The 127,500-nt window shown below is 35.8% G+C and overlaps 1 protein-coding gene across 1 annotated transcript; it reads right to left on the reverse strand.

Moving 5' to 3' along the window:
- Positions 1 to 55,801: 55,801 nt before the first annotated feature.
- On the reverse strand, positions 55,802 to 114,084 carry efnb1 (ephrin-B1). Its single transcript, XM_056458100.1, has 5 exons — positions 113,022 to 114,084; positions 83,295 to 83,572; positions 63,726 to 63,818; positions 63,254 to 63,400; positions 55,802 to 59,576 (listed from the first exon to the last, which is right to left on the reverse strand). Exons 1-5 carry the CDS (start codon positions 113,138 to 113,140, stop codon positions 59,191 to 59,193), a joined length of 1,023 nt encoding a protein of 340 aa, XP_056314075.1. The 5' UTR covers positions 113,141 to 114,084; the 3' UTR covers positions 55,802 to 59,190.
- Positions 114,085 to 127,500: the final 13,416 nt, after the last annotated feature.

The following is a 127,500-nucleotide window of genomic DNA, read 5'->3' on the forward strand; positions in this document are numbered from 1 at the left end:
TTAAATGGTTAAAGTGTTTTAAAAGTCATAAAGAGCTACACGTTTACTGTTATGAGCTTTTGACAGCAGCACATGAACACGTGTCTCATGAGACACACAAATATTTCATTGCATTGTAATTCCAGACACACAACCTCACCTCATTGCCTTTCATTGTATTGATAAACAACACTGCTTTTCACTGTTTTCTATTTTTTGTAAACAACACTGCAAATTTTGTCTGTAATTGAACAGATTTTTATTATTTTTTCAAAGTACACACAAGACTTGGAGCTTGACTCTATTAGCAGGGTTAGCATGCTGTCCCGGGAGAGAACCCTGAGTGGGCTTGGATTAATCTGATTGGATTATTGCTGATTACGTGCTCCTCTCGAAATAAGTTTAAAACTTCCCTCTAAAGCAAGGTTTTTCAAACTTGGGGCTGCAAGATAGTGTTATGTTGTATTATTATAAATAATGTAATACAAATTAAAAAAAAAGATTTTAAAAAAAGATTCAAATAAAGCAAATAAAAATATATCATAATATGCTAAATCTGATCAAAATCAATAGATGTTTAAAAATTGGATTAGATTAAGACAAATACAATATATTAATTTAATTAACAAATAAATATGTTATGAAGTTACATGAACATTGGTATGAAAGAAACTAAACACAGAATAATGTAATCTAATGAGTTTAAGGATAATAAATTTGATTCAAATAAACGTGTCGAAATAATTAAAATAATTTAAAATACAAAAATAATGAAAACAAAATTATAAATTAAAATAATAAAACTAAATAGGTAAAATCTAAAATAAATGAATAAATACAGTACTTTAATGAGTAATTTTTTTTAAATGTAACTTAATAAATGTGAAATATATTCTAGATAATATCGTAAACCCAATAAATGTTCACAGTATAATCTGGGTCTTTATACAAGCAATTATTTTTACATTTTAGGGAGGGTAGTCCCTTGCATGGGGATGATCATGTTTGGGGGTCCAAAGGATTGAAAATCTTTATTGTGGAGAGTTCTTGAGATCCTATACTGTATATTAAAGTGTCTGCTAAATAAATATTTGTAAATGTAAATCATTTGTTTGTCAGTTAATTTAAACAAATACCTGCAATAAATCTTGACACACTTATTTACACTCAAAAACTAAAATTTGCTACTTGTTTAAACTGTTTATTTAAAATCATTTAAAATAACACAATTCTTACGTTTTTTTTTGGGACAACTTAATTGTTTTATGTTCAGTCCACTTAAATTTGTGAAAACTGTTATGTTAACCTGATTGATTTGTGTTGAGATAACATCAAGGAATTTTGTGAAACCCAGCATTGTTTTACAGTGTACATCAACAAAACTAAAATGAAACCATCAATCAGGAGAATAAATGACTCCCTAAAGTGACAATTGCAGGATATCACCTTTTTTTTCATTGTAAAAATAGTAATTTTGCATGTGTTTGTACAGCTACTGTAGCTTATTGTTATTTCTAAACTAACAGTGTGATAAAGCCTATAAAGATAAAGACTTGGATGAAAAAGAGAAAGAAAGGAAAAGCTGAAATGGGTTAGGCTATAAATCAAAGCTTACGCTTCATATCTCCACGTCTCTCTGTCTTCCTTTCCATTCACAGTCTTAATCTTGTTGGTTCTCTTTTGAAGCCTGTGAAGTCTGGACATCATCCATGCACCCTTTCCCTCTCGCTGCCTACACATGCTCCCTTTGGTTCTGATCTCTCGAATGTGTGCGTGTTTGTGTGTGCATGTGTTTGTAATTCAGAAGGTCAGAGGGTCGGCCATAAATTCGCAGTGTGACTTTGAAAGTGGATTAAGGCAGACTAGTTAAACCACTGTGAACTTTAAAACAGGACGACTGATTCATTTTAAAATTCCACACGTTCAGCTGCTGCAGATAAAAGATCAAATCATAATGATCAACGTCTAACAATCTGAGCTCTTATAAAATCATGGCTGCTCGTAAATAACACCTGTTCATTACTGCTTTGTTGTACCGAGAGACCCGTCGTATGCAGTTGTTCCTCATTTTATTATTATTATTGATGCTAAGTGAACAGTTGATGTACAGTAGTTAAAAAACCATTCACTGGTTCTGGCGTGCCTCTTGATGTTTCCATCATTCATTCTTTAATTGAAGTTTAATATTGCGGCCAAAGTTGATGTTTGGTGATCACAGATTTCTATTGGATGGATGAATGGATGGATGGATGGATGGATGGATAGATAGGCAGGCAGACAGACAGACAGACAGGTTGGTAGGAAGGTGAGTAGGTAGGCAGGCAGACAGACAGACGGACAGACAGATAGATAGATAGATATTGAGTTGTTAACATGAGCTGTCCTGAAAGATTCAGTCCTTAAAAAATTTGAATCGTTTAAAGAACCAAAATAACTGTTAGTCCGTGAATTAAGTTCATATGTATCCTTTAATTCAATAAACCTTCTTCATACACTGATTACAGTTACATGCGCCTTCATAATTCAATTATAATGGGATTTTGCCAATGTTCTGATTACACTTTAACTAATGTAAACATAATATAAACTAATGTTATTCTGCTAATAATCAAAGTAACCATTATCAAATGTGACTTCACAAAAGCAGTCATGTAATTTATTTATTTATTATTATTTTTTATTTTTTTATTTTTTTATTTGTTTGTTTATTTGTTTGTTTGTTTTGTTATTTATTTTTTATTTGTACATCACATGAAAACTGAGTAAGCCTTTCATTCATGTGTGGTTTGGGGAAATGGTTGGGGTGGGAGATAAAACTATTTGAAAGTCTGGAATCTTATGTTAAACAACTTGAGCATAAACTCTTAGCAATACTTATTAATGGTCTAAATATACATTTTGATACATTTACAGTAAGAAGTTTGCAAAAATCATAATGAAACATGATCTTTACTCAATATTCTTATTCATTTTGGCATGAAAGTAAAAATCAATAATCATCCAGACATGATGCAAAGAAACTGAAGCAGCACAAGGGGTGAACACAGGAATAAAGGTGTCGGCTGCAGCCTTGTAAACATCTTTCATTAAGACTTTACTCTGATTTTTGGAAATAGTTGCATCATTTGCTTCACATGTAAACATAGTTTTGATGTTTAAACTCATCAAGATATCAAAATTGACACATTTTTATTTGTACCTATTATTGCACGTTACCTATAATGAAAATTTTAATAATTGTTGTCTTTGTTATCTTTAATTAAAATCTGAGCATTTACTTCCATTCTGGATTGACTGCATTCCTAATTTGATAACATCATTCTGATATTTCAAGATGTTGATTTTAGTTTGATGTTTTAATTTGTGACAACACAACATGACACAGCAAACATGAGTAGATTCTAGGGATGGACCACATATATTAATTGGGCCAATATTGTATTCATGTAATTCAGCATATCACTAATAATATGGAAAAGGCAATGAGTTGCAAATCTTTTGAATAATCCACCATTTTTCTAGAAGGAAAATCATCAAGTACTTGCAAAAACTAATAACTTAGTCTAATATGTACAAAATTCAATTTAATTCAATTCATGTTTATTTCTATAGCAATTTTACACTGTAGATTGTGTCAAAGCAGCTTAACATAGAAGTTCTAGTAAATTGAAACTGTCAGTAAAGTTTTCAAGTTCAGTTTAGTTCAGTTGATTTCAAATTTCACTGCTGGAAGTCCAAACACTAGAGAGCAAATCCATTGATATGCAGTTCCACAAGTCCCAAACTAAGCAAGCCAGTGACGAGGAACAAATCTTCACCAATTGACGAAAGTGAAAGAAAAAACCTTGGGAGAAACCAGGCTCAATTGGGCACGACCATTTCTCCTCTGGCCAAACTTTTTGCGCAGAGCTGAAAAATCTCAAATGTGCATCAAGAAAGCAACTAGTGGTTAACCATTGGTTGATATGGGCTAAAACAATTGGACAATAAAAGTACTTTTTTGGATAGAAAATAATTAAAATTAGCAATAGCTCTGGCCTTAATTATGTTAGTAAATAAAAATGTTCTGTTAAATGTCAAATGTAAGTCAAAGCTCTTAAAAGAATATTGAATAGCAAAAATCAACATTGAAGACTGGCATATTGTCACTTTTTTTTCTTTTTAATTTGTACCTCTCTCAAAATGTTAGACAGTTGAATGGTACAGTAAATGAATCCAATCCATATTCAGTCAATTTAATTTAATAGAGGAAAAAAAATCTTGTGTTTCAGTTTTGAGATCATTTAAGCATATCAGAGTGACTAAATGACATTAGAGATGATCTACATCAATATTGGTCTACTAGTTAGTCCAGTATCCATTCACATGATCTGTTGAGGCAAATTCACATGAGTTTTAAGTTCCACAAAGGAATTCACCTGATATATTTGTTTATGCTGTATTAATTCACATGTCTACTTATCGAATGACAAAATGTGTTGACCTCAACTGAGCGCATACATTCTTATGCACATTTTATGCAAATCTTGGCATTTTCATCCAGCATTTTTATGCAACGTCTCAAAATGTGGATATAAATAATTAGATACCTCTCCACTAAAAAGTTCCTAATCTGCTCTGTATGTTAAATAATCATTCTCCTATTCTTCATTCCATTTTGTTTCCTGCTTATTGGCAACTGTAGGTTAAGTTAGTGGATCGGTATGTCAGAGTGATGTGATTGGCACTGAAAGCTAATATTACAAAATAATAAAACAATTCTGACGAAGAAATGAAACTCTGAGTCACTGTCACAGAACGCTGTCATTAAACCCCCATTAGTGTTTTGCTGCTGTAAATTGTCTAGTACTTTTGACAGTTTCATATTTTACACACAAATAACTGAATTACTGAGTCGAACTAATTAATCATAATGTCCACAAGACACGCACACACCTCAGATTTGGAGAGATCGTATCAAAGCCCGGAAATGCTTTCTTGCTCTTTTAAGTTAGATGGAGAAATATATTTCATTTTAAGAAAAAGTAAAATGTTGAGCAAACAGAGCAGCGGTGCATTTCTCTCCCGTGGTGTTTTTGGACAGTTTAATTAAAGATGTCATAGTGATAAAATGCTCTGATGTCACATTTTCATGCCTGTTTGTCAACAAAATATTTATGCTTCTCTGGTCTCAGCGGGATTTGATTTCCTCAAAGACTGTTTATCTTACAGTGTTCCAGCTCTATTCTTGCTCACTGACTCATATTTTACATTTGTAAATCATCATTTCCAGTTCTTTTCTCTTTTTTTACTTGGATAAGGCTGATGAGGAGGATGTTTATTTACCCAAGCAGTAGTTTAGGTCAGTGATTTTAGGACACACATAAACCTCGACTGTCTCAGCGACACAGAAAATCAACCCTGCTCTTTAGACAGCAGCTGCCCATAGGAAAGGACAGATGGAGGGGAAATAGAAGGTGTTTGTGATTGATGAAAAAGGATGAGACACTTGTGACATTTCAGTCTCACAGCCATTCATGTACGAGCCTGTGTGTGTGTCTGAACGTGTAAGAGTAAGGTATGAAATAAAGGACAAAACGCATACTGTGTAGTGGGGTTCAAAAGTCCACATAAAAAAAAATATACAGTTGAAGTCAAAATTATTTGCCCTCCTGTGATTTTTCTTTTTCAATTATTTCCCAAATGATGTTTAACAAAGCAATGAATTTTTCACAGTGTTTGCTATATTATATATATATATATATATATATATATATATATATATATATATTTTTTTTTTTTTTTTTTTTTTTTTTTTTTTTTTTCTTCTGAAGAAAGTCTTACTTGTTTTATTTCGGTTAGAATAAAACCAGTTTTAATTTTTTAAAATCATTTTAAGGTCAATATTATTAGCCCTCTTTAGCAATAATGTATTTTGATTGCATACAGAACAATTTGTCATTATACAATTATTTACCTAATTACCCTAACTTGTTAACCTAATTAACACTGTAAAATAAATCTGTTATTTTACGGTTTATTTCTGGCAGCTGGGGTGCCGGAAAAATTTTTTAAAATAAAGGCCATTAAATGACAGAAATTTATTGTAAAATAACGGACATTAAATGACAGAAATTTCCTTAATTTAAAACTTCTGGTAAATTTCTGTAATTTAACTTCTGTTATTTTACAGTAAATTTCTGTAATTTACGGCCGTTATTTTACGTTTTTTTTCTGGCACCCCAGCTGCCAGAAAAAAAAGTAAAATTACAGATTTTTTTTTAATAGTGTAGTTAAGCATTTAAATGTCACTTTAAGCTGTATAGAAGTTTCTTGAAAAATATCTAGTAAAGTATTATGAACTGTCATCATGGCAAAGATAAAAGAAATCAGTTATTAGAAATGAGTTGAAAAAAAATCTTCTCTCTGTCCAAAAGAAATTGGGGGAAAAATATACAGGGGGGCTAATAATTCTGACTCCAACTATGGTTACACTATATTTTAATGTATAATAACTGTTATTAACAAACTATTAACAAAGGCTTTTATCTCAATAATTCTAATTCTCTGCTTAATAATAGTTCATATTTAATTGGGTTTGAGAAAGTTAGGATGTAGATTAAAATCATGCTTCATACATACTAATAAACAGCCAATAATAAGCAGGTAATAAGCCAGTGGTTAAATTAAACCGTTGTCTTTATATCAGAAATATTCCAAAAGTTTTAAAATAGAAAGATGTCATTGTGTATTTTGAGAAAAAAAAAAAGCTTCTGCACTGTTTCTAGGTCACTGATCAGATAGAAACAATTGTGACATCAGCGCTGATAGCCTATAGTGGTCAGGATGCTGACATATAACGCAACATCGCTTCAGGCTTCCTGAGTTTGAGGACTAATGGACCTTTCTCGATGCCATCCCCTGCCATTTCACCTCCTGTCAATATATATGGTCCTATAAAAGACAAATATGCCACAGCAGTCGCCACAGCAGTCGCCACAGCGGAATGAACCGCCAACTTATCCAGTATATGTTTTACAGAGCGGATGCCCTGCCAGCTGCAACCCATCACTCTGAAACATCCATACACACTCATACACTACTGACAATTTAGCCTACTCAATTCACCTATACCACATGTCTTTGGAGGAAACTCACGCAAACATGGGGAGAACATGCAAACTTTACACAGAAATGCCAACTGACCCAGCCGGGGCTCGAACCAGCGACCTTCTGGCTGAGAGGTAATTGTGCTACCCACTGCACCACCATGCTAAAATATATGTATGTAAATATATGTAAAATAAATCATGTAAAATAAATCTTTACTTAAAAAAACAAACAAACGTGATATGAAGTATATGCATAGATCAAGCACAAATGCTCTTTGGATCCATGCTGGAGAATGTGATCATAAGGTCTGAATTAATGCAAAAACTATGAATTAATGCATTAAAACAAAAGCACTGATATTGTTGTGACTATTTCGGATTGTAGTTTTGGAAACTTTGTGACCCCAAGACCCAACTAACTTCTGCAGTTCTCCTTCTCTGGTTCTTGGAGATTTTTTTTAGCTACTCAAAAAAAGTACATGTTGAGTGACTGTTTGGTTTACACTGATTCACAGTTTATGTTTTCAAGATCTGAGGTAAACTGTCTGTGGCTTTTAGTATGGTCATAAATGTCACATAAAAGGGTTTTCAAACTCACAGCGGTCAAATTTAACAATTAATAAAGCACCTGAGGTGATCATTGTTATAGTAGTTTATGCTGTTGATCAGTTGCGATAATGTAGAAATAGAAACCATTTCTACAATAAAAATTTCAGCTGTTGCCATCATGGATGGTTAGGACAAAATCAAACTTTTGACCATTAAAAAGATACCTTTCTATTGGATGAGTGCAGTTAGGATACAGTGTAACAGTGAACTGAGAAAGATAGACACACGTCGTCTTTCAGGCTGATTCATAACACTAACAGTTGTAAATAAATAAATTTTGTAATGGCATTTTTGCCCTTTTCCAGTTTTGTGAAGCTCAACAACTGTTTGCTCAAAATTACAGCTCTGTTATTTAGATTTCTCCATTGTGATGAATGATTGAGTAAGTTTGGCCTGTGTATTCCTTCTCTCTGTGAAAGGAAGTCATGGTTGAATTGTTTCTTGTAAAATATCAATGGGAATACGTTTTCCTTAAATAAATTCATAGTGTTGCCAGTATTTGTGCATGTATACTGGTCAAATGTTTGGGGTCAGATTTTTTTTTTATTATTAATTTTATTTAGTCATTTAAATAAAATTATTCTGTTCATCAAGGTGGCATTTATTAAATGTAAAAAAATGTAATTGTTAAATACTTTTAAAATAATTATTTTTTACTTATTGTATGTAGTTTCAAATGAAATATTACTCCAGTCGTTATTGCTTTTATTACTATTAATAATAATAATAATAATAATAATAATAATAATAATAATAATTAATATTAGAGTGATTTCTGAAGGATCTTGTGACTCTGAAGACTGGAGTAATGAAGCTGAAAAATCATCTTTAAAATCACTGGAATAATTGATTAAATTAAATGAGAAACTACTTTTGAACAGTTCTTTTATAGTGCATTTTTTTATTAAATAAATGCAGCCATGGTGAGCAGGAGAAGCTTATTTTAAAACATTTAAAAATCCTACTGACCGCAAACTTTTTACAAGTAGTGTATATTTAATAAAGATATTAATTTATATTTTGGATAAATCTATATTTGCAAATTGCATGTTCTCAATGTAATTTTTTTTGAGCAAAATATTAAACAACATACCCATTTTTTTCACAGACTTATTTACTCATGTTCACCAAGGGCTACAAAAATTTCTGGAGGGCAATGTACATTTTAAAATACATGTACATATTATTTACATTTTTAACACTTAAATTTGTTTTAGAAACAATGCCAGTTGTAATTAAAAAACAAAACAAATCAAAGCTTTTCTTTTCTCTAAAGAGCTCACTATAGGCAAAAAGTCCCTTTTTGTCTTTTCTGTTCTTTCTCTGTGTTTGTTTGGAGGGCCAATTTGTCCTTTGTCGAGGCTATTTGGTTCTCATCAACAGTTTTAGTTTTATCAGATCTGACAACACCAGATTTAACAGCGTACTCATGAGCGGAATGTATATTTGAAAGTGTGAGGGGTGAGAAAGATGTCTGTGCCTGTCATTGATATTATGCGACTGGGAATATTTACCAGAATAAAAAATGATTTTATCAGAGGACAAGACCTTTCTGCGACTGCTTTGTGTATAAAAAGCGAGCTTGCTAAAAGGCACAACGTCCATTCCAGTTCATTTAATTTGTCATGGAAAGAAAAGAGACAGATGCAAACAACTGTAAAATCATCTTTGTACTGTACAACGCTGTATATAACTATAGTCCACATCATGATAAAATAACAGGCTAATTGGGGTTTTTTTGCAAAACTGAAAACATAGAGAACTTGCTGCTTATTTTAGCTGAAATGAACATTTGAGGCAGTAATTTTTTTTCCTTTTCATGCCAATTATGATTATGGAGCAGATTATCAATTAACGATTATCGACTCATTTCTTGCACCTTTTATTATGATCTCAAAACACTTACATGGATGGAACCTCCCCCATATTGTTTTTATCATTATAATCTTCCTCAGTACACTGATAAAATTGAATTTGTGGTAAAGTAAATACTACAAAAGCAAATGTAATTGATATTTAATAATTTAATCCCGTCAATAAAGAAAGTAAATTCATTTACAGTATAGTATTCTGTTCAAACATGTAGAAATTAAAGCTTGACTCATAAGTACAATTTACCTGGACTTGTTTAATATGTTTGCTTTGATTTTATGTTTTTTTTTTTGAAAATATAATATGTAAGTAATAAAAACTGTGTGACACAGTGGCTCAGTGCTTAACACTGATGCCTCACAGCATGAAGGTCGCTGGTTTGAGTGCCGGCTGGGTCAGTTGGCATTTCTGTGTGGCGTTTGCATGTCCTCCCTGTGTTGGTGTGGGTTTCCTTCGGGTGCTCCGGTTTCCCCCACAGTCCAAAGACATGCAATATAGGTGAATTAAATAAGCTAAATTGGCCGAAGTGTATGAGGGTGAATGTGAGAGTGTATGGGTGTTCACAGTACTGGGTTGCAGCTGGAAGGGCATCCGCTGTGTAAAACATATGCTGCATAAGTTGGCGGTTTAATCTGCTGTGGTGACCCCTGATGAATAAAGGGACTAAGCTGAAGGAAAATTAATGAATAAGTGATAAATATATATCAAACCTACTGAACTACTACTACTGACAATGCTACCACCACTGTTCAAATCCCACATCTACCACATGTGTAGAAATCAATTCAATTCAATTCAATTCACCTTTATTTGTATAGCGCTTATACAATGTAGATTGTGTCAAAGCAGCTTCACATAAAAGGTAACAGTAAATGGGAACAGTGTAGTTCAGTTTGTAGTGTTCAAGTTCAGTTCAGTTTAGCTCAGTTCAGTGTGGTTTAATAATCACTACTGAGAGTCCAAATACTGAAGAGCAAATCCAACGATGCGCAGCTCTACAGATCCCGAACCATGCAAGCCAGTAGCGACAGCGGAGAGGGAAAAAAAACTTCACTAAAGGCGGAAGTGAAGAAAAAAAAACCTTGAGAGAAACCAGGCTCAGTTGGGCACGACCATTTTAATTTCTCCGCTGGCCAAACGTCTTGTGCAGAGCTGCAGTCTCAGTGGCGGAGGCTGGAAGCTGGCCTCAGCGAAGACTCGTCTGTCTCTGGAGCGTCACAGGAATCAGTCTCATGTTATCCACTCTTCCATGACCATCACAGTAGCTGCTCAGGATTCGGCCAGGTCCAGGATATAAAAAACCTCGGGATCATCTCGTCGTTGGTCTTGGATCGAATCAGTGACTCTGCATAGTCTGAGGGCCTCGGGAAGAGTATCCCAAGGTGGAAATGGAGAATAAAGAAAATAATTAGCGTAGCTGATGTTCACAGTGTATATCAACAAGATGCATAACCTGTGTGGAAGCCCCCTAAGTGGTGCACTAAGTGTATGCTTTACTGAACAAATAGGTCTTTAATCTAGTTTTGAATTGGGAGAGTGTGTCTGAGCCTCGGACGTTATCAGGAAGGCTATTCCAGAGTTTAGGAGCTATAAATGAGAAGGCTCGACCTCCTTTACTCGACTTTGCTGTTCTAGGTACTACCAGAAGCCCTGAGTTTTGAGACCTTAAAGAGCGAGTTGGATTGTAGTGAGACAGAAGATTGGTTAGATAAACAGGAGCTAGATTATTTAAAGCTTTTTATGTAAGAAGCAATATTTTAAATTCAATACGAAACTTAACAGGCAGCCAGTGTAAGGAGGATAAAATTGGGGTGATGTGATCAAATTTTCTAGACCTGGTAAGAACTCTGGCAGCTGCATTTTGTACTAATTGAAGTTTGTTAATAGAGGATGCTGGGCAGCCAGCAAACAGTGCATTACAGTAGTCCAGCCTAGAAGTCATAAAAGCATGGACTAGCTTTTCTGCATCTGAGATGGATAGCATACTTCGTAACTTAGTGATATTTCTCAGATGAAAGAAAGCAGTTTTTGTGACATGGGATATATGATTTTTAAAAGTTAAATTGCTGTCTAATATGACACCCAGATCTTTTATAGTAGAGCTAACGCTAACGTTGTATCCCTCTAATTGTAGGTCGAGTTGTGAGATCTGCTGTGTACAGGATTTAGGCCCAATAAGTAATAATTCTGTTTTGTCTGAGTTTAAGAGAAGATAATTGTTGGTCATCCAGTCTTTAACATCTTTAATACACTCAGTTAGCTTGGACAGATTAGACGTCTCGTCAGGTTTAGTTGAAATATATAATTGAGTAATCAACATCGCAACTGGTTTATAATGTCTGTTGCCAGATTGATGTTATGAAGCGGACGGGAGACAGAGGTAAGGAAACGTTAGGGTGTTTATTAAATGACAACAAGGAGCACATGAAGGATAGCCAGGAGGATCAGGAATGATGTTGGGGTCTTTTCCTCCGTGGCTGGGTAACAGGAATACACGAGGATGGACAGCACACACCAGATACAGCTGACAGAGGATGACACAGACTTGGAAGGACTGGAAGACAGGACGATTCGGGAGGACCAGGAAGACTAGGAGGAATACAAAGAGAACAGGTAAGTAAATCGTTTGTTTTAGCTGAGGATGACTACGCTGAGTGGTCGCTCAGTTGTCCGCTTTCGTCGAGACGAGCCCGGACAATGAGCGACTGGAGTGCTGTGCTTTTATCTGGTGCTCGTGAATGTGATGCAGCTGTGTGCTCATTAGAAGTCAGGTGATGGTGATCTTCGTGAGTGGGGGTCGTGAGAGCCTGACCAATCCATGACAGTACCCCCCTCCCCAGGGCCCGCTCCTGAGGGCCGACACCTCCGACGCCGTGGTGGTCTCCCTCTGCCTCTAGGCGCTGGGAACTCAGGGTGGCTCTCATGAAACTCCACCATGAGACTAGGATCGAGAATATCAGCTCTGGGAACCCATGTCCTTTCTTCGGGGCCGTACCCTTCCCAGTCCACCAGGTACTCCAACTGGCCACCACGACGTCGGGAACGCAAGATCTCCTTCACTGCGTAGACGGCTCCTTCTTCTAGGAGCAGTGGAGGAGGGGGTTCCTCTTCGTGGTCAGGCTCTGTGGAGGGAAGAACAGGATCGTGATAGGGTTTCAGGAGTGATACGTGGAATGTAGGGTGAATACGGTAGTGAGAGGGTAATTGTAGTTTGTAGGTGACGGGGTTAACCTGTTCCACGATGGTGAAGGGACCAACAAATCGGGGACTTAACTTGCGAGAGGGCAGTCGCATGCGTATGTCCCGGGTGGATAGCCACACCTTTTGTCCGGGTGTGTATCTGGGTTCTTCAGACCTTCTCCTATCGGCGGTTACCTTGCTTCGACGGACTGCCCTCTGCAGATGTTGATGAGCCTCGTCCCAGACTCTCTCGCTCTCCCGGAACCAGTGATCCACTGCGGGGACATCAGATGGTTCGCCATCCCAGGGAAAGAGCGGTGGTTGGAAGCCCAGGACGCACTGGAATGGCGTGAGTCCGGTGGAGGGTTGCCGCAGTGAATTTTGGGCATATTCTGCCCAGCCCAAATACTGGCTCCAGGAGTTCTGGTGACCACTGCAGAAGGTCCTCAGGAACCGTCCCACCTCCTGAATCTTCCTCTCTGTCTGCCCGTTGGTTTGGGGATGATATCCAGAAGAGAGGCTGACGGCCACACCTAGGAGCTTGAAGAAGGCTTTCCATAGACGTGAGATGAACTGTGGACCTCTGTCCGACACAATATCTTCTGGAATACCAAATGACCTGAAGACTTGATTAAAGATATTGTCGGCAGTTTCAAAGGCTGTGGGAAGACCTTTCAGAGGGATTAGTTTGACAAACTTTGAGAATCTATCTACTATGACTAGAATACAGGTATTACCTTCTGACGAAGGGAGGTCAGTGATAAAGTCCACTCCTAGGTGTGACCAGGGACGGTTCGGAATCGGCAAGGGATGGAGCTTTCCAGCGGGTAGATGACGTGGGCTCTTGGATTGGGCACAGTCCTTACAGCCCTGAACATATTGCCTCACATCCCTTGCCATGTTTGGCCACCAGAATCGTTGGGATACTAGCGAGAGAGTATTGTTGATCCCTGGATGTCCAGTGCCTAGCGAGGTATGTAAGGAGTGGATCAGATCTACCCGGTGTTCAGGTGGTATGAACTGCCGATGAGGAGGGCATCCCGGCGGAGCAGGGGCTTCCGGAGTGGCAACGACTGGAGGAGCGTTCCAGGTGATCGGACAAATGGAGATGTGTTCGGGAAGAATCTTCGTTGGGAGTTCTTCATGATCGTGATGCTCGTGTAAACGAGAGAGAGCGTCTGCTCTTAGATTCTTGGGTCCTGGACGATAGGAAATGGAGAAATCAAAACGTGAGAAGAAAAGTGACCATCTGGCTTGACGTGGACATAGTCTCTTGGCCTCTTTGATGTATTGGAGGTTTTTGTGATCTGTGATCACCTGGAACGGATGTTTGGCTCCCTCCAACCAGTGACGCCACTCCTCCAAGGCTAGCTTGATTGCTAGAAGCTCCCTGTCTCCTATGCTGTAATTCTGCTCCGCCGGGCTCAACTTCCGAGAGAAATAGGCACAGGGATGCAGTCGGGGCGGTGTATCATGATGTTGAGATAATACTGCCCCGACGCCGGTGGTGGATGCGTCCACTTCCACCACGAAAGGAAGATTTGGGTCAGGATGAGTCAGGAGTGGGGCCCTTGTGAACTCCTTCTTAAGAAGGCGGAAGGCTGCGGCTGCTTCTTTGGTCCACTCCAGTCCTTTGGGTTTACCCTTGAGGAGATTAGTGAGAGGTGATGTAATCCTGCTGTAGTCCTTGATAAACCGTCTATAAAAGTTAGCAAACCCAAGAAACCTCTGGAGCTCCTTAATGGAAGTGGGTTCTGACCAGGATAGAACAGCCTCAATTTTCTTCCCATCCATACGTATACCGGTTTGGTCAATGATGTATCCCAAGAAATGAATCGACTTCTGGTGGAATGAGCATTTCTCCGCTTTGAGGTAGAGGTGATGTTCTCTCAATGTGTGTAGGACCTCCGCAACGTGTTGGCGATGTTCGGCCTCACTCCGGGAGTAAATGAGGATGTCATCTATGTACACTATTACACAGTGGTGAAGAAACTCCCGGAGGACTTCATGAATGAAGTTTTGGAATACGGAGGGGGCATTGACCAGACCGTAAGGCATGACCTCATATTCATAGTGGCCAGTAGGGGTCACGAATGCTGTCTTCCATTGGTCCCCCTCACGTATTCTTATCAGATTATACGCGCTGCGGAGGTCCAATTTAGTGAAGACTTTAGCTTCTCGGAGCTGTTCCAAAGCGGCTGGTACCAGAGGAAGGGGATATCGGTATTTTACTGTACCGTTATTTAGGACCCTGTAGTCGATGCATGGACGCAGCCCTCCGTCCTTCTTGGCCACAAAGAAGAAGCTTGAGGCGGCTGGTGATTTTGAGTGACGTATGTACCCCTGACTCAGAGCCTCCCTTATGTAATCTTCCATTGCCTGATTCTCTGGAAGCGAGAGCGGGTAGATCCTACCTCTTGGCAACTGGGCATCTGGAACTAGGTCGATCGCGCAGTCCCATGGCCGATGCGGCGGTAGCTGGGAAGCTCTCTTGGGGCAGAAGACATCTTGAAAGGAGCTGTACTCCTTAGGAATGTGGATAGACTGCTTCTCAGGAGGGCTCTCGACCGATGTTGCAAACAAAGAAATGGGGTTCCGACCTTGAAGAGGGAGATTTGGAAAACAGGCAGGTGTACATCCAGATCCCCATTTCTTTATCTCTCCTGTGCCCCAAGAGATGATGGGATCGTGCTTCACCAGCCACGGGCGCCCTAGAATGATGTCCATATTTGCACCCTCCAGAACCAGAAATTGAATCCTCTCTTGATGTAACAACCCCACTTGAAGAAGGATGTCTTCGCATTGTCGATGGATACGGGTCGAAGATCGAGTGCACTGGGTTATCGGTTGTATCTGGTATATGTGCGAGGACGCCTCAGTACGGAGGTGGAGTTGACGACAGAGGGATTGGGAGATGAAGTTCCCTGCTGACCCGGAGTCGATGAGGGCTGTGACAAGGAGAGAAATAGAGGCAGTAGTTATTTGTACGGTGGTAGTAAGTGGTTTACATTGTTCAATATTCGTACTGAATACACTCACTGAAGTCCGAATGGGACGAAGGGGACACTCCATACGGGTGTGTCCACTGACACCGCAGTATAGACACAGACCCCGGGTCAGCCTCCTCTGTCGTTCCGCTGATGTCAGTCTTCCAGACTCTATTATCATGGGTTCTGGTTCTGGAGAGGCTGTTGACTCAGGCGATTGGAGGAGTGCAGACGAGGGGGTGATGGTGTCCTGTTGATAGGAACGGAGACGATCGGAACATCGGAGAGAATGTTGGATGAATCTCTCCAGACCCATTGTATCATCTAATGTGGCCAGTTGGATTCGGAGAGTGGGTTCCAAGCCGAGCCGGTACGTGGTCAACAACGATCTCTCATTCCATCCACTTGCAGCTGCTAGAGTGCGAAACCGGAGAGCATATTCCTGTGTAGATAGAGTACCTTGCTTTAGATGATACAGCTGCTCTCCAGCGGCTACTTCCCCATCAGAACGTCCAAACACCTCTTTGAAATACTCCGTGAAGGTAGTGATGGAATTCATGACCGGCCCGGCTTGGTTCCAGATCGTCTCAGCCCATTTAAGTGCAGGTCCAGAGAGTAGAGATACGATGTAGGCGATCTTCGACTTATCTGTGGGATATAGAGAAGGTTGCATTTCGAATATGAGGGAACATTGTAACAGAAAACCATTGCACTCCCCCGCTCCGCCTGAGTAGGGCGCTGGTCGGGCCATGGGACTGGAAGGAAGGGCCGAAGAAGAAACTGTGGAGGCGGAAGTGCTCGGTGCTGGTGGTGCGTTGGAAAGTGGAGCTGGTGGCTGTAGAATCCGCTTCAACTGGTCCACCAGCTCTTGTAAGTGATCGGGGGTGCTCATGTTGTCGTCGTTATTGGTCCGGGCTTCTGTTATGAAGCGGACGGGAGACAGAGGTAAGGAAACGTTAGGGTGTTTATTAAATGACAACAAGGAGCACATGAAGGATAGCCAGGAGGATCAGGAATGATGTTGGGGTCTTTTCCTCCGTGGCTGGGTAACAGGAATACACGAGGATGGACAGCACACACCAGATACAGCTGACAGAGGATGACACAGACTTGGAAGGACTGGAAGACAGGACGATTCGGGAGGACCAGGAAGACTAGGAGGAATACAAAGAGAACAGGTAAGTAAATCGTTTGTTTTAGCTGAGGATGACTACGCTGAGTGGTCGCTCAGTTGTCCGCTTTCGTCGAGACGAGCCCGGACAATGAGCGACTGGAGTGCTGTGCTTTTATCTGGTGCTCGTGAATGTGATGCAGCTGTGTGCTCATTAGAAGTCAGGTGATGGTGATCTTCGTGAGTGGGGGTCGTGAGAGCCTGACCAATCCATGACAATTGAGATCAAAATGTTTCGAGATTTTAATATTTCTTTAATTGTGTGAGGTGATGAACTTCATACAAGATCTGGCAACATAACAAACATGGACAAAAAGGGATTTTCGTAACTAGATTGGGCTATCCAAAAACAAGAGTTTCCCAGTAGAAATGATAAAACGGGAGGGTGGCGAGAGATACGAGAAACTCTCAGGAAAAAAGGGAGTGTTAGCAGGTATGGTGACACGACACCTGGAGTTTTTGTACTTATAAATACACCTTTATACTCAAAAACATTGACATCTTCATTTTGTATAATGTACCAAATATGAAGTCTGTAGCTGCGTTCTAAATGGCACACTATACACTATGCACTTACACACTCAACAGCATAGTATATGTATTTAGTGTCGGCCCAAATGGAATACAATTTTTTTTTACTAAGCGGAAATTCAACCCGTTTTCCTGAAGACGTTAGACGGTTGGCAAATTAGTGAAATAAATGAACAAAGTACCGAATAATACCTGCCGTGAGTATTACCGCATTCACCATCGGGAGGCGGTATGGACTGATTTCATGCGGCCGCCATTTTAAACAGTAAAATCGAGGCTGCGGTGGGAAAAAAAATGGAAGTGTCGCCTGAGTCACACACGAATGTTGTGTACCTGGCTGTATTATCTTATCAGCGAAGAGAAATCAACACAAATTTATACTTTCTTGCCTTTCAAAGGTCCGTTCTGAATGAATTGTGAAAATAAAAAGGGATATTGGACCTCATTTTCAGATAATTTAAGGGAAATGGCACTAGTTAGCTTACATTTTCTTTCCCAAACACACATTTTAAATGCCATTCATCAAACTCAAGTTAATGTACTGATTCTTTTACTATATTAGACATGCCACGAAACTGAATTTCATCACTGAAATGAAAAAAAAAACATCCATTCCCTGTTAACATTTAAGCACTGTTGGCATTTTTAAACAGCGCTGATTTGCCATTGTGTTTACGTGCTCAACAGAAACGACTCTGATTGGCCGTGAAGGTCATCAGTTCACCGCACTTCACCAATGTTTATCGAGCATAAATACAGACAAGTGATCCCCTGATGAATCGACTGATCTTCACGGCTTTAAACACTCCAATGTCCGTGTATCTGTGTTTGCACTCGGTGAAAAGTGGTGAACTGATTACCTTGACGGCTAATCACAGTCATTTCTGTTGAGCACTGGTGAATACTATAGCTAATCAGAGGTGTTTATGAGCGCGCTCAGCGGCGCTTAAATGTTAGTGGGAATTGGACGTTTTTAAAACTTCTGTACCGGGACAACACTATTACAGACAACACGAGGGTGTGCCACAGAGGACTGCATTGTTTTATCGTACTCTGAAAGAGATTTTAATGTTGTTTGATGCCTAATATGCTTCTAATTGTTTAAATTAAACTAAACTGAATGATATTAAAGTGATGTTTACACCATATCTGCATTTGTAGTCGTGGCAACAGCTGGAGGTTTGTAGTCCACAGCATGTTGCTGCAATGTTTAGTGCCGATCCTATACTTCCGGGTTTCTTCCCACCGCAGCCTCGCTTTCGTGTTTTAAAATGTCGGTTGCGTGAAATAACCGTATAATCACTCTCATAGGAGAATTTCACTTTCACAATCCAAATAAATAAAGTTATCCAACATGTGCGCCTGAAAGCTCCGCCCCTTCCGCTACGTGAGCAAAGCAGCAGTCGTTGAGCACGGGAAGTGTCCATCATTACACACTTCATCTTACCGGTCAAATTAGTCCATCATCCGGGTAATTAAAGTGCACTTATTATTTTTAGAGTTTTTAGTGTAAACGCACTATTTATACTACAAAATGCCATAGAATAGTGTATAAGAATGCGATTTGGGACGCACCTTGTGTGTTTGGTAAGACACTTCATTACCTCTGTTGTGTAAAATATGTTACCCTTCTATAGATTGGTAATGTCTACAGTTGTAACAAGTTACCTATGGCGTTGTTTATTTAAATGTCTTTAAATAAAGCATACACTATAAACAATTGGCTTAATTCAATTTTGCCTGACTCAAATGACTAAAGACTCAAATTAACTCAAAACTTCAGCCAAAAATCTAAATGTTATTGTTAATTACTCATGCTCATGTTGTTCTAAACACCTAAGACGTTGTTTTTTCTTTTCGGTGTCAGAATAGGGTGCAGGTATACAGAAGCGATGTGCTTTTTACAGTATGTGTGTCGCACTCGGTTGCCTGCTGACGTTTTACCTTGGATGCGCCTGTGCGTTATTTCAAAGTCACACACGGGGTATACATCAGTGCACAGCACATGTGAACACATGCCCTATGCTGAGTTCTGTAGATGAATGAAGGTTTGGAATTACATGAGGGTGAGTAATTAACTGTTGAGGAAATTATTCTGAAGTTTTAGATCAGGAGCTCCTGAAAAAAGAGGGATTTCCACACCAAGTGAAGTTCAGCAACTGTCCAAACTTTTATAAAAAAAAAAACCCAGCTTATTTATAATCTTCAGTCGAGCTGGTAAAACACATTCAATCAATGACTATGAAATAATTCTCAAAAAGGCATCTTAGTTTGATAGCTTCATCATTAAATATGCTGTTTTCTAACCTATACAGAACACAAAAAAGAAACAGCTTGGGGGGTTCAAAAAGAACACTGCTTTAACACCTTTATGCATGAACAGGAAACTAGATTTGCAGAAATATACTGTATCTGGTCTGGCTGTGTCTAGCTGCTGCAGCTTAAAGACAAAGGACACATTACACAAATATATATTAACCAGACAGATACAAAACATTTCCATGAAAAACATAACAGAATATTCATTTTTGGGTTAACTAACCCTTCAATGCCATATTGCACACAAATTTAATTATAAAAATCTAATTAAAAAAATCTCATTGCTGTCTTTGCTTTATCAAATGCATTTTTATTATTGATTTTCTCAAATACTCTTAGATCAGAACAAAACACTGTTTATAGATTTTTTTTTTCAGACACACCGATGTAACCTTTTATTCAATTTTCTGACATTTAAGACATTTTACTTTGAAATATCTCCAAAATATGAATTTAAAACACTGTTACAAAAAAAAAATGCAATAAATGTCTATAATAAAAGGTCCATAAATGTCTATAATAAGAGCTAGCTGGCATAATTTCCATTCATCAAAAAAGCTTTATCTTGTTCATAGACACTCAGTAATGAGTTATACAGCTAATTATTTCAGCTTTCAATGGCATGACGATCACATCATCATCATCATCATCAAGTCTTGTCATGAAAATGTTGACTGGCTGATGCCACAACATTTTACATTCTTCATCAGCTATATTACACAAATGACTTAAAATGTTCTGTTTCTGAGTTACACTGTGTCCTAGACTGAGTCAGTGTATTGTTAACAGGAAAAATATGTTTGTTTTTTTTGTAGTATTCAGAGTATTTGTCCTATTGCAACAATAATAATAATAACGAGTGAATGGAACCATTTTTTTCTGATAATGCGCCTAGACAACAACATCTTATATCAACTGTTTCAATCTCAGGTAATGAATATATGATTGATTTAATGTTTAACAGGTTTAGTGTGAGTTTACATTGATAATTGAATAAATAATTTACCTCTGATTTTGAGAAAAGAAAACAAGTTCATACGTTTAAATCAAGAACTCTATGCAAGCAAACTAGTGTATTAATCTATTGAAGAAACTCAGTTTCAGACATTCAGTATGCATTTTTAGTCACATTAAACATTAAAATGGTTTAATATTTATACATTAGATCATGTAATTATCTGCAGGATATGTTTACCAAAACCATCAAGGTCGCAAGATCTGTCATTACCAAAATAGTTCAGCTTTTTGGTGTTTCTCGCATCCATCGCTACAACTAACATTTGCGAACAGAGTAGCAAGCTTGTGCATTTGGAGCTACAAATTTTTCAAACTGTAGTTAGAAACATAGTTCTTGGCTGTGCTCTATTGTGAGTTATCCCCCTTATGTCCTATCTTTTCAAACACTTCACCATTCACTTAGAATGGTTTTGAAAGCTTAAAGTTGCCCTCCTCACGTTTGATGTATAATTTGCTCTTGAATTTTTGTATTTGTAGTTTAGTTTTAATGATCTTCAGATTGACAGTTGTTCTCCATTAGTGCTCTCTGAAAACATGTATGCCTTTTTAAACTCTCCGACTTTAGTGATTTTATATTAGCAGAAATCTGTTACATTTCCAAAGCAGGAAAACAAGACCTATACCTTAATGGTTTTTAATTAATATTTAAAAATTTGACCTATGTGTACTGTATATGCAACATATCTGCACGTTTGGAGTAATGTCAAAAAAAAAATCGGAAACCATAACCACACATACATGTAATGAAAGATAGCAAATAAATTAAAATATCTTTTTACAGTATAAAAATATATTATTAAAAAGAGAAATCTGTTAGTGTGGATTGTTTTCTAAAGAATTTGTTCCTCCACTCCCTTGAGGAGAGTCATTACAGAAGGTTTATGCTTTAACTATTGTGGTTTAAACAATGAATCTCTGATGAGTTTTGAGAAACATGTCACTACAGAGTTTATTTTTTGAGCGCTGCATCATACTTTGGTGGTTTAGCCACAAGTTATGTCGTTGTTTGGGAATTGCACCCCTGGTTAGTTGCAAGTGGCTGATATAGCCCTACTCACACTCCTCTGATTGGCTGTTTTGTTTTTTCTTCTTTTTTTCATTTGTTCTTGTTTTTTTGATTTATTGATTTATTGATTGCATCTGGTGTATTAAGATAAATATGTGGTTGGTGGAATCATAGCACATCACATCAGCACTTTTCCTACAGTAACTGAAACCTTTTGTACACAGTGTTAAAAATTTTCCATAACATTGCATCTCAGTTACTGTATTAAAGTCTGACTGATGGCACCACAAAGAAGAAATCCGCCTAACAAGAGCCCTCCTAACACAAATTGTCCCTGGTAAAACAAGTACTGTACTTTAATAAAAAGAAGTGTCAGTAGTATAAGCAAAAAAAGAAAGAAAAAAAAGAGAAAACCTCCGTACAACTTACTTTCTCTTTTTCCCCAGCAGCCTCCTTCAGGTTTACAACCTGAAGGCTTATGGCTGTTTTTAGACGCTGCTTCATAATTACATCTTCTGTGACAGACTTTTTATGGCTGTGAGGGTCATAAAAAGTTTGTTTGTGATGCAGATTATAGCAGGACACAAGCTTTTTCTCTCTCGGGTCACTGTACTGTTGGTCCTAGTAGGCGTTTGTGATGCTGAATGCCATAGTGTTATTAGTGAGCTGAATAACTTATTGAAAATTTTTCATTAATTACTCTACTGCTGGTTAAAAAAAAAAAAAAAAAAAAAAAAAAATATATATATATATATCACTAATATATATATATATATATCACTAATTAGACAAGAAATCTTTTATTTTTCTTGTAAAAATATATCTATGGATATTCCAGTAATGCAAGATGAAAACAATGCATTAATAATCATCAGTTCATTTATATTAATATTAGTTTATGATTTCATGTTTTCATAGTTCTCATGTTTATAGCTCTACATGTGGTTTGTTTGTTTATTTGTTTGTTTGTTTGTTTGTTTGTTTGTTTTTGGGGTATTTTTTTTATTTTTTACATAAATTGGTAATAGGTTTGCTGTCAATTTGATGAAAAAAGAAATGTTGCCTTCCCAAGTAGCAAAATCAAAAGTAATTAGTTTTGTTATTTTTTGTTTTGTGTTATGTTATGTTATGTTATGTTATGTTATGTTATGTTATGTTATGTTATATGTCATGTTCTGTTGTTATGTTATGTTATATTTTATGTCATTATCTGTTGTTATGTGATGTGATGTGATGTGATGTGATGTGATGTTATATGTTATGTTATGTTATGTTATATTTTATGTCATGTTCTGTTGTTATGTTATGTTATGTTATGTTATGTTATGTTATGTTATGTTATGTTATGTTATGTTATGTTATGTTATGTTATGTTGTTATGTTATGTTATGTTATGTTATATTTTATGTCATGTTCTGTTGTTATGTTGTTATGTGATGTGATGTTACGTTATATGTTATGTTATGTTATGTTATGTTATGTTATGTTATGTTATGTTATGTTATGTTATGTTATGTTATATTTTATGTCATGTTCTGTTGTTATGTTATGTTATATTTTATGTCATGTTCTGTTGTTATGTGATGTGATGTTATGTTATATGTTATATGTTATGTTATGTTATGTTATGTTATGTTATGTTATGTTATGTTATGTTATGTTATGTGATGTTATATTTTATGTCATGTTCTGTTGTTATGTTATGTTATATTTTATGTCATGTTCTGTTGTTATGTGATGTGATGTGATGTTATGTTATATGTTATATGTTATATGTTATGTTATGTTATGTTATGTTATGTTATATTTTATGTCATGTTCTGTTGTTATGTTATGTTATATTTTATGTTATGTTCTGTTGTTATGTTATGTTATGTTATGTTATGTTGTGTTATGTTATGTTGTGTTATGTTATGTTATGTTGTTATGTTATGTTATGTTATGTTATGTTATGTTGTTATGTTATGTTATGTTATGTTATGTTATATTTTATGTCATTTTCTGTTGTTATGTTATATTTTATGTCATGTTCTGTTGTTATGTTATGTTATGTTATGTGATGTTATGTTATGTTATGTTTTATGTTATGTTATATTTTATGTCATGTTCTGTTGTTGTGTTCTGTTGTTATGTTTTATGTTATATGTTATATGTTATGTTATGTTATGTTTTATGTCATGTTCTGTTGTTATGTTATGTTATGTTATATTTTATGTCATGTTCTGTTGTTATGTTTTATGTTATATGTTATGTTATGTTATGTTTTATGTCATGTTCTGTTGTTATGTTGTATTATGTTATGTTATATTTTATATCATGTTCTGTTGTTATGTTTTATGTTATGTTATGTTATGTTATGTTATGTTATGTTATGTTATGTTATGTTTTGTTATGTTTTGTTTTATGTTTTATATTTCGTTTCATGTTATGTTATGTTGTTATGTTATGTTATGTTATACTATGTTATGTATTATGTTATGTTATGTTATGTTATGTTATGTTTTGTTTTGTGTTATGTTTTATGTTATGCTATGCTATGTTATGTTTTATGTTATATTTTATGTTATGTTATGTTATGTTATGTTATGTTATGTTATGTTATGTTATGTTATGTTATGTTATGTTATATTTTATGTTATGTTATGTTTTATGTTATGTTGTTATGTTATGTTTTATGTTATGTTATTAAGTTATGTTTTATGTTATGTTTTATGTTATGTTATGTTATGTTATATTTTATGTTATGTTATGTTATATTTTATGTTATGTTATGTTATGTTTTATGTTATGTTGTTATGTTATATGTTATATGTTTTATGTTATGTTATGTTGTTATGTTGTTATATTTTATGATGTTATGTTATGTTATATTTTATGATATGTTATGTTATGTTTTGTTTTGTTGATCAATATATTGTTTGAAAGTTTTTATTGTAAATATTTTAGTACTTCAACTTCCATTGGGTCAGAATGAGAAATGTTGCCATAACAACTACATCAAATACAATAAGTTAAAATTTTCTATTAGTTAATATTTCTTTTAATATTATAGTTTCATTATGGTACTGTACATGCCCATGTAAATTTTGATTATTTTTGAAGTCTCATTTTTTATATTTATCATTTATAATAGCACTTTCTTAGACATGCAAGTGAATTGGATGAGATAAATTGGCTGTAGAGTATGTGTGTGAATGCGAAAGTGTATGGGTGTTTCATAGTACAGGGTTGCAGCTGGATGGGCATTCGCTGCGTATAACGAATGCTGAAATAGTTGGCGGTTTATTTCGGTGTGGTGACCCCTGATAAATAAGGGACTAAGCCGAAGGAAAATGAATGAATGAATGAAAATGCTGTTCATGTGTAGTTTGTTGTTGTTTTACTTTAATTATGTAAATGTCTATTTTGCTTCTAGTAATGCAGATGCAATGTAATGTGATGTTAGTTTTAGTTAACCATAAATAGCCCAGGATTCGTGTTTGTGAGTATGTTGTGTTGATTGTGTGTAGGTTTGATCAGCATGAGCTGTCTGAAGACATGCTAAAGATTAAATGTTCAAAGTCAGATCAAAGTGTGCAAGCTGTGGTGGAACATGTACCGCGTCTAAATTACATGAAACAAAGGATGAAAGGATCAGTTCAGGATTTCTAAACAGTCGCTCTTAACATGTGAGCAGCATTAAGAGTCAGCCAGCATCATCATCTTTCCCATAAGTAGAGGCTGTTTTACATTGTGCTGCATCAGAGCTCATGCACGACAGCTAACATGTGTTTTCATCAGGAGAAACGCTTCAGTGTAACAGTTGTTTAAAGACAGGACTTCCGTTAAACCAATCAGGGAGTGTCAGATCATCATGTTTTAATCAGTCTCTGGTCTAATATCAATGCTGAAGTATTGATCTAATATTTCTCAAAAAAAAAAAAAAAAAACATGAAATGTAATTAGAGGATTTAAAGCTGCAGTCTGTAAAATTTATTGGTTAAAATCCCAAATCAATTTTGATTAAGCAGATAAGCAGCTAGTGTTCAGAACTGCTTACTTTGACTGACAGAGCCCTGCTCACACACTTCTCTAACTGGCTGTGTTTTATTTATTTGTTTATGTATTATTGATTTATTACATCAGGTGGGTTCAGACCAATTTCTTATTGGTGGAATCATATGACATCAGCAGTACTGCTATTTTTAACCTGCTAATGTCCAAATTGTTGTTGTCCTTAGTCCGATTCACATCAGTGGGCATCAGTATGTTTTCTAGTTTGACTGCAACTGTACTGGTGCTGTAGTTTTTTCTGGAAATATGAGTGTGTCGCAGTTCATTTTTCGCCTTATTATGTCGTGTCCATATAAAGAAGGACTCCCAACTATAAGAATTATCATGTGAAAGGATCATTTATAGCTTTTTTTCTCACAGCAAAAAACATTTCTGTATTAATTTCTTTATATGTAATTTGAATGGCATTACAATTAGAGATTAGATGTAAAGAAATTGAAATCTACAGGTAATGCTAATACACACCAACTGCTTATAGTCACACAATGCACACAAAAACATGGTGCCATAGCATGAAAAATCAGATATACCTTGGCATAGCTGAATAATAAGAGTTTGGTACATGGAAATGGAGATGCCATAACCATCAAACAGCATTGTTTACTTGTTCTCATTTAAATCATTTGAGTGTAAAATTCTGTTGAAAAACAAGCAATTCTAAACAAAACACAGACTCTGATGTCACTCACGGGATCATTGACATGCAAGACCCTGCGGCTTTTCATTATTTAATATGCAGTTTATTACATTTATCCCATTGGTACAACATTTCCTAGTGGGATTACTACAGTTATAATCCCCGATTCCCCACACAAAGTTTTTAAATTTCCTTTTTATGTTTCAGAAGGTTTTAATATGTCCTTATTATTCTTATTTTGAAATCTGGACAAGCTTTAGCTTCTTGGTTAAGCCAGTGCAACAGCATCTTATCTGTTCATAACTTATTGGAACACAAAATTCAGAGAAAAAAGGGTTATAAGTTTATCCAGTGTCATTTTGAAGTGCAAAAATGTAAATAACCACAAGATGAGCAGCAGAGTGCACCGTCGACTAGCTTGTACGCATGATGTGGTTAAAGTTCAAAATAGCTCTGTGGTCCAGAATTTTCAGTGCATCCCTAATTCCATAATTTTTTTTCTGTTTGTTTTTCAACTGGACATGTATGTGGCAGCCATGTTTTTATACTTTTTCAGATAATATTTTCAGGTGAAAACTTCCAAGATGTAGAATCTGTGATTGTGAAGTGCAGTTTCGACAGCAGTGCAGTTAGTATAAACAGGCACACAAACTCCCCGAAACATTAGATTCATCTGCTCTGATGCACTTTGCCAACACTCAACTCACATAATAATGACCAATCTGCATTTAGCTGCAAATTTCAGTCAAGTAAAGAGATAAAAAGGCAAAATTTACAGACTGCAGCTTTAAGTAGTAAATTCAGTAACATTTACAATGCAATACCAAAGTTAGTTTTTAAAATAAATAACTTGCCATTTCAGAAAATGTATATCATGTTTCTCCAGGTTTGTTTACGTTTTCTTTTGCACGAAAAAGATCATTTTCCCTCCTCATTTCCACTCTCTGGTAAAAGCACTCAATTTTATGGGACATTGGCTCTTGCAGAAAAGTAATCAAACACTGACTGCTGTGCTTGGCTAACTTCATCACACCGTATCCAAACCCTCCTTTACATCTTTAATGCCGTGTGTTTTGACACTTGAGATAGCACGCGCTGTGATACAACTGTAATGTATATATGTTTGAGCCCGTGTCAGAAGAAAATGTCGCAAGCACAACGACTGCAACTTTTTCTCGGCTAAGCTAGTGAACTGATTTCATTTGCATAATTTAATCGCTAACTAGAAGTTTATATGATATTATAAGGAGATTTTACAAATATTGAGGTTTAAATTGGCTAAACAGTACATCAGAATAGTGCGAGCAGAGGTGGACAGTAGTAATTTTACTTTGCTAGTCTGTGAACCATTTTTTATATTATAATTTATTATTTTATTTATTTATTTATCTATTTAATAATTTTAGAAACATACTGTATAATTTATTTGATATTTTTCTATCATCTTATTTGCTCAGGTAATTGAGGAAAAACTCAACGATGGTGTTACTTGTTAGGGAAGCAGACGGACAAGTTAGGTGAGTATATAATGAAAGATGTTTATTACAGCAGCGGAGCACACAAGGATAACAAAGGGGATGTGACTGTAGTATGGTTGAGCTGATGTTCCTTCTTCGGAGCAGGATGGATGACAGACACTGAGGGAGACCGAATGCACACACCAGAGGGCTTGCGGGGAAGACAGACTGAAGACACACTCAATACAGACATGACACCGGGAACACTGGACAGACTGGAACGAAACAGAGAGCAGGTAAGTTCAAGAGATTAGATCAATGTGATAGTGACTACCAGGAGGTACTCGCTATGAGTCCGCTTTGTGGGAACGAGACCGGACACTGACTGAAGTGAGGTGTGTGCTTATATAGTGAATGGAAGTGATTGGGTGCAGCTGTGCGTGGTTAATACTCAGGTGATGGTGATCGTTGCGTGATGCTGGTGGAAGAGCCTGGCCAATCCGTGACATTACTAAGACTTTTAGAAAGGAAAAAATTGTGTGAGATTGATAACGGCTGCCATAAGCGAGAACAATGTCAAATTCACTGTCTTGCCCATAGATGATGCAATATAAACACCTTGCATAAGCGGTAATTATTGTTTTGTAATTTAATGCAAAGGTGATGTAATACATGAATAAATACATATAACTGTACATAATTTTTTAAAAATCTAATTATTACAAACTTTCAAGGATTTAAGATTCTGATGACCAGTGTTTTGGGGAAAGTTACTTTTGAAGGTAATGCATTACAATATTGAGTTACTCCCCAAAAAGTAACTGTATAATATATATCTTCTATAACATAACTGTAAAACACTGTATAACACTGTGTAACCCCAAACCATGATTTTTCCTTCACCAACCTTGACTGATTTCTATGAGAATCTTGAGTCCATGTGGGTTCCAATAGGTCTCCATGCAGTATTTGGGATGCAGCTCAATAATTGATTCATCAGAAAAATCTACCTTTTGCCTCTTTTCCAAATGATCAATTAGAAGTCAAGTTATTATTTGTTGCTCTTACGACTGGCATTGACGACAAGACTTTTGTCAGGTAGTGTATATTAACAATTGAAAGTAATTATTAGGTCCATAGTGTTTCGTTAAAGTCAGCATATTAAAACTCATACATGTTTTATTTAGTTTTCAAAGATCTTTTTTTCAGGTTTAATTTTTTTATAAATGAATTTTATTGTTGATGTTGTTTCAATCAAGACGTACAGAACATCCTAATAAAAAAAGTTGAATTTTATTCTATTTCATCATTACTTCAACTCAATGTCCTTTCTGTTTGATTATTTTCTAAATGAGTTCTTGGTGCAGAAGACATTTCACTAGTTTGACGATTAATAAAATACAGATTGAACTAGAATAGCGACAGAGAAAATAGACACGATTTATAGACCTCAAGGAACTAAAATAAAACCTAGTCTGACACAGAAGCAAAAGCAAAACTCATATCACACACAGTAAACCTAAAGCCAAGCTATTTCATGCTATTTTATTGAATTTAATTTCATGCGATTTTGGTTTCACTTTGCTCCTTTGATTGTATCGGGTTTTATCATAAATTAATTTCTTCAGCTTGATGACCTTTTTGTTCAGGCATGAGTCATAACCCAAATGTAATATTCTCAAAACAAGAAGAAAAACGTAACAGAAAGATTGGCAGTGCATTAATAAACGACTCTCTTTAGCTCCAGCAGTGTGTGTGTGTGTGCGTGTGGTTGTAAAGCAAGTGTTAACAGCTGCCTAATAAGAGGACCATAACATGTTCTTCCTCACCCAATATAGTCTGTTGGTGAAACCTGAAAGTTACTGACCAGAAGGCCATCAGAGTTTACGTCCTCGTGCCTTGACCTCTTATTACTGTTTTAAAGTTTATTGGCCACTACTCCAGCGCTATACACCCTGCCATAATGTTCATGAGTTTAAACATCATCTGCAGGACAGATGATTTGTACCTGCTTCAGATGCTGCAGCTGCACATCCGCCAGATTAGCATTAGCAGCTCGATGGCTAATTTGCCTTATCCTGAAACACAACTTTTAATATGCTTGGCAGATGCTAATGCTATTTATCTCCACAGATAGGGCTAGCATGCATGTACCATTCATCATCTTAATTGTGATTAATATTCAAATATCCTGGAGTGCTAAATGAGCTCCTTGCTGCAGCGTTTTCCCTTTAAAATAAATTTCACTAGTTTGCCAATTAATGTAATGCATAGACTAGAATAGGGTTGGAGGAAATGGATGAGGTTTATTCCTGGTGAGCAGCTATAAAATAGAGCATGCACCAAGGCAAAGGCTTGTTTTGTTTTGTTTTTGCTTTTTATTTTGTTTTATTTAATTGTTTGATTTGTTTAGTTTTTTGTTTTGTTTTGTGCTTTGTTTTGTTCTGTTCTGGTTTGTTTTGCTTTGTTTAAATTTAGTTTTTTTTTGTTTTATTTTATTTAGTTTTTTGTTTTGTTTTATTTAGTTTTTTGTTTTGTTTTGTTATTTGTTTTTGCTTTTTATTTTGTTTTATTTAGTTATTTGTTTGTTTAGTTTTTGGTTTTGTTTTTTGCTTTATTTTGTTCTGTTCTGATTTGTTTTGCTTTGTTTAAATTTAGTTTTTTTGTTTTTGTTTTATTTAGTTTTTTTTCATTGGGAAAGTTATTACTATAGTATTTCTCACAAATGTTACATGAGATCTGCTTCCTTCATGTCTGTCACTGTGCTGTTTATCTGATGCAGCAGAGGCGGAGCTTGAGGCACACTCTGACAGGCACATGGGAACGGTGGGCGGGGAGAACTAGCATTAAAGGCACAGTCATCCAAAACATCTACATTGTGTTCAGAGCAGAAGATTCAATGTTCTGAAAGGTATAATAAATAATTCGATACATTCTGGAGACACAAAAGACTTATCTTAAATCTTGAAAAGGGGGTAAAATAGGTGCCATTTAAATGTATTATTTCTTGTTATTTATTCTTTGTTCTTTTTTGTTTTATGCTTTTTATTTTATGCAGTTTATTTTAAGTTTATGGACTATTATTTATTTTACTCCATTACTACAGTATGTGGACATTTGAATGTATTCAACAGATGTGTGATGGCTAAAACATTACTTTCCACATTGTGTTGTGTTTACGAAGGGAAACTATTGACAGTGGTCGTTTTGGCAGAGTTAGCGTACTAATTTAATTTCATATATCATCATTACTTGTGCATATTCTTGGCAGATGCTTTCTAGACACAACAATTTTCAAGAATTTCATCAGCCGGCAGAAACAGATGAAACTGGAAAGAATAAACCCTGATGTGCTGATGAAAACCAATATAATTACTGTGCTCTCTGAAAATTAAGTGTCAGTTTTTTTCTGCGTCTATTTGTTGTGCACACAATCCCTCGGCCAAGAAAGCCGCGTGTTTCTTTCCAAACTGTTTTTTTATCCTGCATCCAGTCACGTTAGGCCTATGACTTGAAGAAATGACGCACTTAACTGTATATTTCTTGTTTTATTTACCAAGTAAATAATCAAATATTTGTTATTTTGGCTGATGAGTTGTGTGTTCTGACATCAGTTTGTTGTTTGCGCTGCGCTTTCATCTTTGGACGACTGCATGGCAAGAGGGAAAACCCCAGAACAAGAGTTTGTTTTAGTCAGAGCAGATCTGTGTGACAGTCTTAAGCTATTCCAGGAAAAGAAGAAATGCGATCATCTCGTACACAAACACACAGAAATCAGGCTATGGCAAGCTATGCATATTTGAAGAATATAATATCGGGTTTTTATAAACAAGATCAGCCATTGTCCAAATCAATTCTGCTGAAACACTGATTCCACTCCACTGGCTTCAGTTTGACACGCAGAGTGTGTGAGTTTGTGTGTGTGCGTCTATGTGTGTTTGTGTGAGTCTATGTGTCTATGTTTGTCTATTTGTGTGTGTGTGTCTGTGAGTGTCTGTGTATGTGTCTGTGTGTGTCTGTGAATGTATGTGTTTGTGTCTGTGAGCATTAGGCCTGTCACAATATCTTTTTTTTGTTGTACAATAAATTGCACCAAAATATATTGCGATTAAACAATATGAGTGTCATTTTAGGACCATTTTATGCCACTCATTATATAATGCCAGAATGACAATATAATATCATCACAATGCAAGTACACTCTTCCAAAGAACACAGAATATTTTATTCTTATGAATATTTAATTTAATTATAGTCATTTATAGTTGATTTGATAATTAGGCATTGGAATCAGAATGTGAAATCCTAAATAAATAATACAGTTATTTCCAACTGCTTACACACATTTTCAAAACAGTTTCCCATTTTTTTCAAAACTTTACACGCAATTCTCAAAACTGCACACACAAAATGCAAAATGCCTCGTATCTCCTCCTCAAAAATGTAACACTGCATTCAAAATGCCATAAACAGATGTCAGAATGAAGCACTTGATTCAAATGGCAAACACTTCTATTATAATACATCACTTTTGGATAGAGCATGTCAACACTGCTGTTCTAAATCTAAAGCTCTTTGCTCTTTCATAGGCATATATCTGTAATATACAATGTTCTTCAGTGAAAATAATCTGTTGAGAGAAGCAACAGGTACACTGTAAACTCAAGTGAAGACATGAAGAAGCAAAAAATATTTATTTGGCCAAACATTACTGGTGTATACAGTAGCATACAACAAAACCATAATCACACTGGATGAAAAAAAACCACACATGTAAAGCAACAGTATGTTCTTTAGAATGTAGTTAGGGGGGGTCTCAGGGGAAAAGTGTCCATTGTATGAAGAAGTGTCATGTGGGTATAGGGTTGGCCATCATACACTTTCTAGCACCAGGCTGAGCAGAATTCCTCTATTTTTTTTGAGAGGAATTTAGAATTTGGAAAAAAATATGTGAATATGCTGTAGGTGTATAGGTGTACTACAGTAAAGTAGTGATGGGTTAGTTTTTCCACATGTGAGAAGTGTGTGTACATGCGTACGAGTGAGTGTGTGTGAGAGAGAGAGAGATCTACTGAGTAAGACCCAATCCCAATTCTACACCTTAGCCCTTACCCTTTACCCTCACCCCTCGCTTTGCACGATCACGTGAAGGGGTAGGGGTGTCCCAATTCTCTTTAGCTTAAAGGTGTAGGGCTAATAGAAAGTGCAAGATAGCCCTTGAAGCTGAGATTTTTCAGGACCGCACTCGAAACCAAGGGGTACAAATATTTCCCAGAATACACCAGCCACAACGGCACCATGGAGATGTACAAACTATTATTTATTTTGTCATTATCATGAATTTTTACAACAAACAAGCATATGTCTTAATACATTCATAACCACCTTCGTGTTTTACAGTCATGCTTTAAAAAAATGCTAAAATAAAAAGCACTCAATTTGGTGATCTATAATCCATAATATTAACTCCTGTACAGTAGTCCCACAACATTCTGACACTCAACACTCAAATACCCTGTCAGGGAAGGTCATGGTGTAAATGCACAGTATAGTTACGATCTTATTGCCACATTATATTGTTATGATAACATGATATTGTTGCCTTCAGTGATTTCCTGAAGATAAATACCAAAAAATAACACAACTGGAATAACTACAGCAGTCGCCATCGTAGATCTCATATTAAGCAAGAGATTGCGATGATAATGTGTGCAGGTGTTGTAGTGCTGTCCTATTTCTTAGGGGTAAATTTTGAAGCCCTTCCCCTTCCACACTCTGTTTCAAAAGCCAAGGGGAAGGGGGAGGGGTACAAAATCAGAATTGGGATTGGGCCTACATGTAAGTGTAGCATTTTGATTGGTTGTGTTTGTAAAAGAAAATAAAGTAGCTTCCTATTAGTTTTTAGGGTAGTGTACCTAAAGGTAGAGAATTGTGTGTAGTGGTTTGAGAAAAGTGTTTTATGTGATTGATTACTGAGTTCAAGGCTGAGAAATAGCTTCTGGTTTTGGAGATTTGAAGTGTAGTTTTGCACTTTGAGTGAGATGTTTCAGCAATCGTGTGACAAGAAAAGATTTTGTGTGTAAGCAGTTGTAAAACTGTAATAAATATTAACAAAAAAAGTGCAAGGTGAAAAGTAACAGAGGCTGCGATATCTGCTTAGTTGTTAGACACCCACTTGATGAAATATACTATAGTCATTTATAGGGATGTACCCATCAAGTTTTTTTGCCCTTGAGTCCGAGTCTGAGTCATTTGATTTTGAGTATCTACCAATACCGAAACCTGTTCTGATACTTCTATAATACATAAAAAAAGAATAAAGAAGATTGAAGAAACAGGTCCAGGATGTTCCTTATTTTTATTTTAATTCACCTTATTTTAACATTCAACAACTGTTATCAAACAGAGCACTTCTGTGTGGTACACTCTCAGAAACTCTCAGGTTTCTTTTTGAAAGGTACATATTTGTACTTAGTGTCCTTATTACAGTTTTTTTTACAGATGCTAGGACACATTTCTCAATAATTAGGTCACTTTTGCACTCTTCACACAGTGAGCACAACAGAAGTCTATGTGGGCTAAACTGAGGATCAATTCTCATTGTTTTGGCACAAAATGCATTCAATGACTACATCTCTCCAATTTCATCAATTCTTTTCTCACTCAGACACAACAACTGCCAAAAAATTTTGTGCATACAGGACATTTTGCACGTGCTTACATACTGTTTTCAAAACTGTTAAACTGATGTTCAAAACAATAACATCATATAACATCATGCAAAACTGTATTAGACAGCAAAATTCAACAGCAAGAGTTTATTGAAATATATTTTAAATCTAAAAATGCAGTTTAACCAGCTAGATTAGCATTACTATTGTATCTGTATCAGTGGATGGTGTGTATACAAATTCTTGCATTTTGGAATTTCTAAACAATAAATAAATAAATAAATAAATAAGCGACATAAAATATTGACGAATTCTGCATCATGTCTGATTCATTCCAGTAACAGATAATGCAGTTATAAACAGAGATGTGACCTTGTTTTACAAAAAAAAAACACTGTAATGCTACATGGTGTTAGTGTTTTTAGGTCATTGTTTTGTGGGTGACAGTGTGTTTGTCTGCCTTTGCTAGTGTTCTGGAAGAATGAGTTTATTTGAGACCTGAATGAAGTGTTTTGGTAGTTTTAGTGCATTTTGAATGTGAAATGAACTGTTTTGCCAAGCTGAAAGCCGGTTAGGAGAATTGTATGAAGATTTTTGCTAGTGACCTAAGTATTGAGAAATGTGTAATACCTGTAATACCTCAAGGGTACTTATTAGTACCTAAAAAGTACAAAAGTGTGCCTCTTGAATTTTTTAGGTACTAATATAGAACTTTGAGGTACCAATATATACCCTTTAACCCTTTATATATAGTACAAATATGTGCCTTTCGAAAAGGTACCACCCCAGTGACAGCTCTTGTATCTTTATTTCTGAGAGATGTAGCTTGAACAATCAAGTAATAAATAACATCAGTTCTTCTCTTCTTGCAATCCCATGTTCACATATCTCACAGTATGCTGTGCCAATGTTGTCGTCATCAACCTTATAATACCTCCAGACCACAGATATACTTGCTCTTTCCGCTTCAAGCTGCTTCCGTCTTTTACTTTGCGGCATTTAACCAATAGCGTCTCTGCAACAAAGTGATGTCATGCCGCATACATTGCTGTTTCTGTGTGAAGTCAATACAGTGGTCTACTGTAACTATGTGCCACCGTATAACTATAGAGTTGTTACAATATAACAAGAATATATATATATACATATATATTCGAGTCCTAATTCCTGAAGGTCCGATTCCGATCGAGTCTGAAACCGCGTGATTGGGCCCGATTTCTACACTAGCAAAGGTTGACAGCTGACAAACACACTTTGTTACCAAAACATTACACAAAACATTGACCTAAAAAACACTAACAACATGTAGCATTACACAGTGTTTTCTTGTGTAAAACAAGGTCACATCTCTGTTTATAATTGCAATATATGTTACTGGAATGAATCAGACATGAATCAGAATTTCTCAATATTTTATGTAGTTTATTTATATTATTTTTTTGCACTAAGTAATTCCAAAATACAAGAATTTGTATGCACACCATCCACTGATACAGATACAATAGTAATGCTAATCTACTCGGTCTTCTCCATTTAGCTACAGGTTCTCATCCATATCACATCTTATGTCATTTAGAGCAATACACCTAGGAAAGAATCTTCTGGCATGCCTGATCCATCCCAACCACTCTTCTTCCTCTTTCAGCCACTTCTCTATTTCTGGCTGGATCCATGTTTACATCACAATACAAACCTATACAGCAGTTGTCTCCTTTTGCAATGTGTACAGTTGTCTCCTTTTGTCTCCTGTGTACAATGAGAATCAAATGTGGCTAGTTAAACTGCATTTTTAAATTTGAAATAAATTAAAATATGTTTTAATAAACTCTTGCTGTTGAATTTTGCTGTCTAATTCAGTTTTGCATTATGTTATTGTTTTGAACATCAGTTTAACAGTTTTGAAAACAGTATGTAAGCATGTGCAAAATGTCCTGCATGTACAAAGATTTTTGGCAGTTGTTGTGTCTGAGAGAGAAAAGAATTGATGAAATTGGAGAGATTTAGTCATTGAATGCATTTTGTGCCAAAACAATGAGAATTGATCCTCAGTTTAGCCCACATAGACTTCTGTTGTGCTCACTGTGTGAAGAGTTCTGCAAAAGTATTGAGAAATGTGTCCTAGCGTCTGTAAATAAAACCTGTAAATACTATAGTGTTTTAAACCATACTGACATCTCCAATAGAGGTAGAGATGTTATGCAGCTAAAATGTGGCTAGAATATTTTTTTTTTTTGTAAGGGCGATATATATTGCTTCACCAAAAATGATAGTTTGTGTGATAAGTCGATATATTGATTATTGAGACAGGCCTAGTGAGTTTATGTATCTGTGTGTGTGTGAATTTATGTGTTTGTATTTGTCTGTGTGTGTGTGAGTTTATGTGTTTGTGTTTGTCATTGTGTGTGTGTGTGTGTGTGTGTGTGTGTGCGTGTGTGCGTGCGTGCGTGCGTGCGTGCGTGCATGCGTGCATGCGTGCATGCGTGCGTGTGTGTGTACATGTTTTTGTGACATATCAGGACACAAATCTGTATAATGACACAGGTATTACACAGGTATTACAAAAAGGAGGTGAAATATGAGGACATTGGTGACATCCTCATTTCTCAAAATGCTTATAAATCGCACAGGATGAGTTTAATCAGAGAGTAAAACTGCACACAGTATCCTGTGATGGTTGGGTTTAGGGGTAGGGTGGGGTGAGGGCAATACAATATATGGTTTGGACAGTATAAAATGAATGGAAACCTATGTAATGTACCCACTTTTCACAAAAACAAACATGCGTGTGTGTGTGTGTGTATGTGTGTGTGTGTGTGTGTGTGTTCGTGCATGCGTGCGTGCGTGCGTGCGTGTGTGCGTTTGTGTGTTTGCGTGTGTGTGTTTGCGCGCACGTATGGGTGGTTGGGGGTGAATACATGTCTGTGTGTGTGTGTGTTTTTGGGGATGTCTTTGACTATGCATGTGTGTGCCTGTGTATGTGGAATTGCACATGTGTGTGCACGTGTTTATGTGTGTGAGAGTTTGTGTGTGTGTGTGTGTGTGTGTGTATGTGTGTGTGTGTGTGTGAGTGTCTGTATATGGATGTGTGTTTGTGTGTGTAAGTGTATGTGCCTGTGTGTGTGTGTCTGTGTGTCTGTGTGCTTGTTTGTCTGTATGTGGATGTGTGTGTGGATGTCTGGATGTATGTTTGTCTGTGTGGGTGGGTGGGCGTGTTGTTTGTGTCTGTTTGTGTTTGCTCTTATGTGTCCATGTGTCTTTGCGTGTGCGTGTGAATGTTTATGTTTATGCATGTGTGTGCACGTGTCTGTGTATGTGCATCCGTGTGCGTGCATCTGCATGTTTTTGTATATGCATGTGTCTGTGTCTGTGCGTGTGTTGTGCGTGTGCATAAGAGAGACACATGGACATAACTGCGGGTAGGTTTATACACTCATATAAATAATCTTATCTTGCTTCATACACACACCTCATCACAACTGTAAACACTCACAGTCTCCCATGATGACACTAGCATGAGCTTCTAAGTCTGGCTGTCAGCAGCGCTGCTGGCTCACACACGCGGCCAATAACAGCAGCATTAACATAAATGGACTGATGATTGGTGAAATTCTACTGGAAATGTGCTCTTTGGTGCAGATTCGTCAAAAGCTTTCCACTGAAAAAGGGACGAGTGAACTCATCTGTTTAAGGGCGCTATTACAACTAAATCTAAACGATTGCAGTTCAACAACCTTTGCAAATTCGAAGAAGTCCACTCCACAAAAATACAAACACAATAAAACGCCTGACCCGTAGAGCACCTCTCTGTGGAAGAGAGAGAAAAACAGGGTTCATACGGTCATGAAAAACCTGGAAAAGTCATGGAACTTTGACAAAAAGTTTTAGAAAAACAGAAAAACCCACAAGATTTTGGAAAAGTCATGGAAATTAGTTGAACAAATATCTGTATACTTGAATTAGGGCTGCGCGTTATTGGAAAAATCTGACACTACAATATTTTGTATTTCTGTGATACAGTTGAAGTCAGAATTATTAGCCCCCCCTTTGAATTTTTTTTCTTTTTTAAATATTTCCTAAATGATGTTTAACAGAGCAAGGAAATTTTCACAGTATGTCTGATAATATTTTTTCTTCTGGAGAAAGTCTTATTAGTTTTATTTCAGCTAGAATGAAAGCAGTTTTTAATTTTTTTAAAACCATTTTATGGTCAAAATGATTAGCCCCTTTAAGCTAATTTTTTTTTCTACTGTCTACAGAACAATCCATCATTATGCAATAACTTGCCTAATAACCCTAACCTGCCTTTAATGTCACTTTAAGCTGTATAGAAGTGTCTTGAAAGATATCTGGTCAAATATTATTTACTGTCTTCATGGCGAATATAAAATAAATCAGTCATTAGAAATGAGTTATTAAAACTATTATGTTTAGAAATGTGTTGAAAAAATCTTCTCTAAATTAAACAGAAAATGGTGGAAAAAATAAACGGGGGGCTAATAATTCTGACTTCAACTGTATATATTGCGATGTGAATACAATTTCACCAGATGATTTAACAGGTTTATTTGGATTGATTGATTGAATTTTGTAGAGGAGTGAATCTCGAATAATAAAAAATACATTTAAAGCATAGATAAATATAATATAGTAAAGATAAAAGTGAATTCTAGTTTTCAGGTATTCACAATTCAGGTGCAGATATTGAATAATCAATTTTCACCACTGTCCGAAGACATGCGCTATAGGTGAATTAGGTAAGCTAAAATTGTCCGTAGTGTATGTGTGTGAATAAATGTGTATGTGTTTCCCAGTGATGGGTTGCAGCTGGAAGGGCATCCGCTGCGTAAAACAAATGCTGGATAAGTTGGACTAAGCCGAAAAGAAAATGAATGAATGAATGAATGAATAAAACGTTCACAGTCACAGGCCTTAAAGGGGCAGTTCACTCAAAGATTAAAATGTACTCACTATTTACTCACACTTCACTTGTTTCAATACTATAGGAGTTATTAAATTATATAATTTTTTGTTCACTTAAAAAAAAAAAAAGAAAACTTGTTTGAAACAAGTGAAGGGTGTAATGAAGATGGTAAGTAATTTTTGGGTAAACTGCCTCTTTAAAAATGCATGCAGATGATAAACTTTTACTCCATTATGATTAAACTCTATATTAAACTATAATCCCAATATTCCATATCATCTGATCATCTGATCATCTGACTATGGTGGATGCACACGTTGCGGTATCGATGCTGAAACGATATATTGTGCAGCCATAACTTGAATATAGATTAGTTGTCTTTACCTCGTTTCTGTCCTTGGCCGAAAACTCTCACATTGTTAGTGCTGTGTAAGCATTATGAAAATCAGTTTTACATAGATTTAAAAACAAGTTTAAACAAAATAGATTGTTGCGTGTTTTATGATATGCTGTAATAAATTTGAACATCATTGTTTTTCTTATTATTTACCATGTTCATGTAGACATTACATGAAACATTACGGCATGAAAATGTACTTGAAAGTTGTTTAAAAGTCATGGAATTTTAGTAGTAAAAATGTGTATGAACCCTGGAAAAAATGTGATTTACATAAGTCAAGATTCATTTGGAACAGGGTTTGGTCGTGTTTAACATCCTGAATAAATCGTAAGCTTTTCCCAATAAGTTGCACAAATCTTGTTGATTTATAAGAGCCTCTTGTTCCACTTTTTTCCTCCCATTTTCCTTAAACCTACACGACAACTCAATCTAGGGTCATAAAACCCTTGAGTATGCATTCGTAATGTAATGTGAAGTGCCGCTGAAGTGCATGTGGAAAGTAATTCCTGAATTAGAGTTTGTGTTTGTTCACCAGCATTATGAAAGGCAGTGAGCAGAACGTCAGAGTCCAGCCAACGCTGCAGCCGGCCAGACTTTAAAGAAAATTATAAGTCGTTCCGTCTCGGTCGTCTTATTTTTGGATTATAAATGATAATATTTATGTGTGTTCATGCGTTTGTGCTTTTTAATTCCATAACGAGTATAAATGCTGTAATTATCAGACGCACCTTATTTTAACCTCAACAAATGCTTTTTGGAAGATGCTCAAAACATGAACGCGGCGTTTGAATAAACTCTGTCATTTTAGAGATGCTACGGTGGTTCATGACCTCTCATCTGTTTTATATGCTGTTGGTTATGCTGTATGTGCGAGGCGAGCATGAGCTGTGTGTGTGTGTGGACTCGGTGAGCATGTGGTGTGGTATTTAGGTCACATTTCCAGCAGGCTGGTTTTCCAGCGTCAGACAGAATTTAAGAGCGAGGTTCGGCGAGTTCTGGATGGCCATTTCAGTGGAAGTGAAAGAGGTTTTCCCCATCCTTGCTTTATCATATGCGTGCAGTTTCATCATAAATACATTAAGATTTAATGGGCAGTGGAGCAGGATGTTCCCAGACGAACCTCTGCGACTGCGGCCCCACTTTTCCTACAGTCACCACATACAAAAATATGGCCGACTCCAGCAAGATTTTGTCTGTTTCTGTTGCACATAAATGTATTTCTGTTTTCTCAGACACACACACACCCTTTAGACAATTAAAATGATTTATGGTTAAGGAATTAATGTTGGCGTGAAACCAGTTCAGAGAGACATATTTTTATGGACTTGTATGTAAGAAAGAAGAGTAGCATTCACTTTTGTGTGTTTGTGCTGAAATATGGCTTAAATTAGATGAGATTTTTGGTGTTTAGAAGTTTGAACAAGTTTAATTTTTAAACAAGAGTGGTACAAGATTTGTAATAAAAAGTCTAAGTTTTTGTGTTTTGGTATGACAGGTATACTATTATTATTATTATTATTATTATTATTATTATTATTATTATTATTATTATTTTATTATTATTATTATTATTATTGTTATTATTATTATTTTATTATTATTATTATTATTATTATTATTATTATTATTATTATTATTATTATTTTATTATTATTATTTTTTTTATTATTTTTTTATTATTGTTATTATTATTATTATTATTATTATTATTATTATTATTATTTGTAATTGATGTTCTTAAGCTCAAAATTACTATTTTATTATTTTTGTATGACAAAAACTACAAATAAAATGAATATTTTTTTCTTTAAATTGAGAACAGAGAAGAAAATGGGGGAAATATTTTATTTTAATAATTAAAATGTATAATTTTTTTAAGTAGTATATTGGTACTAGTTACACCAGTATAACTGGTTTATTTTTTGTATTCTTAAATAAATACATTACTTTTAATGGTACAAAGAATGCTTCACTGTAAAACCTAACAGTGAAAATCACTAAAATAAGTGATTAAAATAAGTTAGTTTAACTTAGTTTTTTAAAAGGTTACTTTGACTGATGAATTAAAAAGAGTTATTTTAACTCTATTTGAATGAATTAATAGTTTTTTGTGTGTGTGTGTTAACTCTATTGCTAGGAGGATTACCAAACCATTTGTGTAGCTATGTAATTGTTTGGACTTAATTTAAGTTAATTGAACTAATGGTGATTTGATTACCATTACTAATCTTACTACTAAGTACTAAGTTACTAATACTCTAAAAGTTTGATGATATCAACACAAATGATATTTGTGTATGTGACGCAATATATGTTTACAGTACTGAAACCATTTTGTTTCGAAACTTAAATGGTTTGCCGCAGTCGGTTTCCTCAAACAGTTGGAGTTACTGTAACTTAACTTATCGGGTTTTACAGTGTACTAAAATAGGACATATGTCGCACAAGTCTATTTAATTCTTGCTTATTATTTTACTTATTATACTACTACACTTATTATACAATTTTATACTTGCCTTTATGAGTTTTTCATGCACGAAACAAAGTTTAACCTTTGTCAAAAGAAAATGCAATTTTTCTGCTTATATTCTCCTATACTGTATACTTTGTAATTTTCCATAATTTAAAAGATTATAATTTATGTATAGAGTGCTCAGACACATGTACCAATATACATATGTTAATATGTTTAGTTTATACAGTATATACAGTGCTCAACATAATTAAGTACACCCCATTTTGAAAAGGAATATTTTTATCCATTTCTCATTTAATATAGATAATATATTTTGGTGCATTTAAACAAAGCAGAGTTATAAAACAAATATATTTATTAATATAATATTTTAGTCACCAAACATATTTAGAAATGGAAATATAGACATTAAAATTCATTCGAAATATTGGGAAAGAAAATTACAGCCTAACAGCCTTACAGCCTATTTCAACAAAATTTTATACATTTTTGTTTCCCTTGTGTTTTGCTCTTTTTTTATTTAATATTTTTCCTAACATATAAATTTGGGTGTACTAGTTTTTGGACCATTATCATAAGTTATTTTGTTAGATAAGCTCCAGCTTTGGCTTCAATACTGACTGCACAAATATAATATTGTATATCTTCCTAAAGAAAATATTATTCTATAGAGATTTGTGAGGGGTTTACTTATATATGTTGAGCACTGTACATTTATAGATCCTGTTTGTTTATGATGGTTTGCTCTGCTTATCATTAAACTATTATTACCACAAAAGTTAAAAATATTAAAGTTCTATATTAAAATATAGATATTAAATAATATTAAAGTTATTATCACAATGGTGCCTTTGGTAAGAAAGGACAAAGCGGCACATTTTTTTGTTGTTGTTGCATATTTTTTGTGCATTGGGCAAAGACCATACAGTAAACACTTAAAATTTGAACAAAACCCAAGTCAATTACTTGCCCGATTAAACCTAATTACTCTCATACTACATAATCTTTTGTACATATATCTTCACTGACCTTAAATGTCCATAATAAAATATATATATGTTGACTTTTTTTGTGCAACGGAATAAGAGGAGTCCTCAATAATTGGAGCCGAACCAGGTAGTCAGGTAAAAAAAAAAAGAGAGAGGGAGAGAGAGAACGAGAGCAAGAGAGAGCGGCTACTCTCCTGACATAGACAAATGAGAGGACATGAATGAAACCACCCTGAAACTTCCCCCCTACAGATCAGTGGGAATTAGAGTGAGTTAAGGGGCAGAAAGAGCAGAGAGACAGTAAGAGAAAGAGAGTCCTCCTGCTGCGCTGCCTGTTAAAAGTGTCCGCCATGGAGAACACAGAGCCGAGGAAACAGTGATTTACATCAGGAAAGACTTGTTTCTACAGAGCTCGTTAAAAAATAATTAACAATTACAGCAAGTAAAATAGAGGAAGAGAATGGAATAACTGTATAATCCTTCCACCTCCGTCTCTGTCTGTCTCTCGTTCTCCACTCATCAATCTCTCCTGCTCTGCTTCGCAAGGTAGCAGACATTACACTTCAATATTTATGCTATTCCCTGACTGCGCCACATATGAAACTTTCTTCGAATCCACACAGCGAAAGAGAGAGAAGGAGAGAAAGACACAAAGAGTGTGTTTAATTGTTTTGGAGTCATTATATGAAACTGACAAAAGCTCTGGGGATGTTGTGGAATGCGATTATTTTTTCATTTCATATGTATTTTTGGTCCACCTTGCTATATTGGGTTGGGGTTTGGACCCTCTTTAGCTTTTAGAACTGCCTTTTCAACAAGACACTGGATACATTTCTCAGAGATTTCGATCCATGTGGACATGATCAATTCATGGCGTTGCTGCAGGTTTGTCGACCGCACATCCATGATGCAAAAATCTTCCTCCACATGCTGAAGGTGCTCTGTTGGGTTGAGGTCTGGTCAGTGTGGAGGTCATTTGAGTATAGTAAACTCACTGTTATATTAATAGAATAGTTCACCCAAAAAAGTTAGATTCTGTCATCATTTGCTCACCCTAGATGTGTGGTCCAAACCTGTGTATTGGTTTTGTTGAACACAAAAGAGGATATATTGAAGAAATGTTTAACACCTGTAACCATTGACCATCGTGTCCTGTAGTATTTTTTCCTACTATGGAAGTTAATGCTTACATGGTTACGATGGCTTATTAATCTTATTTTGTGTTCAACATCACAAAAAAAAAAAAAAAAAAAAGTAAAAATGTAAGTAAAAATGCCCTTCCCAAGGCCACTTGATCAGATCCAAGACCTGTGAAGAGATGATGCCAACCATCCTAGGACTTTGAGGACAATACATACTCTTAATACACAAATACACTTCGCTGAACATGTACACATTGGCAGCAGCTTTTTTAGAAGTACATTATATACTATGTTACTGCAGGTTAACTATGTTTACAGTGCCTATAGAAAATCATCATACCCTGTGAATATCTATACTTTTACCAACATGCTTTCAAAATACCTTTGGGATAAAGTTGTAGTAAGGCACAGGTTCAGAGAAGGCTACAAAACATTTCATAGACTGGAAAATTCATTGGAATGTGATTTAATTTCAGGCTGTATGGCAAATATTATGATTTTCTTTAGGCACTGTATATACACTACCTGACAAAAGTCTTGTTGCCTATCCAAGTTTTAGGAACAACAAATAATAACTTGACTTCCAGTTGATCATTTGGCATCAGAAGTGGCTTATATGAAAGGCAAAGGCCTTTAGATTACGCTTATTTTACCAAAATAAAAGATGATCATGGCTTAATTTTTAATTATTTAATTAGGACAGTAAGGTCTGACCTTGCTGAGACAAAAGTCTTGTCACTTAACAGAAATAATGTACAGTATAGAATATAAAGTCATGGTGCAGTGGAAAAAGAATTAATATTGTGTATGACTCTCATGAGCTTGGAGAACTGCATCCATACATCTCTGCAATGACTCAAACAACTTATTAATAAAGTCATCTGGAATGGCAAAGAAAGCGTTCTCTCAGGACTCCCAGAGTTCATCAAGAATCGTTGGATTCATATTCAATGCCTCTTCCTTCATCTTACCCCAATCATGCTCAATAATGTACATGTCTGGTGACTGGGCTGGCCAATCCTGGAGTATCCTCTTTGCTTTCAGGAACTTTGACATGGAGGCTGAAGTATGAGAAGGAGTTCTATCCTGCTGAAGAATTTGCCCTCTCCTGTGGTTTTTAATGTAATTGGCAGCACAAATGTCTTGATACCTCAGGCTGTTGATGTTGCCATCCGCTCTGCAGATCTCTCACATGCCCCCATACTGAATGTAACCCCAAATCAGGACTTTTCCTTCACCAAACTCGACTGTTTTCTGTGAGAATCTTGGGTTCATTTGGGTTCCAATAGATCTTCCTCAGTATTTGTGATGATTGGGATGCAGTTCAACAGATGATTCATCTGAAAAATCAACCTTCTGCCACTTTTCCAAATGATCAACTAGAAGTCAAGTTATTATTTGTTGCTCTTACAACTGAGATCGACAACAAGACTTTTGTTAGGTAGTGTATAATGTCTACAACTCCTGAACTTTTCTGATTTTGATTGTTATGCAATAATATGCACCTTTTGTAAAGCTGCTTTGAAATAGTAATTTTTGTGAAAAGCGCTATGCAAATAAACTTTAATTGAATTTAATAAATAATGACAAACAGTGCTCAGCATATATAAGTACACCCCTCACAAATCCATCTTTTAAATTCATATTTTTAATAGGAAGAAATACAATATTATATTTGTGCATATACATTAGATTAGTCAGTACTGAAGCCAAATCTGGAGCTTATCTAACAAAATAACTTACAATAACGGTCCAAAAACTAGTACACCCAAATTTATATGTTAGGAAAAATATTAAATAAAAATTTTTTAAAAAGAGCAAAACTCAAGGGAAACAAAAATGTATAAAATTTTGTTGAAATTTCGGGTAGGCTGTAATTTTCTTTCCCAATATTTCGAATGAATTTTAATGTCTATATTTCCATTTCTAAATATTTTAGAAATAGTTAAAAAATATTAAATACAAATTTAAAAAAGAGGAAAATTTCCGAGAAGCTAAAAAATTGAAGGATTTGGTTGTAATTGTTTTTTCCTGACTTTAATTGTATTATCTTTCAATTTCTAAATATTTTTGGTGACTAAAATATTAATTTAATAAATAAATCTGTTTAATAAATCTGTTTTGTTTAAGAGCACCAAAATACATTACCTATATTCACTGAGAAACGGATAAAAAATGTTCATTTTCAAAATGGGGTGTACTCAACTATGCTGAGCACTGTACCGTGATAGTCTTATTTTTAGTGAACTGTCCTATTAAAGAAACCAGTTCACAAGGATTTTAGCCTTGTAAGATGATATATTGTCCTGCAGGAAGTAGCAGTCAGAAGATGGGTTCACGCTGCTCAGAAAACCTTAGTTGTAATGGGTGGTTATTTGAGTAACAGTTGTTATTCTATCAGCTGAACTAGCCAGGTCATTCTCCTCTGACCTTTGAGTTTAAAAAGGTGACAGAACTGACACTTGCTGGATATTTTATCTCATTTATGGTCCTTTCTCTGTAAACCCTAGAGAGATCATGAAATGTGCATGAAAAGTCCCAGTAGATCAGCAGAAGTCTGAAATATTCAGACCGACCCATCTTGCAATAGCAAAAATGCCATGTTCAACTCACTTAAATCACAGACCAGCTGAATAAACCTATGAAATAACCTCCAGGTTATTTAATGACATTTCCTCAATTCACAGTCTCTGCATTTACACTTTTAGAAACGTGTTTAATACCCAAATACCTGAAGTAATATTCATTCACTGGAGCAGGGGGGATGGAAAAAGATGAAAACATAATTGTAACTTTTTTCCTAAATAATATACAGTTGGTTTAATCCACTAATGATTCATGTATTAATGAAAAATCCATAACATAATAAAATAGGATGTTCACACACACAATGAGTTCTGAATGACAATAATTACATTTTTAAAATGGAAGAAATGGTTTCAGACCCTTTATAATAAAGCAAATATTAACATTTTCTTAAAAAAAACCCATGGTTTTAAAAATTCAAGGTTTTAAAACCGCCTAAATTTTCTGCTATACCATTTCTAGGGTATTTGTAAGATTTTATTTATTTATTTATTTATTTATTTATTTATTTATTTATTTATTTATTTATTTATTTTTGTTTTAGGACAACAGTATCTCCCGTAGAAAAGATATCCAAAGATGCTATTTTAAATTGTAAAGAAATCTGTGTTTTTGAAACTAATTAAGACAGCAGAAGTCAATGATTCATTTCCATTATTCAGCTGAAAAACTGAAATGTTTTTCAAAATGAAATATATTGTGTTCAAAGAGGAAAAAAGTTAAATTTTTTTACCCAGACATTGAAAAAGAAAATATTTTAGAGCAGTAATCACAATACCATGAAACCGTAATATTTATATCCAAGGTTATCATACTGTCAAAATTTTATATCGGCCCATGCCTAGTCATTCTTCAAAAAAATCAATCTAATGAAGTGCAATAGTGATAATATGGTAGCTTAATATTGAATATATTCAAAAAGGCGGCAACATCAAAGCTCAAAAAATGCTGATTTATTAAGTTCAAAAACACTGACACAAAGCACGTAACGTTTCAAGCACACGGCAGACAGTGTATCAGACACTTTGTACACTTCTGGATCACATGATCTCCTTTTATCTCACAAAATAAAAACACATTTATAAATTATACAACTTAGATATTTAAAACAGAAACAAACCGTGATATTACATCACAAAAAACAGAATATAACAACGAAATACAACAAAATAATACAACAAAAAATAGCCAAAAAACCTTTACCCAAACACCTAATTAAACATTAAAGAAAAGGACGTGTGTCAAACTCCTCATTTAAACCTCTTGCAGACAATGTATCTTGTCGGAAAATCCAAAAGGCTTCATGTTGTAACAGCAATTTGTTAAGATCTCCCCCCACCGTGGACAATTCACAACTTCAATCCCTATATATCATAGAGTGGAGACAGAAAGTCCCATATTTGAGAAATGCTGCACAACAGGACTTCTAGAATCACAATGTTGAATAGCGCATCGATGTTCAGAAATGCGAATTTTTAAAGGCCTACTCGTCTTACCGACATAACAAAAACCACACAGGCACCGCAACATATAGATTTTTTAAATACTATACCACATGGTAATTTTAAATGTGGGAAATGTTTACAGTGCAACTTCACATACAAAACGTCAACTTTTACACATCCCCATACAGCAAAAAAATTCAAAATTGGAGGCACTATTTCGTGCAAAACCACCAACGTAATCTATATGTTGCAGTGCCCGTGGGGTCTATGTTATGTCGGTAAGACGAGTAGGCCTTTAAAAATTAGCATTTCTGAACATTGATGCGCTATTCGACATCATTCTGATGAAGAGCCGTGTGCTCGAAACGTTACGCGCTTTGTGTCAGCCTTTTTTAATTGAATAAATTTGTATTTTTGGAGCTTTGGTGTTGCCGCCCTTTTGAATACTTATTTTGCACTTTTTGCGGTTAGGCTGAGCACCCAGTTAAAAGTGAGGTGTGGTTCCTTTCTACATTTTTTCAGCTTAAAAATTAATGCACATTATCAAGGCCTACTTTTTACCAAAACACACTTACAACGTTTTACACATTTCAAACATTCAGTAAAAGCCATTGAGTGTTTTTCCAAAAAATAAAGTGATGAGGATCCAGGAATTGGCGTGTCTGGAAACAGAAGGACAGCAGTTTCTCAGGATAATAATCAAGTGTGATGCGAAGGCAGCTGCAGGGAGCACTTCTGATTGGATTACAGGCAAGAGCACAGATCTCAGGCTTGATTGCTCTCCTCCATCTAACGCTGCATCTTCAAACAGATGATAAAATGAAATCAATCTTTCACACATTTGCATATATCTTCCCTTCTCTTTCTTCCTCTGTTTTTCAAGTCTCTACACTGATGTCTAAGTTCACTGGTTGAGCCGCCTCCTCCGGTGCAATCCATAGTCTCCCTTTCTCTCTCGTTCTGCCTCTGAGGGCTGTAATAGCAGCAGATAGAAGCTCGCCAAGCCCACGGCGTTTACCCAGAATGCATTTGGGTGAGTGGGCAGTAAATCTAATATCACTCTTGTGCAGATTGATCACCTGTCACATGACTTGCCTAATACTCTCTAACTCTAAGCATCTCAGTCTCGCACACACAAAACTTCAGTGATATATTGGTGAATGTAGTAAATTGTGTGTCGTTCCTAAATACAATTATATCTCTGTTGCTGACCTAGTTTGTCATGACCATCATAGCATCTGCGAGAACTGTTCCTGCCCAGAGGTCAAATGATGCATTTGGTATTGCAGTTAGCATTAGCGCAATGGTTAGCTCTGTTTTTCCTCAACCTAGGCTCACTGGATATTCTGTATGCGCCTGCCTTTATACCTGTCAGGACTGTTTTCTTGTGTGCCATGTTGTCATGGTATTCCATGTGCTTGTGTTTGTGTCATGTGGTTCTTTTGTTCTCTCTTCCCGCTGTTTTCAGTGTTGATTAGTTTCAGGTGTTGCTTGTTATAGTCAGCCTATATAAGGTAGAGTGTTTGTTCAGTTGATTGTCTGATCTAACTTGTCTATTCGTGTGGATGTCTCATGTAGTCCAGTTCCGGTTTCTGGTTCACTGTGTGGTTGTTTAATTAACGTTTTTTTTATGCGTTATCTTGTTATTTTGGTACATTTGTTAGTACAACTGTGACAATACCTAAGTTGTCTTTAAAACATAAAGTAAGAGTAAGTACTAATTTTTGTGTGATTATGTACAATGCTATACTTTGTTTAACGCAACACCGGCTCATCCTGAAAACGTAGTCCTGCAGACGTTACTGGAGACCGCAACCAGTTTGTCCAGTAGCTGGTTGTGTATGTCGGCGGACTTGAGACGCAGAGAGGAGATGACCACGACCCCGACGACGGGGTTTGAGTACGGGGAAGAGCGGTTCCAGAAATGAGGTAAGACAAAAACAGAATCCAAAAAATAAAATGAAAGAGTGAATAACATGGTGAGAATGTGGTAAAATCCGAAAACGTGGTAAAAATCAGACAAGGGCTTTTCTTTTTCTGGACTGCTTTTGTAAATCGTTGGTTGAGGTTTAGGGAAGTAAGTGGGTGGGCAGGTCAAACGATAAAATTTGTTGGGTTTAGGGAAGGAGGAGGGTGGGTCTGTCGATTGGTTGCCCGGCCATTCAGCCAGTCAGACAGATGTTTGGTCGACAGCGGCCTCTAGTGGGTTTACTTGAGAACAGCGGGCGTGAACGGCACTTGCGAGAGAAATTTAAGATGCGAAAAAGTGCACACAGTGGCCTTTCGTGGATTCACGAAACCAAAAACCGCAAAAATATGGACCTGCAGAGACGTATTTTGTTTTCTCCAGAAATGTCCACAGGACTACGTTTTCAGAATGAGCCTGGGTTGGTTTAACTTCATACATATGGATTTTCTTATGTTGTAAACTTGTTCTGTAGCTCACCTGGTACAGCATCACTGTTAAAAAAACAGCAGCTTTTCCAAAATGTTTTTCCAAAATGTTTACTATTAATTAAAAACACTGTCTAAACATTTACCGTAAACTACCATATTTCGTTAATTTGTAGTGTTATTACATTATTAATACATCAATGTTCTAACATCTACACATTGTTACACAGACAAAAGCAGGTGGTGATGAGATGGTCATTATGATCTAAACTCCTCTAAAACATCTACAAGCAGATAAACATACTGTACTAATATGAAGGTGACTAGTGTCATTAACACAACTACTAAACACCATCACTACATGACGCTAAAATAATGCAGTAACATTATTTGTCTACATGATGAATCTTGGGAGATTGGGGATAGTTGTAATTGTAACAGTTCAGTTGTAAATGCAATCTCTACAATCAGGAACTATTAGTCCTCATTCATTCCACATATGAACAAGTATGAGTCCTACACAGCAGATGTTGGATTGTAAAAGTTACATTTAAGCTAAGAAATGTAATATTTTTTTACTTTTGTGTATCAATACTTGATTACCTAAGCCTATCAAAGTTAAATGTCAATTGTGAGGTTGTGTAGATATTTTTAAAGCATTTTGTTGGTGTCAATGTTTTAGCTGTTAGCTGTTAGGTGAGCAAATCCATACAAGACTCTGTGTCAGTTGTAACAACAAAACTATTGGTTAGTTGTAACATCAGTGAAATGTTACTGCCAACCCCAAGCAAATTTTCTGTATTTTATTTTGGTAAAATAAGTGTGATAAGAGGCATTTGCCTTTTTATATGAGCCACTTCTGATACCAAATGATCAACTAGAAGTCAAGTTATTATTTGTTGTTCCCAAAACTTGGATAGGCGACAAGACTTTTGTCAAGTAGTGTACATCACTAATGAGGGGGCAAAGGGCTAAAAACAACCAAAGTAATGTCAACAAAAGAGCTTAAAAGAGGCTTTGTGAAGAAATATAATGTGCCCAGATTTATTTATTTTTTGTCACTCCATTATAGATAATAGATCGGAATCACTAATAAAGTGATGTTCTGAAGCTATGTTGCAAGGAGCAAATAATGAAGCAACACTAGCTATTTGGCAGAAAGATGTGGGATGTTCAATTGATGCAGACACTTGGACACACATTTGGCAGTATGCAGACAGTATATCAAACAGTAATAGAACTAAAGAGCTACAGTTCAAACTTTTGCATTTTACCCCATCACGTAGACAAGTTTAATTTGAATTATCCTTCATATTGTCTAACATGCAAAGTAGAAGATGGTGACTTTATGCATTAACTTGAAATTTGCATAATAGAACCTGTTGGCTTGGAGACTAAGACTGCATCCGAAATCGCATACTATATTGTATACTTTATAGTATGTTAAAAACAGTCTGATGAACGCTACACTATACCATGATGCCACGCGAGATAATTCATGAATGGGATTGAAGCAACGCAATTGACGTGGGTAGATTACATGATAATGACAAATGGCGGATGTAGTATGTCCAAATTCCATTAATACCACTCGCATTCGTACTATATAGAACACACTTTTTTTTTTATGGTCATGTGGTAAGTTCAAATTTTAAATGTACTACCTACTCAAGTAGTAGGTGCTTTTGGATGCAAACTAAGTCTTATATTTATCATGCAGTATGGGACATCAATCCTCTTACTTTCTTATTAGATGTTGCTTATGATAAATTAAAGAATTCAACAAACAGGAATGTGTTTAATCTTCTTACTTATGATGGCTGTAAGAGTTTATTTCCAAAATGGATATCTGATAAACCACTGACAGTTTCAGAATGGCTTAAAATAATATTTGATCTTATGACATTGGAATATATTACCCACTGGTCAAAGGGAACAATTTATCCTTTTTATCAGACCTGGACCCCTTTCCTTAAGTATGCAGGCCCCAGGATCTCATATACCTTCTTGCAAAACCTTGGTAGATCACCATAAACCCTGTTTAATTTGTGCATTTTCTTTTTTCATTCTATTTAATAATAATTTCATTTATTTATTTGACTGTTTACATTTTGTGTCCTTTTATTTTGAGCTGTGGTTTATGTTGTGATGATATTGTGATACTGTACAATTTACAGGTTGTGATCTGAGGTTATTGTTTTTAGTTTTGAAAGAAAGGCAAATAACTTTGACTTTAATGGTAAAAACAGTAGAAGTGCTAAAGTCATTTTACAGCTATTCAAATCACACGAATACAAACAAGTAAAATGGCATTCTTACTTCACTAATGTCTTTTTACGACATGTTTACATCTGTTAACAGTATTGGTTTGGGTTAAGACAGAGTTCAGTGTTGGCTATTTTCAAGTGCAGTAAAACATTAACCTTTTAGCATCACTCATTTAATTTCTGAACTACTGTGATGCATATCACCATCATATAATTGATCACACTTTTAGCAACACTCACTGGACATTTCATTGTGCAAATGTTGCCAATTATTTTGCTGTAATTTCACCACAGGCACATATTTACGCATTTATTTCATTTCTGAGTATGCAGTAATGAAATATTTTGACTTTCTTATTGTACTTCAGTACATTTTTCAAGTTTTTGTACTGTTTATATACAGTTGAAGTCAGAATTGTTAACCCCCTGAATTATTAGCCCACCTGTTTATTTTTCCCCAATTTCTGTTTAACTGAAAGAAGATTTTTTCAACATATTGCTAAACATAATAGTTTTAACAACTCATTTCAAATAACTGATTTATTTTATCTTTGTCATGATGACAGTAAATAATATTTTACTAGACATTTTTCAAGACACTTCTATACAGCTTAAAGTGACATTTAAAAGCTTAACTAGGTTAATTAGGTTAACTAGCCAGGTTAGGGTAATTAGGCGCGTCATTGTATGACGATGGTTTGTTCTGTAAACTATCCAAAAAAAAAAAAAAAATACAGCTTAAAGGGGCTAATAATTTTGACCTTAAAATGGTTTAAAAAAAACATTATTCTAGCCGAAATGAAGCAAATAAGACTTTCTCCAGAAGAAAAAATATTATCAGACATACCAGGAAAATTTCCTTGCTCTGTTAACATCATCTGGGAAATATTTAAAAAAGATTTTTTTTTTAAATTATTATTATTATTATAATGTTTTATAAAAATCAACATATATTTTACTGCCATTGCATATTATTGTGGTTTTTACTTTATTGCATTTTATTAAAAACTGTTCTGTTCTGTTCCTTCACACTCTCCAAGATGTGAATTTGCAAACCGACTGATTAACCTGCAATATCAGTTGGCAAATTGCACTTTATAATTAATTCATAGTTTGGACTGATCTCATTGCGTCTGTTCTAGAGGCACAGTCTCGCTGATTCAAGTGGTTGAGTTTCAGTTAACAATTTACTGATTCAAATCACCCGGTCAGTAAGAGTATAAAGTTAACAATTAATATATTTCAAGGGTCTGACTTAAAAAAAGAGCTTGAGTTACTGAATAGTAAGTTACTGATACTGAACTTTAGGATTTATTTTTATATTTAGGTTACAACTGTCAGTAAATTGTGAACAGCATCTGCTGTTAAACATCCAGTTGTATGAAATGCTTGACTGTATACATGTATTACAGCCTAAATGGGTTCATATTTTATTTAAAAATGAAACTGTTAAACACAAATAATACAAATTAGTTATTGTTCATTTTAGATATAAACAATAGCATTTTTCTTAAAATCTTAACTCATTTTGCCCTATGTGATTTCTGTAGTAATATTGTACGTTTATGCACATTATGTTTTTTTTTATATATATACTATGCCAGGGATGTCCAAACTGGATCCTGGAGGGCTGGTGTCGTGCATAGTTTAGCTCCAACTTGCTTCAACACACCTGCCTGGAAGTTTCTAGTATACCTAAAAAGAGCTTGATTAGCTAGTTCAGATGTGTTTAATTGGGGTTGAAACTAAAATATGTAGGACACCAGCCCTACAGGACTGAGTTTGGACACCCCTGTACTGAGCCATATGGTATTATTAGTTAATTTAATTTGTTTGCACATCATATAGTAGTTATCATTGTATGAGGTTTTTTTTTTGTGTGTAATGAAATAAATGTGTTCCTGTAAATAAACATCACTTAATATTTTTTATTTTTAAATAAATCAAGTATTTTTCTGCAAAAATACTTTTAGTAAAAGTTAGTATATAATGCTTTTACTAAAGTTATGTTATATTAGAATAACTGGATAATTTTACTCAAGTACTTGATCTGTGCATTTTGTTAAAGTTCACATGTGGCAAAATATTATAGCACTATTTTAAATCTGTCACCAATTTTTTACCACCAATTGAACAAAAGCAAAAATCGTCTGATAACTTACACATGTGTTTCAAAGGTTTATATAGCATATAGTAATGCTACCCCGATCAAGACAGCAGACAACAGAAAACAGGCATCTTCCACAAATGCCGTTCGACATGAGACAGAATGCTTTCTGCACTCCAGATACCGACTGACTATAGACTCGATGAAAGTTTAATGCGCTGAAGTCAAACAAGAGTGTTTGTGTGCGAGTCTTGAGTGGCCGGGGACAGATACCCAGAGGCATTATGAAATATTTGTGACACAGAGAGCGTCACTCGCTGAGACAGCTCCAAGTGTTTGAAATAGCGACGCAGTTTGTTTGTGTGTATCCTGCGTCGAAAAACTGACAAATAAAGTCCATCAGACAGAAATCCACTTCTGCAAACGCACCAAATTCATCCATTCATCAGGTCTCTCACACAGACATGCAGTCAAAAACACAAGAGACAGGCGGCTTCCATAGGAAAAACTTTATTTATCCTTTTAAAACGCTTTCTGAGAGGTGAGACTTGGCTTTAGTGTCATATATCGGGGAACTCTGAGGACACTGTGAAATCTACCAAAACAAAAACAAAACGAAAAAAAACGCCATTGCCACAGGCGTCAGCACTGCCAACACATACATCAAAACTGAAATCAATAATACTGAATCTGCAACAAAATCTTAGTAAAAGAAAATTATAACAATAATAATGTAGTTCACTGAATAATAATAATAATAATTAAAAATAAATCAGCAACAGCAGGAGGAAACATTGTGCAGCACAAGCTTTCTGTTTTTTTTTTGTGGGAGTCGCGGTTGGCCTAAGGCCTCAACACTGCACTGACCCGCTCTATGAACAAGTAAATTTTGTGAAAGAGTGGATGAACTGTGTGTGATGGGGATGGATCTAGGCCAGGGAAAAGGTTTTCTCATTAGATTTGTCTCTCTCATAATATTGTGATAATCCTTACAGGGTCAAAAGTCACCACCAATCTGTCTCTTTGCCTGAGGGGGAGTGTATGCACGAGAGTGTATGCGTTTGCTTGAACGCTTAGGTTTTTAAGTACGTTCTCCTGACTTGGAGAGACGTTATTACCAGATGTCAGAAAGATCCACGCAGCATCACAGGTGTCTGACTGCAGCATTAGAGCGGAAGCAAAGCCTCGAGACCAATCTGATAAACATGGAGGCTGAGTGTTTATTTTCACTCAGACAAACGTCGAAGGAAGTGTATGCCTTACAGCTGTTAAGGGTGCCGCGAACCAAATGTGTAAGCTAAGCTGCAAAAAGCCTGCAGCAAAAAAACAGTCAGTTACTGAATGAGCACGGCAATGGCAGCGCTGATCCAAAACACCACACAAACTATTCACAGCGTTTGCTGTTTAACAACATACAGAGACAGACACCGGGAATGGGGTACACCGTTTTATGCACAGCCAAAAATACAACTTTTCCGATAAAATATCTTAATATTTACGAATCACTTCAGTTATATACAGTGCACATATTGCCATTTTGCTTTAAATTAAATTTGTAGGGATGCTTACTGTTGGTGTTTGTGCTGCAAAACAAATTTACTGCAGTCTTACCTCCACTTCAAAGAGCTGACTAGTGCAATCGGTGCACCCCTGCATTTTTATGGGTTAAAAAAAAGTCAAGAATTTCAAAGTGCTCTTCTAATGTCATTCATAAAGACCTGATCTGCCATAAATGGCTCAGACACACATATAAATATTCAGTTTTGTCGCACAAGCTGTTGCTGGTTTAGTTTTGTTCATCTAGTTTGCTGGTGCTTGCCCTGTATCTGATGGTGGCTGTGTGTATATTGTGTGCTATAAGATTTACTGGTGTGTCAGCGTGTGTTTAGGCATTTCTTGGGTAATAACTCTCTCTCTCTCCTCTTTTCCTCCTCCATGAACCATGTCATGGAATTTCTGACCTGGTTCCATCACAGCATTTGTAAAAAAATGAAACAAAACAAAAATACCACCATCCCCTTGTGTAACAGGGAGGATAAAGTGTGTGTCAGTGTTTATGTGTGTGTGTGGGGACTTACATGTCTTTTTGCTGCTTTAGGCTGACCTTTTAAAACCCATTCTACAGGGGCTTCTAAGTCTCCTTCATCAAAAACCAACCGAAACAAAAATCGAATGAGAAAAAAAAACAAAAAAACAGGAAACATTTTAATTACAAAATGTCTTTTTCCAAAAAAAGACTATTTACAAAAGCTTTTGCATTTTCAAAAATCCTAATTATATTTTCATTAACAGGGTCTCTAATAAAATGGAATTTTATATTCAACACTTTTTCCCAACATACATTATTTACACAATCTCGGGCCTTAGAAACTAAATTAAGAGGAAACGACAACAGAAAACAACATCAATAAATCTAAATGAAATCTTATTTTAAAATTCTATTTCGCGAGAAAGCGACAGAGAGGCTTCCTCTGATTGGCTGCGCTGGAGGCCAGATGCAAATGCTGCTAATTTGAAATTAGCATAGGCGTAAACACACCTGCCGCCACTCCTGGCTGTTTATCATTTCGTGTGCAGTCCATATAAAAATAGACGTAGCACTAGATTTTCCAGGATGATATGGAGAGCATGTTTTGAATCTCTGATTCGTGCATGATTTTTTCCCCTATCTGTGTTTGTATGCAAACACAGAAGATTAATGTGCATATCTGAGAAGAAGCAGAGGTGAAGGCAAAATGTCACGTGTTCTGTAATGTATGACGATGAATTTTTGGCTTCTCCGTGAGACTCTACATACACACGTTCATACTGTTACGTCTCCATGTTTACATCCGAACAGAGCGACATGAATTACACACACAAAAAAAAGACATGTTAGTGGACTAAAGTATGCAAAGATACGCGTTAGCTTGTTTTGTGACTGAAAAGAGGTCACAGGCTCATGGTGTAGAGGCAAATCCCTAAAGATGATTTTAACCTACAAACCTTTGGGAGACAGAATATGAAAAAGAATGATAATAATAATGTCAAAATACAAACATTATTCAGCACTTCACACACCACTGACAACAAAAAGCAAGCATCTACTTGTGCTGGGCTGAGAGGAGAGAGAATTTGAACTGAAACCATAGTCGAGTGGACAAAAACGCAGACTGGGAGTTCTGGATGGTCTGGCACTGGTGTTTACATATTATATTCCGTCTTTCACTCACTCGCTTTTCCACCGAGAGGCTGTCTGTTACTGACCCGTGAACACCGAAGTGTGTGTGAGTGCGAGTGTGTTTGTTCAATTGCCTCTACAGCATGTAAAATGAATGAGTGTCTGGAGAGACGCTGGGAAATGAGATGAGAGGACGTATATTGAGTGTGTGAAGATGAGAGCGGCATTCGTAACAGTGTTTAAGACATTTTTTTCTTTGAGCGAGACACTGTGAAAGCTGCAAGATTCAGAGCGATACTGATAAAAACAAAACACTGTGATGGATTGAGAAATGAAAGAAAACGAAGCGAAAAAGTACAAAAAAGCACACACAATTGAGAGCTTCCTGCTTTGTGATGTCACTCTAGCATCCCTCTGTGATTGGTTGTCGGCTGATCTTCAGCGGTGAAGTCCGTGCCTGAGTGCCACGCAATTTTGGGGAAGGTTTTCTGCCGTTTCACACACATCGAGAGCGACCGGCACACACACATACACACAGTGTAGTGTTCGGAAAACGGACGGAGGGAAGGGAAATCCGAGAGGAATCATCCACGGAGTCTTTTACGTTCCTCCTTTCCACTTGTCCCTCTCCATCCTCTCGCAGACGGGGTTAGGCAATGAAAAAAGATTCAGGATACCTTACAAAAAACGAGTTCTTATTGCGCTTGCTTGGCTCTCATTCGCTCAGACTTTGTAGTAGATATTGGCAGGGCTCTGGGGCGGCATTTCCTGCACTATGTAGACGGGGTGTCCATAGTCTCCGCTCACTTTTTCATAGTGGGGACAGTAGTTATTCTCTGTTGTCCGCAGGGGGATGATGATGTCACTGGGCTCTGAGCCGGCCTGGGTGGCTCCTTTGGGCGTGGCCAGAGTGCTGAGTGACAGGGCAGTCCCGCCCCTGGGTTGCGAGTGCTTGCGGGTTCTCTTGCGAAGCTTGAGCAGCAAGACGATGAGGATGATGATGATTAGAAGGAAGATCACACAGCCTGCTCCGATGGCAGCGAAGAGAGCTGGTTTAGAGCCGAATATTCCTTCTACAGACCCGGGACTGTTATCCTGGTTTCTTGTGTCTGAAAAGAAAAGGGTAGACGTTAAAAGGTGGCGCACACTCGTTTTTCTCTTTTAGTGTGAATTATCATTAGGAACGACGTTCGTGCTCTCATTAACAGTGTTTAGTGTTGGCCTCAGTTGTCTGAGGTAAAGATAATCTGCGATGGTTGTAGAAAAAAAGGCTTAGTGTTTGTTAGCATTGGCACTGAGCTACTATTAAAGTAAATAAAACTGTTGCTGTGTGTATTGTTGCGCTGCCAGCTGAAACGGCTACCGATGACTCCTGCATTACGAATACACAGTTTTCTGCCTGACAATAAAATCCATGTTGTCAAGTGTATTTAACAACGGTATGAAGCTAAACAACACACACCCTGATTGAAATAATCCTTCCAAATGCTAGTTCAGCACAATACTTTAATTTATTATGAATGTATAAAAACTTGTTCTGCTTAATATTGTTTTTGTGGAAATAGCTTTTAAGTGAAGTTTTATAAACTCATTTCAGGAGGATCACATGCCATGACTGACCACGGCTGGTCTCACATCAACAATCAACAATAAATCAATCAGATGAATTCAAGGCTACATTAATAGCCATTTTCATTACCTCCCTTATCTTCAGTTTTGAAGAATCCCCCCATCCACCCATCTTTTTCCTCCTATACTAGTTGAGCTCTCGAGACCTGATCTTGGACCCCCTTCTATACTAACTAGGAGGGAGCCCTGGGCTCAAGGACTTCCAAGCTCAGGGCTCTCTCCTGGGACGACATGCCAAACCTGCAATCAGCAGTGTTGGGGAAAGTTACTTTTGAAAGTAATGCATTACAATATTGAGTTACTCCCCCAAAAAAGTAACTAATTCCGTTACTTAGTTACTTTTTATTGAAAGTAATGCGCTATATTACTTTTGAATTACTTTTGCGTTACTTTTCCTTACCTCCCTGAGGTTTCAGAACTCAGAATCTCTTTCAGAACTTGCAGGTGTTTTTTTTTTTTTCACGTTTCTTATAGAGAAGCTCTGCATTTAACAACCACATATGCCAAAGCCATATCACCCTGCAGCCCAAGACTGGTTACTCACTGAAGCCTGGTCAGTGCCTGGATGGGAGACCACATGGGAAAAACTAGGTTGCTGTTTGAAGTGGTGTTAGAGAGGCCAGCAGGGGGCGCTCAACCTGCGGTCTGTGTGAGTCCTAATGCACCAGTAAAAAGTGAAGGGGACACTACACTGTCAGTGAGTGCCATCTTTCAGATGAAACGTTAAACCGAGGTCCTGAATCTCTGTGGTCATTAAAAATCCCATGGCACTTCTTGTAAAAATAGTAGAGATGTAACCCCCGTGTCCTGGCCAAAGTCCCTCAATCGGCCTTTATGATCATACCCATACACCGAATTGGCTCTATTACTGTCTCTGCACTCCACCAATAGCTGGTGTGTGGTCAGCGCACTGGCGCCGTTGTCCTGGGGCTGCCGTCGCATCATCCAAGCGGATGCTGCACACTGGTGGTGGTGTGGAGAGACCCCGCTCATGATTGTGAAGTGCTTTGGGTGTATGGCCATACACAATAAATGTGCTATATAAATACACACATTACATTACATTACATTACATATTTAACCTACACCACGTGTCAATTCCAGTTCCTGGAGGGCCGCAGCTCTGCACAGTTTAGTTGCAACCCTGCTCTAACACACTTACCTGTAGATCTCAAACAAGCCCGAAGGACTCAATTAGTTTGATCAGGTGTGTTTAATTAGGGTTGGAACTAAACTGTGCCAAGCTGCGGCCCTCCAGAAACTGGAATTAACACCTGTGACCTACACCTTCATTTTCCTCAAAAAAATGTAGGATAGAACTATCTGAGCCCAGAGCTCTACATGCTGTATATACAGATTAATGAAAGTATGTTAGTAATGTGTTTGCTACTTTTGAATGTTTTGTGTTATTAGTTAAGTAAATTCACTGTCCATTGAGATAAAGATTGCAATAAAGGCTAAGAGTACTAACATCAAATATTTTATTAAGGCAAAAACAGACTTTGAACCTTTAAAATATTTAATAACAAAACGAACAGTAAGACTATAAAAAAAATCCCCAAACCAAATTAAATCTTTGAGCTTTATACATTGAATAAATTGCTTCACATGGCCTTGACAAATGTGTAAATTGTTAACCAAAAGAGAAAAAAACCTTAGACAGTGGCTGCATCTCCTCAACAATAAAGCAATAACCATTTTTTTTAGTTCCTGGTAAAACTGATGTCAATCATTTGTTGTTTAGCTGGAGGTGGGTTCAGGTGTAGAGCTTCACATCCAGTTTTGTTTGTTTTAATGTCGTTTTTCTAACAGTTGTCAAGAGTTTTACCTACACATACTCTACACTTAACAACAATCCACTTCTTTTCTTTGATGAGTTCAAATAACAAGAATCCATTGCAAAATTGTAAGTATTCAGCCTGCCAATGTTTCTGTTTCTGACTGTCTGCAGTGATGATGGCCAATTCACGAATGAATAAACGTTTTAACCGATCTTCTAAGTCAACCGGTTGAACCAGTAAATTAAATTGAACGGAGTTGTCGTGAAACGGTCTGTGTCTTCAGTAAGTACTAACATACCAGATACCCCCTCTCACTCGAAATAAAACAATATCCTGAGTTATTCAGTTACTAGAACCGTACACTGACTCATCTACTGTGAAAGAAAAGAGACCTGATGATGATGTTGAGTGCGAGCCGACTGTCTGTTCACATATATTCTACAATATATTTATTCTACAATATATTTAGTAAAATCAAATTAAACAAGTTAAAAAGTAACTCTCGTTAAATTTTTTTTTAAAGTAACTTAAATAATATTGTTTATTTTTAAAAGTAATACGTTACTTTACTCGTTACTTAAGAAAAGTAATATTATTACGTAACGCGCGTTACTTATCATGAATTACCCTCAACACTGGCAATCAGTATTAGCTTTAGCTAAGTGTGAACTCTTGAATTGAGGAATTGTACAATACGAGCACCCTTATGAAATTTAACCATGATTTTACTACAAATAAATCATTAACGTCTTAAAATCATGGTCACTACACTTTGATTTGGTTTTGATACTGTAATAAAAGGTATGAATTTCCATTTCATACCAACATCTTATGCAAGCATGTCTGAATGATATCAGGTGAATCCGAACCTAGCATAATTATACACATCAGTCAGCTGGTCATTGACATAACCCACCAGCTAGCCGATTTTGAGAAGATGTAATAGCGGTTCATGTCTTGAGTGTAATGTGTCCTCTGAGAGGAAGAATCTGACCTCAGGAATCTTAAGCGCTGTGATCACTGCAGAGATACAGTTTGAGTCCTCTGTTCTCTCTTAATGATTCTGTCTCCATGTTTCTCTCTTTCTTTCTCTCCTAATGAAGTTTAGACCTCCCGTAGGTTAATGGCTGCTAGGACGTGATAAAGACATGCTACATTAACTCCTGTCTCTCTCTCTCTCTCTAACACACACGCGGCTGCCTGAGGGAGGCAGTAGTTCTGCATTGCTGCAGTTCATCTGTTGGGTTTCCCAGTGACATTTACTGTGGCAGATCCCAGATCAGTTTGCCCTCTGAACATCCCATGTCAGTAATAGGAAAACACCATCATGATCCCAAACCAGCTGGCGTAAACACAGATGATTTGTGTTTCCTCACCTTTGCCGGGCATTTTAGATCCGTTCCCGTCCACTTCTCTCTCTCTGCCTCGGTCGATCTTACGAGAAGGGCTGGTTGTGGGGTCCTTGATCTCATTGTCATAGTGTTCCGGGAGGTCTGGTAAATCTGGATCTGGTGCATTTGGATCTGAAACATACGATCGCATTCATAACAAATTAGGAATGAGAACATTCAAGGAAATCAGTTTCAGCACAGCATATGTTTGAATGCATTTGTTTACATTCGGGTGTCAGGATCCTGCTTATGAGATGGCTTTTATGACTTAAACTATGTACGCTCTGTGTGTGTGAATGTGAAGTTATGAGGTAATGCTAACTTAGATAATGTTTAACTTAAATCTAATTGGTGGTTAGTGAGTCAGTTGACTTAATCGTGCACCAAATGGGGCTTAAATGACTTTACCTTTGGACATGCTGAAGATAAAGAAGGTGTGTGTGTGTGTGTGACTCACCTTGGCCCACTTTCATGATGATCTTCATGGATCTCGTGCTACAAACCCCACCTTCTCTGTTTTCCAACCCTTCCTGTGTTCCATTAGACGTTGCTGAAGAGAGAGGGGAAAAAACAGAGGGGTTTTGTGATTGTCAGGGCGAATTAGGTTTAGATTTATACCACTTTTGATTGGACTTCTTGCTGCAAACCAAAGCAGGAAAAGGAAACCCTAATTTACCTCTATAAATCAGACAAGCAAACACACGTATACACACTCACACACAGTCCTTTGGCAAAAGAAATGCTCATTCTGCCCTTAAATCACACATTGCAACCTAATATTACCTTAGAAACATCCAAAAACAAACTAACGTTTGTGTGTGTGTCTCAGAATATGGACAAGATGAAAAAAAGCTCCAGTGTATTCTCCTATTACTAGTGCCTATGATAGTAATCTGATCCCATGGGAATGCACAAACACACACACACTCACACACAGCAATGCAGTAAGAAAATCCATGTGTATGAATTTTCTCCTTCTCTTGCGTAGGCCCAAAAGCCTCAACATTTCCTTCAGAATGATCCCTGTGAGTTTGAGTGATGGGAGCCATAGACAGGCCTAAAATATGCCACGGTGTATTTAGAGCCATGTAGCATCTCTGCTATGTGTTTGAGAGAGAGATAAGCGTGAGAAAGTGAGTTTGCTCTGGCTGGGACACACACACACACACACACACACTCATAAATAGAAAATGCACCAACACACGCTCCCATTATGTAGTTAAATAAACCGATATTGTCACAGCAGGTGATCCACCTTCATTCAATTTAACCCCCAATTACACCCGCTCAAGCTCGCGCACGTACGCGCATACACATTATTAGCTTCCATTAGTTTGTGCTCATTAAGAGGTGTGAGTGAGAAGTGCTGAGAGTGCATGTGTGTATGTGTAAGCACTAATGAGCAACTATAGACCAGGTAAGATAAGGAAAAATGCTTATTCACTAAAACACACTTTCACAGCTATTGCACAGGGTATGGTGATTTCTCAGTGGATTTGACACATTAAAAAGTAGTAAGTTCGTCCTAAAGTGTCAAATGTTACTACAATTCCGAACAAACCAACTGATTGTTTTAATTTGGAAATGTTACCTGTTTTCTTGTTCATTTAAATCAAGGCATTTTGGACTAATATTGTTAGTGGTGTAAACTATGAATAATTGAGTACGTTTACATTGACACCAATAATCTGATTTTAATAATTGCAATTAAGACAATACTTTGATTTAGATGTAAACTAAGATTTTTGATTACCTTATTCTGACTAAAGTCATAATCGAGTTAAACAGAAATGGAATTAAAACATGTGGAGTGTGCCGATTTTAGTGGCATTATTAAAGTGCAGTACAGACATATAAACTCTGCAATCAAACTATTACCATCATGTAGGATTTTCGCCACATTTGCGACAGGATCGTCTATAGACACATGGCTACTTGACGCTATTCTCAGGACCTACCGAGTCAGTGAAGGACCACAGACACCTGCATCATGAAATGCGGAGGTTTTTTTTTCCCTATACAGCGTGCGGTATCAAATTCCATTAAAACAACACTCTACCAGGAGTTGATTCTCACATCCAATATCTCGTTTGTCATGGGGGGCATGCATGAAATGTTCCAGAATGAAAGTGAAAGTGCCGTTAACTGCAGTTAAAGTCAATAAACTCAAAGTGAATCACCTGAAATTACATGAAACTCCAGAGGAGATGTGGATATTGTAGTGACGTAAACGTAGTAATTGTCATGTACTTGTTCAGCTAAGCATGCTAAAGCTTGAGCAACGAATCATGTGAAACAGTTTGTCATCATAGGATGCTATTAGGTGAAAGTAAAGCTAATTAAATTAGTTAAATTAGGTCTCCAGAGCATGCGTAAAATAGTGATGTCTAATGTGAAACATCGCAATGATCATTCGATGTCTCATGTGTGGAACATCACGATTGACGATGGCATCATTGTCGTAGGCGGCGGTGAATTAATTATTTATGAATAATTAATAAATTCACAAATTAATAATTTGTAGCCTACCGTTTCAACTACCTGACCCACAAGGTCTTTGTTTTACCCATCATAAATAAATAAAGATAAGTTACACACAAATTGCCACCTGTCAATCACTTTTTCTGCAGGACCCAGGCATGAATAGGCAGAGTGATCTGTTTCATTATAATGGCGTCGACAAACTTGGTTGGTAAAAAAGGTGCACAACCAGCCGGAACCAACCAACAGTATCTGATATTTTCGCTAAAATTACTAAGTACAAGCATGAAAGCGAAAGATTGAAGAAGTGTACTGATGCTGTTTACCTGATAGATTCAAAAGACTGAAGAGTTGTTAGATAGAGACAAGGTTAATTAAATATCACGTTTAACAACTACAATGAGACGCGATTCAGTGGTGCGTCCTTGATAAACTGTCGGACGTGCACTGCTCTCTGGGGTTTTGTGCTTAAAGCACCTGCTGACTGCATGGAGCTTAAATGCCATTAAATACCAGCTAAAATGCCATTTTAAAACTAAAACGTATTAGTGTGAACGGGTTGCTGCTGCGATGGGGGCGGGGCAGAGGATCGTGATGTCTATCGGCCATCAGCAAATGACGATGGCATCGTCTATCGACTAAACCCTAATCAGAAGGACTCTCATAAACAGTTTTTTTTTAACAAACAAACCTTCAAAATATATTTTAGGAATAGTTCATAAAATTAAGTCAGCATTTAAGGTGTTGTTCATACAACATTTTTTGTTGCATCGACTTCCGTATACCCATAGCAATGTGAGAGAGCCCAAATGCAAACTTATGAGAGGAAATTGTTCATTTTTCTGTTCTGTGAAAAGTTCAAGTTTGGTGAACTCTAACCTGTATATCACGTGTGACCAACATTAGATCTATGTTGCAACATTGTGGCCTTGTAGCAGAATTAAACGCATAACTTCTAGGAAGAAATTGAATAATTGTAGACCTAAAGAATCTGGACTTTAAACTTTAAAAGTGGTCTCTTAATATTTAGCTGTATAGAAACAAGCGACACGGTGGCTCAGTGGTTAGCACTGTCATCTCACCGCAAGAAGGTCACTGGTTTGAGTCCTGGCTGGGCTAGTTGGCATTTCTATGTGGAGTTTGCATGTTCTCCCCGTGTTTGCGCAAGGACATGTGGCATAAGTGAATTCGGTAAATAAAAATTTGTCGTAGTGTAGGAGTGTGTGTGTGTGTGTGTGTGTGTGTTTTTCACAGTTTTGGGTTGCGGCTGGATGGGCATCCACTGTGTAAAACATATGCTGGAATAGTTGGTGGTTCATTCCGCTGTGGCGACCCCTGATAAATAAGGGATTAAGCCGAAGGAAAATGACTGAATGTATAGAAACAATGTGGCATTAATTATATGGAGCAAACACACTATAAATCACTTAAATGACAGCATTCATACAAATCTGTAATTTGCTTCCAGATAATTTATTTCCCTCTCTGTTATTATGATTTATTTTTATATAATTTTAGCCCTGCAAATACCGATTTTCCTTTCCATTTCAACATGACCATCACTTGAAGACCAGCTCCTGTTCTTTTAGTCTAGTTATCATCCCGTTTGACCAGTATTGGCGTTCTATAACTTTCTAATGTCAGTATGGATCGGAGCTCAGAAAGAGCCTCCAGTGAGGGAGAAAGGCCAGGGCACCGTGCTTGTGAATGGCCCTTTGTGGGCGTGTATGGGGGAGGGGTGATGTGTGTGGTTGCTAGGAGCTGCTATGATGTCATGCAGATTGAGATGTATGGCAGCAGGCAAAGTGCCAGTCTCCTTACGGTAGCGCCATGCCAACCTGTCACCGTGCCAACCAACGAATAACATCACACGGTGCTGCTCTACACACACACACACAAAACTCACTCACTCCAGGCTAAAACACAACACACATTCCAGACTGGCAGGGTAATCCCACCCTGTGTACTGTTCGCAATGGGATGGATTTGCTATGAAGCATTTCTGTGGCCACATTCTGTTGTCACTACATCACTGCTGGATTTTAAACCGTCAGAACATTTTGGTCTTAATAGTTTCCTGCCTATGTGTACAAAAAAAACGAAGAAATTGCTGCATGGATGGAATTAGACACTTCATTTTTAGTCAGGCTCGTGTCGAGAGAACAAAGCAGGTATTTTTAAATAAAGAATATACCATAAACACAAGCGCGCAAATCCCCAATGACCACGCTGGGAGATTAACGTGATTTAGATTTAACACAAGGTGTAAACACACATTAAAAAATGTGAAGGGGCTGGGGATTTACCATCTGTCTCTAAGTGTGTTTGTGTGTGTGTGTGTGAGAGAGAGAGAGAGCGAGAGAGAGAGACAAAGAATGAAATATTCAGTCTTGTCACAATAAATATAGTGTTGCCCCAGTTAGTATCTCTTATTGACTGACGTACTGTATAGTGTGGGTGTGCTGTGTGTGTGTGTGTTTGTTTGCAGCTTTCTGCTCATTCTTCTGCCACCATGGAGGACCTCATGAGCGTATAAAAACAATATTAATACAATATTTTGGGCACTGTTTGCTCATTTCCTTGTCTTGCAATGAGTGACGCACCAATGTATCCAGCAGGATTATTTAATGGCTCATTTTAGGTCGTTTTTGTCATTTATTTTGATAGTTTTTTTGTGTGTGAGGCTATTTAATGGTAATAAATAATACTATACGAATTAAATATTTTACAAGTTATGAATTGAAAGGGATGAATGAGACCAATATCAGGACAAAACAAAACATAAGGAAAGAGATGTGCAATAATGATACTCCATCAGAAAGAAGTTTCGTAACTTATAAATAATTGCTATGTTGTTCCATTGTTATGAGCATTCCTCTTCAATATTAACAACAACAACAACAACAACAACAACAATAATAATAATAACAATTAATGTTAGTAGTAGTATTATTACTATTCTGAATTTGTATGTTTGTTTATTAATAATAACTGGAATATTTTATTATTATTAAATATATTATTATTGTTACTATGGAGTTTTATTTTTTATTAATTAATAAGAAGGAAAAGAAGAATATATTGTTAAATATATTATTATTATTATTATTATTACTGTGAATTTGTATTTTTTGATAATAATGAATATTTTATTAATAAATATATTATTATTATTATTATTATTATTATTATTATTATTATTACAATGAATTAGTATTTTAGTTTATAAATAATAACTGGATTATTTTATTATTATTATTAAATATATTATTATTGTTACTATGGAGTTTTATTTTTATTAATTGACTAATAATAAGAGGAAAAAGAAGAATATATTATTATTGTTATACATTCATTCATTCGTTTTCTTTTCGGTTTAGTCCCTTTATTAATCAGGGGTCGCCACAGCGGAATGAACCACCAACTTATCCAGCACATGTTTTACGCAGCGGATGCCCATCTAGCTGCAACCCAGTACTGAGAAACACCCATTCACTCTCATTCAAACACATACACTATGGACAATTTAGCTCACCCAATTGACCTATAGCACGTCTTTGGACTTGTGCGGGAAACCGGAGGAAACCCATGCGAACACTGAGAGAACATGCAAACTCCACATAGAAATGCCAACTGACCCAACCAAGGCTCGAACCAGCGACCCTCATGCTGTGAGGCAATAGCGCTACCCACTGCGCCTCTACACCACCTATTATTGTAATTATTTTCTGAATAACAGAAGATTTGGAAAACTGTATCAAACTCATTATTCTCCATAAATGGAATATTGTAACTACAGAGAACTGAAGAATAGCTCCGTTTCAAAGCGAGCGTTGAATATTCAGCTTCACGTCTCCGGTTTTGGCACCATATTTTCAAGTATGACCATCCAGCTGTTAAATCCACACGACAGGCCCTGATTGAGCTGAAGTTCTCCCATCACGAGGATCCAAACCTCAATGAACGGTGCACTTCAAATGTTCACAACCACAGCTGACTCAGGCTTTCAAAACGAATATTTGTGAGCTGTAACATTTCACGTTTCAGTCGGCAGAGCCCAGCGCTTTCCCCCCTCGAGTCTCTGACTGATGAGTAACCGAATCAAAGAGCAGAAGGAAAAGATGCTTCGCTGAGTGAGTTAGCCACGCTATAGCCAACCGCTCTGGACTCAGCCTTCAGGGAAAACGTAACAAAAAAAATGGAAAGATCTGAAAAACAGCTTTTGGACAATGTACGCTCTAATATAGATGAAGTGTTTTCAGCCTTTTAGTGGATGAGCATGTGTGTTTTTCTCTGAGATTTGGGTCAGTGTTCATTCTAATGCAGTCGACATAACAGAGAGAGCCAGTGACGGGTCACTCAAACACACACACACACACACACACACACACACACACACACACACACATGTACACAACTCATCAGATCAGACACAGCTAGATTAGATCTTCCAAAAGCTCATCCAATCAGATCACAGCACTGGTCCAGCAGTCGCAGAACAGCTGACCTTTAAATCCGCAGGACGAGCGGCTCAATGGGAGTATGGGTGTGTGTGTGTGTGTTGTAGACATAAATTTAAATGCAATAACCATCCAACCCTTAGCAACTACAGTACCTTGTGCCTCTTTATCCACATACACATATGGAAGAACTCAAAAGACACAACACAAAAAACTCAACAATGTCAGATTCTGTGTGTGTGTGTGTGTGTGTGTGTGTGTGTGTGTGTGTGTGTGTGTGTGTGTGTGTGTGTTTTAGGGGTCATTGTTTGTTATCTTCAACAAAGCTCATATTGTTCTAGTAGAAAATCCTTTAAAATGAAGCAACACAACCATGAGGTTTGACGAAGGGAGGAATGAAACAAGAGGAGACTCGGCCTGCTGTTCCTCTCTCTCTCTCTCTCTCTCTCTCTCTCTCTCTCTCTCTCTCTCTGCATGGATCACTGGACTGATGGAATTCAACACTTCTATCATGTAACCACTCACTCCTTTCTTTCTTTCGGTTTGTTTCTTTTTTTATTGTGTCCTGTTTGTTTTCTGTTTGATTGATTCCTCCTTTCTGTCTCTGTTTATTTCTTCCCTTCTTCCCTTTCATTACGATTCTTGCTTACTGTCTGTTTACACTTTCCATTGCTTCATTCTTTGTTTTTTCCTTCTAGTTTTTTATTTGCTTTCTTGACTTCGTTTTTTTTTCACTTCTTCACTTTTTCCTCTTTATTATCATTCCTTTCTATCCCTTCATATCTATTCATTTCTTATCCAGTTTTATTCCTGCTTACTTCTATATACCTATTTGTTTTTTTCTTTTCTTTCTTGTGTGTCGGTTTCCTTAACGATCATTTTTTTTGTTGTTGTTTGTTTGTTTGTTTGTTTGTTTGTTTGTTTGTTTGTTTGTTTCTTTCTTTCTTTCTTTCTTTCTTTCTTTCTTTCTTTCTTTCTTTACAGATTATTTATTATTTTCTTTCTTTCTTTACTAATTACTTTATTTTTCTTTCTTTCTTTCTTTCTTTCTTTCTTTCTTTCTTTCTTTCTTTCTTTCTTTCTTTCTTCTTTCTTTCCTGAATATTTCTTTCTTTATTTACTGATTATTTTCTTTTCTTTTTTCTTTCTTTACAGTAGGGCTGAGCAATATTGCAAAAGAATTATCACGATATCATGTTTCATATAATTCAATATCGATAGTTCTTGAATATTTTTAACAATAAATTTAGAAATATTAGGATGTTTTTCATTTATTCAACCTTTATTTTAATTTACCAACATTACTAAGGCAAATAGGTTTAATTGTCAAAAACAAAAACATTTAAACAAAATATCTGATCTCTTTATAAAAAAAATAGTGATAAAAAACTCTTAAACTTGATAAATAAAATGTTACAAAGTGTGTGCAATGGTAAAGGTAGATCAACATCTATAAAGTGTCAATAATAAAGATACAGTAAACCTCAAACTCTGAAAACAACACGAATTATGATAATCAAATCTGAGCTTTCAAGTTAATGAACCAACCATCATTATTTAAATACATACTGCAACATTACAAACAGTGAAGTTGGATGACTACATTAGCTAGTGGCTGGGATGCACAAGAAAAGAAACCAAAAAGCCACTCTGGTGACATTCTTACATCCTTTTTATTTACAGTCTCCTCACTGCTGCTATACTGCACTCATTTTTGTGTGTGTTGTTATTCTGACAAGCGCAAGCGTGTGATTTCCTTCTATAGAGTCTATCGTAACTACTGTAGGCGACCATCAAGTGTTTTCTCAAAGGGTGAAGCAGATTGATTGGTTCTACTTACATGAATTGCAGTGTGCTTGTGGCATTCAGAAAAGTTCATATGTTTTTCCACTAGATTTACCTGGAAAATGTGCTAGCATCACGTGTGCGCCACTTGCACACATGTGTGTGTCGTTCCCATGTGCGTGTCGTGCAAGTCGTGCGCCTCTATCGGAAATGACAAATTTACACCCTAAACTTATTGGCACTGCTTCCAAGGCGTGCGCTCAGCAGCCACATTTTAATAAAACTATAGCGCTTCATACTAAAACTTTTTTTATTATCGATATTGACAATAGATTTTATTGATATAGATTTTATCGCCCAGCTCTACTTTAGAGATTATTTTCTATTTTCTTTCTTGAATTATTTCTTTACTGATTACTTTATTTTTCTTTCTTTCTTCTTTTCTTTACTGATTATTTTATTTTTCTTTATTTATTTGCTAATTACTTTATTTTTTCTATCCTGAAAATTTTATTTTTCTTTCTTTAATCTTTCTTTCTTTTTCTTCTGTCTCGTTTGTTTTGCTAGCAGATTTTCTTCCTTCTTTCTCTCTTTATTTCTCTCTTTCTTTCCTAAATACTGCCACCCATTCACTCAAATTACCTGTAAGTGAAGAAAATGACCAGCACATTCTGTTACTGTTTCTAGATGCCTATCTGTGTTCTCGCAAATTAGACCATTTCAAAACAACAGCGCAGACCATTATGCCTATTATATTCGGACCATATTAAAAGCATTTCTAGGTAAAGCATTTTGGGATTAATGGAGCAGAGGGGAAAGCTGTGTGCGTCCATCCGTCTGTGTGTGTGTTTTCTCAATAATCCAGAACTCAACACGTACTGAAGCATGTTTCATTCAGGTCCTGACCTTGAAGACCTGTTTGCCCTTGTCATATTTTGAACCTGTGCGTAGCAAGTAGAGAACCAAGACTGTTCACAATGGGAAATTGGGAATGTAATTAAGCGTCAATTTGTCTCTGTTCTGATCTTGCTCACATGGATCTAAAAAACACACACGTATACATACACACAGACAAACACTCATTACGTGCATTAGCTCCATGAGTAGTGTGACCCATCATGCATCACTGACCTTCATTGCCCACTGGGATATTTGCATGGGCATCGCTACAGCAACTGCATCCATACACTTACATCATAAGACAGACTGTCATCACACACACACATACACGCACAGCAGAAATCTTTCTCGCTTTGGTGCACCTGGTGCTCGACGTCCCATAAGACAAAGAAAGATGAACTCTCTGTCTGCTTTCTTCCTCAGTCTCTTTCCTTCTGCCTCAAAGGACAGGAAAAAAAAAGTTGTTTAGCTGACTATGTCTTTTTGTACTAGTACTTGCCAAAGAGGTCAGATTTACCACAAAGCCAAAAGTGAATATTCAGCCAATATTTGTCTGCAATTCTCCACAGATTTAAATGTGTTACTCTTGTGTATGAAGTCTTCAGAATGGATGTTTACAGTAATGATTACTATAATTTTCAAAAACGGTTCATTTCTCTTAGCTGACTTCACATTTGCGCGTCGACAATGCCTATTCAGAGTGGAGCAAACAGGCCCTCTCAGTCACGGTGAGGTAACAGAGAGGAAGGAAGATAGATACTATTGTTCTAAACAGCAGAATAACTAATGATAAGAGTCAAATGTGAGAAACTCTGCCAATTGCTCTTTGAGCTATTCCTGACTGCGTGCAGCACCAGCCAGTCTGCATATCCTTCACAAGATCCCAGTGTTAAAAATGGAGCCAATTCTAGTAAAAAAAAAGGAGAGAGTAGAAAATCTGAAACCAAAACCACATTATTAATATCAGTTAATAATCCTTTAAATAAATGAAAGCATTGTTGTTGTTTGCTTTTTACATTTTATTTATTTATTTGTATTATTATTATTTTCATATTCTGACATAAATTGAAGAGTCACTTAACTCCACAACTAATATGAATATATCTTGTTTAAATTTTTTTTACAAACTAATACCATTAAACATTAAAGGGTTAGTTGACCCAAAAATTAAAAATGTCATTCCAATGCCCTTCATTCATTCATCAACCTTCGTTCATCTTTGCTAGTTCAGTGGTTCAATCGGAATATTATTAAGCTACAAGAATACTTTTGTGCACATATAAAACAAAGCAAAATCATTAAAATATATTCCACAGTTTCTTCTGCTCAGTGTCAGTATATTGTGCATGATCATGAGCACTGTGCAGTGATGTACAGGTGAAGTCAGAATTATTAGCCCCCCTGTTTATTTTTTTCCCCTAATTTCTGTTTAATGAAGAAGATTTTTTTTCAACACATTTCTAAACATAATAGTTTTAATAACTCATTTCTAATAACTGATTTATTTTATCTTTGCCATGATGACAGTAAATAATATTTAACTATTTTTCTAAACACTTCTATACAGCTTAAATGACATTTAAAGGATTAACTAGGTTAATTGGCAGGTTAGGGTAATTAGGCAAGTTATTTTATAACGATAATTTGTACTGTAAACTATTGAAAAATATTTAGCTTAAAGGGGCTACTAATTTTGACCTTAAATGGTTTTAAAAAATGTAAAACTTATTTTATTCTAGCCAAAATAAAACAAATAAGACTTTCTCCAGAAAAAAAAATATCAGACATACTGTGAAAATGTCCTTGCTCTGTTAAACATCATTTGGGAAATATTGAAAAAAGAAAAAAAAATTCAAAGGGGGCTAATAATTCCGACTTCAACTGTATATCCCGATGCTAGTGCACTACTTCTTGTGTTTAAAACAAAGCACAGGTGCATTAGAGGTATGATATGCCATATACTGACACTGAAGAGAAGGAACTGTAGAATAAAGTCATCATTCCGTTTAATGTCTGTGCAGAAGTATTCTTATAGCTTGATAATATTCTGATTGACCCATTAAGACATATGGTCTGTTTTGAAGATGCTTTTTGATATTTTTAGTTATCTAGTTATTTTTCTTTTTGGTATTAGTCAGGAACCTTGCTGTCTGTGGAGAATAAAGGAGCTCTCAAATTCCTCAGAAATATGTTACATGTTATTTGTTAATACTAGTCATAAAACTGACATAACAAACTAACAAAAAATTGCTGCAGTTCTGATACAAGTTTTATTTATGGAGAAAATTAATAAACACTGGGTGTTTGGGTGTTCTGTGTTTGTCTGTGGTAATTAGTCTACTGAAATGTGTATATTGTATACAAAGTATAAAGCTGATCGCTCAGTTCTTGTTACGTGACTATACGTGAATATCAGAACATTGGAGCCTTACCTGAATCTGACAGCACGCGCACACACACAAACACACAGTAGCCTATTTATTTGTTTTGTCATAGGTCTGTTCTAGAGGCAATTTGTTACATCTTTACTAGGTGATTTTTGTTTTATTATTTGCCTTAAGTCTGTTTTAGAGACATATTACAGGTCTTTGATTATAAGACTATTGATTATAAGGCCAGTATGAGACTCTTACGGTATGATTACCTTGGATAAAAATATCACGGTACTGTAATTACTTCTCTAATATATATTCTTTTTAAATGTCTGGGTGAAAAACGACAACTTTTATTCACATTGAACACAGTATATTTTATTTTAAGAAACATTTAAAATATTTTTGGAACAGTAGCTTTAGATGTGGAGGGTCCTTTTCTGCTGGAGATACTGTTGCCCTAACTTACTAAATAAATTAGTTGTACAAACATGTAAAACCCCCACCCAAAAAATAAACTTGTATATACCGTAGGAACGGTATAACAGCAAATGTTGGCAGCTTTTAAAACCTTGACTTTTCCAAACCGCAGTAAACCTTGAATATGGTTATCGTCCCATAGGCATGGGCCGATATAAGATTCTGACAGTACGAAAACCTTGGGTAAAAATATCACGTTTCACGGTATTGTGATTACTGCTCTAAAATATATTCTTTTTAAATGTCTGGGTAAAAAACTCAATCTTTTTCCCCCTTTGAAAACAATATATTTTATTTTTTGAAAAATTTATAAGATTTTGGAGCAGTAAACATGCCAAGTGAACATGTCAAATGAATCATAACTTCTGCTGTCTTCATTTGTTTCAAAAACACAGATTTCTTTACAACTTAAAATGGCATCTTTGGATATTTTGTCTGCTGGAGATACTGTAAATAAAAAACTTTGCTCATACCTATTACGGTATTACAGAAAATTTTGGCAGTTTTAAAACCTTAACTTTTCCAAACCGGGGTATACCTTGAAAACGGTCATCGTCCCATGCCTAGTCCCATGCCTATCTTTGATAAAGATCTAATTATTTTCCTTTGGAAATATGTTTCAGATTCACACTGTAAAATGCATGTGTGTGAGAAAATTGTAATTAAAATTGTTGAAGAAAAGCGTGATAGGTCTCTTTTGTCCATATCGCACAACCCTAATTACAATACTCTTTATTTACAAAATACATTTACAATAAACGTTATACTTTTATGCTTCTGCTTGCATCAGCAGTATAAACATTTCAGAGAGCCGGAGATATCAGGCTGGCTGCATATTGGATTGCTATTCAATAGTCATTTGCAATAGGAGCCAAATTCTTCTCGCATTACAAAGCGCCTAAAACCAACCATTTGCTCCTGGTTTTTGTGCATGTTAAAAGGGTAGTTTAAATCAGGCATCTGACACACACATATACACACACAGCTCGATGTGATATTTGACCTCTCTCACCCCAGAGCGACCACAGCGAAATGAAGCCACTCATTTTCATACTTCAGCTGTGGCCTGAGAGACAGTTATGGTGAGAGGTTACACACACACATACACGCACATACACAATCATCATTCTGGCGCAGCGGTTTGGTCAGAATTACTTCAAAGCTGGACTGTCTGAAATCAGAATCATATGTTGCTGACACAGCCTTAACTCAAAAATACACACAGAACCGAACACATACTCGCTCACACAGAAACGCACAATCGACACAGTCACACGGAAGAGAAGCTGACCCGAAACAACCCTTCATTTAGCCCTTTTTAACTCCCTTAATCCTGAAAACATTGCATAAACCATTAGAGACACACACTCCTTCTCATCTGGTCATTACGTACATTTCATGCAGTGATGATCGCAAAATCTTGTGACTCCTTGCCATTTTTTTCTCTTTCCATGCCTCGCTTTTTTCTCTTTCCATCATTTTAAGCACTCCCTTGACTTTTATGACGATACCGTTTCCATTGTCATGCTTTTCAAATCAACTTCTCAAACATATGCGCGTACTGTACACACACACATCCTTTTTGATAATTTGATATCTGTCAGAAAGATTTGTTTACGGAGGTTAGATTTTGACGAATGAGTAATGGTTGACCAAACTGGTTTCTAAATCAATAATAAAGAAAGATCTCTGTCAAAGTAAATATCACAGTCACTTCACTGAAATGCAAAAATCTTTCAGGAACGTCAATCATGAGAGCTCAAGTCTCAAGTCTCAATCAACAGGTTTTGAATTGAAACAATAACCCGGTATCTATTTCAAACCTGTACAGCTTCTCGAATTCATCAGTCTCTTTCTGGAAGACATACTTGAGTTAAATCAGGCCATAAAAGACGGTGAATTCTCAGAAACTCACTTCACAATTACAAACAGACACACACGCTGACCGAGAACAGACTTGCTGACCCAAGTCCAGACAATGAAAAATACCCAAACATGCATAGCTTAACGCATGAGTGACAGCATTTTCAAAAGAACTGCATATAATGGCATAAATGAATTTGATTAAAAAAGAACTCATAAAATAAGAAATATTTCTCCTTGGAATAAAAATACAGTTCTTTACAATTTAATTATAGGGATGCTACGATCGATCGGCCGGAAATCGTTATCGGCTGATAATCACATTTCATGACTCAATCGGTGCTCGCCAATTACAAGTGTTTGTTTATGAGTTTATAAGCAGAGGAAGAGGTGACGAGAGTGAGTGAACAAGAGAACAGATTGAGAGAGGTGCAGTGATGTTCTAAGCATTACATTAGCTAGGTTAACTTCTTATGCATCAATTATGCGCTCCAAACGTTTTCAGACATGTTTAATTCTTCTTCCATCATTTGCAATGTTTCTAAATTCCATTGTTAATCATTTTTTAGCAATTTTTAAAATCTGTTTCATCAATTATTTTCTGTAAATCTGCTTCTGACCATGACAAGTCCACACTAAATGGTTATAATTGACGTTTTTAAGGGATTATATGCTGCATCCTTAAATTATTCTCTTAGGTAAGGAGAAAACTCCACTTAAGTATCATACTTGGAGGGAAAATTAGCTTTTTTGCATTATAAAGCTTGAAGTATCAATACTCGTTATCTGCTGATCACCATGACAAGGAATCGGTACTTGCTATCAGCTGTAAAAATCCTAATTGGAGCATCCTTACTTTTGTTTTTAATATATATTTGCTGTGGAATCAATCCAATTTATTCATGCTCTAAGAGAATTCTAAGATTATTATTAATTTAACCTATTTAATTTACTACGGTAAGATTAGTGTACATGATGCACTCTCAAAACAAAAATAGTTATGAATACTATTTATGATACAAACAAACAATTTTACAAACGATATAAACAATTTAAAGGTACAATAGGTGATTGTTTTCAGAAACTATTTTTAATATTTATTTTTAATTTACAGAAAGTATTTTCACATACTGAAAGCAATCATTAAATTAAGTGGTCCAAATGTATTTACATGTATTTAAATATTCTGTTGAAGATTGTTGAAAGTTCGCCCAATAAAAACTTTTGATCTGAACATTACGATATGCTATCCTACCTACCTATCAAAATATGTAAATTCAAACCTGTTCGCACAGAAAGAATTACGTCATTGGAGTGTTCACAGACCTGGTTTCCGTAGACAGAGAATAGCTGACAAACATCAACAACTTACTTTCTTTTTTAAAGTTTTGTATTGTAGGGCTGCACAATACATCGTTTCAGTATCGATATCGCAATGTGATCCTTCGCAGTAATCACATCACAGGATATGCAATGTTGAGTTTGTATTATAATTATAATCATTTGCATGTTTTGATGCCTGTGATTATATAATCAGCTTTAAAGCATTGAGGCATAAGAAATTGTACCATTTGTGACTTTAACAATGATTACATTTATTGAATTATTTTTATGATTCAGTGACTGTACTTGAATACCATCTTGTATTTATAGATTGTTATGCATGAAAATACTCACAACACATATAAATACAGAAATGCATTGCAAATAGCACAAACCACGTCGAAAATGTGTTGGGGAACTCCAAAAGTTTATAGATAGTTAATTAGATTTTATGAAGATGCACTCCCACTGTAGAATCATCGCAATCGATCTAACATTATAAATTCTTTCCAAATAGAGATATTAAGTCATCTAGTAAAAAATTGAATCATATCGCAATATGTATTACAAAATGAAAAAATATCGCAATGCTAGAATATTGTGCAACCCTATTGTATTGTAATTACTACTGTATTATAAAGTTTTCTCCCTGGTGAATGTTACATGATATTGTAGAGATGTTCTCTAATGCACGTTCATGCGATCAGGAAGCATGGCTTTGAGTGCTATCTGGCTAACGTTAGCATTTTAATCTTCAAGTTTATTTTAATCTTCAAGTATATTTTACCTCGATGACTCAGCTTTTTCTTTTTCATGTTTTAAGCATTACCTCACTATTCGACCTTAAGCATCAACAGATTTGGTAGATGCGTGATTAAGCATATTTTATTTAAAAAATGCCAGTGGGGTACAGGAAATTAAATGAATGCAGCATTCTCTGAAAACATCTTATAAAACGGGTTGCCACCCTCTTGCTTGTTTTTATCTTCTTTAAAGAAATATACTTAATAGGAAAACTTGAGTAAAGATTCACAAACAGCATAGTGTGTCTGGAGTGCTACTTCGACAGGGTAAAGTTAACATGTATCGCTCGGAGGCTGAGACGGAAAGACGTGAGTGCAGAGACCCGGCTTGGTTCAAAGAGCCTCTGCAGACAGACTGGAGACGATCTGACAAATAGTTACACGGATAAAGGAAAGAAATGAGGAGATTTCAGTGGCTGGATTGGCCTCTGGAGCCAGTGCACTGAACCTTCTGTAGGGGAATTATATAATCTTCATACTGACTAGAGTATATTGAGGGACGTGTGCAGTCACGGTCAATGAAATGAATGAAAACTATAACATTTCCTGAAAGATGGCGTGAATTAACATGTAAATGGCTGGAGAGCATTAAAAATGCTCAACAGGATCTTCCTAAAATAGATTTAAGGAGTCGTTTTAGGGGTACAACGCGGGTGGCATGACAATATGGTGAGTGTTGAGCTCTGCGGGAAAAGGAAACATACTTAGCATCACAGAAATCAACATACTGAGGCTACAGGAACGGCACAAAGGTTTGGAGAAAGAAACTTGATACCAAGCCGAAAGAGGCAAGTATAAAGATGGGGAAAAAAAGCAGATTCCCATGGATGGATAAAAAACACCTGGAGTGACACACTCAAAGCACTGGTGAAGTCTACAGCACGATCCGAACAAGCTACATGCTAACTATTCATTAGCAAACCACACAGCATTTGATTCACAATGAGTGCTAACAGAAATAACGCAAGTGTAATAATTAAAACACACCATAAACTTTAACCACAAGTAATACAGCCGCACTGTGAGAAAGACAGACATCCCAGGGTGTTTTTTTTTTCCACTTGGGAAACTTCGGCCCCTAATTAATTCAATGTGCATTTCTCCAGCTTGTATGTGTTTTATAAAAGATTCTAGTTAGTGGTCAGTTCAGATGTCTAGAGACATCTTGCTTGCATTTAACACACAATGGTAGTTATATATTAAAAAGCATCTATACTGGTGCCAAACTACAATCAGATCATGGACTTGCTGCATGTAAGCAATGTAAATGTCACATACCAGTGGCACACATTGTAGAAACGCTCCTCAAAAGGCTTTTTCTGAGGAGCGAATGGATGCGTGTGAAACTGTCATGCTCTAAAGTCTCTCGCTGAGTTATTAACTCGGATGACCACTGAAAACAAGATGACCAGACAGCAGAAACCACTGAACCCAGAACACAAACACATTTCAGCAAAATTATTTTAACCAGACTCATCCTGTTTACCAGAGCGAGATAAAGGAACTGGTTGCTAGGGAGTCTCTCTCTCTGTGTGTGTGTGTATGTGTGTGTGTGTGTGTGTGTGTCTGTGTGTGTGTTTGATTGGATCTAATAGCAGTCCTGCTGCTCGTTGGGTGTGTAGTTGTGGTGATGGGTCAGTAGAGGTGAAGTGGATTATGGGACATGTCTGGGCATCATGGCCAAGAGACCAAAAACTCAGTGAGGCAAGACAACCAATGAGACATCCCATCCTTGGGGAAAGAGTTAAAAAAAGAAAGCGGGGTAAATGGGGTGGGTATGCTGAGCTTTAGTATAAAGGAGTGTGTCACATTTACCATGCTCCTTCCTGCTGTTTTCATCTTGTATGCTTAGGGTTTAGCATGTATTCATGCTGCTGAATGTGTAAGAAATCTTTAATTCTGAATGAATGATTAATCAGCGCTTCAGGACTGAACTGTCGTGCTGTTTTGTTGCTTGAAAGTCATCCTTCACTGAGAGCTCTATCAAAGAGATCTTAACTGTACCATTTTGACTATGTTAACATGATAGCGCTGCACTAATTTGTGTTTTTGAAGTTTAGTGTACAGGCGCCAACATCATCAAAACCATTCACTTGTATATGAATCTGTGAAAACAACCAATAAAGCTGCATTATGCATGCCAGGTCAGTAGTTGGCAATGTGTAATGTCTGTAATAAAATAAATAATGCGATTATGTCTGCAATAAATAAATAAATAGAATAGACAAGTATTTTTGCATATGACAGATTAAACATTCTACAAATTTTACAACCTAAACAATTTACGTTTTTAAAATCTAATTTATTACCGTTTTCAGCAAGAAATTAAGTAGGAAAATATTTATTTTAGGCGTACACTGTCAAAAATGCTGGATTTCACACAATTCCTTCATGTTGTCCCAACACAAATCGAATAAGTTAACTTCGTTGTTTTTACAAGTTTAAGTGGATTGAACATAATAGAATTAAATTGTCCCCGGAAAAAAAAAAAGAATTTTGATTCAACTCATTTTTAGTTGTTTGAACTAGCAGCAAAAGTCATTTTTTGAGTTATTTAAGTTGGACCAATTTTTCTAACTGTATTTTTTAGTAAATTTAGTTTTTAAGTTATTTTAGATACTTGTACACTGTAAAAAAGTGATTAGTTACTTAAAGCGAGAAAACCAATGGCCTTAAAAGCAACAAGTTGACTTCACAAAGATAATATAAGTAAACCTATTGTAACTTGGAACTGTTATGTTGACTTAATTTTATAATTATGCTAATTGTACTCACTTTTTAAAGTCAACTAGTCCCTTTTTACAGTGTCAGACTGTTTTAGCATGTATTTGGTGCTTCATTAAGTTTATAATATCTACAGTTTTAGCCTGTATTGAATTTAGAAGATACGCTGGCGTCTGGAAGAGCAGATTTATTATAGTTACTGTATGTCATTTTGCTAGAGAAAATCAGACAGAAAATCTGAAAAAATATATATAATTGAGGGGTATTGAAAAAAAAGTGATTAGTTTATTTTTATTTTTTTTTAAAAATGAGTACAATCTTCATAATTATAAAAATTAAGTCAACTTAACAGTTCCAAGTTACAATGGGTTTACTACATTATTTTTGTAAAGTCAACTTGTTGCTTTTAAGGCAATTAGTTTACTTGCTTTAAGTAACTAATCACTTTTTACAGTGTATGTGGTATTGCAGCAGTTTTCTAAAGGGTTGTGTTTCGAGACCCCAAAATGATTTTGTTTTGTAATAAAAAAGACAAAACATCAAAAAATAAAAGAAAAGAAAAGAAATAACTTTCAAATTAAAATACAATACAAAACATCGTTTTTACTTAGCAGTAGACTTTTTGTACCTCAGGAACCCCTAAAAGGTAGCGTTAACAATACATCTGGCTTCAGGTATTAAAATGCACATTGTCAATAGGCTTGCCCCTAAATGTAATATTTTTACTAATATTTTTGATAGCAAAGACAAAATTTACTCTCTTTATGAATCGCTGTAAATCCATTCCCAATAATATAACTAGGTTAGACATAAAAAAAAGTCTGTGGTTACTTACAGGTGATGTAATAGTTTGTGAAGCGTTTAAATTCAAGTCCCATGTAGTTTGGACTGAACTCCTGGAACTTGATGGTGAATTTGATGTCTTTCTCTGGTTTGTTGCAGTTCACCAGAACATTGGGGTCCAGTATGGTGCTGCAGGACTCGGCCTGCTCTTTCTTCACCAGGTAGAGTTTATAAAACTCATACGGCCTCCCCATGTCCCCTTTGGGGCAGATAATGTCCAGTTTGTCACCAATCTCCGGATAAATCACTAAGCCCTTCCCAGACACAAACCTGCAACACAAAGCATACAAAGTTAGAACTAATATCAAGCACATTTGGACATATGCCAATATTCAGTATCCTCGATATATTGTAATAACAAAAAGGGTCAATATTGATATCTTGAACACTTCGAAATAGTATGAATAATTATTTAAAAGGTTTAGAATATTCAGATTGTTGTACTAGTGTTTATCACAGCACCAACTGGGCAAATACCTAATAGGCAATTTAATTATAAACATTAATATATTTATATTTGGCCTACAACATTGAAAATGTTACTGTACAGAAAGGCTAGATCAGTTACTTTAACTAAATTCAATGTGATGACAAGTACAAAAGCATGTATTAATCTTCGCTAATGTTAATTTCTTAGTTAATGCCAAACAACACAAAATATTTTGCTGGGAAATGATTAATTGCGATTAATGACATCCAAAATGAAAGTTTGTTTTGACATAATATATCTTATCTATATGTAATACACACTAGGGCTGGACAATTATTCGAAATCGGCATTCAGAAGCTATAATTAATCAAATTTTTCATTACAAAACTATACAAAACTATTTTGTTACAAAGATATTTAAATGCTTAAATAATTTGTATCATATACACACAGCTGAAGTCAGAATTATTAGCACCCTTTGAATTTTTTTTTCCTTTTTAAATATTTCCCAAATGATGATTAACAGAGCAAGGAAATTTTCACAGTATGTCTGATAATATTTTTTCTTCTGGAGAAAGTCTTTTTTGTTTTATTTCAGCTAGAATAAAGCGGTTTTTAATTTTTTTTTTTAAACATTTTAAGGTCAAAATTATTAGCCCCTTTTAGCTATTTTTTTTTAACTCTACAGACCAAACCATCATTATACAATAACTTGCCTAATTACCCTAACCTGCCTTGTTAGCCTAATTAACCTAGTTAAGCCTTTAAATGTCACTTTAAGCTGTATCGAAGTGTCTTAAAAAAATATTATTTACTGTCATCATGTCAAAGATATAATAAATCGGTTATTAAAACTATTGTGTTTAAAAATATGTAGAAAAAAATCTTCTTTCCATTAAACAAATATTGGGGAAAAAATAAACAGGGGGACTATTCATTCTGACTTCAACTGTATATTGTATATCTAAATATAAATAAACATTTTCTCAGAAGTATGCATGTCTGTGTGTACTCATATACACTTAATAAATACACACAGTTACACACACACACACACATATATATATATATATATATATATATATATATATATATATATATATATATATATATATATATATATATATATATATATATATATATATATATACAGACACTTAAATTATGTCAAAACAAACTTTTATTTTGGATGTGAATAATCGCAATTAATTGTTGCCCACTACTAAAGAAAAAACACAACTACATATAGCATATAACTACAATAAGACTATTTCTCACTGTTGATTTTAATGCATTAACTAACATTTACTAACAAGACTTTGTAAAGTGCAAATATAATATGGCAAAATGTTAATTTATCATCCTTTTGCAACTTTGCGCATGTATATACAATAAAAGCAATGTAATGTTTGGCTATCATACCTGTTAGAGTAATCTATATTGCACCTTAGGTCAATATAGTGACAATACCGTATTATACAGTGATAAAAGCTTACAAGAAAAATTGATACCAGCAGAAGCCTAAACGCATTTATACAATCCTCTCAGAAACAGACTCTCAGTAGAGTCTGCATCTCTCTGGACCTCACGATTGTGAGAGGAAAATCTTGGGTTCAAATAGCCCTCCGCACTGCCAAGATCCTCCACAAAATGCTCCGGAGGGACTATCACCATTCCTTTTTTCCTTTTAATAACATATTTCAAAATATAAAACAATTCCAAATTTTAAAGCAACAGCAGAACAGAGTCAGAAATGGTCCTGGATAGAGATGGAGCTGAATCTGCACAGTGCGATTTATTGAACAGGGAAGCCTCATGCTTCGTTTATTAGAGTTGATAATTTATTGTTCATAGTGCTGATCAACATTCAGGGAATATATGATTCATTCTCACCAACTCAGGCTTGCATGAGTGTGAGTGCATCAATATGTGTCTGTAAGGGGAGATGATTGCAACATAGTAGCGTTTTACTGCAAACCGCACACAAATACACACCAGAAAAATGCAAATACACACACACACACACACAGACATGCCCTAAAACTATATACACATATGGACAGACAAAAACAAACGCAGAAATCCCCTAAAACTACAAACAACACATGTACAGACACAAAAACACACACTCGCTCTAATCAAAAGGATGTGCATATAACAAGGCTCGTCGATGCGACTAAAATCTTATATCACACATTGATATATATTATCTCATATGTAGAAATACAAAATAAATATTAATTAAAATAAAATAATTTTCAAAAACTAATGATGGCAGGTATAATTGCAACATTAAAAATTGCTAAATAAAATGCAAAATGTAAACATTGTACTTTTAAGGTTTCAGTAAGCAATATTACGCTCAAATTAATATATCATCTCATATCCTAATAACGATAGTATTATTTCTGTCATTTCAATCAATTAATAGTTTGTTGATCACAAGTAAAAGACTATTTCATTTTTACTTTTTAAAAGGCTTTTCAAATCCTAATACAGTCATAGGCCTCAAAAACAAATGCAACTGATAAATTATAATCCAGACTCAACATTGCATGTGATATGTGTGTGATGTGATGTGACTATTGCAAATGATCACATTGTGATATCAATGCTGAAACAATATATTGAACTGATATTCTGCTATTGAACTGTTATCTTCTGGTCGACGCTACAGAGCACTGCGCACCAGAACAGCCCGACACAGAAACAGTTTCTTCCCTCAGGCAATCCATCTCATGAACACTTGATGATAGTAATTGTGGAACCAACATCACTTGCTATACACTTTTATACACATATACACTTATTTAACAACACACTTTACATGCCAATTTGCACATAACAGCTGCACATATAACGTTGTATATAGTAATAAACATGTACATACACTTGTCAATCTGTATATTTGCATTCACTACTTCCTTCTATTTTAAAAATATATATATTTATTATCTGTTTTTAGTCCTGTCTCAGGAATTCTGTTGCACTGTAGCAGCTCTGTCACCTGGCAATAAAGCTCTTTCTGATTCTGATATTGTGCAGCCCTAGAAACGATAGACTTTTTATGTTGTCTATATGATATATATCATCATATTGCAAAGCCGTAGTGCATATATACTGAATAACAGATACACAGAACCTTTAAATAAAAAACTCGTAAGGCGAGTTCATGAGGACTTGTGTTTTCCTGATATATGGCCCTGATCAAACTCCAATAATGTCTCAGTGTAATGTAATTCAGCTGGTTATTTCTGCTCACATGCGCACGCTCTTCGCTCCTCGCTTCAGGCTGTTCGCTGGTTTAACACACATAAGAGCACACAAGACATCTTCACAGACGGATTAACAACAAAAAGCTTTTACTGGGGCACAGGCTTCCGTCTACTTCACAGAACGGGCTGTATGTGCGCTCACATGCCTGAGTCTGTGTCTGAGGTGTGTACAGGATTGTGAAATCCAATTATGACTGAGTGATTACGGCCATTGAGAAGCACAATTATGTTCTCAATGAGAAGACAGCAGACAATGGGAACAGACAGACTCGTGTAAACAAGAATATAAACACACAGGCTGAGTTATGATAGCTTACATGTCTCTTATTGAAACAGAGAAGAAAGGATATGCATCGGTGGCTAAAAAAACGTAAATGAATGACAAAAGACTGAACTGTCGACTCAGGAATGGTTATTTTTATTTAGCAAGGATTATGTATGTAGAATATTTATTGGCTACAATAATATTTTAATTGTTGTTGTTTCTTTTAATTATTATTTTATTGAACAGTTTAGATGTTGAACTATATACAACAAAGCATGTGATCCAACCAACAGAAAGGTCAAATATAATAAAAACAATGTAATAATGCAATAATAGGTACACAATCAGGATTAAAACATATCTGATACAGCCAATCTATTATTTAAAAGAGACAATTGTACAGTTTTCTTACTGGTGCCATTTATTTTGGCTGTGGTATTACCAAACTAATAATGTCTAGTAGGTAGAGTTTCTAAGAAAGATCAACTGGAGTAGATGGATCAAGCCATAGTGTTTAGGATCGTTATTTTTTGTTGTTGTTTTGATGATGTGCTGTTAGTATGCTATTCACTTGGCAAAAATAAATAAATAAATAAATAAATATTGAGATTACAAAGTTATTTTTTGTTCTTCGTTTGAGGGCAAAACATGTTATCGAATAGACGGTATACTGAAAGAGTGATGGTATACAGTTTCAGAACCCTCCAATGTTTAGAATTTTATCAGAAATGTTCTCATCTAGTGAGTGAAACTTTCCGTAAGCGATGGTACAAGTGCCAATACATTTTTACCAGCTCTGCTACTCGACCCTCCAGCGTATTCATGTTGCTAATTTGGTGTTGTTGTAGTGGATGTTTTTCTTCAATATAACTATGAACTTGGCGAATACAAAGCACGTCAAACAAGATGGAGTAACAAAACACACCCACCGATTGCGTAATCGTCACGTACCAATGGTAGCTCGAAGGTGTTTTGAAACAAAAAGTTAAGTTACCAAAAAGTTCGCTTTTGTGGGCTGTTTGTGGGCACAACTTTGTTGTGACCAGATTTGGTTTGAAATTACATCATTTCAGTTCTTTTTTTTATTTTGTTTTGAAGTAAGCTGTGGCCATAGATTTTTACATTAGATGTCGCCTACCCTGTTGTTGTGTATTGGAAGGAATGCGTCAATAGAACCACCATTTTAGTACAGGGAAGCACTCCTTTGAAATGAATGTGGGACCAAGGTACAGTGGAGGACTGGCCATCCAGAGCCAGAGATATGTACACATATATGCATTTATCTATGATCGGGAGTTTTCCCGGTGGTCAGTATGCAAATATTTTTTTAAATTACAAAATTTATAATTTTACATAATTTTTCAACATTGATGGATAAGTGACCGCACAGGCATTTCTGACAAAGAGCGTGTGTTTGTGTTTGTGTGCATGGAAATGTATTATCCTCCCTACCTGTTAAATTTGATCTAATCCGTGTCCTGAAACACCCTCACTCCCGCTTTCACTTCTCATTCTAATGGAGAGAGTGATTCGTTTGTGAATGAATCCCCAATTTGAACGACTCGTTCTCTCAGCCGACAATAATACAAGTTTCTGGTACTGCAGCATCTTGTCATATTTCATGTACATTGTTTGCTTATTTTATTCAACAAAACTAGCAGTAAGACTATAATTTAGACTATAATTTAGTGCGAGTTGGTGCTACTTTGCCTTATGGTCAGTGCAGTAAGTGAGTGACTTTGTTATCATCAGTAACGTAACTTGGTTAGCACAAAAGTTCATAACATACAAAAATGTAATAAATAAAATTTTACCCATAAAATGTTCTGCCTTTGTTTGCTCATTACTACACCTGTACACAGCGCTAAAGTCAAGCATCTTCACATTGGCTTTGGTCTAGAGCGGTTGAATGACATTAGTGCTGGGAGCCCTGTACAAATGTGGCTGCGCTATTGACGTATGCTCATAGTCTGTATGCAATATCTAGTGTATATATCTATGTGCTGTGGCCTTTAGAATGCACTGCAACTAATATGGTGATCCTATAATTCAAGCGTTAGATGCAGTATTGTTTTTTGCTTCGCAGCACAATCTGTTTTTGAACAGTGACTCGGTGATACATTCATAAAGACACTTGCATTCTTTCTAAATGAATCTGCGTTTTTGAATTATTTGAACTAATGATTCAATGAATTACTTGTTGTTGATACCTACTTGAGGTTATGAGGGTCATTTATTTATTCACAGCAAACCTAAATCAGCCAATTTGGCAGTATAAATTATACTGATCACAATCATGTTTAATTACTAAAGTCAAAAATATCCCATAAAATATTGAGCAATCATTTTTGGTCATTGTTGTCAATGCTGGCTTATCCTAAAGCAAGGGTCATCTGACACTAGAAAAACAATTTCAATTACTGCAATCTACATTAACTGCCAACAGGAAGTTAAGCAGCTTACATCCATGTGTATGTGAGTGTGTCATATGTTTGTGCTTAGCGTGTGTCGGTTAGGTCAGACAATTACTGCTAAACTCTTTATTTGTAACACTTTTAAATACAATTTTACTGGATTGATTAAGGAAATTTCAGCTTTTCCATCAAATAAATAAATTCAAAATATTTATTTTGTAAATTAAATAAATAAATAAAATAAATAAAATCAAATATATAATAAAAAACGAATACTACGTATTTTATCAAATAAATATAAATATAAAATAATTAAAAACATTACTCTTTTTGAAAAAAAAAAACATATAACTTATGAAGAAGATAATATGATTAATAATATATTTATAATATCAGGTCATTATTAAAAAAGTAATGCTAAAGTATTCATTCAAGAGTAAAACCGATACTAAAGTGAGTTTGACCAGACTCACTAATAATAATCTTGCATTTTAAATCAAACATTTAGCTTTTGAATCCCATGGTAGTAAGCGATCAGCCTAGAGATGAAGGATTTCAGTTAAGTAATGTGGCAGATCTGAGGCGTTGACATGCGGAATCCCAGAATATGTCAGTGTGCGCGTGAGAGAATAAGAGATTTGCATGACTGAAGGAGTTTTGCAGGGTTAAACTCTTTGTGTGACATTTGCCTCCTCTGTCTGCGGCCTCTCCTCTGTTCCTGTCTATCCCTTTCTTTTATCCCTCTGTTTCCAGATCTCTCTTTTCATCCCTCTCTTTTTCCCCCCATCAATGAAGATGTCAAAACTCGTGCCCTTCCTCTGACGGCCGGCTATGACTGAACAAATCAGAAACAGAAAGGGAAAGCGAGCGAGGAGGAGGAGGAATCTGACCTCCTCAACTTTGAAGAAAAGACTTCATCACTTCCTGTCAAATCAGCAGCTGCTGCAGACGGAGAATTTCAGAAGCAGGACCTGAGAGGGATTGTTTGCGAGTCTGTGTGTGTATTGGAAGCTCAAAGACTTTCAATAATAGGCAGTTCGCTATGTAAAGCACACACACACAGTGCCAATATGGAAAAGATCTCACCAGCAAATTTATAACCATTTAGCCTAACGCTTCCGTTTCCTAAAGGAAGTAGATTAGTTTGAAGAAAATCGGTATTCAATTTCTTGTTTTCATTTAACGTTTGTTTAATTTGGTAGCAAATAATTCACTTAAATAAAATATTTATTAAAACAAACAAAAAAAGCTTAAGTCCAAGCCACTCAAAAAAGTAAAAATTTTAAAAAGCCTTTATTGATATTCTAAAAAAATTTTATGAATTAAAAAAATTCAAGAATAGCCGTGTCAATAAAGGATTTTTTACTTTTTCACTTCCTTTTCAAGTGCCTTGGACTTTTTTGGTGTATCTTGATGAAAACAACTGAACCTGGTTTCTCTCAAGTTTTTTTCCTTCACTTTCGTCAATTGGTGAAGTTCTGTTCCTTGCCACTGTCGCCACTGGCTTGCTTAGTTTGGGACTTGTGGAGCTGTGCATCGATGGATTTTCTCTTTAGTGTTTGGACTTTCAGCAGTGAAAGTTAAACCGCACTGAACCGAACTTCAACTCTGAAAACTGGACTGACAGTTTAAATTTACTAGAACTTCTATGTTAAGCTGCTTTGACACAATCCACATTGTAAAAGCTCTATAGAAATAAACATGAATTTAATTAAATTGAATGAAACCCTTATCCAAAGAGTGCTGATACAGTTGAAGTCAGAATTATTAGCCCTCCTTTTAATTTCTTTTTGAACAAACTATCGCTATGTAACAATTTGCCTAATTACCCTAACTTGCCAAGTTAACCTGTTTAACATAGTTAAGCTTTTAAGCTGAACTTTAAGCTGAATACTAGCATCTTGCAAAATATCTAATAAAATATTATTCATCATTCATCATGGCAAAGATAAAATAAATCAGTTATTAGAAATGAGTTATTAAAGCTATTATGTTTAGAAATTTGTTGAAAAAATATACAAGGGGTCTAATAACTCAAGAGGTTTAATAATTCTGACTTCAACTGTACATTAATTACCCATGAAGCACTTTCTGTTTGATTCTGTTATTGAATCCTATTTAAGGTTTATGTATGTAATTTGTTTGATAACTTAATTCACTTTATGACTCAATAGTATTATATAATGCATAACAGATTTAATTACGTCAATTGTGGACTCTTTCAAATTACAAAAAACAAAACAAATGACCGCTTCTGCAAGGCGTTTCTAATGCAGCGTCTATGAGACAGGACAGTAAATCTGACATTATTCTCTCCTCTGGCTGCCGTTATCAGTCTCGCACATTTTTTTTTTCCTTTTTCTGAAAGTCTGTTTTTTTATTATTTGAGCAAACAAGATTGTAAAAAAATTTTTTGTTGAATTCTCCCATTCACTGCGCTCTAAGTTTTCCCAACTATGACAACTTCCGCTACAGAAAAACCCAGAAATGTGAAAAGGGTCTATTTAAACTTTCAGAATTATAACATAATTCTACTTATTATTTGTAAAAGTTACTATTTTTATTTTAGTGTTATTGAGAAACTTGTAGTTGTTATTGATAGTTTAAACCAGTGATCTCCAAACTTGTTCCTGGAGGGCCGGTGTCCTGCAGATTTTGGCTCCAACCCTAATCAAACACACCTGAACAAGCTAATCAAGGTCTTCCTAGGTATACTAGAAACATCTAGGCAGGTGTGTTGAGGCAAGTTGGAGCTAAATCCTGCAGGGACAGCGGCCCTCCAGGACCGAGATTGGTGACCCCTGGTTTAAACTGTAATTTTGTTTTAAGGTTGTTGTTTGATTACCTTTTGTTTTATTTCAAGAGTTCACACTTAGCTGATGATTGATTATAAGCTTGTTTAGCATGCTGTCCCGGGAGAGAGCCCTGAGCTAATAAGATCCTCGAGCCCGGGGCTCCCTCCCGTTGCAAGGCGAGAGGGGAGTTTGAGCTCAGGTAGATCTCGAGAACTCCCCTGCTGTAGTAATTAATGAACAGATAGTGATTGCTCTTGAGAGATAACTACATACTAGAAGCATGTCTATGGAGCTGATTTGGATTAGTCAATTAACTTAAGTTGCATGTTTTTGGACGGTGGGAGGAAACCGGGGAACCCGGGTGAAACCCACGTGAGCATGGGGAGAAAGTGCAAATTCTGCACAGAAACGTCTGCTGGTTTGGTAAAGCCTGGAACCAGAGACGTTCTTGCTGTGAGGCAACAGTGCTAAGCACTGGGCCGCCATGTCACCCATCTAGGAAGAAGGAGGAGTAGGGGTGGAAGGGGGGATTCTTCAAAACAAAGATAGCGGTGGAATGTAACCCAGGGTATTTGTAGTAGCTTAGGAGCCGTCTGATTGGTGCATTGAGAATTGGATCATGCGGATCAAGTGGCTAGCAATCATAAGCACGTGATCCTCTCGAAATTAGTTTATAAATAAACTTCACTGAATACGTCTGTGTAGTTATATAAAAATTACATTTTATATTATTATATTTTTGCAGACTTTTAATTATATTTTAGTTGTTATGAATTTAGTTTTAGTTAACTGTAAATTTAAATATTGATTTTAAACTCTTAATTTTAATTTAAAAATTTTAATAAATCTTATTAGATTTACCTAATTACCTAGATTTACCTAATTAGATTTTTTATTATTTTTTATATGTATAATATATATATATATATATAAGTCATGCTGCTGAAGTGACTCTCAGAACAGCTCTGATGAAGGTTATGGGTCCATGTTTTCATACAATATAAAAAATATCTTTTAATAGTAAGAAACATTTTATCAGTTTCCATTTTTTTTGTTTATGTACAGTTTATGTACGGTTGTGTATTGCGTTATGGGACCTTGATCATTACATTTTATATCATTACATTTTTCCTAGCTTTTAATTATAATTGAGTTGTTATGAACTTAGTTTTAGTTAACTGTAAATTTAAATCTTGATTTAAACTCTTAATTTTAATAAAAACATTTTTATAAATCTTATTAGATTTAACCATTGTGATTTTTTTATATACAAATAAAATAAATAAATAAATAAATATATATATACATATATATATATATATATATATATATATATATATATATATATATATATATATATATATATATATATATATAAAACATGTAACAAAAAACGAATTAAAGGAAGACAGCGATAATAAAAAATGCCATTTCCTGCTTAAAATTGAATTAAATCAGTAGCACTTTAGAGAGTGGGGGAGATGTCTTAATTCAAATTGTAAATGTAATTATCCACACACACACACATACTTCAGTTTCTGTGCACTGTGTGAAAGAGTTAGACCCACGCACACACACACGCACACACACGCACACACACGCACATACACACACACACACACACACACACACACACACACTCAATAAGAGGCCTCCTCGCTTTTTAAACAAGTGAACACGGGATTAGACCAGGACTGAATGGCACCAATTAAATACTGAATACAGCAGCCATGCAAATCAGCCTCATTCAAGAGGGAGAGAGAGAGAGAGGGAAAGAGAGAGAGACATAGACACAGACACCTCTTAACACACAAGCCTGCATTCTGAGAACGGCTGTAATCACATGTCTTGGCATTACGTCTAACCTCCACAATGGACCAACAACAACGGCAACCCATAAACGCACGGCACACACACTTTATTTCACATTTCCAGACTGGAAAGTTTGATTTTATTTCAGGTGTGTAACATATCCTAGCGGAAAACGCTGTCACCTATCATTCATTAAAGACACACACACACACAGAGAGAGACGCGGGGTGTATGTATAGAGTGTGGTGGTCATGTGATTGTCCACTCTCAAGGCAGAGCTCCTACAAGTGGCTCTTTGTCTGTGTGAGAGAGAAAGCGAGAGAGCGAGCACGACAGCTTACACATATCCCACTCACAATAACAACTGCACACACACTCAAAAACACACTGAGCCTTGGGCATCTCGTTGAGAATGAGAGAAATGAGTGAATGGAGTCTAAGAGAGATGAGGAATCTCCATAGCAGAGCCCCCCCTCCATCCTCATTAATTCTCTCTCTCTCACACACACACTCACACACACACATACTGAATAAACTTTCTGCTGTTTAGGAGGAAAAACTGAACAAGAGTTTATTCAAAATGCATGCACTACTTTATTTATATAGACGTTTTATAAATCAATGCACATCTGAATGCCCCAAAACTGAGGTTGTCAAATTTAACTCATTTCTTGAGGGCAAATATGCCCAGAAAAAAAATTGTTAAACAGGAGCACACACACACACACACAGGCTTTGTAGGCTTTTTATATTGTAATCTGTATATTCTATCAGAGAATTGTCATATATTTTCCTCATGGAGACTACAAAAAATGTCTTGACAAGATTAAAGAAAAATGTGTAATTCCTAGGCATTGCCTTACAGCAATATTTTTTTGGTATTTAAAAATATATATTAGTTTTAAATGTGTTTAATTAATTAAATTCAATTACCTGAAATCATGAACATATTCAGTTTCATAACAATTCAAACAAAGTAACATTCATAGAAATCTACTTTTATTTTTTTATCAAATTCCATTTGATTCTTGTTAAAATTAAAGTATGGAAGAACAATTGTGTCATTTATTTGTCATTAAAAAAAGGTTTAAATATTATAATTTACTTTAATTGTATTATTGATATAAATATTTATGGTTTTTATGATTGCTTTCAAGAGTACATTTATCTGAATTTTATCTTTTACATTTTAATTTTATTTATTTATTTACTTACTTACTTACTTACTTACTTACTTACTTACTTCCGTATGTACTTACTTACTTACTTACTTACTTAATTTGTCACAATTTCCTCAAGTTAAACCAAACATTTCTTTTGGCAGTTCGTCACAGAGGTTCTGTCAGTTTTTGTGTGTACATTTTATGACTACAGTTATAGAAACTACAGTTATTAAAATGCTGCTGAAGTGACTCTCAGAACTGCTCTGGAGATGAAGGTTATGGGTTCATATTTTCATACAATATAAAAAAATATCTTTTAATTGTAATAAATATTTTGGCAGTTTTCATTTTTTGCGATTCACAGGTTTTTTTCTGTTTAAATACGCTTATGAATTGTATTATGGGACGTTGATCTCTCTTCTGTTGACTTTTGATGATGGAAATTCAACTACTGTGCCGTTTAACAAAGTGACTTTTTATCGAGATTTAGTAGTTTGAAACAATATATTGTATAAGAAACAATATAGAGAGGAATACCTGTGTAAAATAGCAACAAAAAAAGGTACTGGCCGTTTATTACCTGCTGTTGTACTATAATTTACAACACCGACCCAAGCAATATAATACTTCAAACTATTCAAAATGTCAATAAAAGTCACTTTTTAAAAACTTTTCAATATCAAATGTTATTTGAGGAAAGATCAAGGTCCCATATTGCAATTCAAAAGCAGGGCCCGCAAAATTTTCAAATCTCTGGTAGCCCTCGGGCAGGCACTCTTTAGTTTTTGGTAGCTCGAATATAAATGTAAGTAGCCCAAATAGAAACTTCATTATTTATTAAATTAAAACACGTGCATTGAAACAGTGCGTTACTTGAGAGGTAATTGTTTATATTGTGGCTTTTCTCAAGTAAAAAACATGATTAAAATTTTTTTGAGTGAACGTAAAGGCATTAAAATATATTTTTACTCTCACTTGCCCTTTGATTCTGGTAGCCCAACTGGACTACCAGATTTTACAAGCCCTGGAAAGCATAAATAAAAGAAAAACAACAACATGAATAACAAAACTGTTAATTTATAGTTATTTTTTTACAGTGAGATAAAGAAAACATAAGTATGAAATCAAGCCAGTCATTCACACAAACATGCAGGCGTTGTCTAATTTTTTTGTGTGTAATATTCACAGTCACAACATGATTTGATTATACAGCAATACTTTTGACTTATTCATAAAAAAAACCCACAAATTTGATGACGTTCCACATTTAACAGCTCGTTCTGTTTTTATTCTGCCCTGTTTTCCAAATCACAGTAATCAGAGGAGCTTAAGAATTCCTGAGGCACATTCACTTAGCCTATCTGTCACAATGAAGACATATTGTAGACTTGTAATGTTGTAATGAACACAGATTAACTAAAGCATACTACCAAAAAAAGATGAATTGTATTTCTGATATAATTAAAAGCAGAATTTATTATATAAAACCAGTGTCTTTAGCACAGTGAAAGCTTTATTCTAGTATACAATTCTAATCTAGATATATAGGCTAATCCACTCCTATCCTTTCTGATAAAAACACAGAAAGCAAGTAATGGGGATTTCTGGAAATTTCAGCCCACAGGCAAAAGTGCACAGGTTTTTTTTATCAGCGTCGGCCTTGGAGGAATATGATAACTCTCCATCACACGATCGGACAGAAGTACATTCTTCCACTTGACTCGTTTCCTGTTCTCCTCCTCCTCAATGTCTTTAGCTTCTGTTGTTCACTCAGATTACTTTCACCAGTTCAAACAGGCTAAAGGTCGAGCTAAAGTTCCCTGCCGATTTGCAAATATACAGAATTCACAACAACTGTTCCACTTTGCTGTTTTTCGGCGTCATTTCCGTTCACCCTGATCTTGGTGTTCGAAGGAAAAATCACCAGGGATCCCACAAAAGCACAACTCAACTATTTTTAGTTTGCAGTTCAGTACATTCTGCAGTTTTTAGAGAACTGTGATGACAATACACTTGAAATATTGTGACTAGTTCTATTTTTTATTTATTTTTTGGACTGCCATACGAGTTTCTTGTGACATGTGATAGTTTCAGATCAAGTTTGCAGGAAGACATCTATATGACAGGTCTTCCCACAGTGCAAACAGAGATCTTACATCTGTTCAGCCCTGAAACTGACTTTAGCCACTGTACACTCAAAAAATGACTTGCCGCTTGTTCAGACTACTTTTTTAAAATGAGTTGAGTCCTTTGAAATGAGTCCTTTTTAAGGACAGCTATATTGTTTATGTTCATTCCACTTGTAAAAAGTTACCTTAATCAATTTGTGTTGGGACAACATGAAGGAATTGTGTGGATATTATTTTCCACAAATTCACACAATATATATATTTTTTCTTTTTTACTAAATCAAATAATTGTACTAAAATACAAAAGAATGAGAGTGTTTAGGGATTAAATATTGTGACTAACAAGTATTGTACTATATTACTTGAGTTTTAGTAATTTACAAGTAACAACGCTACAAATTTTACAATTGCATTTTTACTATTAACTTTTTTTGCAAACGTTTTTAGTGCAAAACATGTCAGAAATTTACTTTAAGTAATAAGATAATATCCATCATTCATGTAATTTGAATCCTGAGCCTCACATGAAAAATTATAACAAAAAATAATAATAATAATAATAGATTACATAAAATAATAATTAAATAAACAAACAAATAAAAAAAAGATAATGAAAAATAAAGACACAAAATACCCAATTATTTTACAAAAAATGCAGATTACATTTCTTTTGTCCAGGCTGATATATTACCTTTTGTAAAAATAAAATAAAATAAATAAATAAATAAATAAATAAATAAATAAATAAATAAATAAATAAATAAATAAATAAATAAATACATACATAAAATAGTCAACATTTTTATCACCATGTTTCCTTACATAAACATTTGTTAATTTTCTGTCAAAATTACCCCCCCCCTTGATTTTCTTAAGAAACTACAAATATTTAATAAAATGATTTAAATTATATACATTTAATTACATGTTATGAAAAAAAGACTTTTGCTTCTTGTTCTAACTACATTTGTAAAAATGAGTTGAAACAACACAATTCTTAAGGTTTTTTGGGGACAACTTAACAGTTTTATGTTCAGTCCACTTACATTTGTAAAAACGATTAAGTTGACTTAATTGATTTGTGCTGGGACAACATGAAGGAACCCAGCATTTTATAGTGTACACTCTTTACGTACTTTTGAAATTCATTATAAAACCTCAATATCTGCTCTGTCAACTCTCTGTTGAATATATAAGTTTACAGATCCAAGACTTTTATTTATAAAATACAATATGCAAATATATTGTATAAGAAATAAGTCTGTTTTTAAACAAGACGGTTTTTAAACTACCAACTCAAACAGTCAAACAGTTTTTCAACCACTGTAAAAATGTCAATGCCTCATTTCTACTGAGTGGTACAGTTCAGTACAGTACGAAATGGTTCAGTACGGGCCATAAAAATGACTTTGTTAAACTTTTTAACAAGAGATCAAGATCCAATAATGCCGTTGAAGAATATGCAAATATATGCAAAACAGCATAAATCGCACAATACGAGAAACTGTTAATGAACAGATATTATTTTACACTGTAGTCTTACATCTAATTTAAATGCTTTTATCTGTCCTTCAAATAACTCATAATGGAAGTAGCTACTGTTGCTATCTTTTTTCCAGCTGGAAATTTTGCAGCTTCAAAGTGTCTTTAAATGGTGTATTTTGTGTTATCTCTAAATTCTAACAACAAATTAAAATGTTATATTTTGCTCAGTTTCTCAAAACTATACTAACAATAACACAGTGTTATTCATAACAGCACATGAGCATTCATTTATTTATTAACAGCCTTCATAACCAAATTTACAAATCTTTTTTTTTCTGAGCTCCAAATGCAATGGCATGACAGTAGCAGTTGCTATGGCAGACAGTGTACAGTCTATATATATAGGGTGAAAAGAAGGGAAAAAAGCCAGAAATGCTCATATTTACTCTGTCTCTCCTCTCTGTCAAAGTCTATCTCTCTCTCTCGTCTCGTCTTCCCTCAGACACACACACACACACACACACACACACACACACACACACACACACACATATTTGCTCTCCCACTCACTGTCAGGAGTATTGTGTTTGTCTGAGTGTGAGATGAAAGGTATGAATTCCTCCAGAGCTCCTCCAGGATACCACCGTTACACACACACTCACACATACACACACACACACACACTTTGAGTATAATATGCATTTAATCGCTGTGTATGGGTGTATTATTGAGTCACAAGACAGAGTAATGCAGAAACTGTTTCAGTGTGTATGTTTCTTCCTCACAGAATCTCGCATTACAGAGCAATTAAAGCAAATGCAAACACACACACACACAAACAGGTTATACTTGGCTGACAGCTCACTCAAACATGCCTGAGAGAAAACCCCAATCAAACACACACAGAGAAGAAATTGTCATTTTACTAATAGTAATGTCGACACACACATAGTTATCTGTGACCGCATCACTGATTGATATTTACACCTATGAGAAATAACGCAAGTGGTAAAAAGACACTCTTGAGAACGAAAACTAAGCAGAGAACAAAGACAAGTTGTCATTAGACACTAAACAAATCTGTCATCACACTATTTGTGTGTGTGTGTGTGTGTGTCTCTGTCATGGTAATGTGGAGAAGAATGAGTGAATGTACCTTGTGCCCTCATCTTACACAGAATATAAATAAACATAGTGGCTGTGTTGGTAGCACATTTTCAGACATAGTGGTTTTACATTTAAAGTGTTTAAGTTGTAAAGTTGTTAAATTCCTCAGTTCTTCTGTTGTAGTTTTTTAATGTTAGCATTTAAACATCCAACTAACATTATTCTGAATTGTTTAATAACTATTTTAAATGAAATATTAAGCAATATTGGAAATTAAAATGTATTTTTCTAAATGTTCCCTCGTTGTTAGTGTTTTATTTTATACGCAAATGTTGGAGTTTAGCTTTTACAAAATATACATTGTGCTCACTAAAGTTGTGTTTGCTTACACAAATACAGTGAAAACTGTAATAAACCGTTATTGACACACTTCTTACATTTTATCATAATTTATTCCTGTTTTTATCATGATTACTTCAGTGTTCAGTGTGAAATGATGCTTCTGAATCTGCTGCTTAAAAACATTAATATTGTCGTCAGTTTTAAATTGATTATTAATTAAATTAATTAATGTTGTGTTGTTTTTATTTAAACATTCTGAGTTGTATAATTTTTCATAATAGAGTTTGAAAGCATTGTAAATTTCCAATTGATCTGTCGATGTTTGTCCATCATCTAAGATGATAGAATTTATAGACCTACTTGCTTGTATCTTTTTTATTCTCCAAGCCATCAGCTTTCCAGGTTTTTCACCTTGATCGTAGTGTGATTGTTTTAACCAAATCGGGTTGTGGCTACTTTATGGCAAGTCAGCTTGATGTATTGAACTTTTGATGAGAGGAGTTTTTTTATTTTTATTTTCATTGTTATTTTCAAAAAGTTGTAATTCCAATTTTGTGTTGTTTTTTCATGTGAACCATGATTCTTTTTTTTCCAGAAGGGTCAAAAAGTTCAAAAAGAATGTCAGTTATCTGTTTTTTTAAATTATTATTCTCCATTTATCAATGATATTATGAAAATACACATCAGTTTAGCACTTCATTATTTCATCAGTTCATCCCTTGATGTGATATGTGCACTACCCAACAATCCAAACATCACAATTATTAGCAGATTGACAGTAAATATATATTGTGATATGAATACAGTTTCACTAGATGAGTTGAATAACTATTTGGAAATAATTTATCATTTTAGATTGATTGAGATGATTCTGAATAGGAGTGTATAAAATATAATAAATAATCTACAAGCACAGATAAATTTAATAAAGAAAAGATACTCATTAAATAAACAGCGTTTTATTGCAACCTAGGCTCATTCTGATTATTTACCCCTATATATATTTCTGGAGAGAACAAAATATGTCCCAGGAGCTACTTTTTTGCAGTTTTTATTTTTGCGAATCCACCAGAGGCTGCTGTGTACGCCTTTTCAAATCTCAAATTTCTCTCGCGAGTGCCATTTGCGCCTGCTGTCCTCACGTAAATTAACCAGAGGCTGCTGTCGACTGACTAACGGACCAACCGATTGATTCCCACCACCCGCCCCCTTTCCTAAACCCAACCAATAATATTTTTAAAAGCACAGATCGACCCGCTCACCCCCTTCCGTAAACCCAACCGCAGTGTTTTGAAAAGCAATCCAGAAAAAGAAGAGCCACAAGATTTCTACCACGTTTTCAGATTTTACCACATTCTCACCCTGTTATTTACTTGTTTATTTATTTTTTGGCTTCTGTTTTTGTCTTACCTGCTTTCTAAACCAGACTTGAACCCCATTGTCATGGTCAACCTCGCTCTGCATCTCAAGTCCGCCGACATACGTGTCGAGCTACCAGACAAACTGATAACAGCAGTCCATTTGCATTTAAGCGCTCAGCTGGTAAGCGAGAAAAGGAACGGCATCATACCTCCCCTGTATCGTTCGTTTTAAAGACAAAATGCAGCCATACGTAGCTCTGGCTACATAATTCACGATCTCCAGAAACGTATATAGGGCTACGTTTTCAGAGCCTATGTTGCAATATTGTTCTCCCGAGGAGTCGAACTGTATTCAGGTATACAGTAATTGAATATTCAAATGTAAAATATCACTGGATAGTCTTAGTTGTATAAACAATTCAATCAAATTCATCGTTGTTAAATTAAAAACAACCCAATTTTTCATTTAAAACCTTCACACAGTCACAGGACTCAAAAAACACTTGCAAAATGATCAGTTATAATCCAGACTCAACATTGTCTATACTCGCGAAGTGACTATAGCAAATGATCACATTGCAATATCAATGCTAAAATGATATATTGTGCAGTCCTACAAAAAAAAAGTCATTTATGAATCCCTGAGGACACTTCTAAAGTCCTCACAAGCACACAGCCAAACCTGTAAACACACACACACAGACGAACAAACTTCCTCTCTCTCTTTCTCATGTTTTATGAATTAGCCGTGTGTGTATGTGTGTGCGTCAAGTGTGTTTTCAGCATTGTTTTATAATTCGATTTTCCATTTGTTCTGTCCAGCTGCAGGCAGAGATCACTGTCTCACCAATAATGGCTCTAAACTCCTTCTCCCCTCCATTTTAAATAATAATGAGCCTTTAAAATGGCTGATTCAGACGTAGCCCTAAAAGCGGCTTTCCACAGCTCCCTGACCAGTAAACAGCTTTCAGCCCCATCTATCTGTGGGGGCGTCCCGAGCCTGACATTCGGGTGTTTTCAAGCAAACCGAAGATCAGTGAGGAGAGTTTGATCTCCCGGTGTGCGTTCAGAAGTAAGTCTTCTAATGGCAGGTAACCCTAAGCAGCTTAAAACTGCAGTGCGAGAGATCTGTTCTCAGGTCAGCTGGAGCTAATAAAGGTTATTGTGACTTGAAACTGCATGCAGAGAGCGCTGAGCTCAGATCAGCTGCAGATGAAAGCAGGCTGGAGACTTCAGCTTCTCTGATGCTTTATAGCGGCATTTAGCTGACTGAAAGCGTGACCATTTCTCCGGACACACACACACGCGCATGCACACACACGGGCAAGGAATGATGGGTTTAGTGAGTGTGATGGTCTGAGCTGTCGACTGGAAAGTGGATAAAAAGGATGGAGGAGCTTTGAACTCTAAAAGGGTGTGACTGATGGCCCGCTGTGTGTGTGTGTGTGTGTGTGTGTGTGTGCGTGTGTGTGTGTGTGTGTGTGTGTGTGTGTGTGTGTGTGTGTGTGTATACGTAGCAGAATTTAAGCAGGTTTGGAGTTGCCAGACTTGCAATGCTTCTCTTTGTTTACACGCGACTATAAATGTGTTAAGGGTAGATATATATGCCCATAATCCGCCAGTGTGTACTGTCGCACGTACCCAAAAGAGAAAGCAAACACGAGAGTGTGAATGCGCACACGGACAAGTGAAGGAGCAAACAGATTGCAAACTTCTCCTTAAAGAACGCTAATCATTTCCCACCTCACACCCTTGTGTATGTTGTGTGTGAGAAGTGTGACGGGCTTTACGAATATCTAAAGTCACTTTTTAGGGAACGTGACAGCTGTTGTACATGAAGCATGTGTGTGTTGTTAAGGAGAGATACATTATGGACAGAGATCTTTCAAGAGAGGGTTTAATCACGATGATACAGTGCTCCATTCCCTGTTTAAAAAGCGAGACAGAGCAACTGGTGTTTGACGTCTGCTTTTTTTTGGCCTTCATAAGTCTTGGTATTTGCATAATGGCTGATCGCAAGAAGGAGAGAGGAAACGGTTTGCTCCAGAGGGACAGGAATCCAGACAAAATATAATGATATATGCGAGCACACACCCCAAACCACAGCACTTTAGTGACTTTTATTTTGCAACCTCAGTGTGACTCTTTACGTTCTGGCTATACTTTAGAGGTGGGAGTCAAAGAATAAATGTAGGTATTTTTATGAGTTTGAATGATGTAAAACATTAAATATTGTATGAATTAAGATTATAGATATAAATTATTTAACCCTTTATGGGGCACTCTTTGAAATAGTCATTGGGAAACAAAAACCTGGAGTAGGACTATGAAATTAATTGAAATTGAATCACAATCGCGATTTGAAATTCTGCGATTAGCTAATCGCAAGTAGCAGAGATATGGAATATATATGTATTATTTAATGCATTTACTCCTGCCCAGAGTAAATGTGTGACTGCCGTCTGTGTGTGATAGTCTTACTAGCTAATTGAGTGAGCATACTTTCATTCTGCCCAATCAGAACTTTTCAATCTGCCTCTTATCAGCCATGTTAATTTGCTGAGTGTTCTGTATTTAATTAATTAATTTATTTATTTTATTAATTAATAAATAAATACTATATGACATATTGTTCCAGAGTTAAAAAGCTAATTTGCATCTGTAGTACCTGGGCAAGGTTAACAATATATATATATTTTTAAATAGTACAATATATACTAATAGTACAATATACTATACTATATACAATATACTATACAACTGTATTTTATAATTATTATTTTTTGTTTGTATAATAAGTTACATGTAGACTGTCGTTTACAAAAAGGTTAGGTTATTTTATGTGCTCTATTGAAAAATGAGTAGGAATAGTTAAAAACAAATTTGAATAAATGGAAAAATAACATGTTGAATAAAAGTTGATGTCTTTTTAGTTTTTTTTTTTTTAAACTAACACACTGCATTTTAGCAGTAAGAAGCTATGATACAGATTATTGAGCTGAATCTTTGCAACAAAATTGAATCGCAATTCATCTGTTTAAAAAATGGCATTTTTGGTAAAATTTTATATTTTCTCCAAATCGCACAGCCCTACCCTGGAAGGTCACTGGGGGTTATTACAAGACCTTTGAAATTTTATGCTTTAAAAAATATATGATATTGTAATCTATTTCAACAAAGTTACCATATATCATTCTACGTGATAAAGGTGAATTACTACACTATAAAACACAACAGTCAACTTTATGAAATGAAATATTTGTAGTTAACTCAGAATTGACTGAAAGTAATTCTACTCATTTGAAAAGAGTTTTGAACTCAGTGTTGAAGGTGAGTTAATTAAATACCTCATTACTTCAACTTAAATTGAGTAAGTTTACAGTACTCATATAGATTAGTTTTGAGTTGCCTTAACTTTTTTGGTTTTACAGTACTTAGTTGGTTTGAGTTCTCTTCGTTTATTGGGTTTTACTGTGCTCAAATTGCTTTGTTTACTCAAATGGGTTAAGTTCACAGTACTCATTAGGATTCGTTTTTTACTAAAATGGTTTGTTGCAATCGGTTTTCTCATATGGTTTGAGTTACCTTAACTTTTTGGGTTTTACAGTACATATATTTCACAGTAAAAAAATGTTTACAGCTCCAATATTTAATTTAAAAAATATTGTGTAAAGGGCATTCATCTTATAAGATTCCACACGACAGCTTTGTTCCAAGAACAAAGAAAAATTTAACTCTATATTGCCTCTCGAATGTCCTTCAAAATGATGCATTCAAACCTGGTGTGTCCTGAGGCAGGACATTGTGAATGTTTAAAATGCAGGAATGATATTTGAGCGCTTTGGTGGTTGGAAGGATTTTCTGGGAAAACTGTCTTAAATTTCAGCCTTTTACTCACACAAAGCTATCACATTGCTTGAGAAGCCTTGGAATGATCGCATGAGCAAAAAGGCCTACCTTTAAAATGCTTTTGCCACTACTGGAGTTCGACAGTAAAAAAAAGTGTCTGCTTTCATTGTAGTTTGGACATTCAGAGTTAAAAAAGTTTATGTGTTCCAAAGAAGACTAAAAAAAATTTACAAGTCTGGAAGGTGAATAAATGACGTCTGAATTCCCATTGTAACCTTAGGAGTTAAAGCCTTGGGTAACGTAATGAAATCCCCTGAAATGAGCTCAAAAATGGAACAATTGTGCCGTTTTAGTGGCATTGGTTAAAAAGAATAGACAAAAGGGCATGTATAGTGAGACTTTACAAAAAAATGTAGGGATGTTTACAAAAATGTGCTATGGTGGTACCATGATGATATGGTGATGTTATCAGATGGTGATATAATCTAATACTTATATGAAGCAGGGCACTGAACATTCAACATTCATTCATCCATTCATTTTCTTTTTGGCTTAGTCCCTGTTATTAATCTGGGGTCGCCACAGCGGAATGAACCGCCAACTTATCCAGCACATGTTCTACGCAGCGATTGCCCTTCCAGCCGCAACCCATCTCTGGGAAACATCCACACACCGTCATACACTACGGACAATTTAGCCTACCCAATTTACCTGTACCGCATGTCTCTGGACTGTGGAGGGACCCAGAGGAAACCCACGCGAACGTGGGGAGAACATGCAAACTCCACACAGAAACTCCAACTGACCTAGCCGAGGCTCGAACCAGCGACCTTCTTGCTGTGAGGCGACAGCACTACCTACTGCGACATCGTGTTGCCCTGAACGTTCAACATTTTGCCATCAACATCTGACATTCACCTTATAATAGGTTTACCACCAAAAAAAAGTAATAATAAATAAATAAACAAAGCGCATTTCTCAAATGATCTTTGTTTTCTCCCCATGCAGCATAAATAACATCATACACTTTTGGAACAACACAAAGGTGTGTAAATAACAACAGAATTGTAAATAATTATAAGACGTCACTGAAATCCCCCCCAAAAGCCTGTCTGTTTACACATGACTACCTTAACTATCTAAATGAGGACATTCCGGCACAGACTTCCACTGTTTATAAACAAAGCTAATTATACTTTCAACAGACTAACCATAACCCCACACCCTAATATAAACCCTTTAGCCTTTTTACAATTAAAATAACAATAATAATTTACTTTAGGAATGGTTTTGACCTCTGAGGATGTCCTGGACCTCCCCAAAGGGAAGTTTTGACAAATATAGCAAACTTCTGGGGACAATTTCGTCCCCAAAGTGCAACTAAGTAAACCCACCCCCCCAGCAGCTGCCACTGCTCCTCTTCCGTCGTGTGCTCCGACAGACCCTACAACTACAAACATTACAGTCCTTAAAACAACACGGGCGCTGGGCTCGGAGTGCGCCTGTGCGTGTGAGAGCCGTTTGAGGAGGCTGAGAGAGCCCAGCGGTCATGCTTGGTCAGGGACAGACAATGTGCGTTTGTTACTTAAGCACTGTTGTTAATGAAGCCCTCCACATGCGCGCGCACACACACACACTCACGGATGTACAATAAAAATTAGGTTTCATGCCAGCCTCTGTCGCTCTCTCTCTGTCTGTGTTATATAACGACTGCAGAATATGGTTTTAAGTTGCAAACTCAATCCCCGTTAAAATGTACACACTTTATAGCCGTGGCATAGTTAGACTCAGGATATAGCCTAACATCCGCAGTATGCAACTCACACACACTTATATATACCCTGACAAACATCCACAACACCGTGAAATACTATCAGCGACGGAACAAAAGCCACTTCACACACACTTCAGAGAGGAACAGGTCTGTTGTGGAAATGCCGGCTGAGACAGAGGGAAGTGTGTGTGTGTGTGTGTGTGTGTGTGTGTGTGTGTGAGTCTGCGTGAGTCCTCTCTTGCTGTTCAACATATTGAAACTCTGACAGAGTTAATCTCCTCACTGTCAACTCCTATTATAACACCACTGATCATGACATACACACACACTAACTCATGCATACACAAGTGCACGCACACATTCAGGCGTACACACACGGAAACGCACACGGACACATGATTGAAAGTAACACAACTCTGAGAATAATTATTACCGCTGTGGATGACTGAATATGTGCACAAACATGTCCTGAAAGCTCCCGAACAGTTACGCGCGTATCTGTGGAAATCCGTAACTTTGATCGCAGTTGAGACCAACAGGATCTCTTTACAGGTCAAAGGTCATTCATGTCTTTTCATTTCATCATAAGAGGATTCTTCAGACCCCCTACCCCAAAAAAAAAGGTCTTTCAGAATTTTTGTATCTAAGAGGCGACGAGGCAGATGTGTTCGCAACAGGTTGAACCTGCTCACAGAGACCGAAAGTTTGATGTTGCATGGGCCGGTATAAGATTCCGACTGTATGAAAACCTTGGATAAAAATATCATGGTTTCACGGTATTGTGATTATTACTGCTCTAAAATATGTTGTTTTTAAATGTCTGGGTTAAAAAAAAAACTTTTTCCCCTTTGAACACAAAATATACACAATATATTTTATTTTGAGAAACATTTTTGGAGCAGTAAACATGTCAGGCTAAATAATTCAAATGAATTGTTGACTTCTGCTGTCTTCATTAGTTTCAAAAACAGATGTTTTTACAATTCAAAACAGCATCTTTGGGTATCTTTTCTGCTGGAGATACTGTTATCCTAAAACTAAAAAAACGTAAATAAAAAAATCTTACACATACCGTAGGAACGGTATAGCAGAAAATGTTGGTGGTTTTAAAGACCTTGACTTTTACAAGCCGCGGTATATCTTAAAACGGTTATCATCCCCTGCCTGCTTTACACTTCTCTTTCATTTGTTAATTATATTTTAATGCAAGCTCTTTGAGAACTTCTTCATTACCCAACACACGTCTTTTAAAACCTGTACGCCTTTCTATACTTTAGTATGCTTTTGTACACTGTAAAAAATTCCACACAATTCCACATGTTGTCCCAACACAAATGGATTAAGTTATCTTATATTAACTTAATAAGTGAATTAAACAAATTGGTCTTCAAAAAAACTCAACAATTGTGTTGATTCAGCTCATTTTATATAAGTAGTTAGAACAAGCAGAAAAAAACTTTTTTTTTAGTAAAGTCAGTGGGGTTTAAAACAACATTGGACCCTAATAACTTAGGCCCGTTTACACTAATACGTTTTAGTTTTAACAGCGTTTTAGAACGAAAATGATCCACGTCCACACTGCTGTTTCATCTAGCCTTTCTGACAGTGAAGATGATGGTATTTTTAATATGTTACTACACGACGCCTCAACATTTGTTAATATCAAATTGAAACTAGGCAGTTTCTTATATCATGTTTTAAATTTATTGTTAAGATAGTGAAACAACGTAGCCATGCCAATAACGTTATAAAGTACACTGTTCCCTTTGAAGACATTTCTTTGTTTTCCATTTCAAACTCGCGAAGTCTGAACTTACAAGCAAAGGATGCAAGACTGAACTTTGTGCACTTAATATTGAGAAAAGGCCTCAATGCGTTTTCAGATGTCTCTGTTTTCCCCTATCCTCTTCAGCGTTTCCAAAACGCTCCATTTTCGGGGCTTGAAAACTCCGGGGTAGTGTGGATGGAAGGCGTAACTGTAGCAAAACGTATGCATTTTAAAACTATAACGTATTAGTGTTAACGGGCCCTAAACTGTATGAAAAAGAAGAAAGAATATGGGTTTCCTCTTGAAATTGATGTTAAATTTTGTTAAAATCATTTTTAAAGAGTGTGCATGAGCTAAACAGGATGTTTAACTGCTGCTTTAGATGGTTATATGTGCACATAGAAGTTGCTGATTAAGACTAATTGTGCAGCACAAAGTGTTGGGTAAATGAACAAACGGGTACGCTTGAATGCACACTCACACACACATAAGTAAAGTACTTCAGTAGCATTTTTTGAGCTAATGAGAGACAGATTTCCAATTAGCTCCTCATCTCCTCCCTTAGCACTGGAAAAAAGCCAAAACACACAGGCACATTCATACATATATCATGGATTCCCCTCTTACTTTGTTCTTTTAAAAAAGTCCTAAAGCGGAAAGAAATGGAGTTAATTTGCAGTCGTTCATGAGAAAATTGTTTCTAAACAGCTAGAGTGTTTTCTTGATAAGCGAGTGGCTGGCAAGAACTTGAATGTGCTGAAATTATATTAATTTGCTGCTAGAAGAATTTGATGACGTAACTGGGAAGCGAAGCGAGTCCTCGTTTTGTTGTTTGTGTGTGCGTCTGATTGGGTGTATAGCGTGTGTGACACATTAAGGGAATAAAATATAACCTGAAATCTCTGCCTCAATGTGATAATTGTCCCAATGATTAGCTACTTTATTCTCTCTGTCTGTCGCTTTCTCTCTATTCCCAGCAGACTCCACTTCTCTTTTCTTCCCTCAAGGCAGAGGAAGGGAGGGGAGGGGTGTCGCTTTTACATTTTTCTCAGTCCAAATTATAGCTGTGAACCATGCAGATAGGAACAGAATTATACATCTGAAACCAGCAGTAAGTCTGTGCGTGAGCGCGTATGTGTAGTTGTGTCTAGAAGTAATTAAATTTACATAATTGTGTCAACAGAATAAATCAGTGAAGCTCTTGTTCCACCAAATGTTTCTTCCAGAGAAAACGCAGCGGTAGCTTCAGCGTTCAGTAAACTTTGCATTTTGCTGATATAAATATCAGAGAGCTGAGGGGTGGAGAACGCAGACCGAGTTATATTTTTTTTCTTCTAATTTTACAGTCCTTCAATTATATTTCGCATTCAGTCTGAGAGAAGTCCGACCTAGGACACAAATGGCACATTATTATGGGTACGAGAGATATGTGTGTGTGTTACTACTGAGAGTCTGGTAAGAGGTTTAAAGGGTGACTTAGTGGTGGTGGACGCTCCCATATGTCCGCTACAGAGAGTGTGTTTGCCCAAGGCCCATATGTCTTTATGGGAGTGCTTAAGATAATCTTTGAGTTCAATGATTAATTCATCCACACAACTTATGTATATGTAGTTACTGTGCTGATTTTTAATAAGATATGGAATTTAAATATGCAGACGTGTCTCTTGTAAAACATTCACCATTGGTTACATCCAGTTCCAGTATTTTTTTCCCACTGATTTAACACACTTTATTATATATTTGCTTCATATTTGAGAGGGTCTCTGAACCCGTGACTAAGTAAAACACACATGCTTGTGCACAGGTGCATACACACATTCTGTAAGCAAATAAACATTAACTAGTTAAAACAACATGCAACAACTGTGGTAAAACAGACCAGGCCGGTTCGAGCATCTGCTGTGCCGTGGAGCTCAAAGCTGCTTCAACGAGTAAAACAATCCACACACAGAGGGGCTCCGGCGACTGAGCTGAAGTTTTCTTCTCGCAGGACAAGAAGATCTCGTTATTGGGTTTATCTTGGATATTAATATTTAAAAACTACGAAACTCAATTATTTTTATATACTCCCATGTGCTTGCATGTCGCAAACAAATAGGCTACATTTTATTAAAAGTTTTTTTTAAACTTGCAAATTGTAAACAGATGAATAAAGGAGAACTTTTAATATAATATCTAAATTAGGGAGCAGTGTTAAAATATTTTAGTTTATGAAAAGTTTAGTTAAACTTTTTTAGTTTATAAGTTTTTGAAATATAATTTTAAGTAGGCCTACAGTGCTTAACTATCTTCAAACTTAATTTATTTGATTTTTAAGTCGTACATAACATTTATATTTGAGTGTAAATAAACAAAATACTTGTTAATCATTAATTATGTAGTAATTACATAAATTTAAATAAAGTTTTACCAAGGCAGATGACTGTTTTTCCACGTTCTCCTTCTTTACTCAGTTTACGCATGAGAACAGTAAAAATGGACAAACAAAAACAACATAAATTTATGCTCATTCGCGATTTACGGTGCGGTTTTACATTTAAAGGCACAATTTATGTTTTCGCGTCGCCCCTCGGGTTCTCACATGCTAAAGTTTTCGAGTTTTTCGTACATTTTTTACAAGCCCAGCCGAGAGACTCCTTAATTAAAATATTCCCCCCGAGATGAAAAACACATGTGCACTATTCCTGTCCCCCTGTTTACGCTCATAACTCAGCGACTGTGTCTCAAACCCTTTGGAGCTGCCAACCAAGAAGTCCCCAAAATGCTATTTGGATGCCCCAAATATGTTGTCAGAGTAGGCAGTTCATTAGGTTTTGAGACAGAGCCAGTATCCCACACAAAAGAACAAAACAAAACCCTCACATTGGTCAACTAACAAGTCTAAATAATAATAACTCTTTTGGTTAATATATAAATCACTAAGCTTGGCTACATATTATAGTACAACTACATGACTTTTTTAGCAAAAGTGACTCAAACAAAAAGCCTTCTTTATGATTCTGTTGAGTCAAGCTTGTGGCGTCTCCAGCCATTATTCAGGTTAAGTAAACATGTTGGACGCTCCCTTGAACGTTTTATGAGCAGCAATCAGGGAGATTTTATGAGCGTCTAGGAAACTCCTGCTTAAAAACCTATTAACTCTCTCGACACAACTCTGATTTGATCAATATGACAGACGCGAAGAGCCACCGGGCCGCCGGGATTAGCGCAGGCCGGTGGCGGAGAGTCAGCTCGTCTCTCGTGGGAAGAGACGAAAAGATGGACTAGCCGAGAATAATGAGAGAAAGAGTTTTCCTGCTAGCAACAACAACAGCAGACAGTAGCAGATTTATTTATTTCTCAATTTTTTTAGAAGTCTCTTATGAAGGCCCGCGTCAAGGCCACATGCTAAATTTATATTACCCAGAAGCCAAGAGATTGTTTTAAATTTCGATGTTTCTCATAAACATTTAACAAAGTTTAACTAGCATTACATTGCGCTCGATTTGACTAAGGGTTGTGCGAGTCGACGAGCAGCAGCGGTGGAGTCTCCTACATGACAGCTGTGCGTTATGTGTGATATATCCCGAGAGAGCGCGCGCCTGCACGGTCACTTCAGGCTCGAGCTTCATGTCATCACGCCGGACAGCGAGTAACGGCGCTTTCAGATCAACTACTCAAACTGTGTGTCAATTTCACAAGCGCTCCAGGTCAATCTGAGACCGTAGGCTACATTTCTAGGGGACTTTAAACGCGAGCTCGTGCACTTACTTGGGATTTTGCGAATTCCACACGACCGACTCCAGTGATTTGGCTGCGGGTAACGCGTATCTGCACATGGCTGTCAGAATCCAGAGGTAATATTTCCACGAGCCGTCACTTCCAGCCATCGTTTACGGTTCTCAGAGAGACACAAGCCAGCAAGAAGATAAGATCCTTTCGGTCGACTGTACTCCGGGTTGCCGAACCACATGCAACAGAGCGGGTTATGCGTCCAGGCAAAGGGGCTCCATGGGGCTCAACTTCCAAATCCGATGTTTCAAGCGTTGCCTGGAAGATATAAAAAAGGTGTCGCACAACGTTTCACAAGCGGCTGCTGGGCCAACGCTTCTCTAATAACCAAAATCGCTGCTACCTTGCACTTAGGTAGACACCAGCGCGTGACTGTTTTAGTGTACTCATCTATTAGTTGAGCTAGTAGCCTCACAAAAGGTCAAATCACGCCAGATAGGGGGTGGGTGACATGCACACAGGTATAGGAACCATCAATCCCGTGTTGGGGTTCGGGTTGGTGCTCAGATCCGGTCCTGATCATGTGTCAGATTTAAAATTAGACTCCTTTCAGTTTTGATCCCAGATCATTGAGGTGCGGATATGCAACAGTTTTGTTTTGTTTGTTTGTTTTGTCCGAAATTTACCGACCTATATCCATGTTCAAAGTAGCCACGAACAAATCTCAACTGTCAGTCACAGGACTGCCAATAATATCTGTCCAGTTCCATTGGGATTTTCTTTCCAAAAGACGATGTAAAAAGTAAACTCCCGAGTTGTGCGGCTTCTTCTATTGTATGATCTGGCGTTTTCAGAGCATGCTGATAGAAGGGGTATCAGCTACTGTCCGCTCCAGGCTCGCGTGATGAAAGGTGCACACGCACACACAGTTTCGTCTTAAGCATATAAACAGATGGGGAAACTCCAGCAGTTCGGTGCTTCCTCTGCGAGTTAAATGACGCGTCTTTTAGCCTTGGATCTTGTTTAGAGTTGTTCGGCGCTCAACCGTTGATCCGGTGCGTCCGCAGTGAGTCCCGCACACCGTTCACAACGCAGTGGCTTGTGATCCATCACATCCACTCCCACCGATACGCTAATCCCCGCCCCTTGACCAAAATCAACCAATCAAAGCGCACGTTTAGGGCGACGTCGCAACATGGTGCCCCTCTCTGTACATCAAGTTTTAGAGTTGATCTGCGAGATTGATGTACAAGACATATAGCGAGTCTTGACATTTTTTAAAGGTAAGTTCCTTAAAAAAAGTGGTTGAGCTTAAAATACCAACTGTCTTTTTTTCTGCAGATTAACTATAATTTTTTTGTTAAGATGTCTGTAATTATGGTTACTCCAGTAAACCACGTTCAAGTATTTCGTTTAGTTTGTATGTTTTCGCCAGGATATCTGCTTCTGGACTCTTTCATTATACGTAGGTTTATTTAATATTCACAACAGTTCACGGCTTACAGCTGAAAACACAGGTCTCCACACTATAAGCGTTTAATAACAGATTTAGGATCATTATCCCAAAGACATCCAAGAGAGTGACACTAATGATATTTGATGGTCAAACAAAGATAACGCTAATCCTTTCAGTAGCCAATACCGCCCCCTATCGGCGTTAAAAATTCTGTTATTAAATGTTAAGCTAAATGATTTAGTTTAAGGGGCTTTTATGTTCATTAAAACATTATTAGAATAATAATAAACGTGTAATAAAATATGAAGAAAGAAGCTGGTTTATATATTTGTATCCTCTCTCATATCTACAGGCAAACTGAACGCAAGTAACGCGTATGACTAATCTTTGTGTCCACTTCCTTTTATAAGATGTGATTCTGCATGACATATGGTGTCTTGTCAGTCTGCTCTTCAACCAGTCTGTGTGTGTGTGTGTGTGTGTGTGTGTGTTTGTGTGTGTGTGGTTCTTCAGAAAGCCATATGTCTTGAGGAGGCTTGGTCCTCCGGCGTGTGTTTAGATAACATGAGTGTGGTGGAGCTTTTACTCTTTGAGCTCTTGTGTGTGTGAAATGTCAGTTTATTCATTACCCACATTTAGATCTGGTCTGAAAGGCCAGCCACCCATTTAGAAGTGATATATACGCAGTCATGTTATCTGTTTATGGCTGAACGTCATCAGCTCTGGCTCTGACTTTTCGGTAACAGACAGGTTTTGGCGTTTTTTGTTCTTGCTACAGTTTTCTGTGGAATGTTTACATGTCCTTTTGCATAAGGACACATGTCTGACCTTTTTCTATTTCACTCAGAGCTAAATATAGCTCTCACCTTAACCTGATTATTACAGACATTTCAGCTAGTCATAAGCCTTTTCTTCCTTTTTTCTTTTTTTTTAAACATGATTTTTGTGTATCTGAGATGATCGAATGTTTAGTACTGCTAACCCAGAGCTGCACATGTTTGTTGCAACTAGCTCAGAGAAAGCATAACCACACAAACTCCCAAGAAGAAATTACCGGAGTGCATTTGTCAGCAGTTATTCACTAAAATGGCCACACTGCGGTCTACACACAGTTACTAATAAACCTAAAGCACACATCGACGCCCACACCCACACATAAGCACGTTGAATTTGTGTAAAACGCTTATAAAAACACAGACATGCCTACACAAATAGCATTTAAACTACAATTAAAAATGTGAGATTATATATATATATATATATATATATATATATATATATATATATATATATATATATATATATATATATATAGAGAGAGAGAGAGAGAGAGAGAGAGAGAGAGCTTTTTACATTTATTCCACCAATGGCAAATTTGGAATCTCTGGCATCTCCAGTCTGCAATGTCAAGTAATTCTTTAGATATCATTCTGATATGCTTATTTGGTGCTTAAGAAACTATGTTATTTTTATACATGTTGACAACAGCTGTGCTGCTTTGTTGTTGTTGTGGAAATAAGGATTATGTTCAAATTAACCTCATTTATTTGAAATAGAAATATTGTTGAAATTATAATGATCTTGTTAGCATTTATAAAGCTACATTCACACTCTTACATTTACATGAGTACTTTTGTACATTTAAGAGTACATTGAAAGGTGATTATTTTAAATGAAGCACATTTATAATGAAAAAAACATACCTATATAAACTATATTTACTTTGTGTTTGATTCATGAAATATCATGTATTTGTTAAATTCCATTTCCCAGAGATGGGTTGCGGCTGGAAGGGCATCCACTGCGTAAAACGTGCTGGATAAGTTGTTGGTTCACTTCGCTGTAGTGACCCTGGATTAATAAAGGGACTAAGCCGGGGGGGAAAAAATGAATGAATGAATGTTAAATTGTATGTACAGATATAAGTATAGGGAAAAAATAGTGTGAGCTGGTTTGCAACTTAGTTTAAATAGTTTTGTTTTATTTCCTGCATGCAGTGAATTGTCTGTTGCAGTGTTTCACTTAGTTTTCTTAAACTGACCATGGGTATACAGTTAGTCAGTGGAAACCAAATGCATTGTATTGTTTGCTAGGCAGGGATGACCAACTTTATTAGTTCGTACACTGCATGGTAGTTTCGCTGAGTGTCTGTGAAGGATTTCAAGTGTACACATTCAATTTCATTTCATGCAGAAAGTACACTTAAAACATATAAAAGCAATACAAATATTACTTACAAAGTATGCAATTATGAACTGAAGTGAACACCCACCATTTGCATTATGATGGGTTCTTGTTGGATCAGTTTGTCCTGAAAAGTATTGCCTTTGCTTAGACATAGTTATGCTTGCTTAGATTATATCTGTTTGATTACATTTTGAAAAACAGATCTTCCTATTTTGTTCTCTGTTGTGAAGTGGTTCCTTTATAAATGCATTCAAGCAAAAAGTCTGCGTTATTGCTTTTTCATTTGCTAATAATACAAATTATAAACATATGATCTGAAGTAACTTGTAATTTACAATGTGATCCATAATTTGGATACTTTATAACTATTACTCAAGTAATAAAACATTTCCTTTTTAAGTTTTTGGAGTTATACATGATCCCCTGAAAGTAACCTATTAATTTTAATAATTAGCATTGTTCAATGAATGAACTGTGAACAGAATAATGACTTCTCATTGACCAGCCCAGTCTTCACTGATTGTGTACAGTTTAACAGAACTCACTCGCACAATTCACACAAAGCAATATGGGTCATAGAAAAAAAAGGTGGATATACCGTACACCCAGTTTTCTTGTGCGCACATGCTTAAAGTTTAAGCATTTGTTACCAGACGGAAAAAATGTTGAGACAAATCGACTGGGTGGTGACAGTGGCTTAACGTGACTCTGCCCTAATGAGCTCTTCCGTTTCCTTCTCATTTGTTCCTAGTATTGCTAATTGGCATCATTGTTTGTTAAGCTAACTTAGCATTCATGTCTGCAATGCATGTGTATAAAGGCGCATGTGTTTGTGCATGTATGTGTGGGCGAAGACCTTTACATTGTGTAATGATGTTGAATTTGGTTTTGGTCCAAAATACAGTAGATTAACGGTGTTTTGGAATAGTTGAGCTGGAGAGGGTATGTGTGTGTATGTGCACACCTTGTATTCCTTACATTGTGGGGACCAAATGTCCCCACATGTATAGCAATACCAAATACTGTCCAAAATACAGTAGATTAACTGTGCTCTGGGATAGTTTTGCTGGAGAAGATGTGTGTTTGCCAACTTATATTCCTTACATTGTGGGGACCAAATGTCCCTATGTGTATAGCAATGGCAAATACTGTCCAAAAACAATACATTAACTGTGTTTTTGGATTGTTTCGCTGGAAGTGTGTGCACACACCTTGTATTCTATACATTGTGAAGACCAAATTTCCCCATGTGTATAGAAATACCAAATACTGTCTAAAAACAATACATTAACTGTACTTTTGGATTGTTTCACTGGAAGTATGTGTGTGCACACCTTGTATTCCATACATTGGGGGGACCAAATGTCCCCATGTGAAAAGCAAAACCAGATACTGTCTAAAAACAATACATTAACTGTGCTTTTGGATTGTTTCAGTGGAAGTGTGTGTGTGTGTGCGCACCTTGTATTTCATACATTATGGGGACCAAATGTCCCTATGTGTAAAGAAATACCAAATACTGTCCAAAAACAGTATTTTTACAGTATAGTTACAGTGTAGTTAACAAAAAAGATTAACTATGCTTTTGGATAGTTTTGCCGGTGAAGGTGTGTGCACCTTGTATTCCTTACATTGGTATAACAAATGTCCCATATATAGCAATACCAGCAAAGTTTGACCTTGTGGGACATTTTTTTGGTCCTCATAAGGAAAATGGCTTATAACAATATAAAGTATTTTGAAAATGTAAAAATGTTAATTTCTTGTGGGGGTTGGGTTTCAGGGTAGGGGGACAGAATTTACAACTTGTACAGTATAAAAATCATTATGTCTATAGGAAGTCCTTACAAAGATTGTTGTGTGTGTGTGTATGTGTGTGTGTGACGAGGAGGTGGAATGACAGTAATGGAGGAACTCAGGAGGGTGTTGATGGAATATTCAAGCAGATAATAGAGCAATTTCACACACACCCCCCGTCCCAGCGCACACACTTCACTCTCTCATTCTCTTTCTCCCACACTCAGTCAGTAGGGAATCATGAATGACAATCCAACACTGCCCCACCCAGAAAGCCCCCGATAGGCCCTGCTCAGCACACTAAGAACACAGCATTACAACAAAAACACTGGCTCGGACCAAAAAAAGACACACACCTACACATGAATATACTGGTTAGGGAAAAAAAACGACAGGCAAATCCAGACACCTACACACACACATGGACCTGCGTTTCGTGTGCCAGTCCTCTAGGATGAGTGTGTGTATATCTGGGAACGCAGCCATAGGCAGATGATCTGGTTGTCTCGGTGAGCAATGGACTCAGAAAACTTCAGTGTGTCAGTATGCGTGAAAAAGTGTGTGTGTGCGTGTCTGAACCGGTAAACTTGGCGTGAAATTATGGTGGCGACTGTGACGGATCTTCATTTCCACTCTGACAGTGGTGCTCACACACACACATTACTACCTTTGTTCTTATACAACAGGTTGAAGAAAGAAAAAAAGTGTATGCGCAGCTGTGTGTATGTGTGTGCTTTTGTGTGTGTGTGTGTGTGTGTGTGTGTGTGTGGATGTGTGTGTGAGTGTGTGTATGTGATTTACGAGACAAATTTGTATAATGACATGTGTATGACGTTGGTATGACACTGTTAAGGTGGTTTACGGGGACATGCATTGTGTCCTTGTAATTCACTTGCTTAAAAAAATCTTAACCGGATCTTTTGACATTCAAAATTAGGTTGGGTGCAGGGGTATAATATATAATAAGCGTTTTTTTTACAGTATAAAATACAGTACGTCAATGCAGAATTGTCGTAAACCACATATACAAGTATGTGTGTGTGTGCTGGCATGTATCAGGTACTAAATAAAAGTCATGTTAAGTGCCTTTAATGATTGTTTAAGAAACCCATTATGTTCAGCAAATGGATCTCGTATTGATTTCATGTCATTGTACGAGTGTCGGTGTCTCAGGTTTGGTCATCTTTCCTGACTCTTAAATAATGTATTTCTAATGGACTCCATGCTGCACTTACACACTCCATTTAAACGTGACAGGATTCCGATCAATCAGTGATCAATAACCTTTAACCTCTGTTCACGGGTCACCCTTAACCACAGATATGCATTGTGTTCTGACTCGGAGTCGGCTGGATAGTTGTTTTATGTCTTAACAGGGAGATTTTTGTTGCATTGTGTCATGGCTAAATTACGCAGACTATCATCGTAGTCATTTTCTCCCCAGTTTTAGCATAATTAGCTTTATTTGTGGTCTCTTTTGAAATGTGGTCGGGAAAGAAATCTGTCAAGATCAGGTTTTGGTGTATGAGGGAATGTTTAGCTCATATTTATGCCATTCAAATGTTCACAGAGAAGAAACAGAATAAGAGAAAGGTTAAGGGATTAAATCTGGCTTAAAAAGTGACATCAATAACAGTGACTAAAATATATTATAATAAATATAATAATATTTATTTATTTATTTATTTATTTTATTTGCTTAAACTTTTAGTCACTGTTACTTATGTATACTTAAACTTTTAGCCACTGTTACTGATGTATGTTACTATTTATGCCATATTAATCCCCTAATCTTTCTCTTATTTTATGTCTGCTCTGTAAATATATAAACACTAGGGCTGGCCGATTTGGCCTAAAATCTAAATCTCAATTATTTGAACATTTTAACTAAATTATGATTAATTATTTTATTTATTTATTTATTATATTTTTTCCCTCATAGTTTACTGACAGGTTTTGTACAGTAAATATGCTCACATGTTACAAATGAGAGATTTTTGAACGAAGGGTGAGTTACTTGATTTTAAAATAATTGAAGTAAACACACACTATCTACTCCTATTAATTGAACATCAACATTGAACAACAGAAATTAAAATACACATTTTAATGTAATGGAAAATATGCCATCTCAAGGCATCTCTGGCGCAGCTTTCAATCATCGTCAATGTAGTGCAAAGTAAGGCTCAAGAATGGGTCCATCGTTCTATTTGACCAGAGATCAGATTTGGCTGCAAAGTGCTGAACATTTTTCAGTTTAGCAGCTACATTTTTACAACATGCCTTGTACATGAGCGGGGTCACGTAACTCCAAATGCAGCAAGGAAAGTAATTGAAAGAAAATGATGAAATCAGATCGATTATAGGTTCTGAATGTCTATTTCGATTACTTTTTGATTAATCGCCTAGCCCTGATACACGCACCAAAAAAAGTATCATTTACTATAATTTTCAGCTTAGTTTGTGTTCACTTAGTTTTCTAAATGTTCTTTTTGTTATAAATTTTATAAAGTATTTATATATACAGTTGAAGTCAGAATTATTAGCCCCCCTTTGGATTATTATTTTTTTTTTTTATATTTTCCAAAATATGTTTAACAGAGCAAGGAAATTTTCACAGTATGTCTGATAATATTTTTTCTTCTGGAGAAAGTCTTATTTTTTATTTTGGCTAGAATAAAAACAGTTTTTATATTTAAAAAAACATTTTAAGGTCAAAATTATTAGCCCCTTTAAGATATATATTTTTTCGATTGTCTACAGAACAAACCATCAGTTTACAATGACTTGCCTAATTACCCTAACCTGCCTACCTAATTAACCTAGTTAAGCCTTTAAATGTCACTTTAAGCTGTATAAAATTGTCTTGAAAAATATCTAGTCAAATATTATTTACTGTCAAAAAATCTTATCTCCGTTAATTCCCCAGAAATTGGGGAAAAAGTAAACAGAGGGGCTAATAATTGAGGGGGGCAATAAAAAGTGACTTCAACTGTATATATATATATATATATATATATATATATATATATATATATATATATATCTATATATATCTATATATATATAGATATATATATATATATATATATATATATATATATATATATATATATATATATATATATATATATATATATATATATATATATCTATATATATATATATATATATATATATATATATATATATATATATATATATATATATATGCCCTTATGCAGCATCTGAATCAGTCAATTCACTCATAGACACGCTCCGTAGTGATAAAGATGGCTTCTACACGCGATTTGAAGATGAATGAAAGTGGATACTTTGAGATTCGGGTGTATGAACAGACAAGTACACTTAATAATATGTAAACATGTCAGTCTTAGCATGTTCTATTTTAAACACAACTAATATTTTCTTAAATGAGCATAAACAAAAGGAAGGTTTTATTGTGTGTATTCTTAAAATCACACCTCTGTTATCAAACAAAACAGTGGCTCAAACCGAGATTCATTTGCTGCTCTTCACTAAATAACTATAGTAACTCTAATCAATATTTTAATGCAGTAAATAAAAATTGTATCTTTTGAAGCTGACGGTCCATAAATTTACGACTATCAAGCGTTTACCATAAAGTCAACTTTACACCAGCCCTGTGGCCTTAACCCATAGAATTATACTGTTTATCACATACTATACAGGATGGAAGTATGCGATTTCGGATGCAGTCAAGGTGTGGCCTTGCGTCACAGTCCCCCTGCCTTATTATAATTATTAGTTACTAAAAATACAGTCTAAACCTTGCATACATAAACATGAATTTTAAAAAGGGGCTTTTCAGCCTCCAAAATTATTATATTATAAAGTTTTATGCTTTGCCAAAATTCTTCAAAAACCAAGTTTTGCCCGCTTATCAGTATGAGGTTTAATGTAAAATACGATGAAATTTAGTATGATCACTTCTTTTAAATTCAAGTCAGATTAAGTATATGTGAAGTTGAATGACAATAAAACATTATTTTATAGTATGTCCTCATTAATTATCTTTTAACATTTTATCTGAACATTAAAGTGTATATATGTATAAAAAAACATATGTAAGTTTCATTGTTTACTTGAGCGGTTTCCACAGATGTCTACTTTTCTGTCTGGGGAAATAGAAGAATAAGACGAATGAACGTGTATTTCATGACTAATGAGAGCGCATGATGAAATGTTCTTCGCTGATCATTATAAATCTATTAGTTTTATTGCTAGTCAAACCACAGCACACTGACTGCACTCTTCATGAATAAACAAATGAATACACACTCAGAGGACAGAAAACTGAACCCCACTGTCAACACACAATTATCCTGAATTCCTTTGTTTTCTTTCAATATTTTTCTAATGCATTTCATTCTGCACCAGTTTAAAGATGGCCACAGATCAGTCAACAGATATTAGCTTAGACATCTGATGTAATTATACTGAAACTGTGTTTGATTGTGTGTTGTTTTGTGCAGCCCAATGCGTTGGCACCGAGATGTCCGGTCACAGATATCAGTCAGAATTGTCTTTCTCTGTTCTGTTTCTGGTGTTGCCTGCAGCGATAGTCTGTGATAGATAAGATATTATCATGAAAGAATCTGTTGCGATTGCGAACGACTGTTTTAAAGGGAGCCATGCGAATTACATCACCCTCTCTTTTCACATAACAGATAACTGTGATGTTTTATGTGAGCGCTATGCAATGGTTTCACGCTTGAGACAATTTTACTGAGTATATAATGGAATATATTGGGGTGTGCGCATGTGAGTTAGTGTATGGCTAGTTAACAAACAGGCAGTAAAATATGTTTATTTTTTGGTTAATTTTTTTTTGAAGAATAAATTGTTATATTTATGTAGCTTAAAGTTGAAGTTGAGGTTCGAGAAAATATCCATCACTAACTTTAGCAATTCGTTCATTGTTTTGTTTTTTTGTTACTAAAAAAGTAGCATTAAACATGTTCTATGATGCGACATAGCAAAATTTAAAATATACAAATAGCATGTGATTTACCTTTATATAGTGCTGTTTATTGTATATGAAATTACAAATATAGTTTTGATAGATGTTTGGACATTTTCAGTTAATTGGGATGTCACCGATGGACAACAAAACATAATATTATGGTGGTTGTAAAAAAAGTTAAATACAAAAATCAATCTGAGACAAAAACTTAACAGTTACACGTTAAGGGTTTCACAGGGGGCTTTAGTCTAGACATGGGACAATAACCATTTTCAAGGTTTACCACGGTCGAGGTTTTAAAACCGTCCAAATTTTCTGCTATACTGATCCTACGGTATTTGTAAGATTTTTTATTTATTTTATTTTTTTGTTTGTTTTTTTTTTTGAAAACAGTATCTCCAGCAGAAAATATCTCCTAAGATGCCATTTTAAATAGTAAAGAAATCTTCTAAAGTCTTTGAAACTAATGAAGACAGCAGAAGTCAATGATTCATTTGAATTATTCAGCCTGACATGTTTACTGCTCCAACATATTATAAATGTTTCTCAAAATAAAATATATTTTGTTCAAAGGGGGAAAAAGTTTTATTTTTTACCCAGAAATTTAAAAATAATATATTTAAAGCAGTAATCACAATATCGTGAAACCGTGATATTTTTATCCAAGGTCATCATGCCGTCAGAATCGGCCCATGCCTACTTCAGTCACATTATCTTGAATAAGGTCCTTCAACTACGTTTTCAGTGGAATCGGCAATTTAAAATTAGCATATATATTTTTACACATGAAAACATGGTTTTCAGAAATATGTGGTTGAGAATAATGATTGCTATTTACTAAAATACTTCTCAGTGCTGGGTTGCAGCTGGAAGGGCATCCGTTGTGTAAAATATATGCTGGATAAGTTGGCGACTCATTCCGCTGTGTCAATCCCTGATTAATAAAGGGACGAAAAGAAAATGAATTAATTTACTTAAATAGCTACTTGTAAAATTAGGCCTGAAGTACTTACAGTTTTTTACAATCGCTAACAAGCGCTTACCCATACTTTTTCCAAACTCTTAACACAGATTCACACCTACGTAACACAATTAACCAAATGGATAATTTTCTTCTAGAAAAATATATTTTTAAATAAACAGTTGAAGTGCGAATTATTATCTACCTCTGAATTTTAGTTTTTTTTTTTATATTTCACAAATGATGTTTAACAGAGCAAGGAATTTTTCACAGTATGTCTGAAAAAAAATTTTTGTTCTGGAGAAAGTCTTTTTTGTTTTATTTTAGCTAGAATAAAAGCAGTTTAAATTTTTTTAAAAGGAGAAAATTATTAGCCCCTTTAAGCTATACATTTTTTCAAAAGACTACAGAACAAACAACCATTATACAATAACTTGCCTAATTACCCTAACCTGCCTAGTTAACCTAATTAACCTAGTTAAACCTTTAAATGTCACTTTAAGCTGTATAGAAGTGTCTTGAAAAATATCTAGTCAAATATTATGTACTTTCATCATGGCAAAGATATAATAAATCAGTTATTAGAGATTAGGTAAAATTAAAATCAAAAGTTATGTTTAGAAATGTGTTGAAAACGTCTCTCCGTTAAACAAATTGTGGAAAAAAATAAACAGCGGGGCTAATAATTCAAGGGGGCTAATAATTATGACTTCAAATTTATATTAACTTCATTTCAAAATAGAGCACATCTTTCTCTGCACACACCACCTTTAGCAAAACACTGTAAATCTGACTCAAATTAAATGATTCTGTCAAAGAAAACACTTGTTTTCATTTCACAAGGTACATGCAGTCAATCAAAATACATCAGGTTTGATTTTTTTTGTTGGGAAGTATAGCTTACAAAAATGTAATCATTGTGGAAGTCACAGGAAAGCATTGTGTTCACTGACTGCATATTAGGTGAAAACGACATGAAATGTGTGAATGGTATGGCCACAAAAGACTGATGCTGTGCTAATTGTGTTTAGAGGTTTGAAAACTGGTTAAACAAATGCTTGTTAGCGACTGAAAAAACTGTAATAATGATTTTATGATTTTCTTATGATTTATAAGAGTTATAATATTTTTTGAACTTTTGCTTGAGACAATCACACCTTAGGACAGCTTTAGCTTTTGTTTTATTGGTTTTATAACAAGAGGCCTATGGAAGACAAAGAAATGTTTAACCATTGACTGCATTTTAAATGATCACAATAATAATTATATACATTTTTTGCCATGTGCGACATTGAAAATGCAACGTCACATCAACAACCCGTGTACATTTTAATGAGTGTATGATTTCTGAGTGCGTGTCTGTACAAATGAGCATGTGTGAGTCTTCTGTAACTTGAGCTCTGACGACTGTCCTGTTTCTTTAGCACCTGTCATTCATTTCTGACCCCGCCATACCGGCCGTGAACTCCTCAAATGGTTTTTTGTGCGTCTGCACACATAACGATACAAGTTGACACTGAACAAATCTCAGCGTAGCCACAAGAACGGACTAACATCACTCACTCAACGTTTGCACACACAGCCGTGTTTTTGAAAGTCCGCCGCTTACCCAAACATCTGGTGGGGTTAAAAATAAACCACCTCCCTTTCAGCACAACCATGTTTTTTAAGGTCTTTGATAATATTGAGAGTTTAAACATTACGAAAGCTACTAAAACACTCAATACCTTATTTAGAAATGTCTAGACGACTCGACTACATGCGTGAACCGTCTGAGAATTGACGTGAAATGAAGTTTCTGTAAAACACAACTCCCAAGAACCTGCTCGGATTTTCCAGTCCTCTAAAATCGTATTGTGTCTTAGATTTCGGTCCTAACGAGACTGAAATACAATACAAGCCAATTATGTTCACAAGCTTAAAGGTGCCAAGCAAGCAAAGGACCCTGTCGTTCATTAACCCCACTCTGTTCGTGGTGTGTGTGTGTGCCTCTATGTGTTCATTAGTGGGTGCAGTAAAGCGTGTCTAAGTGGCACAGTGTGTAAGTAAATGGAGCTGAACTGCCTCTCAGCTGTGGATTTAGGTGCGTGTGTGAGAGAGCGCATGTTTTTTTTTGTGAGAACAGGGGGATAAAGTAGTTTGCCTTTTCAAATTGAGCTGCTTTGTCGGTGTAGTTTTATCGTAGAGTTGGGAGCTTCTTCACCGGGTCGCATTTTTAACACAAACTACTCACCCAAATTGAGTTTTGGGATGAAAAGTGTGTATTTCCGACGTGTGTGTGTTTTTCTCTTGTTCTCCAGAAGTGCAGGGACAGATGTCAGCGATTGAACCGCCCCCCCTCCCTCTGCCCCGCCTCTTCCCCTCCCTATCAAAGGCCTGGGAGTGCTGGAGTACACATCAATCATCCTGAGTGACAGGTAGGAGTGTGTGTGACATTGTGGGAACATGTATAGTGTGTGTTAGTGTGTGTTCAAACACAAGAATTCCTCTGTCCAGATAAAGGCACTTTATCTGCTGCTGTCTGCCTGGTCAGACATTATTTACTACTGGCCATCCCCGCACACACTCCCTCCTTTAAAGAGGACAAAATTGCCCTTCTCTATCCCTCATTCTTTTTTTTTAGCCATCCGTATCTCTTTTTTCTTACCTTTCTGTCTGCAGATTAAGCATTTTAAACTGTCAAATGGTTTCCCATCAAAGTACACACTAAAAAAATAAAGACGCCATGAAGATCCTAAATGGGGTTTTCACAAGCGATGCCATAAAAAAACCTTTTTGGTCTATTATCTTTTCATAAATTTCATAATCTAAAGATCCTTTTGGGGAATAAAAAGGTTCCATGGATGATAAAATATCTTAGTGGATCCATTGATGTCAATAGAGAACCATTATTTTTCAAGAATGTACAGTACGATATTGCTTTGTTGCTACCTCATTCATTCATTTTCTTTTCAGCTTAGTCCCTTTATTCATCAGGGGTCACCACAGCAAAATGAACCACTAACTTATCCAGCATATCTTTTACCCAGCAGATGCCCTTCCAGCAGCAACCCAGTACTGGGAAACACCCATACAACTCTCACATTCACACACATACACTACGATCAATTTAGTTTATTCAGTTCACCAG

This window comes from Danio aesculapii, chromosome 5 (genome assembly GCF_903798145.1).
Source record: "Danio aesculapii chromosome 5, fDanAes4.1, whole genome shotgun sequence".
Lineage (NCBI taxonomy): Eukaryota > Metazoa > Chordata > Actinopteri > Cypriniformes > Danionidae > Danio > Danio aesculapii.

Excerpts from the sequence above, each read along its gene's own strand:
- efnb1 (XM_056458100.1), bottom strand. The coding sequence starts at position 113,140 with ATGGCTGGAAGTGACGGCTCGTGGAAATATTACCTCTGGATTCTGACA. Across the intron at positions 83,573-113,021 it reads TGGAATTCGCAAAATCCCAA|GTTTGTGTCTGGGAAGGGCT; the intron begins GTAAGTGCACGA and ends TTTGTGTTGCAG. Across the intron at positions 59,577-63,253 it reads ATCTAAAATGCCCGGCAAAG|ACACAAGAAACCAGGATAAC; the intron begins GTGAGGAAACAC and ends TTTTCTTTTCAG.